The 120,658-nt window shown below is 42.1% G+C and overlaps 2 protein-coding genes, 2 long non-coding RNA genes, 1 other non-coding gene and 1 pseudogene across 7 annotated transcripts; 3 read left to right on the forward strand and 3 right to left on the reverse strand.

The window, feature by feature from the left end:
- Nucleotides 1–3,621: 3,621 nt before the first annotated feature.
- LOC135516991 (ATP-dependent RNA helicase DHX29-like) lies at nucleotides 3,622–7,606 on the reverse strand (annotated as a pseudogene).
- Nucleotides 7,607–12,340: 4,734 nt separating this feature from the next.
- trnai-aau (transfer RNA isoleucine (anticodon AAU)) lies at nucleotides 12,341–12,414 on the forward strand. The gene has a single exon. It is a non-coding gene; the product is annotated as a tRNA-Ile (tRNA).
- A 5,986-nt stretch (nucleotides 12,415–18,400) lies between these two features.
- On the forward strand, nucleotides 18,401–70,897 carry LOC135517642 (exosome RNA helicase MTR4). Its single transcript, XM_064942137.1, has 26 exons — nucleotides 18,401–18,952; nucleotides 19,541–19,684; nucleotides 22,445–22,511; nucleotides 22,654–22,716; nucleotides 22,835–22,947; nucleotides 23,514–23,688; nucleotides 23,864–24,079; nucleotides 24,590–24,688; nucleotides 25,503–25,623; nucleotides 25,777–25,908; nucleotides 31,386–31,465; nucleotides 32,504–32,614; nucleotides 32,851–32,952; nucleotides 40,462–40,587; nucleotides 44,174–44,324; nucleotides 45,358–45,530; nucleotides 45,761–45,829; nucleotides 46,038–46,166; nucleotides 49,861–49,971; nucleotides 50,415–50,603; nucleotides 54,742–54,905; nucleotides 58,536–58,641; nucleotides 67,215–67,271; nucleotides 68,046–68,208; nucleotides 69,361–69,465; nucleotides 69,898–70,897. The coding sequence occupies exons 1-26, from the start codon at nucleotides 18,861–18,863 to the stop codon at nucleotides 69,948–69,950; spliced, it is 3,111 nt and encodes a 1,036-aa protein (XP_064798209.1). The 5' UTR covers nucleotides 18,401–18,860; the 3' UTR covers nucleotides 69,951–70,897.
- On the reverse strand, nucleotides 70,084–106,240 carry LOC135517643 (phospholipid phosphatase 1-like). Of its 3 annotated transcripts, none has more exons than XM_064942138.1 (6): nucleotides 105,771–106,240; nucleotides 88,262–88,416; nucleotides 76,655–76,938; nucleotides 73,089–73,146; nucleotides 70,920–71,096; nucleotides 70,084–70,635 (listed from the first exon to the last, which is right to left on the reverse strand). In XM_064942138.1, the coding sequence occupies exons 1-6, from the start codon at nucleotides 105,826–105,828 to the stop codon at nucleotides 70,513–70,515; spliced, it is 855 nt and encodes a 284-aa protein (XP_064798210.1). In that variant the 5' UTR covers nucleotides 105,829–106,240; the 3' UTR covers nucleotides 70,084–70,512. The 3 variants fall into 3 exon arrangements, with proteins under 3 accessions (XP_064798210.1, XP_064798211.1, XP_064798212.1); XM_064942139.1 differs by lacking the exon at nucleotides 88,262–88,416 and adding an exon at nucleotides 80,147–80,298 and having other exon boundaries at nucleotides 105,771–106,236; XM_064942140.1 differs by lacking the exon at nucleotides 105,771–106,240 and adding an exon at nucleotides 80,147–80,298 and having other exon boundaries at nucleotides 88,262–88,280.
- Nucleotides 106,241–106,255: 15 nt separating this feature from the next.
- LOC135517646 (uncharacterized) lies at nucleotides 106,256–109,739 on the forward strand. The gene is made up of 3 exons (XR_010452055.1): nucleotides 106,256–106,343; nucleotides 107,274–108,729; nucleotides 108,848–109,739. It is a non-coding gene; the product is annotated as an uncharacterized LOC135517646 (long non-coding RNA).
- A 24-nt stretch (nucleotides 109,740–109,763) lies between these two features.
- On the reverse strand, nucleotides 109,764–115,958 carry LOC135517644 (uncharacterized). Its single transcript, XR_010452054.1, has 2 exons — nucleotides 115,906–115,958; nucleotides 109,764–112,958 (listed from the first exon to the last, which is right to left on the reverse strand). It is a non-coding gene; the product is annotated as an uncharacterized LOC135517644 (long non-coding RNA).
- Between the last annotated feature and the right edge of the window lie 4,700 nt (nucleotides 115,959–120,658).

A 120,658-nucleotide genomic window follows, 5' to 3' on the forward strand; every position in this document is an offset into this window, starting at 1 on the left:
TCTTTCTAAAATGATCTGCCGAAATTGTTGCAACCCCTTTTACTAGCCTGTTCAAACTCTCTTTCGTGTCGTCTGAGATTCCCAAAGATTGGAAAGCAGCTGCGGCCATCCCCCTCTTCAAAGGGGGGGGGGGGCACTCTTGGCCCAAACTGCTACAGACCTATATCTATCCTACCCTGCCTTTCTAAGGTCTTCGAAAGCCAAGTCAACAAACAGATTATCGACCATTTCGAATCCCACCATACCTTCTCCGTTATGCAATCTGGTTTCAGAGCTGGTCATGGGTGCACCTCAGCCACGCTCAAGGTCCTAAATGATATCTTAACCGCCATCGAAAAGAAACAATACTGTGCAGCCATATTCATTGGCCTGGCCAAGGCTTTCGACTCTGTCATTCACCACATCCTCATCGGCAGACTCGATAGCCTTGGAATCTCAAATGATTGCCTCACCTGGTTCACCAACTACTGCTCTGATAGAGTGCAGTGTGTCAAATCGGAGGGCCTGTTGTCCGGGCCTCTGGCAGTCTCTATGGGGTTGCCACAGGGTTCAATTCTTGAACCGACTCTCTTCTCTGTATACATCAATGATGTCGCTCTTGCTGCTGGTGAGTCTCTGATCCACCTCTAAACAGATGACACCATTCTGTATACTTCTGGCCCTTCTATGGACACTGTGTTAACAACCCTCCAGATGAGCTTCAATGCCATACAACTCTCCTCCAATTGCTCTTAAATACAAGTACAACTAAATGCATGCTCTTCAACCGATCGCTGCCTACACCTGCCCGCCTGTCCAACATCACTACTCTGGACGGTTCTGACTTAGAATATATGGACAACTACAAATACCTAGGTGTCTGGTTAGACTGTAAACTCTCCTTCCAGACCCACATCAAACATTTCCAATCCAAAGTTAAATCTAGAATTGGCTTCCTATTTCCCAACAAAGCATCCTTCACTCATGCTGCCAAACATACTCTTGTAAAACTGACCATCCTACCGATCCTCGACTTTGGCGATGTCATCTATAAAATTGCCTCCAATACCCTACTCAGTAAATTGGATGCAGTCTATCACAGTTCCATCCGTTTTCTCACCAAAGCCCCATACACTACCAACCACTGCGACCTGTACGCTCTCATTGGCTGGCCCTCGCTTCATACTCGTCGCCAAACCCACTGGCTCCAGGTCATCTACAAGACCCTGCTAGGTAAAGTCCCCCCTTATCTCAGCTCGCTGGTCACCATAGCAGCACCCACCTGTAGCACGCGCTACAGCAGGTATATCTCTCTGGTCACCCCCAAAACCAATTCTTCCTTTGGCCGCCTCTCCTTCCAGTTCTCTGCTACCAATGACTGGAACGAACTACAAAAATCTCTGAAACTGGAAACACTTATCTCCCTCACTAGCTTTAAGCACCAGCTGTCAGATCAGCTCACAGATTACTGCACCTGTACATAGCCCATCTATAATTTAGCCCAAACAACTACCTCTCCCCCTACTGTATTTATTTATTTTGCTCCTTTGCACCCCTTTATTTCTATCTCTACTTTGCACATTCTTCCACTGCAAATCTACCATTCCAGTGTTTTACTTGTTTTACTCCATGTGTAACTCTGTGTTGTTGTATGTGTCGAACTGCTTTGCTTTATCTTGGCCAGGTCGCAATTGTAAATGAGAACTTGGTCTCAACTCGCCCACCTGGTTAAATAAAGGTGAAATAAATAAAAATTCATCAAAACCCAGCCCTTTTGCACCATCGCCAGGTAATGCGCTCATAATTCCGGTTGTGAAAATAGCAAAAATATTTCTGACACACTCCTGAACATGTAACACTACTGCCAGTGCTAAGATTTGACATTGCTTTAGGTTTGTTAAAATAGAGCCCCTAATATGGATGCAAAGTGTTCAGCTGTCTGGTAAACTCTTTGAGATGAGTATTTTGCTGTTTTCAACTGAAGATGTCTTCCTGTTTTCTGCTCAGTGTGGCATGGCATGTAGCTGAGGAGATTCATAGTCTGTCATTCACAAATAACCCATGTGTTTTTTTTTTAAATGCATAGAAAGTGAGACTGATCTCTGACAGATAACATCCAAATCATTCAATTAAATTAGTCCCCTTAAGAGCTAATATTGCAGTAAACCAAGTATACACATCATATCCTTGAAAGACAGTAATGTCCATATTTGGGCCTTTTTATTTTGAGCGAGCCTCAGCCACACAAATACAGAAGTGGGTGAGGCCTGAGAAAACACAGAGATAGATTCAGCAGAAATTGGAAATGACACAAAATAACGTTTCAACACACTACTGTCCAAAACGCCAACTGGTGGTTAAAATGGCAATACAATTGTTTCTTAACTGTGATGTGTGGGAGAGTTTTGTCACACAGGGGAGGAGAAGATTATGACGGAGTCACCTCCATGTTTTTAAAAATGTGTCATTTGTTTAACATGGTGATCTTATTGAGATGAAATATTATTTTCAAGGGAGACCAGTCACTGTGTGAGGTCAGTTGGTGTTCATAAATATTGGTATGTTTTGTCACGCAAGTGGTCATGGAGGGGTCAAGAGGGACTGCACTTTATTAAAGCAGAGGCATCTAACCTGGGTTGTGTTCATTAGCGCACACAAGGGAACATTTTTTCAAAATGTTTGAACTGAGCGTTTTATATTGTAGAAGTCAAGGTAATCCATCCCTGTTTCAGTCCGTTTTCTTCCATTTGGTGCCTAATGAACATGGACCTGGACCTAAAGAGCTTTATTATGTATTCGGGAAATCAAAGTGTAAACGTAACCACACTGCCAGAACTCTCATGTGTACACAGTACACTTAGTACCGTCGAACCAAAAGGGGTTATTCGGCTGTCCCCATAGGAGAACCCTTTTGGGTTCAATGCAGAACCTTTTTCACAGAGGGCTCAGCATGAAACCCAAAAGGGTTATACCTGGAAGCAAAAAAGGGTTATCCTATGGGGAAAGCTGAAGAACACTTTTCAGGAAAATATTTTTTCTGAAGAGTGTACAGAGTAAAATCGAAATAGATTTGTATACCCTCTGTGTGCATGGCCACTTATTTTCTGTGGTTTCTAAATGTCAAGTAAATTACATCATAATACATGAAGCTCGCTCGGGTGGGTAGATCCCTTGATAGTCGTTAAAGCAATGTTATTTGTTTGTGTCACAGACAGAGAATGTCTTGGGTTACAGCACTGGGCACAGCTGTTCTCGTTCGTTATTGTTTGGAGATGTTCTATTCTATTCTTAAAGAAATAATGTTCGGGCAGCACCAGTGGCATAATTGCAGGAATATTTCAAGGATGTTTACTAGAAGCAAACACAAAGCTATTGCACTTCTGTTTCTGTCTTTTGGAAAACAAAAAACATTAAACACTCAACAAAGGATGTCTGTTACATCCCGAGCGAGAGAGCCATGAATAAAGATTTTTTTTCCTAAAACGTATATTCAACATGTACACCAAAGGTAGTTTTATTCGATGTTTGGCAACAGCCATCATTGGATAAGAAATATGCTATTTTGTTTCACGATTTACATTTCGTTATACACTCGCCACCACCCTCTTATCCTTAGGTCATTCATCTGTCCCATCTACCCAGTCACAGGGGTAAGGAGACGTTCAACATCTTGATCAGCTCTTTATTCAACTGGATGGTCTTCTCATCTACAGTTGAGAGACAAAAGAGAGTAAATAATACCATTAGCCACTACACAGTGCTAAACCGTGCTAAACACGGAGGAAGATTTTTAATTTCATGAACACACACACACAAAAAATACAGCATTTGAAATGAGAAAATGAGAAAAGGACACGAGATTATTTTTTTTAAAGGAAGGGGAAAGACAGAGAAAGGGTAGAATATTACTTTCTAGATTCGTCCTTGGGTTCTCCAACATCTTCTCCAGTCGTGAGTCTAAGAGCTTCCTCGGATGTTTAAAGATCACTCCAATCCTCACTGGGGCCTGGGGGAGAGGAGGGGAGGGGGAGGAGCCGAGATCAAACAGAGCCTTGCTTGCTACAGTATATGCTCAACAACGACACGGGTCCGTTTCTTGGACCCAGATTAAGCCTAGTATTGGACACAAGAGCACTTACAATGGTGATTCTCTATTGAACACTCATTTTCAGTTCAGTAGTAGGCTTCATCTGGGTCTGGGAAATTGGCTACAATAGTTTGATTTTCTTTATCTTTGTCTATCCTAATGTCTCTGCTGTATCAGTAACACAGCCCTCTAGTCATGCATGACACATACAGTATAATAATACACATTTCATACAGCTGGCCCAGAAATGAACTCTGACCTGGAAGTGGATCCATTCGACCAGAGATATGAGTCGTTCACAGCGCTGCACGTCGATGTCCCCTCTGAACAGTAGCATGGCGATTGGAGATATCAGGGTTGTGTCCCGTAGGTAGATCAGAGGAAGAGTCCAAATGGCATTAAAACATCAAGTCTTTTACATCCGATTAGGAAACACATTTAGTACTTCAATTTATTGGGGCCTCCCTAGGAGTAGTTAGAGGTTGCCCCTAACCACTGATACAGGGTCAGATTTTTCACTTCCCAAATGATTATGGATAGGATTGAGGGAGTTGGGAAATCTGATCCTAAATCATTAGGGCATCTTCTACCTCAGTGCCTCCCTGAGTAAGATGGAGACAGATACAAAAGGTGCATTAATGGTCTATTAATAGATATACAGACAGATAAGGAAACAGCGAGAGTGAGAGTGATAGTGTTATCTCTATCCAACTGACCTTCTCCTGGAAGAGCAGGCAGCGGTTGAAGGAGGAGGGGTGGACGTGGGCCTTCCCCTGGAAGGTTTCCACAGAACAGGCCACCCGGGTCCAGCATATCCACAGAGGGCGTGTAGAGGATCCGCCCCACACTGTTACACAGCCCTCCCATCACCACCGCATTCAGTACACAGATCTGAGCCTTACCCAAAGGGGTGAGGGGAGCCTGGGGCTCCCGTCGGGTCAGACCGGTCCCGGGAAGCTGGTCCTCGACCGGACTTGGAGGAAGAAGAGAATGCGACCTGGTCCATCATCCTTATCAGCTCCTGTTTGATGTGCTGACGGGGAGCAGATCCAGGTAAATGTCAGAGATCAATGATCAGAGTCAAGACTGGAGCCACCAAGATCCGAACCAAGACTAGACGCCATCTCTGGTAAATGTTCTCACTAGCCACTCTAAAGGTAAGATCACTACTTACACTGTATACCGTATCAGTTACAAAACATGCTCAGTGCTACAAGACACATGATGATGTAAGACACAAGATGAGAAAAACATGCACAAGTTTGTGTGAGAGAGAATAGAGTAGACAAGCTGTTCAACCCCCCTCCCTACCGGCTGCTGCACGGAGAGACACTTTGAATGCCTGCCTATATAAAAGCCAATTGATATTAACTCCTGAGGTGTTGAACTGTCCTCTATAGCCACCACGGCTATTATTTGACCCTGCTGGTAATCTATGAACGTTTTAACGTCTTGAATAATGATCTGTCCTCAAATCTACACCCTGTACAGCCAGAAAAGGACTGGCCACCTTGGTTCCTCTCTAGGTTTCTTCCTAGATTCCTGCCTTTCAGGGAGTTTTTCCTCACCTCTGCTGATGTAAAAAGGGGTTTATTAAATACATTTGATTGATTTGATATATTGATTGAGTCGAGTACCTTTATGGTGATTAAGGGCAGTGCGATTCAGGAAGTGATTCCTGCAGTAGGTTGTCTCGGCTCGATATCTCTCGCTGCGTATGTTCTTACACCTGCGTATGATCTTCCACCTGTTAGCAAGACACGTGTTTGGATAAAAGCGTCTGCTAAATGGCATAAATTATATGTTATAAGGAACCAAGATGTTGGCTGAAAAGTTGGAAGGGCATAGAAACAATACACTCATTCAGTTAGACTATATTACTATATTAGAGAAAACAGGGTCCTGTTCATTAGGCACAAAATGGAAGAAAACCGATTGAAATGTAGAGGTACTGAGTGAACCTGTCGAGTAAGACACGCTAGTTTTCATCCGCCGTTGCAAAATGTTTTGCTACCGTGTGCCCTAATCAACATGTGCCTGCAATAGCTATCTCTGATTTTGGTCGTTCATACTGTTATTAAAAGAGCTACCTCTCCAAGTAAGCATTGTAGATGGCCAGGTGATCAGTTGGTAACAACCAGGGCTGCCTTCGCCAGGTTGGCCTGATCCTTCTGGTTCATTGGTGTGGCAAAGGGAGATTTCTCCGAGATGGCTGCCTCTATAGTCGCCTGGAATATACAATTACATTCAGTATGGAGAATATACTGGAGACTACCCATTCAAAGAGCACCTTTTAAACCCAGAGCTATACAGTCTTTACCGATATGAGTTCCAACACACTATTTCATATTTTTTTAAATAAATATCACACTATTGCAGAGAAAGTAATAACATATAACTGCTCATTTTGCAATTCAGACATAATTTATGCCACCGTTGATGGACATAGCTTACAATTGGTTCCAGACAGCCCAAGATGGTGCCGAAGATAAGAATCTTACCATTTATGGGCAGAGTGGCAACCCAGAGGGCTGAGGGCATGACCCTCCGGTATGCACGCCCCAATCCCCTGGAACAGGCACACAGCGTTACTCACTGTCTGGGGCTGGGGCGCATCCAGGGCTCTGCACAGGAACTCCTATGGGGAGCCGTACTCACATTGCTGTAGAGGAGACAGAATCGGAAACAGAGGTTGTTTGGGGTGAGATCATGTGTTTAAGTGGTAAGACAGTCATTATTCTATACCCATGTGTAAGTAGTTATTTTGGAGTATGGGTCTGTGGTTACTTTGTGTGTTTTTTTTAATTGCTCGACTCTGATTAAAAATAATTGTTTCTGTACCATGATGTGAAGTCACAGATCCTCCAGTGAACCCTCAGTATCTCTGGTATGGAGAAATCCATGAACGCCAGAAACCTGTTATAAGGAACATTCACAATCAGGTTGTTACTTGTGGAGGTGCTGACTTCAATAAGGCTGTAGAGGGTAACTTGTTCTGTGGTTCACAGAGAGAACCTGACCTGGACTTGGGTTAGAGGCGGAAGCAGAACCCGTTCCGTACATGTCCTGCCCTGTCTTGCCTCTGGAGGGCGCTGGCCTTGCTGACAAACGTCTCCACCAGGGAACTCATCTGACTGCTCTCATGGTACTTGTTTTCACACAACATCAGGTATGGTGACTCCAGTTTCCGCTATGTTTGTGGACAGCACAATCTAAAATAGAGACAGGGTAATGTGGGCAATTGTTGTCTCACTTTTTTCATTCATAGCAGTATCTCAGTTCATCACTGCACTAGAGAAATAAACAACAGTACCTTCCAAACTCCAGCAGGGGGCACTGTAAACACAGCTGCCTGGTCCTTGGACGAGTGTCGAGCTACCAGTCTGAACCTGAGTAGGGAGACATAAACCAATCTGAGGTCAACATCAACGTCACTCTGAAAGGAGGGAAGACGATGCAGCACCAGGTGAGATGGGGTACTATGACAGACAGGGATGAGATTTCTGGGTATGAGTGGCCTTGTTATAGTACCTGCCGCATTGGGTCTCAGGGTCAGATAGCCAAGTAACTGATTTGTCTCTGAAAACACTATGGAAATGAGAGGCAGGTAGCCTAGGTGTTAAGAGTGTTGGGCTAGTAACCAAAAGGTTGCTGGTTTGAATTCCTGAGCGAACTAGGAGAAAAATCTGTCAATGTGCCCTTGAGCAAGTTACTTAACCCTAATTGCTTCTGTCATGTTGCTCTGGATAAAGAGCATCTGGTAAATGTAGAAATGCCTTGTTATTTCCTATACTCAGTCATTGTGCTATCCTATTCTACACTGCTGTAAATAATTCAGAACTGATCCATGACCTAGATCAGCAACCAATACGTAACTCATGGTGTTGTGTGTGTTCTTCAGGAGATCATAGTGAAAGTCTCAAGCTCTGGTGGGGCCTGGGTCCTGACCAAGACCACTTTAGCTATTATGGGGGATTTTCTGGTGCATGTGTTGTTTTGTCTCGGAGTGTTGAGTACAATCAATATGGGCTTGGGAGAAGGCCATTGTGTGTGTGTGTGTGTGTGTGTCTGGGCCGTTGTGGGCTTGGGAGGAAGCCATTGTGTGTGTGTGTGTGTGTGTGTCTGGGCCGTTGTGGGCTTGATGGAGGCCGTTGTATAGTCCTGTGGGTATCCTTGGACATGCACCTGCATTATAAATGAATGTCTGTATTATTTTTTTGTATCATTGCTATGGTTACGCCACCAATATAATCTATGCCCTGAAGTATATGCCAAGAAGGGGAGGAGAAACCAAGTAAAGATGGTCATAGACAGACTAGAGGTAAGATTAGGAAACAATAGTGGCAGAATACCAAAAGATGAGAATCATATACATAAAGAGGAGTGACTGTGTATGTTGTGTCAGACTGAAACTGTATATAACGAGATCTCTGAGTCTGGGACCGGCAGTTGCTCCATGGACCAGCTCGGTTTATTACTTTGTAATAAAGTCTATTATTGAACTCACAAGCTCTGGTGTCTAAGAGATATTTTTAAGAAGTATTTCCACTACACTGTCGGACCCACCATGGCAAAAATGTATTGAATCCCTTTTAGAATAAGGCTGTAACGTAACCAAATGTGGAAAAAGGGAAGGGGTCTGAATACTTCCCGAATGCAATGTATTTTGTTGATACAAAGGTTATAGCCTTCATGGAGAGATAGTTCTCTGTAGCTCAGTTGGTATAGCATGGTGTTTGCAATGCCAGGATAGTGGCTTTGATTCCCGGGACCAAAGTAAGACACTTTGGATAAATGCGACTGCTAAATAGCATTAACTCCTCCTCCAGGATCTTCTGGCTGTATTCAGTCCTTCTCCAGCACATAGCCCATCTCTTCTGTCCTCCAGATGGAGGACGGATCAGTTCAGAGCCATAGAAATCAAATCAAATCAAAGTTTATTTGTCACGTGTGCCGAATACAACAGGTGTAGACCTTACAGTGAAATGCTTACTTACAGGCTCTAACAAATAGTGCAAAAAAAGGTATTAGGTGAACAATAGGTAAGTAAAGAAATAAAAAAAACAGTAAAAAGAGTGAAAAACAGTAGCGAGGCTATAAAAGTAGCGAGGCTACATACAGACACCGGTTAGTCAGGCTGATTGAGGTAGTATGTATATGTAGATATGGTTAAAGTGACTATGCATATATGGTGAACAGAGAGTAGCAGTAGCGTAAAAAGAGGGGTTGGCGGGTGGCGGGACACAATGCAGATAATCCGGGTAGCCAATGTACGGGAGCACTGGTTGGTCAGGCCAATTGAGGTAGTATGTACATGAATGTATAGTTAAAGTGACTATGCATATATGATAAACAGAGAGTAGCAGCAGCGTAAAAGAGGGGTTGGGGGGGCACACAATGCCGATAGTCCGAAGCCTTTTTGTCCTAGACTTGGCACTCCGGTACCGCTTGCCATGCGGTCTGTGACTGGGGAGGCTGGGGTCTTTGACAGGGCCTGAAATAGAGTTATACTTCCTGCTTTACTGCTATGGCGACACTCAAAATGGCTGCCAGTCCACAGGTTGTAGAAGTTTTGACCATAAAGGGGACATTTTGGACCTGAAAGGTGGCTGGTGTGTTCTTACCATATAATTAGAATGAATTGTACAATTTGTCAAAAACGGTATACGACTAGTCAAGTCATGTGCTCCGGTTCTTGTATACTCTGTAACAAGTACACTGACGATTTGTAATGTGCTTAAAATTGTCTAAACTACGTTAACATTTCTCAGGCAATGAGCGCAGCCATCTTTACTTTGTTTATTTGCATTTTAAGGTGAATGGCATTCTGGGATAATGGAGTCTGTGTCAAGTCAAACATAAACATGGCTGCCATAATAAAAAATGTAGCTGCTGTTAGATTAGCTGACACGCATTTCTTTCTAAAAAAACATTACATTAGTATATTGTGCTCACCAGAGATGTGGTACATTGTAACTAGTCTAGTATAAATATATTTTTTCATCTTACAAATGAAATCATGAATTCATTCTGAAATCATGAATTCATTCTGAAATCATGAATTCAATTCTGAAATCATGAATTCATTTATGATTTCAGAATAGGGGAGGGTTTTGATAGTGCCGTGAAAGCCCTGATGTGATGTGTTTACAAGTTAGCATTCATCGATCCGAAGTGAATGTGTGCCGTTGCTAGGTTTCATCCTACATTTGTAAGATGAAAAAATATATTTATACAAACTAGCTAACTAACTATATATTTTGAATCAAGCTACCATAAGCTATTCAATTGGATCCTTTTCCTGTTTGCCCAATCAAACAAACAAAAAGTATACCTCAGGCCCTCTCGCACTTCTGATCTGTCAAAAACCCATCATACATGGTCACACTGTAACTACTGCCTACACCTTAGCTAGCTAGCTTAGCTGTCTACTGCATCGCTAGATTCCCAGGAAGATAAATCGCTCAATGTTTTAATAGTAATGTTTTGCTGGCTGTGGGTGCTGGTTCAGACTTGTTGAACCTGAGCCAGAGAGCGTCTCCATCAGCGACTCCACAGACAGCACAGACAGCGACTCAGACGAGCTCACTCTGAAGTCGAGGCTGAGCCCCTGGAGGAGGCAACCGAGTAAGACCACCTGTCAATGGTGGATCTGTCAGTTACGGTGCTTCAGTCGGTCGAGGGGCAATAGGTCAATGATGCCCCCCCCCCATGAGATAGTCAAGAGACATGACCAGATGAATTAACTCACCAATGCGTTACGTGTTTGACATTCAACTATTAGTTAAGTTAAAGATAGCTGTTATGAGTAATGTCTGCGTGTTTCTGTGTCTGTCTATCTGTCTGTGTAGGAGGAGGCGCAAGTAGACTGACTGGCTAGCTAGTGTATTAAAGCCAAGTGTGTGTGTGTGTGAATGTGTGGCATGGGAGAGAAAGCAGAGAGAATTGGGGGATGTGTAGCCCATGCAACCCAGCTAGCTATGTAGCTAGTAACTTATGGGACCTGTGTGTGTGTGTTACATAGAAAGTTTACATAGATGAATGAAATGGCCATCTATAAAGTTATCACATACCATTATACAGTATCAAACATGCCACATTTATAATACTAGTAAAAGTGTGTGTGTGTGTGTGTGTGTGTACTGTTTGACGTGTGTGTGAGTGTATGTGAGTGCATGTGTGTGTGAGATTCATGCATACATTTCAACGAGTGCAGGTTACAGTATGTGTAGTCAGTGTGTGTTACTGAAAATGTGTTGATATTGCTTGTATTGGCTAGAATAGATTATGACGATAACTGAACGGTTCCATGAACCTCTGCAAGGAAACGATCATCTTCAAAAGGAGCAAACAAACAGAAAAGAAACATCAGAGGACTTCATATTTCGTTGATAGCCAACACATCTGTTCCCGAGGTCGTCATTGTAAATAAGAATTTGTTCTTAACTGACTTGCCTTGTTAAAAAAAGGTTAAATTAAAAAAACATTTGGAGTGAAACATTCAAGTTTCTACATGTGTAAGTTTTCTTTAGAGTAATACAGCTTGATGTTTTCTGTTATTATTGTGGCTGCAACAGTGTTAAAAAGTTAATGAGGTATTTAAGAACAAATGAGTAGTAGGTTGTATCATGAATATAAGTAAAATACATTGTGCCTTTCAGCACGTATTAGAGGCATGTTTTAAACTATTTATTTTCTGGTTTCAGAATTTCTACAAAAAGCTGACTGCAGTGATAGTTCTACAATGAACATGGTCTGGCTCCAAGAAAGAAGAGGTGTGGTGGTCGTCTTGCCAGCAAACAGGTGCTGTCCTACGAGGACATTTAGCGAATCGTCCACGATGTCAACAACTTCGCCGATGTCACGGAATGCTCCTCCCAGGAATGATCCCTGGTTTTAAGCGGGTAGACATTCGGGTGCTACTGACATTTGAGACCAAGTACTTACTGTGGAGCAAGTACAACACTGTTACATGACAGTTTCTTGTCATTGTTTACATGACAGTAGGTTGTCGTAAGTCAAGGCTGCATGAAGTGTGAACTGGAGTTTTCTTGGATCCATAAAACAATGTGCTTTTGGAGAATGCGGGCATCGATCCCACAACCTCACGCATGCAAAGCATTTGAGCTAATTCCCCAGCCGTTTGGAATTTCCGAAAGAAACAACCAAAGAGTGTCCAGTCTTGTCAGGCTATGCTCTTGGTTGACTTGTCAGTTTACGCGCCAGCACTTGCAGAGGCTCGGTGCATCTCAACAATTGCGCCCAATAGCTAGTGGCCGGTTAGCTCAGTTGGTTAGAGTGTGGTGCTAATAACACCAAGGTCATGGGTTTGATCCCCGTCCTGGCTAATATGTACATTTTGAGTGTCAAAATTGTGAGTCACATGCATGTGAATTGTCAATGGTGCCACAGAATTAAGTTTAGTGAATTGCCGAAATAGCTCAGTTGGGACAGCGTTAGATTGAAGATCTAAAGGTCCCTGGTTCGTTCACGGGTAACAATGACAAGAAACTCTCATGTAACACTGATGTCACAATGTCAGATGTGTGATCATGGTGAGTGTTTTCCTAAATCTTGATACTTCTATTTGTATCAAACGTTCGTCAGCTCAAGACAGTGGACCAGTAACAAGGACACTAAACTAAGCCCCTACGAATCGGATCAAAAATAAACTGCCTGTCCTTACTCTCTTGTGACGTGAGTTGTGGTCAGATTTGGTTGAATATTTCTCATTTCAGTTGCTGCTTAGAGACCAGACCTTACTCCAACCCCTTTTACCTCTCACCCTCTCCATCCACTTCCTTGTTTAGATCTTTTCAGGTGTCATTTACTCTGTGTGACTGTCATAAAAATTCAGGTCCTGGGTTTGTCGGAGGGTTGCTTGGGCACATCTGCATGTTTTGTGTGCTGTGCCCAGGGATGTGTCAGACGGAAAACATTTCTTTGACTATAGCCTGTACACATTCTCTGTGACATGGATTTATAGAAGGTGTTATTTAACATGGTAATTTATTCATTATTTATCCTTGCAAGCCTATGGGCCACAACCATGATAAACGATGGGCCACAACCATGATATATTCGTGGACATCACATGTAGTCCTCGAACAGATCACGGCGTGAACATGTGCAGTGTGTGAGAGTATTTCGCTGTCGTACATATGTATGTACAGTACCAGCCAAAAGTTTGGACACACCTACTCATTCCAGGGTTTTTCTTTATTTTCACTATTTTCGACATCGTAGAATCACTATGAAATAACAAATATAGAATCATGTAGCAACTGAAAAAGTGTTAAACAAATCAAAATATATTTTATATTTGAAATTCTTAAAAGTAGCCACCTTTTTACCATAATGACAGCTTTGCACAAGCATGTGTGATTTTTTTTTTGAATGTAGCCAATACATTCTGTTGTTTGTATATGTACAAATGTACTGTGTGTGTACAAATGTATGCACATACGGTATATACCTGCACATATACACTACCGGTCAAAAGGTTTAGAACACCAACTCATTCAAGGGTTTTAATTTATTTTTACTATTTTCTATATTGTAGAATAATAGTGAAGACATCAACACTAAGAAATAACACATATGGAATCATGTAATAACCAAAGAAGTGTTGAACAAATCTAAATATATTTTATATTTGATAGTTCTTCAAATAGCCACCCTTTATTGTTCTACAATGTAGAAAATTGTAAAAAAAAATAAAGAACGAAAAACCCTGGAATGAGTAGGTGTTCTAACACTTTTGACTGGCAGCGTACTTGTGCACATATACATATACGTGCACATATACATATACGTGCACGTGTATGTCCAACGACGATGCAGACAGACACTATGTCTGTATAGTTAGAGCAAGATGTGTGTGCGTGCGGGCGTGAGTGTATGCCAAAGAAGAACATAGACACTCATGCCAATGGATTTCATGTATTGTGTTGTATATTAAGTTATTAATTATTTGAATAAATGTCTTAAAAGTACCATTTATTTTTTTCTCAAAAACATGGTTTGGTGACACACCTTGTATGTTGATCTCATTAGAAAGCTAACATCCTCCTCTTTCCAAATGTGTTTTGGGGTCAATGTGACGGATTATGAGAGAGTAAGTCATCTATTGTTCGTCTACCCCTGAGCACAGGTTGGATCTGTGATGTAGAGGGTACAGACAACATCTTGGGAAACAAGATTCTCTGGTCTGATGAAACTAAGATTGAACTCTTTGGCCTAAATGCCAAGCGTCATGTCAGGAGGATACCTGGCACCATCCCTACGGTGAAGCATGGAGGTGGCAGCATCATGCCGTGGGGATGTTTTTCAGCGGCAGGGACAGGGAGACTAGTCAGGATTGAGGGCAAGAGGAATGGAGCAAAGTACAGAGAGATCTTTGATGAAAACCTGCTCCAGAGCGCTCAGGACCTCAGACTGAGGCGAAGGTTCACCTTCCAACAGGACAACGACCCTAAGCACCCTGCCAAGACAACGCAAGAGTGGCCATGGGACAAGTCTTTGAATGTCCTTGAGTGCCCCAGCCAGAACCTGGACGTGAGCCTGATCGAACATCTCTGGAGAGACCTGAAATTAGATGTGCTGCAATGCTCCCCTTCCAACCTGACAGAGCTTGAGAGGATCTGCAGAGAAGAATGAAAGAAACTCCCCACCATATAGGTGTGCCAAGTTTGTAGCATCATACCCAAGAAGACTCAAGTCTGTAAACGCTGCCAAACGTGCTTCAACAAAGTACTGAATAAAGGGTCTGAATACTTCTGTAAATGTGGTTTTTTATTTTTTATTTTTAATACATTTGCAAAAATGTCTAAAAATCTGGTTTTGCTTTGTCATTATGGGGTCTTGTGTGTACAGTCATGGCCAAAAGTTTTGAGAATGACACTAATATTAATTTCCACAAATTTTGCTGCTTCAGTGTCTTTAGATATTTTTGTCAGATGTTACTACGGAATACTGACATATAATTACAAGCATTTCATAAGTGTCAAAGGCTTTTATTGACAATTACATGAAGTTGATGCAAAGAGTCAATATTTGCTGTGTTGACCCTTCTTTTTCAAGACCTCTGCAATCTGCCCTGGCATGCTGTCAATTAACATCTGGGACACATGCTGACTGATGGCAGCCCATTCTTGCATTCTCTTGAGGATTGACCACAAGTTCGCAATGGGATTAAGGTCTGGGGAGTTTCCTGGCCATGGACCCAGAATATCGATGTTTTGTTCCTCGAGCCGCTTAGTTATCACTTTTGCCTTATGGCAAGGTGCTCCATCATGCTGGAAAAGGCATTGTACGTCACCAAACTGTTCCTGGATGGTTGGGAGAAGTTGCTCTCGGAGGATGAGTTGGTAACATTCTTTATTCATGGCTGTGTTGTTAGGCAAATTTGTGAGTGAGCCCACTCCCTTGGCTGAGAAGCAACCCCACACATGAATGGTCTAAGGATGCTTTACTGTTGTCATGACACAGGACTGAAGGAGCGCTAACCTTGTCTTCTCCGGACAAGCTTTTTGCAGGATGCCCCAAACAACCGGAAAGGGGATTCATTGGAGAAAATTACTTTACCCCAGTCCTCAGCAGTGCAACCCCAGTACCTTTAGCAGTATATCAGTCTGTCCCTGATGTTTTTCCTGGAGAGAAGTGGCTTCTTCGCTGCCCTTCTTGACACCAGGCCATCCTCCAAAAGTCTTGTGCTTGCAGATGCACTTACACCTGCCTGCTGCCATTCCTGAGCAAGCTCTGTACTGGTGGTACCCCGATCCCGTAGCTGAATCAACTTAAGGAGACGGTCCTGGCGCTCACTGGACTTTCTTGGGCGCCCTGAAGCCTTCTTCACAACAATTGAACTGCTCTCCTTGAAGTTCTTAATGATCCGATAAATGGTTGATTTAGGTGCTATCTTACTGGCAGCAATATCCTTGGCTGTGAAGCCCTTTTTGTGCAAAGCAATGATGACGGCACGTGTTTTCTTGCAGGTAGCCGTGGTTCACAGAGGAAGAACAATGATTCCAAGCACCACCCTCCTTTTGAAGCTTCCAGTCTGTTATTCCGGTCTGTTATTCAAACTAGTAGTAGCTACTATCTTGTCTCATTGCTACAACTCCTGTACGGGCTCGGGAGAGACGAAGGTTGAAAGTCATGCGTCCTCCAATACACAACCCAACCAAGCCACACTGCTTCTTAACACAGCGCGCATCCAACCTGGAAGCCAGCTATTTGTGTCGGAGGAAACACCGTGCACCTGGCAACCTTGGTTAGTGATCTCCAGCCTTGTCCTCGTCAACACTCACACCTGTGTTAACGAGAGAATCACTGACATGATGTCAGCTGGTCCTTTTGTGGCAGGGCTGAGATGCATAACGTTCTGGAGTATTTGCAAATTGCCATCATACAAACTGAGGTAGCAGACTTTGTGAAAATTAATATTTGTGTCATTCTCAAATCTTCTGGCCATGACTGTAGATTGATGAGGGGGAAAAATTATTTAATCAATTTTAGGACAAGGTAACGTAACAAAGTGTGGGAAAAGTCAAGGGGTGTGAATAATTTCCTAATACACTGTATGCGCTCGGTCTCTGGTTATGAATGCGGTGTTGACAAACAATCGTTGATAGATATTTATAGAGCTCCAGTCAGGATGACAATTGATTACGGGTGTATAGTTTATGGAACAAAAGCTGTACAAAATCCAGTATATAAAAAAAAATTGGTCTAAGGCACTGCATCTCAGTGCTAGAGGCGTCACTACAGACCCTGGTTTGATTCCAGGCTGTATCACAACTGGCTGTGATTGGGAGTCCAATAGGGTGGCACACAATTTGCCCAGATTCGTCCGGGTTAGGGTTTGCCCGGGGTAGGCCGTCATTGTAAATAATAATTTATTCTTAACTAACTTGCCTTGTTAATTAAAGGATAAATAAAAATATAAATAAGGATATGTATTAGTGTATTTAAATCAAAATCTGTATGTGCCTTACTAGTGGAGGCAGGTGAGATGCCTTTGGATATACGGTTTAAAACATTGTCATTAGCTTGTTGGGTTAGATTGAAAAGCTGTGAGGTTGAGCATCCCACTGCTACTGTTCTAGACGACTGTTGGGGATATACTAGTAGACAAGGCAGGGGTTTTGGTTGGACAGTTGCAAAGCTTGCTGATGAGAGTGGTTTGAGGGAGTTAGAGGTTGGCCCTTCTGTGTTGATAGGGGATGTTCCTCCATGGTTGCTCCCAGATCCTGTTGTTTATCTAACCTTGATAGAGAAAAGGAAGTATTGGACAGAAGTCAGTGATATGGGGAAACTGGTTGACAATTACATTGGTAGAAGTTTTTATGCTTTTGTTTTTGCCGCTTTTCACAGATTGATCCAAGGACCCAGATAGTGGGCGCACAGGAGCAGGCATATACATTCTTGAATTTGATGTGCGGATATGTAGAAGACTAACAGATGAACTGTCAGTATACTCAGTTGAACTGTTGGCGATAATAGTTGCCCTCCAATGGGCGAAGGATGTACAACCGGTTAGAATTATAGTATGGTCAGATTCGATGTCTGTATTGAATAGTTTGTCATCTGGTAAATCTAATAGGAATGACCTTCTATTGGAGGTATTAATGTTATTATGGAGAATTGAGAGAATGGGTGTAGCAGTGAGATTCTTCTTCTTCACTTTCAGAGCTTTGGAACGAGATCTGATTGATATTAATGTTCCACTGGGTAGAGGTGAGGCCAAATGTAAGATCAGAGCCATTTTGATAGATGTGCGGCAGAAGAGATGGGACTCCGAGCACAAGGGCCGGCATTCACATGCCCTCCGAAGTAATGTTGGTGGACAAAGATTCAAAGGTCAGATTAGGAAGGAAGAGGTGGTGTTTGCTCAATTGCGCTTAGGATATTGTACATTGAACTCGTCATTACATCTGGTTGGCAAGCATATGAATGGTTTGTGTATGGAGTGAATGGTCGATGAAACGTTGGAGCATATGTTGTTATATTGTTGTAAGTATGCTGAGGAGATGGAACGATTGAAGTGTAGGGTCATTGAGGTTGAATGGGGTGGAAGGGATTTTGGGGATGGGGAAGGGTCTTTTACAAGTTAGTTGGGCTGTTTTTTATTTTCTCAGAAGTACTGAGTTAGGTTGGAGGATTTAGAAATGTTGTAAACAGTGATTGACCACACACTCCAACACAGTAGGTGGCGGCATACACTTTTAACATTGGTTTGCGGACTGCAGTTATATGATAGAAGAAGAAAAAACCCGACGCGCACATTGCGAGACTTTTGGGAAAGCTTGCGAAACAGACAAACAGATCAGACCGGGGTTTGAGAAGTCAATGAGAGAAGCACAAATTGTTCCTGAGTTGTTCATTTTCTCGAAATCTAAAGGTACAACCTAGATATAAGCCAATGTATTAAATAGCTGAACATGTTATTACTCAAGTCTTGCGAGAGTGACAAACTGACACGTTTTCATTATCGTCAAAAACAACATTATATCGAAGGAGTGCTTTTAATTCGACAGTTTGCACATGCGCAGCTCGGCGTGAGACACCCGATGACCGACAAGTGTGAAAGGGGATTTTTGTTGGAGAAGCAGTTTTATCCTATCCTCATACTGTACTGTCTTTGATAATGCTGTGGCTAGTTTTATGAATAGTAAAACGAGTCAAAAATATTTTTCCCGTGTTATGACTTGATCGTTTCCGGATGCTGTACAGGAAGTGATATTGCTGATGCATTTGCATTGTGGGATTTGTGTGCTTTCCTCTTGCAATCATGGCGGATGCCTTTGGTGACGATTTGTTCAGCGTGTTTGATGAAGAACAAACAACTTCAACTAAAAAGAAACTAGCGGTACCTGAAAAGGGGTACGTATGCTATGGGGTTTAACTCAGTTAGGGAGATGTTTCGTTCAAGTAGTGACATAGACAACTATCAAATGAGAACACGCGCAGGGGACATCAGGGCTAACGTTATACCTCAATGTTAATGCTACAGTATCTAGCTAGCTACAGCACATTGCCCACGTTTACACCGGCATTGTGTTTGTTCCATCCCAGACCCTTGGTAGTTAGATTGTTGTGTGTTTACTACCTAGCTAATGAGAATAAGCTCTCTCAACATTTTATTTGTTGAGAATGTGAACTATGTTAGTTATGTAGAATGCAGTCCAGTGTGTCAACTTTTATTTTATCTGGCCCTCCATACTCTCCATAGTCCTATGTTGTGACTAGCTATTTGAATCTTTTTTTAAGTGGTGGTATTGTCCTGGATTTCATATCTGATTATTTAGATTGGCTGGTCTATGTTCCTCAGCTAGATAACATTTAAGTTTACATATTCAAATAGCAGCCAGAAATTGCTGAGGAATAACACCTACCAACATATGAGGCTGCAGAAAGTCTACTTGTTTCTGTCTTAAAGTAACATTGCCGTAAAATATTCCCTTCCATTAGGAAATCGACCAGTAAAAATGGCAAAGGAGGAAAGGCTGAGTTCTATGCGGCCAAGAGTAAGCGGGAAGCAGACAACAACGGGACAGATGAGGTGGTGTTTGGGAAGAGGTCCAAGCTGGAGACAGTTTCTACAGAGGAGATCAAGTAAGATTGACTTCGAATAAGGCTATATTTTTGGGCTAGGGTGGTCTTAGCCCAATATTGGACTAATAGAGCCTAACTTACCTCCTTATTCCAAGGACCTTACGTGTTCTGTTTAAATGGTACGGTTCTTGAAATATAAATACCTTTCATATCACATAAAAAATAATTTCACAAATGCAAAATACACACTTACTGTAACCTGATCAAATAACATTTTATTGATCACATACACATTTCTAGCAGATGTTATTGCGGGTGTAGCGAAATGCTTGTGTTCATCGCTCCAACAGTGGAGTAGTATCTAACAATTCAATGGTTTTAACAGTTGCAACCGACAGTATTTTTTTGGTGACAACACGCTTTGTGGTGTACGTACACATGGTGCACATGGTTAGCACACATGGTCACGTACACATGGTTAGAAGATGTTAATGCGAGTGTAGCAAAATGCTTGTACTTCTAGTTCCGACAGTGCAGTAATATCTAACAAGTAATATAACAAATTCACAATGACTACCTTATACACACATTGTAAGGGGATGGAATAAGAATATGTACATATATGGATGCGCGATGGTCGTACGGCATAGGCAAGATGCAATAGATGGTATAAAATATCCTACATTTCTCATCTCATATGTAATCACTATTAAATTGGCATTATTTAAAGTGACTAGTGATAACTTTATTGAATCCATTTATTAAAGTGGCCAGTGATTTGGGTCTGTATGTTGGCAGCAGCCTTTATGTTAGTGATGACCTAAAGATAGAAGCTGTTTTTCAGTCTCTCGATCCTAGCTTTGATGCACCTGTACTGACCTCGCCTTCTGGATGATAGCGGGGTGAACAGGCAGTGGCTCGGATGGTGGTTGTCCTTGATGATCTTTTTGGCCTTCCTGTGACATCAAGTGCTGTACGTGTCCTGGAGGGCAGGTAGTTTGCCCCCGGTGATGTGTTGCGCAGACCGCACTACCCTTCTGGAGAGCCTTGCGGTTGAAGGCAGTGCCGTTGCCGTACCAGGCCGTGATACACCCCGACAGGATGCTCTCGATTGTGCATCTAAAAGTTTGAGGGTTTTCGGTGACAAGCCAAATTTCTTCAGCCTCCTGAGGTTGAAGAGACACTGTTGCGCCTTATTCACCACACTGTCTGTGTGGGTGGACTATTTCAGTTTGTCTGTGATGTGTACGCTACGGAATTTAACACCCTCTCCACTACTGTCCCGTCGATGTGGATAGGGGGGTGCACCCTCTGCTGTTTCCTGAAGTCCACGATCATCTCTTTTGTTGACATTGAGTGAGAGGTTGTTTTCCTGACACCACACTCCGAGGGCCCTCACCACCTCCCTGTAGGCTGTCTCGACGTTGTTGGTAATCAAGCCTACCACTGTAGTGTTGTCTGCAAACTTGATGATTGAGTTGCAGTCAAAGGTGAACAGGGAGTACAGGAGAGGACTGAGAACGCACCCTTGTGGGGCCCCAGTGTTGAGGATCAGCGGGGTGGAGATGTTGTTTCCTACCTTCACCACCTGGGGGCGGCCCGTCAATGTCCAAGACCCAATTGCAAAGGGCGGGGTTGAGACCCAAGGTCTCAAGCTTAATGATGAGCTTGGAGGGTACTAGGGTGTTGAATGCTGAGCTGTAGTCAATGAACAGAATTCTTGCGTAGGTATTCCTACGTGGAAAGGGCAGTGTGATGGCGATTGTGGTAAGCAAATTGGAGTGGATCTAGGGCATCAGGTAAGGTGGAGGTGATATGATCCTTGGCTAGTCTCTCAAAGCACTTCATGATGACAGAAGTGAGTGCTACGGGGAATTAGTCATTTAGTTAAGTTAGCTTTGCTTTCTTGGGAATAGGAACAATGGTGGCCATCTTGAAGCATTTGGGGACAGCAGACTGGGATAGGGAGAGATTGAATCTGTCCGTAAACACACCGGCCAGCTGGTTTGCGGATGCAAACGGCTAGGCAGCCTAGCAAGGTCGGCAGCCTAGCAAGGGTTAAAACACTTAAATGTCTTACTCACGTCGGCCACGGAGAAGGAGAGCCCACAGTATTTGGTAGCAGGCTGTGTCATTGGCACTGTATTGTCCTCAAAGCGCACAAAGTAATGCGGTCGGCATTTGATTGGTAGGAATTCTAGGTCAAGTGAACAAAAGGACTTGAGTTCCTGTATGCCGTTATGATTTCACCATGAGCCGTTAATCAATTCTGTTTACACAGGTGTTTGGACACATAGAGTAGACTACATTTGCTAATTAGCTATCTTTTGTCTGTTTTCTGTAAAATAGTGCTGTGACATGGGAAACCCCAACCCTACCAATGTGTGTTAATTTAACCTTTTTTTCCTTCTCAATAAGATAAGACCCTTACGCTTCCAAAATCTTATCGCAAGCGATGCGTGTTAAACCCCCCCCCCTTACAGAAGACGCCTTCGTCCGTCCATTGATCTTATGTGTAATGGAACGGAGTCGTGATCAATGGCTACCTCCGGATTAGATATAGCTACCCCTGCAGCACGGGTTCGAATCCAGCCCACTGCTATTTCTGCACACTCGCTATCTTTCATCTCTACCGACTGCCGCACACCTTAGGAAAAAAAGAACAATATGGCGAGGCAAGATTAGTGTTATTGTGTGGTGTTATTGTCTTGTTATAGACACAATTAGCTTCATGACTATATGATCTGCAAAGAAATGTGAATTATTATCATGGTTGGTTAATGGATTGAATACTGATGAATGTGAAACTCGCTTTTTCAGTCTTGCAGACTGCATGCCCAAGGTGAGGGTGGAGCCGGTTGAGACAGTGGAAGGATGCAACCATGAGGTAAGAGCGCTCACAGGACTTTTGAAATACGAATTTAATGACTTCATTTAAAAAAATGTATTTATGCAACCGTGGTAGGCCTATATCTCAATATTACAACTTGGTTCCCTTTACTGAAAATCAGTTTTCTTTACCTTGACAGGTGGCCCTACCAGCCAATGAGGAGTACAAACAGCTTAAGCCTCGTGTGGGGAAAGCAGCCAAGGTACTGTAACGGTACATCAGTCCACTGATTGGATTGGGATACTTGCCATTGCCTTGTCAAATGACTCCAGTCCACCCATCTGTGTTCCTGCTAACATCCAACTGATCTCTTTTTGCAGGAGTACCCCTTCGTTCTGGATCCCTTCCAACGTGAGGCCATTCTGTGTATCGATAACAACCAGTCAGTGCTTGTGTCTGCCCACACCTCTGCAGGAAAGACTGTCTGTGCAGAGTGAGTTTGATATGCTGATACCCTTTCAGGTTTAACACTACTGAGTTTGGCCGAACTAAGCCGAGCTGTAATGTACTGTGCAGCACAGTATGTATTGGGTTAGCAAGATGGTGGGAAAAGAGGACGAGTGTGTTCAGATGTTTTGCGCGTTTGATGAGTGAAATACTGGATTGTTTTTAAGAACATTTTCCCATCCAAAACGGTATTTTCAATATGAACTTAAACAACTAAAACAAGATATTAATTATGAATTTTTGTAAGATCATCTTTGAGAATTGACACTCACTAAATACAATTTTAAAGTCGGGGAGAATCAAAATGATGCATTCAGGAGTATTTTTTTTGTCATGGCCCCGCAATTATTTTGTTCTAATGTTCCGCTTATAATAACATAAGCAATTGCAAAATGTGTAGAATTGCAGGAAATTAGCATTAAAACAGCTAAATTGTCACCGCAGCCAACGGGAGGACCTCTAAAATCTTAGGTCGGTGACTGCGCCTTTGGCTTTGCCCCCACCAGAAAAAGCCTCTTACTCACTTTCCCGCCCTCTCCCTTCCTCATCCAGGTATGCCATAGCTCTAGCTCTGAGGGAGAAGCAGAGGGTCATCTTCACCAGCCCCATCAAAGCCCTGAGTAACCAGAAGTACAGAGAGATGTACGAAGAGTTCCAGGATGTTGGCCTGATGACCGGTGATGTCACCATCAACCCCACCGCCTCCTGCCTCATCATGACTACCGAAGTATGACTTTACAGCTTCCCATTATATATACATTATTCTTGCAAACAATCTCCACTGTGTCTCTAGGCTGAGCTAGGATATGACTAAGCTGTACTTACATTTCTCTAGTGTTACTAGTATGTCTAGTTTGAAAATGATCGATTATGTTGACATTTCATTTGTTTCTGTGTTTCAGATCCTGAGGAGCATGTTGTACCGAGGGTCAGAGGTCATGAGAGAGGTGGCCTGGGTCATCTTTGATGAGATCCATTACATGAGAGATGCCGAGCGTGGCGTGGTGTGGGAGGAGACCATCATCCTGCTTCCTGACAATGTCCACTATGTCTTCCTGTCCGCCACCATTCCAAACGCCAAGCAGTTCGCTGAATGGATCTGCCACCTTCACAAACAGGTAAAGAAATGTTTAAAAAAAACTTTTAGCGGTGTGTGTAGGCTACCACGGAGCGACCTTAACCCAACAACTAGAGACCTCGTCAAGGGGTTTGAATCGCTTGGGCCAAGGTGTCGGGTGACCGTTAAAAGGTCCAAAGTTTCATCAAGACCTGGTTGGGACTACCCTACAATGCATTTCCCTTACCCCTTCCCTGTCTCGTGATCAGCTGCTGTCCCCTTGGCTCTCCAGTCTCCTTCCATTGCCAGATCAACCTCAGTCTGCAGAAAGGCAGGGCCACAACACCGGCCTCTCCATTTCGAAGGCTGAGAAAACACAGCCAAAAATATCCCTTGTCTGCTTACATGTGTATCAAGCATCAGGTGCTCATACAATTGACTTGTTCTTGCGTGTTTGTGTTAACTGTATAGACATGCATCAAGCGTAATTGTTTTAATGAAATGGTTTAAAAGAATTTCAGGGATTGTCGTTAGGTGCTCATGCTGTTGACTTCCACCTGTCCCCATGCAGCCCTGTCACGTGGTGTACACTGACTTCCGGCCCACCCCCCTGCAGCACTACATCTTCCCAGCAGGTGGCGACGGACTTCACCTTGTGGTGGATGAGAACGTAAGGAAACGCACACAGCTCGAGGTTTCCTCGGTCTTGGCTAGGACAATAATACATGACATTCTGCATTTACTACACACACACACACACACACACAGAGATAATGCACAGCCTGTCAGTGGAAATATACTTAATTCGGTTCCTTGTACAATAATTTAATAGATGTAGCCATAAAGATTATCTAGTGCTGTGTTGACCAGGGCTGGGTTTCATAGCACTAAGATAATCTTTAGTCAATCTAGTTTCAGTAGAATTTAAATAATCTTAGTGCTACCATGCTCATTGAAAACCCAGCCCAGAATGCCTTTCTGTGCCGGGAAACAAACAGAACACCCCTCACTTCATTATTTAGGTTTGGTGTACAATGTCGGTCAGTGACTAAACATGCTGTTAGGTATTAGGCTAAACATACAATTAGTAGCTTATGAGTGCGGACCAGTCACACCTCCAGGAATATGTGTTGTTTCCTGAACAATGGGGCCAGGTGCATAATATCCCAAGATTCCCACGCACCATTTGTGATTAGAATGCATCCGGCATCACTGACATATTCCACACTTTCAACAAATAAAATGTGGCGAGAGTTTACTCTCATTAGATACTGAACACACAACAATCTCACTACCAAGGGTACAGGGAATAAAACATGCTGTAAATAATTGTTATCCTTCACCACACAAGACCAACCTGAGTTGTGGTTAGATCTTAGTCAGTTTGTTGCAGAATGTGAAATGGGGCCAGTTTTTCTGCCTGGTATAGTGTCTTGTCGGGTTAAAGTTGGCTGTTGATCCTTTGCTTGACTTGTCTCCTCCAGGGAGAGTTCAGGGAGGACAACTTCAACACGGCCATGCAGGTGCTGAGAGACACTGGTGACTCTGGAGGCAGCAGCGGAGGGGGCAAATGGGACCCCAAGGGGCGCAAAGGAGGGACACGAGGTGTGTGTCTAAGACCGTTTAACCATTATGTTCTTTCAGAATAGCGGAAGTATTTGTGGGAGTAGTTTTGTCAGGGGATTCAGTGTCATCTAAATTAGGGTTTCAAAATGGTTGCTTTTTTTTTGTTCTCAACGTGGTTGTGTTTCTCTTTAGGGCCATCCAACGTGTTTAAGATTGTTAAAATGATCATGGAGCGGAACTTCCAGCCGGTCATCATCTTTAGCTTCAGTAAGAAGGAGTGTGAGGCCTATGCCCTGCAGGTGTCCAAGCTCGACTTCAACACAGGTATGGTTATCCCCATAATGATATACAGTTTAATAGCCTATCGATACTCCCTGCAGGTGTCCAAGCTCGACTTCAATAGCGGTAGCTACTCCTTCAATGAGTGATGTGGGTAACACTGTGCCCCAATGGAAATGGAAATTCATTAGGGCACACCGTAGCAAAGCGCTTTTCAACGGAAAAGGGTGTTCCTTAATTGGAGAAGTTCAGGTAGTGTGTCCCCCCCCCCTTCTGTTTGTTGCCGAATGAAGTCAACCATGTACTCCCTTGAAAGGTGGGGCAGGTATAAGATGAAGTTCAATGTTATGTTTTCTATTAACTGTACACATCTCACTGTTCTCGCTCTCCTTGGGGGGGGGGGTTGGTGTGACTGATGATACTAACTAAATCCGCTGATGTGAACGCACATACCACTCAGAAATGCATGGCATCTGTCAATACAGCACCCTATTCCCTATATAGTGCCATTTGAGTCATCGCCACTGAAAGTAGTGCATTATATAGGGAATAGGGTGCCACTTCAGACGCTGCCATAGATTTGCCCCCCAATACTTGACTACGCGCTCTTTGCCAGTAGGTTATGCAGCCTGTGCTGATTCGTTGCAAGATAACCCTGAGCAGCAGGATGAATCTGAGCTGCAGATCTAATTTGGTTAGGCCTAACTGTGAAGAACGCGCGTGTCAGAGTCCGCCCTGCGTAGCTGGAGAATCGTCATGCTTTTGTGTGCGATTTCGATGAAGTCAGTTATAACATCCAAGAACGCCAAATGCTCTCTTTCCACTGGGCATGATGTGAACGATCTCTCATCGAGTTGATATGAATATGGGTGTTGCACTTTCTCATCTGCCCGGTCAGTCTCTGGAGGGAGGAGAGACGACAGTGTTATTGATAAAGATGGAGCAGATTTCTCTTGGCTGGAGCCAGGCCCTTGGCAACAGAGGTTTCTACCCCCCCCCCATCCTGACCACAGGAGGATTCTGTTTGTAATGGAGTAGACTTTTGAGCATGTGCTCCGGTTCCCGAGCAAATATTTTGACGTTGTGCGTTTCTCGCTCGCTTGGTTTGTTTTTGCTTTGCAACACACTGACACATCTGGTGTAAGATGTTCTACTTACACAAACAATCTGACTATACAAGGTGTGGTTTATACTGAGGATTTTCCGAAGAATTCCTCAAGACCTATCGAGGCGGTGCTAGTGCTCTCGCTTGAGTGACGTGCCTATATGATGGAAAGTCAAATACTTTTGTTTTCCGTCTTGCTCTCTTCGGAACCTAATGCCTGTTTATCACATTACATAATAGAGCGTTTCATTTATTTTTTTAATAAGCTGCAGCACTGTTGTGGGATAAGACGTAGTTTTGTATTAGTAGTCTTTATAGAAACAGAGCTGCTTGCCTGTCTTCAGGTTTAGGCTAGCTATTATGTCTCTGTGGTGTAAGAGGGTGGTAGTAGCATAATTGGAGCCACGTTTCACTCCCCCTTCTGACTCTCTCTCTAAATCTCTCTCGCTTTCTTTTAATTAATGAACTGACTGGGCTTGAATCTTTTATGACATTTGTTTCTAGGCTGTGTTTATGGAACTGTCGGTCATGGCTTACTTACGCGGCTTATGGTGCCTGCATGGCTTACTTTGCATGCAAGGCAGCTGTGTGACACTGGATCGGGCCGCTTGACTAGAACTTTCACGATAAACCCGAAAATTAGCGACGCAGCCTTCCTCTTACCCGTTTAACTTTCTGTGATTTTTGCGACACAATATTCCGGTAGATTGTTCTAAAACCGTTATTTGGTCAATAATGATAGCACGACTCAACATATTGCGTAGGCTATGAAAGTATCTGCCTGTGCTTGTTTCACTCTCTGCTGCAAACTCTCAATCCCTCTCCCGCGCCCGGAGGTGGTAGAGTTGCATTCTGAGACGCACAAGCATATAACTGTTGCTCAAAATGCTATTAGAGGGGAAAAAATGTACATTTTTAAAGGAAATAACATTGTTTTAGTTAGGGGACTTATAGCTTTCTGTGAGTACATTATGTATTTTTTTTACTTTTTAATATTTTTTATATTGACTTCATAGCACCACTTTACAACCGGAGTAGGCTGTAGTCAGACCCGTGCAGGGCGCTCCATTTGCAGTGGATATGCCTGCATCAAGTAGCGCTGTGAAGTTTTAGTAGGACCTTATCCTTATCCATATTATAGTCTTTTGCCCAAAATGCAAGATGTCGTCAAATTCTCTAGCGCGCCAGGTTGCACATCAAAATATCAGTCCTGCATTTCCTGAATATGAAATGGCTTGCTTTTTTAATCATAGGTTACCATCTGTTGTCTTACTTGGCACTGGAGAACACTTTTTCAACATCCCTGCCGCTAATGTAAAGTATGGGCTGGCGTGTTTACACGTGGTCTGTGGTTGTGAGGCCGGTTGGACGTACTGCCAAAGTTCTCTAAAAGGTTGGACGCATCTTATGGTAGAGATATGAACATTCAATTCTCTGGCAACAGCTCTGGTGGACATTCCTGCATTCAGCATGCCAATTGCACACGCCCTCAACTTGACATTTGTGGCATTGTGTTGTGACAATACTGCACATTTTAGTGCTCTTTTACTGTCCCCCAGCACAAGGTGCACCTGTGTAATGGTCATGCCGTTTAATCAGCTTCTTGACATGCCACACCTGTCAGGTGGGTGGATTATCTTGGCAGCAAATTTGTGCACAAAATGTGAGAAGTTTTTTGTGTGTATGGAACTTTTTGGAGGTCATTTATTTCAGCTCATGAAACATGGGACCAACACTTTACATGTTGCGGTTTATATTTTTGGTCTGTATATAATGGATATCTGATGAAGTCACACTGTTATATAAATAGTATATCAGACAGATGGGCTTTATAATTAATTAGAATACTTTTCTGGTGCTGACCTGGTTACTATGGATTGCTGGTGTGGTCATGCTGACACCACTTTACTTTACACACTACTCAGGCACCTCTTGTGCCCGTAGTCGAATGGCAGTTGTGTGTTTAGAGTTTAACGTGTGACTGTTTCTGTTATGAGATCTCTGAGCCAAAACGGTATCTGTGTGTATATTATATTACTCTTGAGATGAGTTTGTCTCCGTGATGGAAACTAGTTTGTGTGTGTGTGGAAATGCATTTGTGTGTGTATGTGTAGGTCTACGTGTGTGTATTTAAAGTGTTTACATTTGGGCCCGGTGCCAGAGAGCTGACGTAAGCCAAGTGGCCTGCCCGTAGGCTGTGGTTTGTTTGCTTGTTCTCTCGTTCTGTCATTCTGTCCATGTGGTTTTACAGCTGCCCTGGGACTGTCCTCACTGCAGTGTAGGCCTTCTCGGGGAGCAGTGGACCGTGGCACAGCCTTACTATGGACACTTAACAGCAATAACTAGAGGTCGACCGATTATGAATTTTCAATGCCAATACTGATTGTTGGAGGACCAAAAAAAGCCAATACCGATTAATCGGACAATTTTTATATATCTTTGTAATAATGACAATTACAACAATACTGAATGAACAATGAACCCTTTCATTTTAACTTAATATAATACATAAAATCTATTTAGTCTCATAAATAATGAAACATGTTCAATTTGGTTCAAATAATGGAAAAACACAGTGTTGGAGAAGAAAATAAAGGTGCAATGTGCCATTTAAAAAAGCTAACGTTTCAGAACATGAGAACATATGAAAGCTGGTGGTTCAATATTCCCAGTTGAGTTGTAGTTATTATAGGAATTATGACTCAACTATTTCTCTCTATACCATTTGTATTTCATGTACATTTGACTATTGGATGTTCTTTTAGGCACTTTAGTATTGCCTGCCTAATCTCGGGAGTTTATATACTTGAAGTCATAAACAGCATTGCTAAGAGCTGCTCGCAAAGTGCTGTTTGAATGAATGTTTACGAGCCTGCTGCTGCCTACCACCGCTCAGCCAGACTGCTCTCAAATATCAAATCATAGACTTAATTATATTAAACACACAAATACTAGCCTTTGGTCATTAATATGGTCAAATACGGAAACTTTCAGTGAAATATGGAACCATTCCTTATTTTGTAAATCGGGTGGCAACCCTAATTCTAAATATTGCTGTTACATTGCACAACCTTCAATGATATGTCATAATAAGGTAAACTTCTGGCAAATTAATTATGGTCTTTGTTAGGAAGAAACACAGTTCGCAATGAGCCAGGCAGCCCAAACTGTTGCATTATACCCTGACTCTGCTTGCACTGAATGCAAGAGAAGAGACACAGTTTCCCTAGTTAATATTGCCTGCTAACATGCATTTATTTTAACTAAATATGCAGGTTTAAAATAATATTCTTCTGTATTGATTTTAAGAAAATGCGAATGCATTTTTTTTGTTAAATCTTCTGTTTGGCGAAGTTGAATTAGGCTGTGATTCGATGATAGATTAACAGGCACCGCATTGATTATATGCAACGCAGGACAAGCTAGTTAACCAAGTAATATCATCAACCATGTGTTAACTAGTGATTGTGAAGATTGATAGTTTTTTATAAGATAAGTTCAATGCTAGCTAGCAACTTACCGTGGCTCATCGCAGCCACACGGTCCTTTTGAAGCTGCATTCGCGTAACAGGTGGTCAGCCTGCAGTTTCCTCATGGGTTGCAATGTAATCGGACATAATTGGTGTCCAAAAAGGCTGATTACCGATGGTTATGGAAACTTGAAATCGGCCATGCCGATTAATCGGTCGTCCTCTAGCAATAACCTGAGGAACCATTTCTCAACTAGAGTCAGCTCTGGTTAGGCCTACATCTGTGACAGGCAGTTGGGTGGAGGGTGAGGAGAGGCACACTCTGATGCACATTGGCTTACACCAAACCCTTTCCATTGAGGACAGAGTGTCTGCTTGTTTATTTCCTGTCCAATTAACACCTAGGCAACCAGGTGAGGGGAGTTCCTACAAATGAGTGTCCTTGGTTGGTCAATTAAGTACAAGGGAGGCGTGAAAGTGCAGACACAGCCCTCCTTGGAATGAGTTTGACACCTGTGACTTAGTCTTTGTGGTTTGGAATATATGGAAATGATAATCAGATCTGCATCAGACCTACAAAGCCTGCATGAATCACACAGAATGGGGCTGAATTCCGCATCTCTTTCTCAATCGATTTATTTTACACCATCAAATTGTGGTTGGATGATGTCTGAGAAGCTAAGACGTACTCTTATCACATCCAAACGACTTTGTCTTCCAATGACGTTGAATCCATATCAAGCATGAGTACTTTTCTGTATTTCTACAAAGTATTAAACATTGGCCTCGGACAGAACAAAACACACTCCCTGCTCTGTCAGATGGATACCGTTTAGCTTTTGAGTGACTCCTCTATCGGTCAGGTGGCAGAATGCACAATACACAAGTCTGATTTGTTAATTAAATGTGTGAATGAATATGTAAATCTGTTCTGTTTGTTTTTCCAGATGAGGAGAAGAAGCTGGTGGAGGAGGTGTTCAACAATGCCATAGACTGTCTGTCAGACGATGACAAGAAGCTGCCCCAGGTGAGTACTTCTCATTGATTGATTTGAAAATATACTGAAAAATATAAACACAACAATTTCAACTATTTTACTGAGTTTTGTTCACACAAGGAATTAAGTCAATTGAAATGAATTCATTAGGCCCTGATCTATGGATTTTACATGACTGGGCAGTGTGCCTCCTTGCATCATGCCTAAGGCACTTTCACGCAGATGAGCAGGGACTCTGAGCATCTTTCTTTTGGTGTTTTTCAGAGTCAGTAGAAAGGCCTCTTTAGTGTCCTAAGTTTTCATAACTGTGACTTTAATTGCCTACTGTCTGTAAGCTGTTAGTGTCTTTAACGACTGATCCACAGGCGCATGTTCATTAATTGTTTACGGTTCATTGAACAAGCATGGGAAACAGTGTTTAAACCCTTTACAATGACGATCTGTGAAGTTATTTGGATTTTTACAAATTATCTTTGAGAGACAAGGTCCTGAAAAGGGGACTTTTCGCTGAGTTTATTTTGGAGGTTCTATATAAGTAGATTTTTAAGAGGGCACTGTAAAAGTTTCCACACTCTCTTTGTGGCTCCTTCTGGTGGCTTTGATTTTACACACACACACACAGTATTTTTGTTCCCTTGATGCTGTAAGTTCAGGCTGTATTGGATTTGTTCTTCTGTGCGGTTGTCTCTCATAGTGCAGTTTCGTTAGACTCAGCGGTGGTCGTTATTTTGTAGAGCAGTACAGATGTCAGGAGAAGGCTGCTATGCTATGAAAGCCGGCTCCACAGGCTTGTTAACGCTCACGACCATGTGGGATCGCGGCTCTGCTAGGGTCAGAGGAGGACAGGCACATTCTTTCTATTGTCCTTAAGATGGATTGCTGCCTCATGCTAGTGTGAGCAGCTTTTGTATACATTTGATCTTACTTGATTGTTGTATGGCTTCACTTCTATTGTAGACTGTGCCAGCTTTGGCTTTGTTCTGCTATCTTTGGCATATCTTTGTGCTACCGTTGACAAGAAATGTGTTGTTAATCAAATGTCTGATTATTCTTGCTGTGTGTTTCCAGGTGGAGCACGTCCTGCCTCTATTGAAGAGAGGTATAGGGATTCATCATGGAGGACTCCTCCCCATCCTAAAGGAAACCATCGAGATCCTGTTCTCTGAGGGGCTTCTCAAGGTAGGCCTGTCTGGAGCTCACCTGGATCTCTCATTGAATTATACCAACCGTTTTCACTCACTATTCTGTGCTGGCTCGGATATTGTTGTTCCAGCAACTATTATGGATGCATAACAAGGCCAGTACAGCACTGCTCATCTCAGCTCTGTAGTGTGAAAAGGCTATAACCCGAAGGCCTTGCTTTGTGTTTCAATAGGAGTAAGTATGCTGAATGTGATATTATCCTCTCTCCACAGGCCTTGTTCGCCACAGAGACCTTTGCCATGGGCATCAACATGCCCGCCCGCACTGTCCTGTTCACCAACGCACGCAAGTTTGATGGCAAAGACTTCCGCTGGGTAATACTCCTTGGTTCGCTAAAATGTTTTGCACATATTACTATACCTTCCGAAAATACCTTCCGTGTGGAATTAAGCATGTAATTGAAATTGTGTTGACACTCATTGATCTACAAATCATTTGCATGCCGGACATCCCCAGGCCTAGTCAAACTGCACGCTGTAAGCAGCTTCTTGCGCTGACCAATGAGGTTGGCCTATTTTGTATCTTGCACTACTTCCGCATACAAATGTTTGTAAAATGAATTGCACAATATTAGGCTTTATTTGTTGAGTGACAACCAATGTATTTTGCTAAGTAATGTTTTGGAATCAAATACGCTGTTGAAAATTGTTTTACCTGAATGAAAGTAACCTTAGCTACCGCCGGGGAGACAACACTCATCTGGCTATAGTTTACATGCTAATTGGGGCAACTCATAATCTCCATCAACAGCAGATTTTTAATGTGGAATGGAAAATGTTAGCGCGTTGAATCATATCGAACCGAATCTCATCAATTCGTTCTTCTAATCAAACCGAATTACACTGGATCGTTTCAAACTAAAACGCAGAGTTCCTGTATCGTATCGGAGCCCGTGTATGTAGATATGTATCAAATGGTTTTGAAAGGGAACGATGCACGTCCCTGTTAATTGTCTTAGTTCATGGAGGAGCATAACCCACTGTACGGTCATAGTATTCCCCTTCCAGTCAATGAAGTGTCCAGTTGATCTCCCAACGTCCTCAGTCCCTCCTGTTTGACTGGCTAAACCCAGGACTGGGATTGTGTCACATTAGTGAAGACCGGGTCATATCATTATGTTAGTGACTGACTGACTCATGGGTGCATTTTATTAATTACACAGTTTCATCTAGGGCTGTTACGGTGACCTTGTGACCGCCGGTGTAGCGGTAACGAGTCATGATGGCAGTCAAATTCCAAGTGACTGTTTCTTCACGGTAATCAGGGGTGGCAGGAAACCTCGTGGTTAGAGCGTTGGGCCAGTAACCGCAAGGTTGCTAGTAGAGGTTGACCGATTATGATTTTTCAACGCCGATACCGATTATTGGAGGACCAAAAAAAGCCAATACCAATTAATCGGCCGATTTAATTAAATAATAATAAAAAATAAATTTGTATTTGTAATAATGACAATTACAGCAATACTGAATGAACACTTATTTTAACTAAAAATTATACATGAATAAAATCAATTTAGCCTCAAATAAATTATTAAACATGTTCAATTTGATTTAAATAATGCGAAAACACAGTGTTTGGAGAAGAAAGTAAAAGTGCAATATGTGCTATGTAAGAAAGCTAACGTTTCAGTTCCTTGCTCAGAACATGAGAACATATGAAAGCTGGTGGTTCCTTTTAACATGAGTCTTCAATATTCCCAGGTAAGAAGTTTTAGGTTGTAGTTATTATAGGAATTATAGGACTATTTCCCTCTATACCATTTGTATTTCATTAACCTTTGACTATTGGATGTTCTTATAGGCACTTTAGTATTGCCAGTGTAACAGTATAGCTTCCGTCCCCCTCCTCGCTCCTCCCTGGGCGCGAACCAGCAACACAACGACAACAGCCACCACATCGAAGCAGCGTTACCCATGCAGAGCAAGGGACACAACCACCCCAAGGCTCAGAGTGAGTGAAGTTTGAAACGCTATTAGTGCGCGCTAACTAGCCAGCCATTTCACTTCGGTCACACCAGCCTCATCTCGGGAGTTGATAGGTTTGAAGTCATGAACAGCGCAATGCTTGACGCACAACGAAGAGCTGCTGGCAAAACACACAAAAGTGCTGTTTGAATGAATGTTTACACGCCTGCTTCTGCCTACCACCGCTCGGTCAGATACTTAGGTACTTGTATGCTCAGTCAGATAATATGCAACACAGGACACGCTAGATAATATCTAGTAATATCATCAAGCATGTGTAAACTAGTGATTATGATTGATTGTTTTTTATAAGATACGTTTAATGCTAGCTAGCAACTTACCTTGGCTTACTGCATTTGCGTAACAGGCAGTCTCCTTGTGGAGTGCAACGAGAGAGGCAGGTCGTTGTTGCGTTGAACTAGTTAACTGTACGGTTGCAAGATTGGATCCTCCGAGCTGACAAGGTGAAAATCTGTCTTTCTGCCCCTGAACGAGGCAGTTAACCCACCGTTCCTAGGCCGTCATTGAAAATAAGAATGTGTAACTGACTTGCCTAGTTAAATAAAGATTAAATAAAGGTGTAAAAAAAACGGCAAATTGGCACCCAAAAATACCGATTTCCGATTGTTATGAAAACTTGAGATTGGCCCAAATTAATCGGCCATTCCGATTAATCGGTCAACCTCTACTTCAGGCCAAAGAGTTCAATCTTGGTTTCATCAAACCAGAGAATCTTGTTTCTCATGGTCAGAGTCTTTAGATGCCTTTTGGCAAACTCCAAACGGGCTGTCATGTACCTTTTACTGAGGAGTGGCTTCTGTCTGGTCACTCTACCATAAATTGATTGGTGCTGCAGAGATGGTTGTCCTTCTGGAAGGTTCTCCTATCTCCACAGAGATTGGTTGTTTGGCCAGCTCTTGGAAGAGTGTTGGTGGTTCCAAACTTCTTCCATCTAAGAATGATGGAGGCCACTGTGTTCTTGGGGACCTTCAATGCTACGGAAATGTTTTGGTACCCTTCCTCAGATCTATGCCTCAACACAATCCTGTCTCGGAGCTGTACAGAATTTTTATTGACCTCATGGCTTGGTTTTTGCTCTGACATGCACTGTCAACTGTGGGACCTTGTATAGACAGGTGTGTGCCTTTCCAAATCATGTCCAATCAATTGACTTCAAGTTGTAAAAACATCTCAAGGATGATCAATGGGAACAACATGCACCGGAGTTCAATTTCAAATCTCATTGCAAAGGGTCCGATTACTTTTGTAAATAAAATATTTCATTTTTAATACATTTGCAAACATTTCTACAAACCTATTTTCGCTTTGTCATTATGGGGTGAATGTGTGCAGATTGCTGACGATTTGAATTAATACATTATAGAATAAGGCTAACGTAACAAAATGTGGTAAAAGTCAAGTGGTCTGAGACACTGTATATTATTTAGTGTATATATAAAGACCAGATTATATCAAGAATAGTCTGATGGGTGACAATATTAGCCTATCACTTGTGAATGATATATTTGCCACCAGGAAATTCAAGTCATTATCAAGTGCTTGTCAAATTGAGAATGCGAGACTGATGAAGTGTGTACAGCCTGCGCAAAAAAACAAAGCAGAGCTCATGCCTTTCATGCAACTTTTTTCATATCGTTAGAGTCACATCTTGTACCCTTTGAATGTATTTGAATCAAGACATATGGCCCAACATTTGTATCACAATTGAAGTGGCCAAATTACTGTAGGACGTATTTTCACCATTAAAAATGCACCTTTTTTATAATAAAAGCATTACATGCATAATCGCATTTGCAGTCACTTTTGAGAAGGGTATTTTCCTGCTAATGGAACACTTTTAATCGAGAGGCGAAAGAAACGCACACTTATTTAGGCGAGGTGCTGACTAGCGGCTCCTTTTATTTTTCAAATTGAACACACGGCCGATTGCCGTGTGCGTGTTACTGCACTTATAATTTGATCAAATAGTCTAATGGTTAATCAACATTTTAAGCTAAATGTTATGATCTGTTTCGTAAGCCTCATTACTAAAAAAAAAAAAGAGAGAAAAAAGAGGGATGCTGGTGTTTGTATTCATTTGGGATCTATCGCATGTGCAAGTTTCAGACTGTTTGGAATTTTTATTTCTCGCACAGGATAGAATACTATGGGGGATCGTAGATTGACCTAGGCTAGTGCTTTTGCTGTTCATTAGGCCAATTCATCTTGTTGGCTGACAAATTAAATGTAGACAGTTCTTCCAATATCTTCAATATGCACCTCGGAATTGGATAAGGACGCCCAGATGTGACGGTCTTCACTTGTAGCCTGTGAGAGAGACTCGATCACATGACTGAGAGCCATGTAAGAGTTGTGCTTTGGTGTTCCCAGCCTGGAGTAACTCCAAATTAAGCCTATAGGAAAACCTGTTTCTTTTATTAATCGCTCAACACAGAATAGCCGCATGTGCGCACTCCCTCAAATATCCTGTTTTTATTCAGCTATATTCAGTTGTATTCTTCATACTATAATATAATGCCACGGAATTCGAAGCACATCTTGTCTGCTAAATTAGTGTAGCCCATAGCCAGATCAGGACCTAACATCAGGACAACGCAGAGTATGCTATTCTGTTCTTCTGAAGTAGACTACATTTTCTTCATATCATGTTTCTTTAGACCTGTCTAAAATAACATAATGGACTTATTGTGATGTATTTAATTTAGACTTTTTAAAATGTCGATGTTTCAAAGGTCTGCATCAGTGGCTTGTAGGCTATACGTGGAAGCCAGGAGATGCTAAATGTGTTTGAGACAGTTATTTGCTTGACAATCACCGGTTGACAAAATGTAATTACCGCCACAGCCCTAGTTTCATCACTCCCTGGAATGATTAATAGCCATCATTAGGTTTGGATAAACACAGTACACGTGTCTCAATCTGGGTAATCCCTGCTATATTGCAACCAGACTGACAGATGAACCCAGGGTTAACTTGATGTAGTGCAGAGCTCTCTCTGTTTGACTTTTCATCTTGAGGCTTCCTCATTTCCGCTGCGTGTTTGTGCGATGCCTTTATAAAGCCATGTTCGGGAGCCAGGGAAGCTCTGACAAAGATAAACAGCCACGTATTGTTTATGTGAGGAGCTGGGGGTCACAGGACCGGTCGTGAATCAAGCTGTTGGGAATAAAATGGCTGGATTATTACCCCTTTGGCTCGGGGATGGAGAGAGAGAGAGAGAAGAGAGAGCGATTGCTCGCTGGATAGAGAGCGGGAGAGAGAAAAAGGAAACGGTTGTCCAAGAGGCTTATGAGGAACATCTGGGGTGAGAGAACTGATGCCAGAACACCACGCATGCAGTCAAGGCCTTCCTTCCTCCTCTCCCTCCATCCCTCCCATCACAAAGCAAAAGGGAGAGATCCAGGGCCCCTTCACGGGGTGACTGCCCCCTCTTAGCTCTCCTCTGGCTCTGTCATGGTGTGTGCGAGTATCTCCGAGATGTAAGGAGAGAGTATAGCCCCGTGCCAGTGTTAAACTCGGGACCAAATGTTGTAGAGCACCAACAATGCCCAAGAGATTAGAATTGAATCTGCTTGACAAAGGCATAAAAGGAACTGTTTCGATTAGCTCGTTCGTGGCAGAGTCAGTAATGTTTATGTCTGAGACCAAATGGAATCTGGTGTTTTAATCAGGGCTATGTGTGGCAGGCAGCTTTAGTAAAGCAGAGGGTTTATAAACCAAGTGGCAAATCAAGCCGTTGCAGCTCTTCTCCATGATAATGTTCTGAATATGTGTTAGTGCACGTTGCAACGAGTGCTGGCACAATTACCGTATAACCTACGGTTATGGATGACGACCGTCGGACTAGTAACCGGAAGGTTGCCCGATCGAATCCCCGAGCAGACGAGGTACAAATCTGCCGTTCTGCCCCTGAAAAAGGCAGTTAACCCACTGTTCCTAGGCCTTCATTGAAAATAAGAATTTATTCTTAACTGACGTGCCAAGTTAAATAAAGGTTAAAATAAAATAACCATAACCGGTAAAACATTTTTTTTACACACACACACACCAATGCATTTGGAAATTATTCAGACCCCTTTACTTTCTCCACATTTTGTTACATTACAGCCTTATTCTAAAATATATAGTTTTTTCCCCTTAATGTACACACAATGCCCTGCAAATTTATATATATATAAAAAAAAAAGATTACATTTGCATAAGCATTCAGACCCTTTACTCAGACCTTTATTCTCTGCAGATCCTCTCAAGCTCTGTCAGGTTGGATGGGGAGCGTTGCTGGCACCTATTTTTCAGTCCCTCCAGATCGGGTTTAAGTCTGGGCTCTGGCTGGGCCACTCAAGGACACCACTCCTGAGTTGTCTTTGCTGTGTGCTGAGGGTTGTTGTCCTGTTGGAAGGTGATTCTTCTTGGTCAAATAGCCCTTATGCAGCCTGGAGGTGTGTTGGGTCATTGTCCTGTTGAAAAACTAATGATAGTCACGCTAAGCGCAAACCAGATTGGATGGCATATTGCTGCAGAGTGCTGTGGTAGCCATGCTGGTTACGTGTGTCTTGAATCACCAGCAAAGCACCATCACACCACCACCTCCATGCTTCACGGTGGTAACCACAGATGTGGATATCATCCCTTCACCTACTCTGCATCCCACAAAGACACGGCGGTTGAAACCAAAAATCTTAAATTTGGACTCATCAGACAAAAGGCCAGTTTTCCACCAGTATAATGTCCATTGTTCATGTTTCATGGCCCAAGCAAGTCTCTTCTTCTTATTGGTGTCCTTTTAGTAGTGGTTTCTTTGCAACAATTCAACCTGAATTCACAGTCTCCTTTGGACAGTTGATTTGTGTTACTTGAACTCTGTGAAGCATTTATTTGGGCTGCAGTTAACTCTAATGAACCTATTCTCTGCAGCAGAGGTAACTACAGGTTCCACAGGTTCCTTTCCTGTGGCAGTTCTCATGAGATCCAGTTTCATCATAGCGCTTGATGGTTTTTGCAACTGCACTTGAAATTTTCCGTATTGACTGACCTTCGTGTCTTAAAGTAATTATGGACTGTTGTTTCTCTTTGCTAATTTGAGCTCTGCTTGCCATAATGCGGGCTTGGTCTTTTACCAAATAGGGCTGTCTTCTGTATACCACCCCGACAACTGATTGGCTCAAACGCATTAAGAAGGAAAGCGATTCCACTAATTCACTTTTAACAAAGCACACCTGTTAATGTAAATGCATTCCAGGTGACTACCTCAGGAAGTTGGTTGAGAGAATGCCAAGCTGTCCAGGCAAAGGGTGGCTACTTTGAAGAATCTCCCATATAACATGTTTTTTGTGTAACACTTTTTTTTGGTTACTACATTATTCTATGTGTTATTTCATAGTTTTGATGTCTTCAGTATTATTATACAACATAGAAAATGGTAAACATTTTGAAAAACCCTTGAATGAGAATGTGAACTTCTGGCAAGTTTTGTACACACACACAACCAAACACCTTCTTAATATTGACTAGCGGATCCTCCACAAACCTCCACTCACTGTTCTGGCTTTGTTTCAGAGGAATTTGACATCTAAAAGAGAATTGGCCTTTATTTGAATAAATTAATCTGATTCCGTACACATTTCTAATGACGATTAGGCCAAAAAGTTTACCTTCTGTCATTGGTACTAGCTCCACATTTCTGAACTACTTCTCCCACGCTAAAGATGTCCATGCATGTGTGAATAATGACGTGGCTGCTATTTGTGTGTCTGTGAGTGAGCAAGCATGTGTGTTTTGACAGCTGTGACTATTATTAGTGACATTATTTATGTGCTGTGCTCTCTGTCTCTGTGTTAGATCACGTCTGGTGAGTACATCCAGATGTCCGGTCGAGCTGGCAGGAGAGGGATGGATGAGAGGGGTATCGTCATCTTCATGGTGGATGAGAAGATGAGCCCTGCAATTGGGAAACAGCTGCTTAAGGTACCGACGAAACACAGACTGCACACTGGGGCTTTGAATAACAGATGTGTGTGTGTGTCATTTTCATACAGCAGGATCATCCTCATAACTTTTCTCCGTGTGTGTGTACAGAATGTCAATACACACACATGAATGATTGGGATGCCTGCACTGTTGGCATTGATCTGATATCTTTTATTTTAGGGGTTGTAGAACACATCTTAGTATGTACACTATATGAGTCCCAGAACACCTCGTAGTCCAGTTGTAAAACACTTTCAGCACCAGATCAGTTACTCTTGAATCTTGCACCGATCCTAACCCCTGCTGCGATGATCTCACAATGGTTCTCGGGCCAAGACATCTCCCCTAGTGTTTTTAAAACGACGCAGTTCTCCCCTCCACACACTGTCCGGGTGACGTACAGGCTCTATGAATGATTGCACAGAGGGGGGGGAAGAGAGGGCAGGGGATTACAAGCACAACCGGAGCCAAGAACCCTAAAATTCTCCTGAGCCGCAGTAATGGAGTGAGTGTCATTTTGGGGTTCTCTACTGGGTCACAGAGCTACTTCCCGACCCTTGGGTCATTTACACGCGCACACACAGAGCAGAGAGAGACAAGGACAGATAGACATGCCTGTGTAGAAAAACACTTACCCTAAACTGTAGCTCATTCCTAACCTTGAGGTCATTTGCAAGTACTCACTCAGCCTCAGCCAAACACTTCTCCTAACCTATAGAGAATCCTTAGTCTTGATATAATCAGGGATCTATCAGCTCTTGGTTTGTTTAACTGACTCTCGTGTTCAAACCTCAAGTCTTTAGGGAGTCTTAATACAATCAGGGACCCTTGGAGCCTTGGTTTGGTTTACTGGCTTGCAAGCCTGAAACCCCAAAGCGCAAACCTTTCTTTCCATTTTGGTGGTCCTGTATTGTAGAGGTTCTCTCTGGGGAACGGTCTGTCCTCCATCTCTTCCTGGTCCCTTGTGTCGTTGGTCCTGGGTTGAAGCGTCTTAAGGCTTGCACAACACCATCTTTCACAGACTACAACGGCAGTTAATCTTGGTCCCTGCTTTCCACTGTCGACTATACACAATAATTTTCATCCGGATACATTTCCCACTTAAATTAACTAGGCTATTTAAAAAAAAATACAATTTGCAAGTCAGAAAATAACTCGGCTGAGCCCCCTCCTGCTTAAATAAGTGATGCGAATTGAAAAGTAGCCTAGTTAATTCATAAGTCAGAAAATAAGTCTGCGATGTGCGATTTATAGATAGGACAGGTGCATGTCAGTCACAAAGTGAGCGATGACAGGGACACACTGCTGGTTTGACAGTCTGCTGTCTGTTCCTCCTGGTACCTGTGTGTGTGTGTGTGTGTGTTGATGCTGTGGTGGTTGAACTCAAATTTCTTTACACGGAGGGGGGGGCATGATGCTCCTTCATCTGTGAGTCGATTTGCACGTCCCATGTAATGTAGGAACGATGAGTCGAAATTCACTTATCCTATTTTCTGGCACTTTCATTTATTTTCTTTTGTGTATTTCATTTGCAGCCACCAAGTGCTGGTGCGTAGTCAATTACTGTACTTGGACGAACAGCAAGCTTGAAAATTGGTAAAAGGTGTCGAACTGACTGAGGTCGATGTCATGTCCTTGTCATTTATAAATCATTCAACCTAGTTTACGTGTCCATGGTATCGCATTGGGACAAGTCAACTAAAGATCTCGTTTTGTATTTTCGATCTGAGGTCCATCAGGACTTGCCAGGCAGTGACGTTAAAGTGAGTGACTTGTCAGTAGCCTACCCAATCGCGTTGGTAAGCGAGCCATTCATTTGGTTCCCTAATTTGCGTACTGGTAAGCTTTTTGTCGATTATCCGCAGATAAATTGTTAGGCTAGTAGAGCAATAGCCTCACTCTGGTCCAAAATATGATAAAAGAAAATCGATTGAATTGTGTTAAACATTTACTTTTATATGGTATTTTCAAAGATATTGATGCATCTAATTCATTTAATCCGTGTCGGAGTAGTCAACTGCTGCTTTCTGTGTAGCGAAGCTCATGATGAACTCCTGCTTCGTTCTTCAAACATACCAGTATTGCAGATAGCTGAGAGAATTCCTCTTGAAAGGAAGCTTGAAGCCTGGGGAAGTCAGCAGACTGTTACAAGATTCTTAAAACATTTTTGTTTTTGAACAACATTTTTCACTGACTTACTGCCATACCCAAAGTTGCACACTATTTGAAATTCTTTCACTAATTTAACTGACTTTGTTCTATCTCTTAACATGTATGGACCCAGAACTTAATTGAACATCTGCTCTGTTTATTTTAGAGACCCATTTTCCCATTAGAGAAAGTGCCCATCGCACAATTGTATTTTTTTTATAAAAAAATTTAAAGTTAGGCAAGGCTTTTCTGTTTTAATAAAATGCATAATTTGAAGAAGAAACATTGTGGCAATTCATACCTTGCAGTAAAATAGTTTAATTTCAAGAGACTAAATGTAAATGTAAAATGTAAAATGTAAAAAAATATATTTTTTTTAAAGTTTCATGTTCTCTTACTTAAAAAATAGTCCTTAACATACAGGCCTAGACAAATCCAAAAACGCTAACAATACAGTGAATTCATACATTTTCACTATTTGAAATTGTAAACAATACCACAAAAAATGTGTCCAGTCTGAGGGCAACTCAAAGTATTCAGTCATTTTGCTGTGTATTCCTAATGGTATCAAGGCATTAGAAGGTACCGGAGCCCACACAAAATATTTTTAGCATACATTTCTTAAACCCGCTGGGGGGGGGGGGGTTTACTGCCCGGGGGGTCCTGGCGAGCTACTTTATCTATTTGGCTAGCTACTTCATGTGTTTGTGGAATACACTGGCTAACACATGACAGATTAATGGCAGGAATGTATTTTAATGAGACATCTGGCTGTTCTGGAGTAGATTTCATTTATCTTCATACTGTACTGTTGTAATCGCTTTCTGGAAACCACAACTGAAGGATCAGTTTTGATTGCGAAAGAAAGATTCTGAGAAACTCCAACTGCCTTTGGCTTCATAGACAAGTGGCCTCAAACATTTCCTTTGAGAATGGATAACTTTTCTGTTGTAATGTGATTTCACAATTTGGTACATTTAGTCACTCACCATCAGCTTGTGTTGATTTTAATGGGGGATCCAAACTCCATGTTTCAGTCCCTAACTAGAGGACTTGTCAGAGTAGGACGTGGTGACAATGTTTGACTGATTCAAGGTCTGTTAAGTTGAAACTGTTCCCTGAGTTGCTTGGCTGTCCTTATGGACAGGGTTATCCAAACACTCCATTTCAATTCCCTCAATTGATGAAGTAATCTGAAATTCCAATGTTCCTCATAGAAAAATATGACTTGGGTCTTTTGTCCCATGTGTTCACTGAGTTACTCGGCTTTCCGTATGACGTGAGTGTGTCTCTTTGAATAATCAGCTGAATGACCATCGTCCTCTCCCCTGCTCCGCCTAAGCTACAACATCGTGCTCACCCTGCTGAATACTTTCAATCTATCTAAACCTTAACTAACCTCTCTCGCGTCTTCTCCTTTCTCCCACCCCAGGGCTCGGCAGACCCTCTGAACAGTGCCTTCCACCTCACCTACAACATGGTTCTCAACTTGCTGCGGGTGGAGGAGATCAACCCGGAGTACATGCTGGAGAAGTCTTTCTACCAGTTTCAGCACTACAGGGCTGTGCCCGGGGTCGTAGAGAGTGAGTACAGAATACAGGCCTACCTATTCCAGTCCTAGATTTGGTTCTCAACCTCTCCTTTGGTTGGGAATTACCCCCTCCCCTCCCTCGCTAGTTGTGCTTTATTCAAGAGAATAGATTGGTTCGGTAGACTGTTCCGCTGATTATGGTTTGGCCAAATATAGTACATGCAAAGCTTTATAAAGACATGTTTTGATGTTGCCTACTTGCTGGTGTATTCTTGATCCTCTTAACTTTAGGAGAGTGTCATGTTGTCTCGAGCCAAATGTGCTTTTTAAAACATTTTTTTGTTACTCTTACCATTTTAAGTCACGTCTCCCGTCTGTCCTTGACTTTTCCTGAACGCGTCTGTTTTAAAACACCGACATTGTTTGAATCTTAATATCACAAAAAGAATGTGTTACAAGCAGTTGAAGAGAACATGTCATTTCTCCCCCTGCCCGTCATTCACAGCGAGTCATTCTCTGGCAGTCAGCTTGAAACTACACCTAAACTATATCCAAACTAATTTCACACACATTTATAACAATAGTCGGCCTAAAAACGAGATTAAATTGACAGTCTGATGGGTGAGAATAGTATCAATTGTCAATTTGTATGTTAAGAATCTGATTTAGCAGTGCACCTTGGAATTGACAAAGGCAGATAAACAGAGTGCCTAAAAGTGACTCCTAGTCACACGCAGGTAAGAAGTTTTGATGTCTGTATAGTATCAAAAATAACAGCTTCTCATTCCAAATCCCCTATCTTTGACAAACAACAAACAAATGACCCCGTGAGCTCTATTTTCAAATAAAACTTAGGGATCTGCGATCCATCGAACTTGCGACACACAGTGATTTTAGCGATAGCATACATTCATTAGAATGTCTGTGTATATCATTCATCGGTTTGAGCTGCAATATTTTAGCTGCTCGTTCCATACCGTGTGACTGGAATTACCAGAACGGGAATCCCCACTCTATTGGTGTGCGTTCCTATTCTAGTAATTCTATTTCTGTGTGTACGACTGCCTTTCCTCTGATGTCCACAGAGATGGCGAAGCTGGAAGAGATGTACAACGCCATAGAGATCCCCAACGAGGAGAGTGTGGTGACCTACTATAAGATCCGCCAACAGCTGGCCAAACTGAGCAAGGAGATAGAGGACTTCATCCACAAACCAAAATACTGTCTTCCCTTCCTCCAGCCTGGCAGACTGGTCAAGGTTAGAGACCCAAATACCACTCATACCACCAACTCAAATACTTACTATGTAGCACAGCCCAAAGACAAAATGTACACCACCGTTCTTTAGTCTTCATGTGCTGTTCAAAAGGGCTTACGCAGATAAAAATTATTATTATTATTTTTTCAATGTAGTTTCTCTAAGATAAGGAACAATATGAGCGTTTGTTGTACATACAGACGTGCCTATAATGTTGAACTATTTTCCAGGTCAAAAACGAAGATGCTGACTTTGGGTGGGGTGTGGTTGTTAATTTCTCAAAGAAGTCAAATGTCAAGGTAATTTTGATATGTTGAATGTTATCAGAAAGAATCTGTGTAAACACAACTTTTTTTTTGGTATTAAAACTAAATACAATGTAGATACACCTTGTGTTATAGCGTGTGTTTTTGGACTTTGTGTTTTTATGCATTTGTTGTCCTTCGGGTTACCCCATAATGCTTAGTGTTGCACCCATGTTGAGGGTATGTGATTGTTTCCCTCCAGGCCATAACGGGTGACGCAGACCCTCTATACGTGGTAGAGGTGCTGGTCCACTGCAGTAAGGAGAGTGTGAAGAACACGGCCACAGAGGCTGCCAAACCCGCTGCCGCTGGGGAGAAGGGTGAAATGCAGGTGGGTACATATGATGGGGGACGACGTGGCTCCGTCAGAAATGGGGGTGGTTCCTTTATTTTTTTTTATTTTTAGGGAACTCAGGCTTTCAACTGACTCTTAAGTTGTGATCGTAGAATGCACAAGGTGCAATTTTGAAATTGGGTATTGTAGACCTTAATTAGGAATTGCAGATCTGTTTATAACTTGTCAAAAATGCCCATGTCAGCTTCAAGTTTTAAGCTAGTTTTTGTTGTTGTTGTTGCACATAGGTATTGTATTGTTTGAGTCACTCCAACAGCACATTAGACATGGTAAAATGTGTAGAATTGCAGGGGGAGAAAGATGTGGGATGTTCCCCAATGATTGAAGGGGAGGAACCAGTGCCCTCATGCACTACTTTTGACCCTATATGGCCTCACACAGAGTCAAAAGACCTGATGGGTTGCTAATTCAGACATAGCCAATGCAATGATACAATAATACCACTGGATACTCTGTACTCCTGGTTTGGTGGTCTGCCACAGGATGGAATCCAACATTGTGAAGTGTTCTTTCTAGAATGTGGACCACACACACAAGTCATTTACGGGAGGGGTTACTACACTGTAACTGTCCTTGAGCCTGAAGGAAATCAAACATGGCCAAGTCGTTAATGGTGAAACTGCTGCTGTGCTGTGACCCAGAGCTTCCCTTTAACTTAAAGCAACAACCACGTAATGGACATGGTACACATATTTTATCTCTGTTTTCAGGAGAAATTGGCTTGTATGCTACAGTGGGGCAAAAAAGTATTTAGTCAGCCACCAATTGTGCAAGTTCTCCCACTTAAAAAGATGAGGCCTGTAATTTTCATCATAGGTACACTTCAACTATAACAGACAAAATGAGGAAAAAGACATTGTAGGATTTTTAATGAATTTATTTGCACATTATGGTGGAAAATAAGTATTTGGTCAATAACAAAAATTTATCTCAATACTTTGTTATATACTCTGTTGGAAATGACAGAGGTCAAATGTTTTCTGTTAGTCTTCACAAGGTTTTCACACACTATTGCTGGTATTGTTGCCCATTCCTCCATGCAGATCTCCTCTAGAGCAATGACGTTTTGGGGCTGTTGCTGGGCAACACAGACTTTCAACTCGCTCCAAAGATTTTCTATGGGGTTGAGATCTGGAGACTGGCTAGGCCACTCCAGGACCTTGAAATGCTTTTTACGAAGCCACACCTTCGTTGCCCGGGCGGTGTGTTTGGGATCATTGTCATGCTGAAAGACCCAGCCACGTTTCGTCTTCAATGCCCTTGCTGATGGAAGGAGGTTTTCACTCAAAATCTCACGACACATGGCCCCATTCATCCTTTCCTTTACACGGATCAGTCGTCCTGGTCCCTTTGCAGAAAACAGCCCCAAAGCATGATATTTCCACCCCTATGCTTTACAGTAGGTATGGTGTTCTTTGGATGCAACTCAGCATTCTTTGTCCTCCAAACACGACGAGTTGAGTTTTTACCAAAAAGTTATATTTTGGTTTCATCTGACCATATGACATTCTCCCAATCTTCTTCTGGATCATCCAAATGGTCTCTAGCAAACTTCAGATGGGCCTGGACATGTACTGGCTTAAGCAGGGGGACACGTCTGGCACTGCAGGATTTGAGTCCCTGGCGGCGTAGTGTGTTACTGATGGTAGGCTTTGTTACTTTGGTCCCAGCTCTCTGCAGGTCATTCACTAGGTCCCCCCGTGTGGTTCTGGGATTTTTGCTCACCGTTCTTGAGATCATTTTGACCCCACGTGGTGAGATCTTGCGTGGGGCCCCAGATCGAGGGAGATTATCAGTGGTCTTGTATGTCTTCCATTTCCTAATAATTGCTCCCACTGTTGATTTCTTCAAACCAAGCTGCTTACCTATTGCAGATTCAGTCTTCCCAGCCTGGTGCAGGTCTACAATTTTGTTACTGGTGTCCTTTGACAGCTCTTTGGTCTTGGCCATAGTGGAGTTTGGAGTGTGACTGTTTGAGGTTATGGACAGGTGTTTTTTATACTAATAACAAGTTCAAACAGGTGCCATTAATACAGGTAACGAGTGGAGGACAGAGGAGTCGCTTAAAGAATAAGTTACAGGTCTGTGATAGCCAGAAATCTTGCTTGTTTGTAGGTGACCAAATACTTATTTTCCACCATAATTTGCAAATAAATTCATTAAAAATCCTACAATGAGATTTCCTAAAATTTCTAATTTTGGTCAGCGCATAGTTGAAGTGTACCTATGATGAAAATTACAGGCCTCATCTTTTTAAGTGGGAGAACTTGCACAATTAGTGGCTGACAAAATACTTTTTTGCCCCACTGTATGTTCATTTGTTTTCTTATACAGTATGTTCATGCTCACATTGATACACCATGAATGGTGTGGTCGGGATCGATGGCCCTCGTGTGAAACATTTATTTATTTTTCTTTGGTTTTGTAACCCTCCATATAATATAAACACCATTTAATCTTTGAGACTTCTCTCAGTTTAGGTTCATATCCAGTCACACACACACACACACACACACACACACACACACACACACACACACACACACACACACACACACACACACACACTCTGTCTTACTTTATGTTCATATGGGCACAGACACAAATCTGATTTCATCCCTCTCTTTCACCCTTTCTCATATATCCCATATCCCCCTGGCTCTCTCTCTCACCTTCTCACTATATCGGCTGTCTTCTACCCAAATACCACCAGACCTGGGTTCAAATACTATTTGAATAATTTCAAATACTGTATCTGTGCATGATTGAGCTTGCCTGTTGCAATGGAACCAATAGAGAACTCTCAACTACAACACTCGCCCACCTGGCACTCCAGGCAGGCTAAATCGAATGCTCAAAGTATTTGAAAGACTTCAAATAGTATTTGAACCCAAGTTTGCCAAGTACCATGCTTTAAAACTGCTGCGTCTTTTGCTGCCTGTGCACGTTTCCACCATTTTGCACTAGTCCTTTTAGAGTCTGTCTTGTTATTTAGTGCAGTCCTCCTGTCCTAAACTCCTCTGTGAGCCCCGTCTAGATCTGGATGACTTTAGCTGCCTGCCTGTCTCTCATCTCGTATTATTCTTCCATATCTCAGAGGAGCCCTTAAACTCTAGCTGAAATGCTGTCTGGCACTGCTTTCTGGGCTCACTCCTGTTAAACGCTTTACGATGAATCCCTCTGTCAAAGCAAAGCCTCTCTTTCTCTCCCCACTCTCTCCCTCATATCTTCCCCTTCACTGTAGTACGGCAAAGTCCCTCTCTCCCCAAGCTCTTCCAGCTCCTCTGTAGCCTGTGCCGTCGATCTGGCAGTGTGTGGACTGGAGGGATCTGCAGACCAATATCCAGTGGCTTTTCTGGCATTAAAAAGTACAGACTAGGGGATCAAATTTGATTTAAATTGAGAGGTTGACTAGTTGAATCAGGTGTTCTGCAGTTTGCGCCAATATACAGATACCGTAGACATAGCAGCAGACAGGATTGCGTCTTAGTTCTTTATATGCATTTAAAACCCCATTAGTTAGTGTTCAGGATCTCCTGCCTCAGTCAATGATGATAGCTATGTTGACAGCTACATTGGATGATGCTAAGTAAATAGATGCATATGTGTTTGTGTAGCAACTGTATGCATCAACTAATATACTTATGATTTTGTTATTGCTTCTGATCAGGTGGTTCCTGTGATGCTCCACCTCCTGACCTCCATCAGTTCAGTTCGTCTCTACAGCCCCAAAGACCTGCGGCCTTATGACAACAGACAGAGCATGCTCAAATCCATACAGGTGAGAACCCTGTGGTATCAAACTACTTCTCGGTATCGTGATACTTGGCCTGGTATCACATCATTAGTAAAATGTTGGTATTGTGACAACCCAACTCTGAAAATAGGCACATTTCCTTGCAGTTTACACCAATAGAAAAAATAAAATAAAAATCTGTGCAAAAGAAATTGTCACTTTTTTTGGGCCCTCGCCAGTTTGCATTCCTGGAGGGGACAACACCATGAGAAACATTTATCATAAACATTTTGGTTACTACATGAGTCCTAATGTTATTTCATAGTTTTGAAGTCTTCACTATTATTCTACAATGTAGAAAATAGTACAAATAAATGGTGTAGGTGTCCAAATTTTTGACTGGTACTGTAGATAGAATAAATGTATTTGTCAACGGTGATCAAAGGCTTTCTCATGGATCATTCTCTGGTCCTGTCTCCACCACACAGGAGGTGCAGAAGAGGTTCCCGGACGGCGTTCCCCTTCTGGACCCCATCGATGACATGGGCATTAAGGACCCGGGCCTGAAGAAGGTCATCCAGAAGGTGGAGGCGTTTGAACACAGGATGTACTCCCACCCCATGCACTCTGACCCTAGCCTGGAGGCCGTCTACTCCCTCTGCGAGAGGAAAGCCCTGGTGAGGATTGGTGGGGTGGTGGTATTTGGGATAGTTGGTTGGTTCATGTCCTGTAGGGCCACACTGCCCATTGTATTGCTGGCACCATATAATGTTCTGTCAGTAAGTAATGATTGATAGTTTGTCAGTGGGGCTATGATGAGTATTATGTTTTGTGGATAGGTTGTGGTTCAAGAAACATTGTCTTTGATGAAAAATATTTGAATGATTTTGAACGTAGTTTTTTTCTGTCAACGTAAATCAAAGGTTCTGTACTAAATCCTCCATGTGCCCACACCCCAAGGTCACTTAAGTAGATCTAGCCTAAATGAGAACAATTGTTTTCGGTCTCTTCCTGTCCGCCTGAGCTGGAAACAGCCATTTACTGACAGAAATAGACATAGGGTGTGGTGAAGTACAATATCTGATGGAAATGAGATCGCTCTTATTCATTCATCTAATTTTGCGAGAACATTCAGCCGCAACCGACTGTCTCTTTTAATTGGCTAGCTCTAAAATGCCAGGAAAGGGAGATATTTATGAAATGAGGAATAAAGTTAATATTTGTGTTGCCAAGTACCTGTGAGAGGATGCGTGTTGAAGAAGCACTATGGAGAAATTGCTCCGCTATTTCTTGTTTGCAAAAATTAAGAATTTTCGTAATTTCAGTTTGTGACAAAACCAAGTAAAGTATATAGAATCATCTAAACCGCTGTGAAATATAATTTTCAGAACCAGAAATATTGTATTTTCACATGTTTGAAGCTGATGTACAAAACCAAAAGTAAAAGACAAAAACAAAACTTAAGAATGGGAATCGTAGAAATGGCACACCATAGAACAGATCTACTGCTTCTTAGACTTGTTTCAATGAGAGTGACAGATTTATAACGCCTTTCTATGCGAATTTGGTTGGGAAGCCCAAAAAGTTACATGTTCCAGCTTTAAAGGAAAAATGTATTCAAAACCACCCATTCCTGTAATTTAAAGTGTTAAATAACATGTGACAGTTTTTGTTGTTGTGAACAAATGTTTCTTTTAGTCATAATGTTGGTAGCAACATGTGGAAATCTGTTGCAGCTCAAGGCGACTACAAAACCCATGTAATGCTGTCTATGGGCTTGCTGGGTAGCTACATACAATAATACAAGTACAGTTCAGCATGTGAAGTAGGTAGTTGGCTGTAAAATTGCCTAAAACTGCACTATCAATTTAGGAGTCTACAATCTCACCATGTTCAATCTGCAGATTGATGTGCCTCGTAGAGTGAAGTCTGATGTTCACAGCGGCAATGCAAAGGCTCCATGCAATGCACCCTGAACCGAAGAGTTAGACAAATAGGAGAAGTGTGTTGGGCTCTCATTCCAAAGACAACCTCCCGCGTTATGACATCCGCCAGTATTGAAATCTGACATGTAATCTGACCGTTTTCACGGTCCAAAAGTCGTACTCCTATAAACTTCCAGTGTTGTGAGAGCAACTTTATCACAGTGCTACGTAATACCAGACGGATTTCTGCCTGCTTGAACGGCAATTACTCAGATACACATGAAATGACCCTGGAATCGATCGAACATCGCCCAGAGATGCACACAAGCAATATAGCATTCAAAATGGGTGAATCTTTCCTTTTAAGTCCCGAGCTGTACTGTGCTGGGTTGGTTATTTATTTTTTCCATTCCCTGCTCCAACAACTGGCCTAGGTCATGACCTCTGTTATCTCTGTGTGTGGGATGTATTACATGTCTGCGCATGGGAAAGGATAAAGCCCTGTAAACCAGATTACACACACAAACACACACACACACCATGTTTGATTAGGCATGACATGAGATTTACACCTGCTCGAAAAAGATCTCCAATCCTCTGCCTGGCCTCTGGGATTGGACCACCGCACGACTGATCGGCCTGCTACAGAAGGAAAGACTCATACAGACGTGCACTTTCACTAGTAACACAAAGCTGGTTCCATTCTGGGTGGTTTTTCTGGGTTGACTTGGACTTAAATAAAATTCATAGGCGTAACCTTACACTAGGGACGTGCATGGTTATTCGAATATCCGAACGGACGATTAGTATTGGAAACTTGTGAGTTCATTTTTACACCCCCCTCCAAAAAAATGAAATGCCTGTTTTAACACAGGCTTTTTCTAAATTTTATAAAAATATCCATTTGACTTTGTTACATACTACAAGGATATACCATGACATTTCAATTGAATTAAACAACATACCTTTCAATGTAGGTTTTATGACGTGTGACCCAGAGAAAGACTAATAGCCGACCGGTGGCCTTCACGTGTGTAGCTTGTTGTTTATGTGTATGGGTCCTGTCTGGCTCGGTTGGTAGAGCATATGGCGCTTGCAACACCATGGCTGTGGGTTCGACTCCCATGGGGGACCAGTATATTGTGGGGGGGATATGAAAATGTATGCATTAACTACTGTAAGACTGTTTTCACACACAGGCCTCTTTATAAGTTCTGATCTCAGTCCTCTTTAAAGTGAACTCTTGAGGTAAAAAAAAAAAATGTTTAAAAAAAGACAAGTTCTCTTTGTAGACACACTGCCCTTGCCTTTGAATGAGGACTCCACTCTTGTCAGTTCACTTCACCTACTTTGTGGTCCGAGTCCTCTTTGCATTCACATTGCTATGTTTAGGAGGAACCAATATATTTTTCCAACATTCACTCAATGCACTCTGCCATTCCATCAGAATGTGTTATTGGACAGCTAGATATGCCCACTTACAGTTGGAAGCTGATAGATTGCATTTAGTTAAAATATTATACATAATTGTCATCAGAAGATAATATTAACATTTAATATTAATGGTAACTGAATAAATAACAGAATAATAACTGCAGATTAATTAATGCTGTACACCCAATGTAAGCTACTGCCCCTAGAATTGATTTTGTACCCTATGTTGTAATTCTCGCCAAATATGTTGTCTTCGCACACTATTCAAACCCCACAATATAATGAACAACTTATGATGCTCTCTTAGCCTATAGATCACATATTGCAAACAAATCATCTGAACCCAAAACTTTCTTTCTGTGCATCCTTGACAATCGCTAATCAATATCCAAAGCTTTTTTTCCCACAAACCTGCTCATCTTCTCATTTATGGCACCAATGGCGTTATGGCAGTGGAAAGTGTTGCAGTAGTCCAGTGTGTGGTGCGGGAATAATGACAAGTGAACCTAGGGAGCGTTGTGTTCACATTGTCCTTAAAAAAGGGAACCGTACCACGGAATTCAAGCAGACCCCTCAAACTGAACTCGGACCACCTCTCGATTGGTCTCAGTTCGCTTCGGGGCACTTTTGAGTGGTCTGAGTTCCTTTTGGAGTGTTCACACTTCACAAACATTGTCTGTAAGGGACGTAGTGTGAACACCCTGAATCTCTTTGAATAAAAGCATCTGCTAAATGACAAATTAAATGTTGGTTAATCAAAGCTGCATTGCTCCGGTTAAAATCGTACATTGAAAAAAAACATGTAGGCCTATTTCGAATATCCAGATTTTTCAAACACCATCCGTACCTTACGCCCACTTTTACTTTACTAAGTGATATCACTCGGCGCCCACATCTCGTAACCTGTATACTCCACAACACATGTAAAAAAAATAATTAAAAACCCCCATCTGTGCCGACTGAGGTTGCCTAATACTGGTGTTGTCTAGTTGCCCCGTGTTGTCAGTCAGACTCTCCCTGCAGCATGATATAATGGTGATGGGTGAGCCTGTAATTGGATAATGGTTTTAAGCAGGGACTGTTGGGCACTGTGTGTGGCGGAGAGGAAAACAGCTGCCTGTAACAGACCGAGACAGTTAACCAACACTAACTCTGCCTCGTCTGTCAGTCTTTGCTATGGCTGAGCTCTGATTGGATTGAATGCCACAGTTTGCAGCTTCAATCATGCACGACAAATCTTCATCTGGACTCTCGAAACATCACAATATGGCCTTATGATATGCATAAAATGGTACATTTTAAATGGATTGTTCAGCCTAATGACAAATGAACATATTTGTTTCCTTGAAAGCGGTCTATGGTCTGGTTGTTAGCACTGAGATCAGTCATATTTTCTGGTTCCTTACTAGGGCGCAATGGGCTTTAAGTGTCATGTTATCCTGTGTCTGTATGTCAGATTGCGGGGGATATCAAAGGGGCCAAGCGGGAGCTGAAGAAGGCTCGAACCGTGCTGCAGATGGACGAGCTCAAGTGCAGGAAGCGCGTCCTGAGGCGTCTCGGGTTTGCCACTTCCTCGGATGTCATCGAAATGAAGGGCCGAGTGGCCTGTGAGATCAGCAGGTAAGGAAAAGGAAAGCCACCGGTAACACTTTACCCAAATAGGGCCGTATAAAATTGGTTTTATTTTTGTTGCCTCTTTCTCCATGTTTTTGCTCTCAATAGTTTTTTTTTATATAGAAAAATTCCACAACAATGCTTAAAACACATCAAGAGACTACTTTTCAGGTCTGGGAAAAATATAAGAATTTTGTGGGTTTGGGTGTAGTTGCACTTTAATTCAAGTGTGCACCAGGTAGGGGCCCATGGTTTGGTTAGCGATGTGATTGCAGAGTTTGCAAAGCAAATGGTCATTTGACTATTGCAAATAATCATATAATTCTGCCAGGTGCATAGGCTACTTTGTAGTTAACATTTAATTGAGGTTGTTTTTGGAAAAGCCTTTCCGTCCACCAGGTGGTTATAGTTAGCATAATTGCTAACAGCTACGCAGTGTAGACATGCGCACCGCACTGCACACACATTGGGGCATTCTTGTCGTGTGTCAATGTTGCAGGAAACTAAATCACTGATGCATTTTAAGTGTCTTATAACATTAATTTGCCCAGTTCAATATATATTTTGAATATTGTTTAATTAAATTATGTCTGGATTCTGTGGTTTAGGAATTACAGCACTTCCTGTACATTTTAGGAGACCAAAAGTATTGGGACACATTCACTTGTGTATTAAAGTAGTCAAAAGTGTAGAATTTGGTCCCATATTCCTAGCACACAATGACTACATCAAGCTTTTGACTCAACACATTTGTTGGATGCGTTTGCTCTTCGTTTTGGTTGTTTCAGATTATTTTGTGCCCAATATAAATAAATGGTAAATAAAGTTTTCATTTTGGAGTCACTTTTATTGTAAATAAGAAAATAATGTTTCTACCCAGTTCAACATTAATGTGGACGCTACCATGATTACGGATAATCCCGAATGAGTCGTGAATAATAATGTGTGAGAAAGTTAGATGCATAAATATCATATTGGGGCTCACTGTATTCTCAAACATTTTCTCTGTTAAACTTTTTGCATTGAACTGACTTGCAGGATTGTTGCTGACACTCCGATGTTCAGATGAAGTGAATTAAATACTCTGTTCTGTGCACCACCTTGGCGTTCAAACGACTATTTTTGCCATGTAATTTTATTTTATTTTTTATTTCACCTTTATTTAACCAGGTAGGCTAGTTGAGAACAAGTTCTCATTTACAACTGCGACCTGGCCAATATAAAGCATAGCAGTGTGAACTGACAACACAGAGTTACACATGGAGTAAACAATAAACAAGTCAATAACACAGTAGAAAAAAAGTCTATATACATTCTGTGCAAAAGGCATGAGGTAGGCAAATAATTACAATTTAGCAGATTAACACTGGAGTGATAAATGATCAGATGGTCATGTGCAGGTAGAGATACTGGTGTGCAAAAGAGCAGAAAAGTAAATAAATATGGGGATGAAGTAGGTAAATTGGGTCTGCTATTTACCGATGGACTATGTACAGCTGCATCGATCGGTTAGCTGCTCAGATAGCAGATGTTTTAAAGTTGGTGGGGGAGATAAGTCTCCGACTTCAGCGATTTTTGCAATTCATTCCAGTCACAGGCAGCAGAGAGCTGGAACAAAAGGCGGCCAAATGAGGTGTTGGCTTTAGGGATGATCAGTGAGATACACCTGCTGGAGCGCGTGCTACGGGTGGGTGTTGCCATCGTGACCAGTGAACTGAGATGAGGTGGAGCTTTACCTAGCATAGACTTGTAGATGACCTGGAGCCAGTGGGTCTGGCGACGAATATGTATCGAGCATCAGCCGACTAGAGTATACAGGTCGCAGTGGTGGGTGGTATAAGGTCCTTTAGTAACAAAGCGGATGGCACTGTGATATCATGCAGTAATGTTATTAAAACAAAAGCAGACAACCTCATAGTAGTGTTACCTAGTCGGCTTGTTGGTGTGTGTTCTATGCAGGTGCTTTCAAATTGCGCGAAGCCATAGAGTGGGAATGTGTTGTGTCAAGCAGTCGATGCACAACAATTGTTAATGCAATTGTGGGACAACGCGTTTGAAAGCAGTTTTGGCCTCGGTTAAAAAGAGGGGATCCCAGTTTTCCCATTGCTTACCATGTCATTTTTTTTTGTCCTTCAATTGCACGAGTGGCATCGTTTTACAACTGCGCATTAGAAACACAGTTTCAAGCATGGTGGAGCAGCTTGTGCAACAGTAGTGACGGGTTGTTCGCAAACCATCAGCCATTTTGTTTTGAACGCCAGCAACCGAATTGCGTATTTTAAAGAGCCGCTGACCTAATCTCAATCTCTAAACTGCTGATCCCCTAATTTCAATACTGTTACTATTGCTTTTTGAATTCGGGACATCGATTATCTGGAGATTAAATTATAAAAACATTATCTGGGGCCTCCTGAGTGACACTGTGTTCTATGGAAGTGCAAGTTGTGCCACTAGATATCCTGGTTAGAGTCCAGGCTCTGTCGCGACCGGGAGACCCATGGGGTGGCACACAATTGACCCAGTGGTTAGGGGATGGTTTATCCTTGTCCCATCACGCTCCAACGGCTCCTGTAGCGGGCCGGGCGTATGCACGCTGACACGGTCTCCAGGTGTACGGTGTTTCCCCGGCTGGCTACTGGGTTAAGTGGGCATTGTGTCAAGAAGCAGTGCGGCTTGGCTGGGTCGTGTTTCTGAGGACGCACGGCTCTCGACCTTGGGCTCTCCCGTGTCTGTACGGGATTTGCAGCGATGGGACAAGACTGTAACTACCAATTGGATACCATAAAATTGGGGGGAATAAAGGGATATAAAAAAAGGCCTAAATAATAGTAAAACGAAAATACATTTAAAAAAAAATATAGAATTGTTTTTATTTGAAGATGGTCATTTTTCCATGCTGGAACGAGAGTGAGGGAGAGACTCGTTCTGGTCCACATTCATTTTGCTGACCATCAAATAATTTGGTCAGGTAAAAATGTATTTCAACTAACATTTCACAATCTGACATAATGGTTAGCAACGTTTTAGGCTTTAAATTAATGCTTTTCGGTCAATTTGTAAGCATTACTGAACGAAGAGCCGTTTGAGAGCCAAATTAATGTCTCCTTTAGGTGAATGAAGCCAAATGATTCGGCTCACAGAAGAGACTCGGAATGCCCATCACTACGCAAGAGCTCCAAGGGAACAGTGGCATCCTAAAAGCGTCTGACTAGTAACCGAAATGTTGCAAGTTTGAATCCCCGAGCTGACATGGTTCGAATGTCGTTCTGCCCCTGAACAAGGCAGTTAACCCACTGTCCCTAGGCCTTCATTAAAAATAAGAATTTGTTCTTAACTGACTTGCCTGACTTGCCTAGTTAAATATATAACATTTTCCTAGGGAGGACTGGACTTGGCAGTTTAATACACATAACAATTAAATGATGGTCATGACTTTCTTACATGAAATTTGACGTTAACTTGGCCCCAGACAATCCATCTGTGATCTGCTTAAGTTTCTCATGGGATTCTTTTTTTGTTGCTTTAACCCCTGGCTGCTGATGACTGAGATGGTGTTCAGCTGTTCTTAGAACAGTTATCTGTATCGACATGCTATTAAAAAAACACTGACTGGTCTGAGACCTGTTTTTGATCCAGTGCTGATGAGCTTCTACTGACTGAGATGGTGTTCAACGGCCTGTTCAACGATCTGTCTGCAGAACAGGTTACCGCTCTACTCAGCGTCTTCATCTTCCAGGAGAACGTAAGTCGCACACACCTTTTCCTGCGCAATCCGTTAAAACATACTTTTGGCCAGATAAGCAGCCATCTTCTTTCCCCACACTCTACAACTTCAAATGCCGTCACGACATTTCTTACACCCTTTCACTAAAAGCAGTTTGACCTATTACTTCAAGTCTGATTGTAGTCTAATGTCCCCCCATATCTTGAATGTTAAGTGTTTAAATTAATCAAGTCCTCAGTACATCCTCTTGATGCTTCCCCTCAAAACAAGGAATTCCTGTGTCAAATGTTTGAAAACTTTGCCTTGGTTTCCTTGATTATTGACCTCCGCAATAACAAAGTCCACTCTTTTTAAACTCCATCGTACAGGCAGGTGGTCACTCTGCTAAACAGTTAGTTCTCTGGCACGTTTCTCCCCTCTGAGTGTTCATTGTTCTCTGTAAGCAGGGCGACACAGAGCCACAGCCTCTTCACTGCTGGTCCCAGTATGGCAGCCCTCAGTAAGGGTGTGTCCCAGCTTAGTGGTGGGGTGTGAAATGTTACTTTTTCTAGCTCTGTGTGTATCATCGTGTAATGACAGTACAGGTGTATTCTTGAGCAAAGGTCTAGTGCCGTGTGCATCATCATCATGTCAGCACTACATTTAAGGGTCTAGCTCTGTGTTTGTGTATTGTCATGTCTACTGGCTTATACTGCAATTTTAGATTTAGGCTTCTATATGTGTCATCCCTACTGCCTGCAAGTCTCGCGCTCTCTTTCACTCTCTCTCGCTCTATTGCGCTCTCTGTTGTCTGTTAGCAGATCAGCTCTGTGACATTCACATGCAGCTGTCGTCCAGTGTCCTGTCGCCCCGTATAAAGGCTTTAGTGTGCTGTATGACGATATTTATGCAGCTGCTCCCTCTTCTCTGTGTGGAGGGAGAGCTTCCACCTGCTGCTGCTGGAGAGGCTGATGAGGGCTGAGGCAGGCTGAGAAGATCTCATGACAGGCTAAAAACATCAGGGGGTTAATGGGGCGTCACCCAGGGCACTGAGCCAGAGCTACAATAGGCTTGGGAGTAGGGCACAAAGAGGGAGCTGGGGGGGGCTGAGGCACTGCCATGGGAGAGTGGGAAATGGGATCAAGATAGTCACACCAATTGTTATTTCCCACGAACAAGTGGGAATCTTTATAAAGACAAAAATGGGGTAACGGTCTTGTATCCCCCCTCATCTGTAGGAGGTAGACTTTCACTTCACCACTGACCTTTAAAGGTCCAATGCAGAATTTTATTAATATCAAATCAATTTTGAGTAATTAATTACCTTACTGAGTTTTCAATAATTTTAATTGAAAACAAAAATAGCTTCTTAGCAAACAGCAATTTCTCAAACAAGAATTTTGCTAAGACTGTGAGTGGTCTGAGTGGGGAGGGGAAAACTGAAAATGATATGTTATTGGCAGAGAGGAATTAAAGGAATTAAAGGAAAATTCCACCCCAAAACGATGTTTTGGTATTTGTTTCATTAGTCCGTTGTTGATGTAGTCCCAAAATGTTTTTAGTCAAGGACCATATCACCTCCACCCTACCTGACACCATAGACCCACTCCAATTTGCTTACCGCCCAAATATGTCCACAGACGATGCAATCTCAACCACACTGCACACTGCCTTAACCCATCTGGACACGAGGAATACCTATGTGAGAATGCTGTTCATCGACTACAGCTCGGCATTTAACACCATAGTACCCTCCAAGCTCGTCATCAAGCTCGAGACCCTGGGTCTCGACCCCGCCCTGTGCAACTGGGTACTGGACTTCCTGACGGGCCGCCCCCAGGTGGTGAGGGTAGGCAACAACATCTCCACCCCGCTGATCCTCAACACTGGGGCCCCACAAGGGTGCGTTCTGAGCCCTCTCCTGTACTCCCTGTTCACCCACGACTGCGTGGCCACGCACGACTCCAACTCAATCATCAAATTTGCGGACGACACAACAGCGGTAGGCTTGATTACCAACAACGACGAGACGGCCTACAGAGAGGAGGTGAGGGCCCTCGGAGTGTGGTGTCAGGAAAATAACCTCACACTCAACGTCAACAAAACTAAGGAGATGATTGTGGACTTCAGGAAACAGCAGAGGGAACACCCCCCTATCCACATCGATGGAACAGTAGTGGAGAGGGTAGTAAGTTTTAAGTTCCTCGGCATACACATCACAGACAAACTGAATTGGTCCACCCACACAGACAGCATTGTGAAGAAGGCGCAGCAGCGCCTCTTCAACCTCAGGAGGCTGAAGAAATTCGGCTTGTCACCGAAAGCACTCACAAACCTCTACAGATGCACAATCGAGAGCATACTGGCGGGCTGTATCATCGCCTGGTACGGCAACTGCTCCGCCCACAACCGTAAGGCTCTCCAGAGGGTAGTGAGGTCTGCGCAACGCATCACCGGGGGCAAACTACCTGCCCTCCAGGACACCTACACCACCCGATGTTACAGGAAGGCCATAAAGATCATCAAGGACAACAACCACCCGAGCCACTGCCTGTTCACCCCGCTACCATCCAGAAGGCGAGGTCAGTACAGGTGCATCAAAGCTGGGACCGAGAGACTGAAAAACAGCTTCTATCTCAAGGCCATCAGACTGTTAAACAGCAACCACTAACATTGAGTGGCTGCTGCCAACACACTGACTCAACTCCAGCCACTTTAATAATGGGAATTGATGGGAAATTATGTAAAATATATCACTAGCCACTTTAAAAAATGCTACCTAATATAATGTTTACATACCCTACATTATTCATCTCATATGTATACGTATATACTGTACTCTATATCATCTACTGCATCTTTATGTAATACATGTATTACTAGCCACTTTAACTATGCCACTTTGTTTATATACTCATCTCATATGTATATACTGTACTCGATACCATCTACTGTATCTTGCCTATGCTGCTCTGTACCATCACTCATTCATATATCTTTATGTACATATTCTTTATCCCCTTACACTGTGTATAAGACAGTAGTTTTGGAATTGTTAGTTAGATTACTTGTTGGTTATTACTGCATTGTCGGAACTAGAAGCACAAGCATTTCGCTACACTCGCATTAACATCTGCTAACCATATGTATGTGACAAATAAGATTTGATTTGATGTCAGAAATCTAGTTTTCAAAAATATACTTTTTGGGTGGAGTTTTCCCTTTTAACTTTCTTATTAGTCTTAACTAATTTACCACAGCCCTTACACTAAAAGGACATGATTATAATTTTCACACTATTATGCCAACCTCTTGGTGTGCATATATACAGTACCAGTCAAAAGTTTGGACGCACCTACGCATTCAAGGGTTTTTCTTAATTTTTCTTATTTTCTACATTGTAGAATAACACATGTAGTCACATCATGTAGTAACCAAAAAAGTGTTAAACAAATCCAAGTATATTTTTATGATGTTCTTCAAAGTCTATTCAAATTTTATTAGTCACATGTGCCGAATACAACGGGTGTAGACCTTACAGTGAAATGCTTACTTACGAGCCTCTAACCAACATTGTAGTTAAAAAAAAATACAGATAAGAATAAGAGATAAAAGTAACAAGTAATTAAAAAGCACCAGTGAGAGAACAATAGCGAGACTATATACAGGGGGGGTACCGATAGAGTCAATGTGTGGGGCCACAGGTTATTTGAGGTGATATGTACATGTAGGTAGAGTTATTAAAGTGACTATGCATAGATGACAACAGAGAGTGGCAGTGGTGTAAGGGAGGAACTGCAAATGGTCTGGTTAGCCATTTGACTAGATGTTCAGGAGTCTTATGGCTTGGAGGTAGAAGCTGTTTCAAAGCCTCTGGGACCTAGACTTGGCGCTCCGTCAGGAAGTCCAGGAACCAGTTGCAGAGGGAGGCGTTTAGTCGCAGGGTCCTTGGCTTATCGATGAGGGTACTAGGGTGTTGACCGCTGAGCTGTAGTGAATGAATATTCTTACATAGGTGTTCCTTTTGTCCAGGTGGGAAAGGGTGGTGTGGAGTGCAATGGAGATTGCATGATCTGTTGGGGCAGTATGCTAATTGGAGTGGGTCTAGGGTTTCTGGTATGATGGTGTTGATGTGAGGCACGACCAGCCTTTCAAAGTGCTTCATGGCTACAGACGTGAGTTCTACGGGTCGGTAGTCGTTTGGGCAGGTTACCTTAGTGTTCTTGGGCACAGGGATTATGGTGGTCTGCTTAAAACATGTTGGTATTACAGACTCGGAGAGGTTGAAAATGTCAGTGAAGACACTTGCCTGTTAGTCAGCGCATGCTCGCAGTACACGTCCTGGTAATCCATCTGGCCCTGCGGTCTTGTGAATGTTGACCTGTTTTAAAGGTATAACTCGCATCGGCTGCGGAGAGCGTGATCACGGTCTTCTGGAACAGCTGGTGCTCTCATGCATGTTTGTGTTACTTGCCTCGACGCGAGCATAGAAGTAGTTTAACTCGTCTGGCAGGCTCGTGTCACTGGGCAGCTCTCGGCTGTGCTTCCCCATGTAGTTTGTAATGGTTTGCAAGCCCTGCCACATCCGACGAGCTTCAGAGCCGGTGTAGTGCGATTCGATCTTAGTCCTGTATTGACACTTTGCCTGTTTGATGGTTCGTCGGGGGGCATGGTGGGATTTCTTATACGCTTCCGGGTTAGAGTCCCACCTCTTGAAAGCGGCAGCTCAAGCCTTCAGCTCAGTGAGGATACTGCCTGTAATCCTTGGCTTGTAGTTGGGGTATGTACGTACGGTCACTGTAGGGACGACGTCATCGACATACTTATTGTTGAAGCCAGTGACTGATGTGGTGTACTCCTCAATGCCATCGGAGGAATCCCGGAACATATTCCAGTCTGTGCTAGCAAAACAGTCCTGTAGCTTAGCATCTGCTTCATCCGACCACTTTATTGATCTAGTCACGGGTGAGTCCTGCTTTAATCTTTGCTTGTCAGCGGGAATCAGGAGGATAGAATTATGGTCAGATTTGCCAAATGGAGGGCGAGGGAGAGCTTTGTATGCATCTGTGTGTGTGGATTATTGATGGTCCAGAGTTCTTTTCCCTCTGGTTGCACATTTAACATGCTGATAGAAATTTGCTAAAACGGATTTAAGTTTCCATGCATTAAAGTTTCCATGCGTCCGGCTACTAGGAGCGCTGCCTCTGGGTGAACGTTTTCTTGTTTGCTTATGGTGTAATACAGCTCATTCAATGCTGTCTTGGTGCCAACCTCTGACTGTGGTGGTATGTCAACAGCTACAAAGAATACAGATAAACTCTCTCGGTAGGTAGTGTTGTCTACAGCTTATCATGAGATACTTTACCTTAGGCGAGCTATAGCTTGAGACTCCCTTAGATATCGTGCACCAGCTGTTGCAAAGAAGCCACCCTTTGCCTCGATGACAGCTTTGCAAACCCTTGGCATTCTCTCAACCAGCTTCATGAGGAATGCTTTTCCAACTCTCTTGAAGGAGTTCCCACATATGCTGAGCACTTGATGTCTGCTTTTCCTTCACCTTGCAGTCCAACAACTTGGGTTGAAGTTGGGTGATTGTGGAGGCCAGGTCATCTGATGCAGCACTCATCACTCGCTTTCTTGGTTAAATAGCCCTTACACAGTCTGGAGGTGTGTTTTGGGTCATTGTCCTGTTGAAAAACAAATGATAGTCCCACTAAGAGCAAACCAGATGGGATGGTGTATCGCTGCAAAATGCTGTTGTAGCCATCCTGGTTAAGTGTGCCTTGAATTCTAAGTCCCACTAAGAGCAAACCAGATGGGATGGTGTATCGCTGCAAAATGCTGTTGTAGCCATCCTGGTTAAGTGTGCCTTGAATTCTAAATAAATCACTGACAAGTGTCACCAGCAAAGCACCATCACACCACCACCTTCATGCTTCACGGTGGGAACCACACATGCGGAGATTATCCGTTCACCTACTCTGTGTCTCACAAAGACATGGCGGTTGGAACCAGAATTCTCACATTTGGACTTCCACTGCTCTAATGGCCCAAGCAAGTCTCTTCTTATTGGTATCCTTTAGTAGTGGTTTCTTTGCTGCAATTTGATCATTAAGGCCTGATTTATTCAGTATCCTCTGAATAGTTAATGTATGTTTACTTGAACTCTGAATTATTTATTTGGGCTGCAATTTCTGGGGTGCAGTTAACTCATACTCTGCAGAAGAGTTAACCCTGTGGCGGTCATCATGAGAACCAGTTTCATAGGGCTGAATGGTTTTTGCGACTGCACTTGAAGGAACTTTCAAAGTTCTTGACATTTTCCAGATTGACTGACCTTCATGTCTTGATGTAATGATGGACTGTCATTTCTCTTTGCTTATTGCCATATGGACTAGGTCTTCTTCAAAATAGGGCTATCTTCTGTATTCCATCCCTACCATGTCACAACACAACTGGTTGGCTAACGCATGAGAATGCCAAGAGTGTGCAAAGCTGGCATTAAGGCAAAAGGTGTCTACTTTGAAAAATGTTGAATATATTTTTTGATTTAACACTTTTTTTTTTTGGTCACAAAATGATTCCATATGAGTTTTTGTAGTTTTGAGGTCTTCAATAAAAACCCTTGCATGAGTAGGTGTCCAAGTATTTGACTGGTATTGTGTTTTTTTGTAAACTCAGCAAAAAAAGAAACGTCCTCTCACTGTCAATTGCGTTTATTTTCAGCAAACTTAACATGTGTAAATATTATGAACATGACAAGATTCAACAACTGTGACATAAAACTGAACAAGTTCCACAAACATGTGACTAATGTGTCCCTGAACAAAGGGGGGGCCAAAATCAAAAGTAACAGTCAGTATCTGGTGTGGCCACCAGCTGCATTAGGTACTGCAGTGCATCTCCTGAGGTGATGTATGTAATCATGGTTGTGACTTCGCCTTGCCTTAAGTCAATTTAACAATATTTGACCTACTATTAGCAAGGATAACAATGGTGGACAGCAATCTGTGACCTTTACCAGTCAGACTTTTAGCCAGCTAGAGTGGTGGTGGCAGGAGAAACGGCTAAGGTAATCAGTGCGGTCATCCGTGACCTTTTGAGAAGAAACATTTACATTGCCTTCAGAAAGTATTCCTACCCCTTGACTTATTCCACATTTTGTTAGTCTAGATTGAAAATGTATTAAATAAAAATATAAATCTTGCCCATTTACACACAATATCCCATAACGACAAAGTGAAAACATGTTTTTAAAAATGTTTACAAATTTATTGAGAATGAAATACAGAAATCTAATTTACATAAGTATTCACACCCCTGGGTCAATACTTTGTAGAATAATTTTTGGCGGTTATTACCGATTTGAGTCGTCTTGGGTGTGTCTGTATCAGCTTTTCTCCCGTTCTTCCTTGCAGATTTTCTCAAGCTCTGTTAATTTAGATGGGGAGCAGCAGTGAACAGCAATCTTCAAGTGTTTCCAGACTTTCAATGTGATTTTTGTGAACTATGGGTGTGCTGTCATGTACCTTTTTTCTCAGGAAGACTTCTGTCTGGCTACTCTCCCATAAAGCGCTGTGGAGACTGTTGTCCTTGTGACAGGTTCTCCCATCTCAGCCAAGGATGTAGTTCTGTCAGAGTGGTCATTGGGTTCTTGTCCACCTCCCTGACCAATGTCCTTCTTGCCCGGTTGATCAGTTTGGTTGGATGGCCAGCTCTAGTCTGGGTAGATCTATATTTTTTCCCCAGTAGTGGCGACCACTGTGCACTTGGAAGCTTTCAACACTCTATAAATTGTTTTAAAACCTTCCTCAGATATGCCTCATCAATTCTATCTCGGAGATCTACGGACAGTTCATTGTACTTCATGGTATAGTTTCTGCTCTGACATGCACTGTCAACTGTGGGACCTTAAAGACAGTTTTATTTTTAAATCATGTCCAATCAATTGAATTGGCCACAGGTGGACTCCAATCAAGTTGTAATGGCATCTCAAAGATGATCAAAGGAAATTGGATGCAGCCGAGCTCAATTTTGAGTGTCAATACAAAGGGGTATGAATACTTATGTACATGAGGATTATTTCATTTACAATAAATGTGTTAATATTTCGGGAAAAAACATGTTTTCACTTTGTTATTATGGGGTACCGTGTGTAGATGGGTGAGTAAAATAAAAATATGTTTTATGCATTGTGAATTCAGGCTGTGACCCAACAAAATGTGGAGTAAGTTGAGAGGTATGGATACATTCTGAAGGCACAGTAGCCTACACAGTAGAAATGATGAGGTAAAGAAACATAAGACCGCTCGCTCCCATTACTGAGCTAGCTCACTGCATGTTTCTCCTTAAATCAATAACCTACTGGCAGCAGTAATGTTTCATTGACACTTTTCTTATTAGGAGTACTAAAGGCAGAGACTGATCAATAATCCTGCTACCGAGTGGCTCTTACCACAGTATCGGCCAACATTTTAAATTTTTCAAAGGATTCATCATGTTGAATTGGCAAAAACACGTTTGCTCCTTGACACCCAGCAGGTGGTCGCGGTGTGTCCAAAGCTTTAGACTGACGTCATTGTGTTGTTTTTTTGTTCTCTTCCTTCCCTCAGGTTAACGACATGCCCAAGCTGACAGAGCAGCTGGCTGGACCTCTGAGACAGATGCAGGTAAACATTATTCACTCCGCAGCAGAATCTGCACTGTCCTGGTGGTTAGCATAGGTTACAAAGCAGGATCAATATGTGTAGCCCAGGTCAAAAGCAGTGCACTGCATACAGTAGGGAATTACGGTGCCATTTGGGATATGGCCAATGAGTTTAGCGGCAGGCTTTTCTAAATATGATTTAAATAACTTAAATATGGAATTGAAATTGGGATGGTAACAAACTCAACGCTTTAATTCTGCTTTGTGATGCACCCCTCAGGCCTGGTTTTCAGATGTGTGGTTTCTATCACTTAGCTCATGCTGTTTGTGAACCAAGGCATACACCGGCATGTTTAACTACACTGCAATGTATGTTTGACTTGGAATCCAGCCAGTCTACCTATTCTATTGACTTACTGCTGTTTCTGTCTGCTGAAACCTGTCAGCCTAGATGTTTGGTGAAAGATTAGATTGGGTCTCCCTGCCTGTCTTCATGTGAGTGGATGTTTGCTGAAGTTGTATAATCAAAGTGCAAGATATGCCACGTACTTTTCATTCGTACTTTTAGTTTGTTTTCCCTTTTTTAATTTATTTTTTAAATGTTAGCCTATACCCTATAGCTATGTATTTTGGGACCTGGACGTGTCCCAAATGTAGTGATCTACTTTTGACCAGTATCCATAGGGCTCTGGTCAACATGAGTGCACTATGAAAGTAATAGGGTGCCATTTTGCACGCAGACTTATGACTGTCATATGGATGTAATAAAACCTGGAATTGAATGTCTGGTTGTCAGGAGTGTGCCAAGCGCGTTGCCAAGGTGTCTGCGGAGGCTAAGTTGGAGGTGGATGAGGACACCTACCTGGACAAGTTCAAGCCTCACCTGATGGACGTGGTTTACACCTGGGCTAACGGCTCCACCTTCGCACAGATCTGCAAGATGACCGACGTCTTTGAAGGTAACTCACCTGGCTAACCTCCCGACGCTCTAATATCTGTCCAGTGCCTATGAAATGGACGGCGCGCTCCAAATGTAGGTTTTCTGTTTCCGTGTGGGGTAGCCCCATATATTTGAGTCATTTAGCAGGTATACTTATCCAGAGCCACTTGCAATCAGTGCAAGGTAACTCACCTAACCCAAGTTCAGAGCCAATCTAATGGACAGCCTTCCAAGTGTTGTTTTTTCTGATGGCCAATGTCTCTATCTAGCAGTTGATAACTTTTTATTTGTTTTGCAAACTGGCCATGATGTAGTACATGGAAGGAGAGCCAGAAGACCGGGTGATGAACTCTCATGTTGAAATATATGGTTTCCTCTGCATTCTGAATTGGCTGTAGGCCTAGTCCTTTGTGGCTGGAAAGGTTTCTGTCTTTCTGAGGTACACTTCAGGGAATAACAGATTTTTACCTTGTATATGAGCTGCAATAGGCAATGCATAGGTTACATTTCCCCTACCCCATCCCCCAGCTGTATACCAAAACAGGTGACAGAGTTGCTGTTTTGCTGAAAAACAAATCCCAGGCTGTAGCTTTTAAGGCACCATGAGTGTAGAGGATTTAAAATGATGAGAAATGGCTGAAACAGATCACCCCCCTAATGCTCTCATTCTCTCTTCAAAGTAACTCTAGAGATAAGACTGGTATTTGGCTCTGTATTTCACCCTGACATGAGTAGGAAAATATGCAACTCCCCTCTTAATTGCGACGCACAAGATCATAGTTCAGTTATCAGATCCTTCTGAGATTTTGGCTCTGGATTCCATGTGAAGCTGTGTAAACTGTGGTTGCATTTTTAGGAGGGTTGGGGTTCTGGTCACATTAATGGTATCATGTTGTCGTGTAGTTCAGATGGAACGGTCTTCGGCCGAATCGCAACTGAAGACTCAAACTTTCAGGCAACATTGACAATCTCCCATGAATTTCCCTAGTTATATACACACACACATCCTCTATTGGAATGACTCCAGGCAAACTGACCCATGTCTCACTGATCTGTGCAGAGTTGAGTTTTCATACGGATCCTGGTCTCTCTGCTCCGGCTGACCTTCTCTCATCTTTGTCCTTAGGGAGTATCTTCTGCTTGCTAACCCTGTGTATGTCTGTCTCTGTAGGGAGTATCATCCGCTGCATGCGTCGCCTGGAGGAGCTGCTCCGTCAGATGTGTCAAGCAGCCAAGGCCATCGGTAACACCGAGCTGGAGAACAAGTTTGCGGAGGGTAAGATCGGCTCGAGTGGTTGCAGCCTTCAGGCTGACAGAATGCTTGTGTGTGGTCTGTAAGTCTATAGTTTAAACCAATAGTAGGAGAACAAGTCTGCAGAGGGTAATCTGATCTCTTCTGCTGACTGCCCCCGATGTTTGCCAGAGTTCAAACGTGGTGTACTACTTCCAGAGCTCAGAGAATCGGTTGTGCCTGGTCCCAAAGCCAAGACATCTCCCCTAGTTAAAATACATTCTGTTACGAAGACACAGCTCACAAAACTGAAGTCTAAACATCCTTAGCAGTCAATGGAGGCAAACAATGTCAGCTTAATACTTACAATCCTAGATTGTAGGACTAAGTTGTAGTTAAGCTTGGAGATACTGTATGGTCTACAGCAGTGTACATTGAACAATTTCACTCATGTATTTCTTTTGTTTTTCATTATAGGTATTACGAAAATCAAGAGGGATATTGTGTTTGCTGCCAGTTTATATCTGTGATTGGATGTATTTTGTGATTGAGTGACACCTTTGCAAGACCTGTGTTTGTTGGTTTGAGTGTCTGACATCCAGACAATGTTTTAATGTGTTAATAAGCATAAAATGGCTTATTTTCCTTCCAAAAAGCGCAACATTTGTACATACTTCAACAATTTTAATAAAAGTCTGTATAGTGATTTCTTCTAACATACAGCTGGATAAAACAAAATGTTTTTTTGTTGCTTCAGGTGAAGATACATTATATTGGTCTGGATAATACACAGGAAGCTGTAATAGTAGCAGTCCAGCCAAGGCAACATGGGTGGGACTCAAGAGTCCAATAGGGAGCTCAGACAGCTTGGCTCCAGGTCATAGGTCAGGAAAGCACAAAGCAGGATTACATTCACATGTCTGGTTCATTCCCAGATGGCACCCTATTCCCTCCATAGTGCACTAGTTTTGACCAGGACCAAATGTAGGGAGTAGGGTACCATTTGAGACGCATAATTTCTTTCCACCCCAGTGGTCCGACCCTTAGTGGGGTATGATGTGCATGCAGTAAACGGTTCCTCTTCTCTATAGCTTAGTTGGGGCTGCTGTCGTAATGGTTTCCGTTAGTGGGTGTCTCTTGCAGGCTGGTGTGGGGAATCTCCACATCCTCCTGGGGCTCCACCCTCTTCTTGAAGAAGTCTGACACTACAAATACCTGCAGGGGAAAGACAAGTGTCAGTGGACAGCTTTGGAGGGAAATGGTTGACCTACCTCAGAGTTAATGATTTTATTCAAGAGAATGTCTATATGGCTACTTAGTAGGAAGTGGGACACATAGGTCAGGAGACACCTTTTGACTACAATCCACTGGGTCTAGATGAAATACCCCTCTAACCTCTGGTCTTGTGCTCTCTGCTACTATTACCCAATTTCTATTGTAACAAATGGACAAATAAAGCTGAATTGCCTTAACCAAATGGAGCAGTGTGATTAACTCACCACCAGTATGGCCACGAGTGCTCCCTGAATAATGCCAGCCAGGACGTCGCTCCAGTGGTGTTTGTAGTCGGACACACGGGACAGGCCAGTGTAAACGGATGCAGCGATCAGGAAGAATTGGAGTGTTGGTCTCAGGAGTCTAGCCCACTCTGCCTGCAGTCTGGCCTGGATGTATAGCTGGGAGACAGGTGGAAATGAGTTAAGCCTTGCCTACTTAAAAAAAAATTAAAAGCCTTGTTTTTTTACTACTAACATGTTTGGTCAGTTAAAATGGATTTAATGCTAACTAATTTGACAAATTGTTTTGCTGTCACAAGGACCGCAATTGTAGGTTGAAACCAGTCGTTGACATGCTTCAATCCTCTTGGTTTTCTACTTGAGATTCGTTAAAGTGCTGGCTACTGTTTAAAGTGGTCTGATCCATCATTGAAGTGCGTGAGCTGGTTTCGCCACTGTTCTGTTTAACAATCATTCTAATGTTGATGCTGGCAGCTGTGAGATCTTGCTCACTCCTGTTTACTCTTAACCGCTCTACATGGCAGCGTCAACTCTTGGATATAAACATACTGCACAGCTGAAACTTCCAAAGTAGTATTTAACCAACCAATCAGCCTTCGTCTGCTTTTACTAGGCCTAAAACTTAGTTTAAATGCCTTAATTTCTATTTCACGCGACTGTATATGGAATTATCAAAACAAGTAATATAACCTAATGTTCGATTTACAGCCATTTCCAAAGGTGACTGCTTGTAATAGTTTCCAAAACAGTGTACATGGTTATGGCCTTTCTGGACCATTTTGTTCAATGGGACAAAAATCAGCAGTTCTGAATGCGTTTGTACAATGGGTGTGTGTGTCTATTTGGGAATGGAAAACCAACTGCGACACTTCTTAAAATAGACTGGACTTGTCTCTCTCTGTTCTTGAACTTTAGAACTGCTGTTTGGTCTTAACTCATTTGCTGCAGCGATTGTCAGGACTTCGGCATACTGTAGAAAGCTATGACACCTTACCAAAAGTTACTGTAGGTAATGAAAGGGTGTATTGTGTTCAGCATGACTAACCCTGAGTCCTGCCTAAGATGAACCAAAGGGACCCTCGTGTTCTGTGAGTCAGAGACCCAGCTCACACAAATAAACTACTTTGTTGACCATCCATAGCAACTGTACACCCAGTGAAGATCAACACGGTGCACTGATGTTTTGCTGCATTGAGTACCAGTATTCGATGTACTCAATGGGCCTTTATATTTATCATCCCATGTCTCTGTCTCTGCACTGTCATGAACTTGAGCTAAATTCAGTTCTCTAAATCTGAACCATGTACTATTAAGTATATTGAACAAAAATATAAATATCCCCAGCAATGTTTCTTACCCATAAATCTTATTTTGTGCATTTGTCCTTTGCCAATATAATTAATCCACCTGACAAGTGTGGCATATCAAGAAGCATGCTCATTACAATGCAATGTCTCAAGTTATGTGGGGGCATGGTGACTGCAGGAATGTCCACCAGAGTTGTTGCCAGATAAATTAACATTACATTCTCTACCACAAGCTGCTTCCAACATTGTTTTAGAGAATTTGGCAGTACGTCCACCTGCGGGGTCGTCTGAGACCAGCCACCTGAGTATTTCTGTATGTGGTAAAACTCATTCTGATTGGGTAGGCTTATGCCCAGTCATGTGAAATCCATAGATTAGGGCCTAATGACTGATTTCCTTATGAACTGGAACTCATAAATGCAACAATTTTAATATCTCTTGTTGGTCTAATGTTAATCTGATTTACTTTCCGACGTATGTATCAAATTCATGGTATTTTTGCATTTCAAGTATTAAATATTCAAATAGAACACGCCCAATGACGTACTGTAAACTATTAAATGAATTGATACATTTGAGCTGGGACGATAATCCAAAAATAAATCGACACCGGACATTTTGCTGACATTCATTACAATAACCTATAGGGTCCTACGAGAGAAATGTCATGTTTGAAAAGTTCTAATATTGGTGACTGTTGATGGCTACATTTAAAGTAGTGGTTAAGGGTAAACAACTGGTACACATTTTTCAATTTATCGTTAAAATTCAGTATATGAATTTGTCCATATCACCCAGCTCTGATACATGAATGCACACAGGAAACCCCATAGAGCATACTTACTGCCAGGAACAGCATGCAGTACATGGAGAAGGAGGAGTGGCCGGAGTAGAAGGACAGCCTGCAACATAACACAATGGCATCATGGGATGCCCACTTCAAATCGGCTCAGTGTTGGTGATAAATCCCTATTCTGTTGAACAACATAAGCACACACTGGCAAAACTGACACACCCTTTTCTGGGTAATAGAGTTGTGCTGGGGAGGGATGTCTGTTATTTGGGTTGAGACAGCATCAGTTGCCCTGGGTGGGCGGTTAGAGGGCCGCTACCCTAGCCCACTTATCCGGCCGCCGTTGTCTTCCTGTTTGCGGAGGCATCTGCCCGCCCAGCAAATGACTGATAAACAGTGGGGATAGCTGTAGGCCCACAGACAACGCCCTGGAGCCTGGTACCAGAGTGGACACTAGTTAGTGTTGGGAGAAAGCATAACAATACTGACCGAAAAAGTCCACAGTACTGTAACATAATCCACCAGCCTAATGTCATAATAGAGAGCTGTATACAGCTTCTCTAGTGGTAAAGTCTGAAAACAGAGGTTAAGACATCACACAGAGAGAGCCAAGAGAGCTCTAACTCAACTCCCTTAATTCAATTATCTTTATTAACCATATGAGGGAAGACTATGTTCAACCCACAAGACCCCCCCCCCCCCCGTAAACCATTATATAGCGGAATAACGTTGATTCACTGAGGGAGGTTTTGACCGACAGTGGGCCTCATTTCCCTGAGAGAAAGGCTCACTTTGCAGAAAGAGGAACTGGGGAGTTGATCTGACCTGCTCTCATCACTCGATCCACCAGGCAGTTATTTGTTCTATTAATGACTACCATCCCAAAGAAAACACCCAGAACCGGGCCCTCGGCCGGGGAAGGGCTGCCATGGGAGACTAGAGCAACACCCAGGTAAATATGACCTGGGACCACACGAGACTGGGAGAGCCCACCCAGGGATCATGGTAGAGATTAGAGTCGTCTCTGTATGGGGTATACTCAGGTTTCTAGGGTAACACAGGAGAGGCTTACCACATGAGGTAATGATACACCACAGCCAAAGTGTATAGTCTGTATAGAGACAGCCAGCGAACTAACTACCCACCACTGCCAATAACACTGGTACGACAAGATGGGACAGACCGGCAGGCACTCGACAACTAGCCCTCCATTTACCTTTGTTGGTCTATAATTGACAAGTCCTAGATGTTGATTTCAAAATCTAAATAAAGACAGACTTCCTCTCCTTTGTACATCTGTCTGTTTTCAAGTAGATGAAAAAGGAGGATGTTCTAATCTTGTCAGATTGAAATTTAGAGTGACTGTTTTACAGAATTTGGTTAGTGCTCGTCTTATCTGATACTGGTAATTATAACCTTGGTCTCCGTGGTGATAACGAGTATTGCTTGGAGACCAGCTTTCAGTGAAAGCTCAGAGAATCAGAATTCGTATGGAACTTCTAAACTCAAGACCCACGTCCGGCTCTGGAGCAGGCTTGCAAAGCTGGGTCTATTGACCTGGAAAGACCCATTTACCCAAAGGCAAAATCATGGTTCCTAGTCCTTTGCAATTAGGGCTTAAAGCAACCCCAGGTGTCCCAGTCCAATGTAGGAGCTAGAGACAGGCAATAGACCAACTTCTGTTTATTCCAGTTAGGCCTTGACTCCCACAGTTATTTGTGGAATTGCAAAACATTGTAAAGGTTAAAGTACAGAGAGAGCTCTAGCTGAAGTCATTTCCCCCTGATAAGCAGCCAGCCTAGTTGTCAGTGTCAGACACATCCCCTCAGTGAGTCTTTATAGACGATTTCCAGCTGAGCAGTTGGAAACAGCCTGAATCCAAAATGGCTACCATTTTCCCTATATAGTGCCCTATTGCTATGAGCTCTGGTCAAACGTAGTGCAGTAAATAGGGAGCCATTTGGGACATACAGGAAACTTCAAAGTGTGGGCTTGCCTTACTCAACAATGATCTAATCATCACTCAGCATATCAGAACAATAGAAATATAATATATTGAATTATATTTCTAGGAACAGAACATAATCAGCAATAAATCATGTCAATGCGGAGCGATACGGAGCCCTCCGCATTGTTACAACATTTGGGAGGCGCACAGCGATGCGGTACAGAGCTCGCGGAGGCTCCGCAATTGCGTCACATCCTCCGTACAGCATTGCTGATCAAGCATAAATTGACGTTCACAGCTCGCAAATATCAAAGGAAGGGTTAAGGAATGATTTGGGACCAGCTGAGATGCCCGTTACAAATCTTCTGACTCAATTATATACTTCCACTGAAATAGAATATCTCCTGCTTTATTGCTGATTATGTTCTGTTCCTAGAAATAGAGTCCAATATATTATATTTCTATGGTTCTGATATGCTGACCATGAGATCATTGTTGAGTAAGCAAGTCCACACTTTGAAGTTTCTCTTGTGTTCCAAATGACTCCCTATTTACTGCACTACTTTTGACCAGAGCCCATAGCAAAAGTACTGGGACACCTGCGGTACATCCTGTATAAACACTAACTTCCTTGACAAAAGGCTATCCAACAAGTTCACAAATAAAACATTTTATGATACCTCGTGTAGGGATTTCAATGACACAAAAATGAGTTTGAACTCCTGGAAAGAGATCGGGGAGGTAGATGCGATAAAGAGGTTAATGTCCGTGGAGGACAGAAGGACCCTGGCGCACTTTCAACAAATCTGATCTAACAAAGTGTTGTTATTTTTGGTAAAATCTGTCATGGTTGATGTATTGTAACAGGCCCACAATGTGGTTACTAAAATTCGATGTGGATATATTTTGCTGCGTAACATTTAGAAGTTGTCCCTTTTCAGGTTTCGAAAAAGTGACTGCTAAATGCTAATTCCCATTCGTACAAGCTGGTAGGATAACTAGCATACAGAAATCGATGGTGGTATTCAAAGTAGTTTTTAACTATAAGGCAGTTGATTGACGATGACATGAACATGTATTGGGGCTGGCATCCATTCAAGTATTATACTCAGAATTTTACCTCAACATAGTGTGTGTAATACACATATAAACAATAGCCTAAATGTAGGCACATTTTGGGATGGAGATGCAGGTGGGAGAACTGCGCAGTCTTTTTACTTCATGCTAATTTGGCTGATCTATGTCAAGCACCGGGAAACATATTCCCAACATCTCAGAAGAGGTAAGGTATTGTCTTTTCCCTTAGCCAGTTGCTTGTAATTAGTTGGATGGCTATAGAGATTAGCCCTGAATCACTACGAGTGGTGCGGCGCAGACCAATTTATTGGATGCCCATGACAGCTACACGAAGCGCAAGAAGTATGGATGCTCCGACTTCTGTGGAGGCTGCATTCACAGTAAATGCTGTACAGCCACTGCATATGTCGGATTGACCATGTCAAGCCTTTTAGGCATAAAAATGGAAGCTCCACCACTTTACTGCCTATACCTTTCCAGACTCAGATATGCCTAATACCCACCCGATCTGTAAACACTGAAGGGCTAGGAGGGCTAAGTGGTAGGGAGAAAAATTCAGCCCAGCTGTCAGTTTCCTCTCAACAACACCCACCTGGCCTCGTTGACCATGTGCGTATCCCCGGTGCAGGTGAAGTCCTCAATGTAGGCGCCTGCCGTGCAGTTGATCAGCTTCCAGTCGGGCTTGCACACGTCCAGGAAGTGAGGTCGCAGCCGACCAATCGAATACTTGGCGATGTCAGTGAGCGATTGGCTCATGGCAGCCCCGAACACGAAGGTGCCGATGGCTTTGTAAACATTGGCCACATACACGTTGCTGAAAGAGGACTTTGATTTGATGCGCTTTAGATAGACTGAAAGGCACTCTCCAAAGACCATCTGTGAGGAAGGGAGGAGAGGAAGTAGAGGTTAGATCACTTACTCATCCCTCACAGCTTAGATTTACAAGTATTTGCACATTAGTATTGTAATTCAAGTCAAGTCACAAAAATTACAGGTATTTTTTTTAGAAGAATGTCCATCTGAGTGAATATATTATAAAGGCCTAACAAGGATGTCCACGGAGAAACATGTCTAAAGTGAAATGAGTAAAGGCCTTTTTAAAAAAGGGGGAAATTATCCCAATGCAGATTGAGACCATTGTTGAGTGCAACAAACGTGTCATTTAAACATTGTGGGCTGTTGGTGAAGTGGGTCTTTTTAAATGTCAAATAAATAGTGTGACAACTTTCTGACTCACACCTCTCTACCACACCGTGTGACAATGGACCTGAAAGCATAAGCAGTTACCTGGGTGCGTATTTGCGTTCCCCTATCCGGAAATAGGCCTACAACATTAACATATGCTTACTAATGTACTCTACTCTCAAGGAGGTGGGCGTTGACCTGATAAGGGTTGACTGTTCCAACCGTTTAAACCTCAAGGGTAATTATCACCATGACACAGATACCATCAAGTCATAACCTGAAAGCCTTTGTGAGTGAAGGAACTGTCTTGAGGTTAGAGGGAGTCACCAACTTTCATTCATGACCTGTAAATGAGTTACAACCTGTGTGAGTGTTTCTACTTGCTGAGTACAATTACACTGGCTGACTGGAAATGTATGCGGACCATGGGATGTGAACCTTTTTGTCTATTCCCGTCAATTATAATGCAGCATGTGTCTGTTGCATGTCAATTTAATGGAACTAAAAAGGCTTTTTGATTTTGAACGCTGCAAAAGAAGGACTTGATAAGTAAGATTTGATAACAGCTACAACAAGGCTCCTAGAGTGCCTCATTTTACAGGTATCTATCTGGCTCATATTCACAAAGTCTCAGAGTTAGGACTGATGATAGGATCAGTTGTCTTTTAGACAGGGGTTCCCAAATCTTTTCACTCGGGGGGGCCTCCCTTCCAGCATTGGCGAACATCCAGCGCATCATGTCTATTTCTACGGGCCCAAATATTGTTCATGACAGAAACTTCACACCCCTCTTGTTAGTGGAGAGAATTTTGCAGGTTTAAAGCTAATTTCCTGCAATTCTACACATTTTGTCATGGAGTGCAAAGAAAATGTTGCAGTTTTAAAGCAAATTTTCTTGCAATTCTATACATTTTGCTATGTCTAATGTTTATTCATGTGACACTTGAGTGACAAAAAAAAATTACAACAATATCTATTGGCTAAACCACCCACAGAAAAAAAAACAGTTGACTCTAAGGTATGCAATGACTAACACTAGCCAATTTCTGAATTGCACAGTGTGCATTTATATGATTCCATAACACATATGTAGTAAGCAAAAAAGTATTAAATCAAAATATATAGATTTTAGATTTTAACACAGCTTTGCACACTCTTGGCATTCTCTCAACCAGCTTCATGAGGAATGCTTTTCCAACAGTCTTGAAGGAGTTCCCACATATGCTGAGCACTTGTTTGCTGACTTTCCTTCACTCTGCGGTCCAACTCATCCCAAACCATCTCAATTGGGTTGAGGTCGGGGGATTGTGAAGGCCAGGTCATCTGATGCAGCCCTCCATCACTCTCCTTCTTGGTCAAATAGCCCTTACACAGCCTGGAGGTGTGTTTTGGGTTATTGTCCCGTTGAAAAACAAATTATTGTCCCACTAAGCACAAACTAGATGGGATGGCGTATCGCTGCAGAACGCTGGTCAAGTGCTCCTTGAATTCGAAATAAATCACTGACAGTGTCACCAGCAAAGCCACAAAAGGGCTTTAATACAGACAGAAATACCCCTCTGCACTCTGTCCCCCCTCTGAAGATCCGCAGGTGAAGAAGCTGGATGTGGAGGTCATCCTTGCCGGATGTGCGCCACCCATGCCGACCATTCGGGCCCTCCCCCCAGTTTGGGAACCACTGTTTTAGACCATGATGACAGGAGGACCTGATCCTAGATCAGCGTTCCTACTCAGATGCTTTGTGAATACGGGCCTTTGTGCTTTGAGTTTAACTATCTAGCAACTCTCCAGGAAACGTACTAACTAGACCAGGGGCGTGAATCCGTATGTACCATCGAGCAATTGTTGATTTTGTACGTTAACACCAAACGCGATCAGGACAAGCAGGTTGAAATATAAAAACAAAAACTCTGAACCAACTAAATTATTTTGGGGACAGGTCGAAACAAACATTCATGGACATTTAGCTAGCTAGTTTGCTGTTGCTACCTAATTTGTCCTGGGATATAAACATTTGGTTGTTATTTTACCTGAAATGCACAAGGTCCTTTTTTCCCTGGATCTTTGTAGAATATTTTTACTCCCAACAATTAATTCACAGATTAACTAGGTTTCCCCTTTTTGTTTCAAATTATTTATCTTCTAGTCTTCTTCTGTGGACTTTATATGGCAGTTGGCAACCAACTTTGACTGGAGTGTGGACCTCAGTTCATCTTTCAATCACCCACGTGGGTATACGCTCCTAAAAACCAATGAGGAGACGGGAGAGGCGGGACTTATAAAACCAAGTTCTTTTTTAGCGCCTGGCTACGCATACGCTCGCGAGCAGTTTTGGATGAAATGATTGAATAACATGTGTAAATGTATTTAGCAAAGCTCGCACGGGCGGTGTGCTCAGCATGTTAGACAGTCAGAATACTGGCCCAGAGTCAAGCGATATCTCGGAAAGGCAGAGGGAGGGACAGTTTGGCCATTCCTATTGTATCGTTCAGATAGAGACCGAGTAGACTTATGGAGAGGTCTTTGCTACTGGGACTTTCACGGTCAACTGCCATGGTCTGATACGTTTGTGATCTAGGAGTACATAGAGAAGCAACTAGCAACAATTGGGGATTTGTTTGATTTTTCAGTTCTCAAGTGATACTTTGAGCATCTCTAAAATATGCAATTCAATTTACAAATCAGATTATTTGTTTGCTTGCTTGCTTTTGCAAGGAGCATGATGCTCCATTTATTTACTTTCACACAGTGTGAGAATGGGATTAATGAAGCCAAGTAGTTAAACTATATACACATACATTGCTATAATGATGTATGTATAGCATAAATTAATGACAAGCGCTAAGACTGGAAAAGGAAGAGAAAGTTATCTAGTGAACATAAAAACAGGTGCACTTACAGTGAGTACTGTGATGGGTATCATAACTCCACCTAACAACTGATAGGATATGGTGTCTTCTTTTAGAGGGTACTTGATTGAATCATCGTTACAGAAAAATCCACGTTTGAAGGGATTGTGTAGCGGTGTGAGTATTGCGAATGGCAGTCCAGCTAGCAAAAGGCAAAGAGAGAGAAAACAGAACAAGAGAAATCGGTTAGGGGAGTAGGCTCTAAACACCCTCCTTAACCCGCACCCATATAAAGACAATGCACACCTGTCTAAAGGCGTCCGCATGCTTCCCAGCCCGAAACAGTTCGGTAGAGTTCGTGCATATAATGGCGACATTTTGGACTTCAGTGAGGTTTTTTTTTCTCGGTTTTTTTGGAGCCAAAGTATACACCCCTTCATCAGTGACTGGTCAACAGTAGGGATTCTTCAAGAAAGTCTGTCATTCAACGAGGCATGACTCGCTTTTATGCACATTCTTTTAAAATGAAGAATACTACACCAAACATCTTGGTTAGATGGGTTCAGTTGGTAGAGCATGGCGGGGAATCAGTATGGGAAAACGTATGCACTCACTACTGTAAGTTGCACTGGATATGATCGTCTCCTTAATTACATAAATATCTAATATCTCTTTGGCATAACTGTCAAGTTAATGACAGATTTCTTGAGTTCGATTAATTCTGAGTATGCGAGCGCACTCGTTCGGTTCGGCTAGGCTCCAGCCAAGCTGAAGCATGCTGACGCCTTAAGACTGACAGGAAGAGAACATTCAGAGAGGAAGGTCAAGACATATCTAAGTAGATATTTAAACATCGCAGGCTGTCAGGAACATAAAGGAATGAAAAGTTTAAAACATTGTGGCGAGAGAGTTGTCATGGCAACAGCCCCTACTCACACCCGTGGTGAAGAGATGGTGTAAATGGAAGAACAAACCATGCCCAAATTATTCCTCTGCACTGATTCACAGCCGTTTCGTGCTTGAGTGCAGTGGACTGGACATGCAATATGACAAGTCGTTGTCCATTCCACAACATCTCGCAATAGTGCTTGTTCTCTCTTCATCTCCCTCTCTGGGTTCATTTAAGGGCACAGCAGGTCATCCTTTTGGAAGTGGGCGATTCCATGCCAACGGGAGCGATTTTTATTTTTTTTTGGGGGGGGGGCATCTCAGATTGTTCTGGCAATTCTCACATGGAAACTTTATTAGGAGGAAGAATGTTTGACCTGCTTTCCTACATTTATCACAAACCAGTTTTTTTGAAAATCACCCGTTTGAGGCCTTTTTAGACCTAAACATGCCTCCTATAAAAATAACTTAGGATCCGTGAATCGTACAAGATGCAGAAAATATTGGTGTCATTATACTCCTTATAGTGTGCCCTATGGAGTATTTCTAGGTTCTGAAATACACACATTTCAACATGAAAAAAATATTCATATGAATATCTCAAAATGACCCTTTTTGGTTTTGTTCAATTAAAGATTTCTTGTTTGGAACAATATACTCTACAAGAACATAACATTTCCAGAGGGGGCTCTCTGCTAATTCTGAAGTTCTGATACATTTTAGGAGCACCACCATCACCATAAATGTTAAATGGATTTAAACGGGATCTGCCTCTGCTTGTGATTTTCTGAATGCGCAATCTTAAAGGAGGGCTGTGATTGGTTAATGATCTATAACTTCAATTTCTATGTATAAAGTGAGTCATATCATTAAAGATACCAGAGAGCCCACTCTGGAAATTTGATGCATTTGAAGAGTATATCGTTTCAAACAATATGTCTAAACATAAGCAAAATCGAAAATAGTATTTTTGAGATATTCATATTATTGTTTTAATGTTGAATAAATGTAATGTTAGAATTAGCATTTCAGAATCAAGACATACTCCATAAGTTGACGCACACGATAAGGTGTATAATGACACCAAGATGTTGTCTGTGTCATGTAGGGTTCACATATCAGTGTCTTACAGGAGGCATGTATAGTTTTTTTTTTAAAGGCCAATTATGGGCCACTTTCATCATGATTTCCCCCCACTTTCATCACGATTTTCTCAAGACATGTGATATAAATGTTTAAAAAGCATGTCAAACATCGTTCCTCCCAATGAAGTTTCTACGTGAGATTTGCGAGAACAATCTGAGATACAGAAATATTTTCTGCTCCACTGGCGATGAATCGCCCAAGAAGATTCACCTGGGTGCAATGTTAGTTACATAAGAAACTTCACAATATAGTTTCACACTACATACAGTCGGGAAACTGTATGAGCTTCAAACGTGCTGTGAAAGAAGATTGTTAAACCTTTATGTATACAGGTAAGTCAATTAAGAAAATGTTGTTTTCGTAGTTAGTAACAAACACAAAACTGTAAAATCCAACACTGCTAGCTCTACAACACACATTGACCCAAAAAAAGGACATGTCGAAAGCCCCCCAAAATAGTTGACGTTAATTCACATTAGTATACAAATACTCTCCACGACTGATCTAAGAGGTTGTATTTCTGGATGTTATCATAGTCCGATCATGCTGCTGTCATCACAAAGGACCCCAGAACAGTCTGGCTGTCAAGGACTGAGAGGAAAAACTGGTCCAACACAGAGTCAAGTGACAGATTCACTCTCGCTTTACAGACCCACTGTTCGTTAGAGCGAAAGCTGCATTGTGAAGCACCACAGTTTGAAAAATGTTCCCACGCAACAGGTTGATGTGTACATATAAATAAATCAGTGTAAACCTTAAATAGTCTTGTCCAGGGGACTGGAGTGGAGATAGTAAACAGAAGCAGTGAGACTTATGTATGGGACTCCAGTAGATTATGACAGATTAAGTATAGGTAATGGCAAAAGAAAAGTCTAGAGTCTGTGTACACGTTTTACTATACCTGTGAGTACCAGTAGTTCTCACACGTATAGAAAACCAACAAAAATTCAGAAGTGAGGGCATTTTGCCGGTCCTCAAATGTAAAAAAAATATTTAAAAAATAAAGCTAAAGCTATTAAATAGCCTTTTAGGAGTTAGGGTAATGGAAAATAGGATTTTGAATGGGAATCAATTGTTGGTCCTCACAAGTATAGTGAGACATAGTTGTGTGTGTGTGTGTATCAACATACTCACCTCAGTGTTCCAGGAAAGTATTCCAGTTATTTTTGGACAGAGAAAGTAGACAGTGTTTGTTCCAAAGCCTATCAACAGGATCCTCAAGTTTTAATAACATCTCTACATCCAAAGCTCAATAACAAACATGTTGAAATTCTTCTAAATCTAATTTCTGTGTTGGCAGATAAACCTTAGGATCAATTATGTTTGCTATTGCCAAAGTTGGAAAAAGTGGTTTAGGGTAATTACACAATAACGTAATTACGCAGAGACTGATTTTTCACTTAAAATGTATGCCAAAAAAAAAAACTGATTTCAAAGTTGAACAAAACCATTAAAAAAAAACTATGCACAAAGACTACTGTTAAGAATTGACACTGAACATTTTACAAAAACACATTTACTGGAAGAACTGTGCAGATGCAAAGTTTTGGAGTAGAATTTAGGTAAAATCTCCCATGTTTCCAAAAATTCTGTGTCTACTCCAAATTAAGATTTAACGATGTCATCAGTGAAAACCTAATCTTTCTGTAGACATGACACATTGACTTTGAAAAAAAATCTCTTTTGGTTATTGAACTACAGTATGTGAACTGGATTTATACCCGATAACAGAATATCATCATGGGTCCCTAATCTGTAGAAATGTATAATTAGGGATATGGTGATGTATTCTAAATAGCTACACAAAAAGGTATAAATATGCAATATCCTCCTTTGCATATTTGGGTATTGTTCTACAGGCTGTGAACAAGCTATTAGATGGAATTCTCCCTTTACTGTGTCGCCACCAAGTTTGTTGCTATGTACAAGGACCGCTACTTCAATGCAGACAAGAAACAGGGTTTACGTGAAATGTTACATACAAAGCTGGACAAGGTGGAAACGGACACAGTGACAGTGCGCACCGAGGAAGAGAGGTCACTGACAGACAGAGCTGAAACTTCACTGCTTGACATGTATGATGAAATCTTGTTTGAGAATGAAACGACTGAACAAACAAAACATAGAAACAGCACAGCAAGTAAGTGAAACAAATATAGGTTTTGATTATGTTTTACTGGTAATGGGGACAAGCGTAAATTGTGCGCCGCCCTATGGGACTCCCAATCATGACCGGATGTGAGGCAGCCTGGATTGGAACCAGGGACTGTAGGGACGCCCTCTTGCACTGAGATGCAGTGCCTTAGACCGCTGCGTCCATGTGTGTTAACTATTTAACTGTATTAGATTGTTTAAAAACGCTGCAAAATATGTGCTTTAGCGGTATCATTTATTTTTTGGTAAGGAAAATATTGGCAAAAAGAATGGTAAAAAAAATGTAATATCGGTGCATCACTAGTTGATAGGTCTACCTTTACTCGCTACTTCTGTGAACTTCCCTCCTAATGAGGGAGAGATATTAGAAAATCTTAAATATGTTGTTTTTTGATAACGGAATTTCAAGGCACATAAGGCAATGTTTCATAAACTCAAAAAAGGCAGAAAAATATGTCCAAAACTAAATATAAGTGTTGATATTAGTTTCAATATTGTGTTTTATATGTTCTCTAAGACCCCTTTTCCATCTGTTTGGCTAGAAATCAAAGCCTTTGCTTATTCCAAATTTGTACAATGGAAAATGGTTGTAAAATGTTCAGTGCCTTCAGAAAGTATTCAGACCCCTTGACTTTTTCCGCATTTTGTTACGTTACAGCCTTATTCAAAAATTAATTAATTAAAACAATTGTCTCAGCAATCTACATATAATACCCTATAATGACAAAGCTAAAACAGGGTTTTAGAAATGTTAGCAAATTTAAAAACAAAAAACAGATACTTTGACATAAGTATTCAGACCCTTTGCTATTGAGCTCAGGTGCATCCTGTTTCCATTGATCATACTTTATATGTTTCTACAACTTGGAGTCCACCTGTGGTCCATTCAATTAAATTGGACATGATTTGGAAAAACACACGTCTCTAAAAGGTCCCACAGTTGACAATGCATGTCAGAGCAAAAAGCCATGAGGTCGAAGGAATTTTCCATAGAGCTCCGAGACAGGATTGTGTTGAGGCACAGATCTGGGGATGGGTACCACATTTTTTTTGCAGCATTGAAGGTCCCCAAGAACAGTGGCCTCCATCATTCTTAAATGGAAGAAGTTTGTAACCACCAATATTCTTCCTGGAGCTGGCCAAACTGAGCAATCGGGAGAGAAGGGCCTCGGTCAGGGAGGTGACCAAAAACCCGATGGTCACTCTGACAGAGCTCCAGAGTTCCTCTGTGGAGATGGTCGTCTTTCTGGAAGGTTCTCCCATCTCTGCTGCACTCCACCAAATAGGCCTTTATGGTAGAGTGGCCAGACAGAAGCCACTACTCAGTAAAAAGGCACATGACAGCCCGCTTGGAGTTTCCCAAAAGGCACCTAAAGACTGTCAGGCCATGAGAAATAAGATTCTCTGGTCTTATGAAACCAAGATTGACTGTTTTGGCCTGAATGCCAAGCGTCATGTCTGGAGGAAACCTGGCACCATCCCGACGGTGAAGCATGGTGGTGGCAGCATCAAGCTGTGGGATGTTTTTCAGTGGCAGGGACAAGAGACGAGTCAGGATCAAGGGAAAGATGAACGGAGCAAAGTATAGAGAGATCCTTGATGAAATCCTGCTCCAGAGTGCTCAGGACCTCAGACTGAGATGAAGGTTCACCTTCCAACAGGACAATGATCCTAAGCACACAGCCAAGACAACGGAGGAGTGGCTTTGGGACAAGTCTCTGAATGCCCTTGAGTGGCCCAGCCAGATCGAACATCTCTGGAGAGACCGGAAAAATAGCTGTGCAGTGACGCTCCCCATCCAACCTGGCAGAGGTTGAGAGGATCCTGCAGCGAAGAATGGGAGAAACTCTCCAAATACAAGTGTGCCACAGCTTGCCCAAGACGACGAGGCTGTAATCGCTGCCAAAGGTGCTTTAACAAAGTACTACGCAAAGGGTCTTAATACATATATATTTTTTGTTATTTTTTATAAATTCGTTTTTGCTTTGTCATTATGAGGTATTGTGTGTAGATTGATGAGGGGGGGGAAACGATTTAATCACGTTTAGAATAAGGCTGTAACGTAACAAAATGTGGAAAAAGTCAAGGGGTCCGAATACTTTCTGAAGGCACAGTATGTTTTAATTTCTTTTAATTTAATATGGACTCTTTGCTTTCATTTGACGTGCTCATGGGTCCTTTTACATGGACATGACCATAAACTAGCAACGGTCATCGAAATTGCCAAAGGTATTCAAAACAATTATAATAAATGCAACAGTTGAACAATGGATGAAGATACTCCAAACTTTTTTTTTTTTTTTTTAATAATCCATCAGAATATTTTACTGCACAGACAAATAATTAATGAAGTTTAAGGGGTTTTGTGGGAATTCTACTATTAAGTTTGTGAAACATACATTTTCTTATTTGACATATTTTGTGTTAAAATGCAATTATGTGCCTCATTTGCATAAAAACACTGGGTGTATATGCATATATTCATGAATTAACATAAGGGGGTTTAACAGGGCTGCAACCTTCCAACCCCACCTGCACTCCCATGCGCAGTCTACACTGCCTCATTTATTACAGTTGTCACGTTCTCTTGCATAATTCAACAAGTGTGTCAATAGCAGGATACTCTCGGATTACTTTTTTTTTTTAATCACACACTTGGTTTTAGATTACACCCATCTAAACTTACTTTACGTTGTTTGTGAGATCAGACATAATATTCACTACAATCTGAGTGTTCATTTTCAGTTTCTTTCATTTCAGCGCAAGTAATTTGTGAACATTTCAACTACTAAATTAGAACTTTTTTCAATTCCACAAAAAAAGAACACCCATTAAAATAAAAAATAAACATTTTCTCTTTCTTGTGATGCAAGTGTCGAGACGCTGCGTTAAATCCCAGACTAAGCTTTAGCGTATTCCATTAAGACCATTTGACAGGTCATTACAAACATTTCCATGGTCGTAACGTAAACGGGAAAAATTGATAGGCACAAGCAAGAGGATGAAAGCGTGTCGCAGGAGTAAAATCAATCCAGCGAGATTGAAGTGACAAGTGGATCTTGCACCCCTCAAAACACAGGAAATAGATGGCTGAAATAGACAGATCCTGAGGTAGGCGAGGGCATGCGCATTCCTAGTTCAACTTTAAATCACGTTTGAATGGCCTAGTTAACAGGGTAACAAAATAAACCGCTTGAACACAGGGGTTTGCTGGTTACTCCCAGGTCCTCTAATCTCTTTTTACATTTCAGTCATTTAGCAGATGCTCTTATCCAGAGTGACTTACAAGGAGTGCATTCATCTTAAGTGCTCTTACATGCTCTTTGATATTCAACCCCAGAACCCCCTTCCTGTGAGTCACCTGCAAACACCAGGACTTCCTCGCTGACCCGTTGGACTTTAAAGGCCTAATGTTGATGAAAACCTCTATGTAGCTCGTGTTGTAAAAGCTTCTCAGGTGACTGAAATGACATGTGGAAATCAGGATATGTGAAATGAAATGAGGACATGGGAATGGGGAACTGTTTGTGGACTGGATGTCCTCTTTTGAGTTAACCCTTACACAGTTGGCAAAGCTGGTTGAAATAACATGATTACAACCAGTTTATAGGGTTGTAATGGCATCAACTAGTTTTGCTTACTGGGTATGACCTTGTTGAACTTAACCCTTCGGTTCGGTCACCTACGCACAGTGGACATCCTCCTTAATGTTGAAGCCTTACTGATACGATACGCATCATGACCAGGGGTGTAACATAAGAACTAAATGGAACATCTTTATGTGATACGTATGTGTATTATATTATATCAATGTGTTTAACTTTTCACTGAGATAGTACTACACAATGACTAACAAACAGGCGGCAGTACGAACAGTAACAGAGGCGCATTGGTAATTATGTACATGGCTGTTCAATGTTTGGTCCGTTAAAATCTAAGAAATATCTTAGTTTGTCAATTCTACTATTGTTACTTACACAGCAAATGGGCAGAGCGAAGCCCGCCGTGTAGAGCACAATGGAGGTGACTGTACTCTGGTGGAAGGGGTAGCTGATGCTGTCATCGTTACAGAAAAAGCCCCTCTGATAGGGCTTGATTTTGCCCAAGTTAAAGGCTGCCAGGGGCAGTCCCCCTGTGGATGGAGAGAGGAGGTAAAAGGGGTCAACTTTGTAATAAAAAAATATTACATTTAAATGTAAATAGTGATGAGGAATAAATACACAGTGAATAACGAATAAAAAAAAAAAGTGGCTATATACAGGGAGCACCAGTACCGAGTCGATGTGCAGAGGTACGAGGTAATAATTGTCACTTTTTAAGGACCCTGTCTTTCAAAGATGATTTGTTAAAATCCAAATAACTTCACAGATCTTCATTGTAAAGGGTTTAAACACCGTTTCCCATGCTTGTCCAATGAACCATAAACAATTAATGATCATGCACCTGTGGAACGGTCATTAAGACACTAACAGCTTACAGACGGTAGGCAATTAAGATCACAATTATGAAAACTTAGGACACTAAAGAGGCCTTTCTACTGACTCTGAAGAACACCAAAAGAAAGATGCTCAGGGTCCCTGCGCATCTGTGTGAACGTGCTTTAGGCATGAGGACTGCAGATGTGGCCAGGGCAATAAATTGTCATGTCCGTACTGTGAGATGCCTAAGACAGGGAGACAGGACAGACCGCTGATCGTTCTCGCAGTGGCAGACCACGTGTAACACCTGCACAGGATTGGTACATCCGAACATCACACCTGCGGAATAGGTACAGGATGGCAACAACAACTGCCCTAGTTACACCAGGAACACACAATCCCTCCATTAGTGCTCAGACTGTCCGCAATAGGCTGAGAGGCTGGACTGAGGGCTTGTAGGCCTGTTGTAAGGCAGGTCCTCACCAGACATCACCGGCAACAATGTCGCCTATGGGCACAAACCCACCGTCGCTGGACCAGACAGGACTGGCAAAAAGTGCTCTTCACTGACGAGTTGCGGTTTTGTCTCACCAGGTGATGGTCAAATTTGCGTTTATCGTTGAAGGAATGAGCGTTACACCGAGGCCTGTAATCTGGAGCGGGATCGATTTGGAGGTGGTGGGTCCGTCATGGTCTGGGGCGGTGTCTCACAGCATCATCGGACTGAGCTGGTTGTCATTGCAGGCAATTGCAACACTGTGCGTTACAGGGAAGACATACTCCTCCCTCATGTGGTACACTTCCTGCAGGCTCATCCTGACATGACCCTCTAGCATGACAATGCCACCAGCCATACCACTCGTTCTGTGTGTGATTTCCTGCAAGACAGGAATGTCAGTGTTCTGCCATGGCCAGCGAAGAGCCCGGATCTCAATCCATTGAGCCCTTCTGTGACCTGCTGGATCGGAGGGTGAGGGCTAGGGCCATTCTCCCCAAAAATGTCCAGGAACTTGCAGATGCCTTGGTGGAAGAGTGGGGTATCTTACAGCAAGAACTGGAAAACCTGGTGTCGTCCTTGAGGAGGAGATTGCAGTGCAGCACTTAATGCAGCTGGTGGCCACACTTTTGACCCCCTCTTTGTTCAGGGACACATTATTCAATTTCTGTTAGTCATATGTCTGTGGAACTTGTTCAGTTTGTCACAGTTGTTAAATCTCATCTTCACACAAATATTTACACATGCTGAGTTTGCCGAAAATAAACGCAGTTGACGTTTCTTTTTTTGCCGAGTTTATAAGTAGGGGTAACAGAATAAATAGACTTAGCAGTATCAGCAGCGTATGTGGAGCAGTAGCAGGAGCGTGTGTGCGCGTATGTTATGAGTGTGTGGGCGTATGTAGCGTGTACAGTTGAAGTCGGAAGTTTACATACACTTTGTGCATGACAAGTAATTGTTCCGGTAATATTTTACAGACAGATTATTTCACTGTATCACAATTCCAGTGGGTCAGAAGTTTACATACACTAAGTTGACTGCCTTTAAACAGCTTGGAAAATTCCAGAAAATAATGCCATGGCGTTAGAAGATTCTGATAGGCTAATTGATGTCATTTGAGTCAATTAGAGGTGTGGATGTATTTCAAGGCCAACCTTCAAACTCAGTGCCTCTTTTTCTTTTGATTTTCCCATGATGTCAAGCCATCAGCCAAGACCTCAGAAAAGGAATTATAGACCTCCACAAGTCTACTTCATCCTTGGGAGCAATTTCCAAATGCCTGAAGGTACCACGTTCATCTGTACAAACAATAGTACGCAAGTAAACACCGTGGGACCATGCAGCCGTCATGCCGTTCAGGAAGGAGACACTAGAGAAGAACATACTTTGGTGTGAAAAGTGCAAATCAATCCCAGAAGAGCAGCAAAGGACCTTGTGAAGATGCTGGAGAGAACTAGAGGTCGACTGATTATGATTTTTCAACGCCGATACCGATTATTGGAGGACCAAAAAAGCCAATGCCGATTAATCGGACGATTTTTCCACATTTATTTGTAATAATGACAATTACAACAATACTGAATGAACACTTATTGATGTATTATATTAAGTTAAAGTAAAATCAATTTAGCCTCAAGTAAATAATGAAACATGTTCAATTTGGTTTAAATAATGCAAAAACACAGTGTTTGGAGAAGAAAGTAAAAGTGCAATATGTGCTATGTAAGAAAGCTAACGTTTCAGTTCCTTGCTCAGAACATGAGAACATATGAAAGCTGGTGGTTCCTTTTAACATGAGTCTTCAATATTCCCAGGTAAGAAGTTTTAGGTTGTAGTTATTATAGGAATTATAGGACTATTTCCCTCTATACCATTTGTATTTCATTAACCATTGGATGTTCTTATAGGCACTTTAGTATTGCCAGTGTAACAGTATAGCTTCCGTCCCCCTCCTCGCTCAGCTCGAACCAGCAACATAATGACAACAGCCACCATCGAAGCAGCATTACCCATGCAGAGCAAGGGGAACAACTACTAGAAGGCTCAGAGCGAGTGACGTTTGAAACGCTATTAGCACGCGCTAACTAGCTAGCCATTTCACTTTGGTTACACCAGCCTTATCTCGGGAGTTGATAAGCTTGAAGTCATAAATAGCGCAATGCTTGACGCACAACGAAGAGCTGCTGGCAAAACGCACGAAAGTGCTGTTTGAATGAATGTTTACGCGCATGCTTCTGCCTACCACCACTCAGTCAGATACTTAGGTACTTGTATGCTCAGTCAGATAATATGCAACACAGGACACGCTAGATAATATCTAGTAATATCATCAACCATGTGTAGTTAACTAGTGATTATGATTGTTTTTTATAAGATACGTTTAATGCTAGCTAGCAACTTACCTTGGCTTACTGCATTTGCGTAACAGGCAGTCTCCTTGTGGAGTGCAACGAGAGAGAGAGGCAGGTCGTTGTTGCGTTGGACTAGTTAACTGTACGGTTGCAAGGTTGGATCCCCGAGCTGACAATGTGAAAATCTGTCTTTCTGCCCCTGAACAAGGCAGTTAACCCACCGTTCCTAGGCCGTTATTGAAAATAATAATGTGTTCTTAACCGACTTGCCTAGTTAAAAAATGTATTATTATTTATTTATTTTTTTAATAAAAAATAAATAAAAAAATCGGCGCCCAAAAATACAGATTTCCGATTGTTATGAAAACTTGAAAATCGGCCCTAATTAAATCGGCCATTCCGATTAAACGGTCGACCTCTAAAGGAAACAGGTACAAAATAATCTATATCCACAGTAAAATAAGTCCTATATTGACATAACCTGCAAGGAAGCCACTGCTCCAAAAACGCCATAAAAAAAGCTAGACTACGGTTTGCAACTGCACATCGGGACAAAGATCGTACAGTTGATAGAAATGCCCTCTGGTTTGATGAAACAAAAACAGAACTGTTTGGCCATAATGAGTATTGTTAAGTTTGGAGGAAAAAGGGAGGATGCTTGCAAGCCGAAGAACGAAGCACGGGGGGGGTGCTTTGCTGCAGGAGGCACTGGTGCACTTCACAAAATAGATGGCATCATGAGCAAGGGATATTATGTGGATATATTGAAGCAACATCTCAAGACATCAGTCAGGAAGTTAAAGCTTGGTCACAAATGGGTCTTCCAAATGGACAATGACCCCAAGCATACTTCCAAGGTTGTGGCAAAATGGCTTAAGGACAACAAAGTCAAGGTATTGGACTGGCCATCAAAGCCCTAACCTCAATCCTATAGAAAATTTGTGGGCAGAACTGAAAAAGCGTGTGCGAGCAAGGAGGCCTACAAACCTGACTAAGTTACACCAGCTCTGTCAGGAGGAATGGGCCAAAATTCACCCAACTTATTGTGGGAAGGTTGTGGAAGGCTACCCAAAATGTTTGACCAACGGTAAACAATTTCAAGGCAATGCTACCAAATAATAATTGAATGTATATAAACTTCTGACCCACTGGAAATGTGATGAAAGAAATAAAAGTGGAAATAAAATCACTCTACTATTATTCTGACATTTCACATTCTTAAAATAAAGTGGTGATCCTAGGAATTTTTACTAGGATTAAATGTCAGGAATTGTGAAAAACGGAGTTTGAATGTATTTGGCAAAGGTGTATGTAAGACTTCAACTGTGTGTGTGTGTGTTGGGATGTCAGTGTAAAGGCCAAACTTGGCTAGCCAAACCAAATGAGTGTGCTCCCATACTCCCTTAAATTACCTTCGCTTGAAAAAAGTAGCAATAGTACTGTTTGTCCATTTTTAAACACAGTAGCCAATATAAAAATAATCCGGATTAATCGAAGATAACTCAAGAAAGCTGTCATTAACGTTTAGCGTTTTTTTGTTGTAGAGATCTTAGTTGCGCAATTTTGCATCTGACTAGGATGTTTGGTGCAGTATTTCTCAAGTGAAAGAATGTGCATGAGAACGAGTCGTCTCTTGTTGAATGACAACAGGCAATTCGTCGAAGAATCTCTACTGTTGACCAATCGCCGAGGAGGGGGCGTAGACTTCGGCTACTGACTTCGGCTTGCCTCTAGAAAACAAATTGTGCCCGAACAGCCGGAAAAAAACAATGCCCCCCCCCCCCAAAAAAACAACATAATAAATATACGCCATTTTCCGAACTGTTTCAGCTGGGAAGCATGCGGACACCTTACGTATGTGTGTGCGTATTGAGTTAGTAAAATAAAGGGTCAATAAAGTAGTCTGAGTAGCCATTTGATTAGCTATTTAGCAGCCTTGTTTAGCAGTCTTATGCCTTGGGGGTAGAAGCTGTTCAGGGTCCTGTTGGTTCCAAACTTGGTGCCCTGGTACCGCTTGCCGTGTGGTAGCAGAGAGAACAGTCTTTGGCTTAGGTGGCTGGAGTCAGTTTTTGGGGGGGCCTTGCTCTAGAAACTGCCTAGTATAGATGGCAGGGAGCCACCCTTCCCTTTCCTGTAGTCCACGATCAGATCTTTTGTCTTGCTGACATTGAGGGAGAGGTTGTTGTTCTGGCACCACACTGCCAGGTCTCTGACCTCCTCCGTATAGGCTTTCTCATCATCGTCGGTGATCAGTCCTTCCACCGTCACGTCGTCAGTAAACCTGATGGTTTTGGATTCGTGGGAGGCCACACAGTCGTGGGTAAACAGACTACAGGAGGGGCCTAAGCAAACACTCCTGTGGGGCCCCCGTGTTGATGGTCAGCATAGCGGATGTGTTGTTGCCTACCCTCACTAGGCGTGGCCTGTCATGAAGTCCATGATCCAGTTGCAGAGGGAGGTGTTCAGTCCCAGGGTCCTGAGCTTGGAGGGCACTATGGTGTTGAACACTGAGCTGTAGTCAATGAACAGCATTCTTACATCGGTATTCCTTTTGTCCACATGAGTGAGGGCAGTGTGGAGTGCAATAGAGATTGTCATCGGTGGATCTGTTGGAGCGGGATTTGAATTACAGTGGGTCCAGGTTGGCTGGGATGATGGTGTTGATGTAAGCCATGACCAACCTTTCAAAGTATTTCATGGCTATATTTGCGAGTGCTACGGGGCAATAGTAATTTCGGCAGGTTACCTTGGCGTTCTTGGGCACTACCTATGGAAGTCTGCTTGAAACAAGTTGGTATTCCAGACCGGGTCAGAGACAGGTTGAAAATGTTAGTGAAAACACTTGCCAGCTGGTCAGTGCATGTTCCGAGAACACGTCCAACAGGGTTGGGATCAATTAAGTTTTCTACTCAGTCAATTAGGAAGTGAATTTACATTGTTTTGAGGAGTTTTTGACTTGAATTGAAAATGGAATTGACCCCAACACTGCTACCTATAGCCTAGTAGCCAGCCACAACCAAACCTTCCAAGCTGCACTCTCTTTCCTGTCTGGTATCTATATCTGGGTTTTTCATTTCTCATTGTCAGCTGTGCCACCCCGTTAAATTGAGTGGCAGTGACAGCTGAGAGCGCCTGTGGGTGTGTAAAACACAGCAGGCCACAACAACATCCCAGGACTCCCTTTCCTCCCTCTCTCTCTCTCTCTCTCTCTCTCTCTCTCTCTCTCTCGCTCTCATAATCTGATCCTGTCTTGGCCTCCTCTCTTCAAAGAGGACAAGGGAGGACACAGGTCATGGTTAAGCTTCAGTGCAGAGATACCCATGCACCAATACACTCCATTAATACTAGGCAAGGAGGCTTCTGGGCCTAGGGAAAGAGTGTAGTTAAAGAGTGTGGTCACATTGAAAAGTCAAGTCACAAACATTCAAATAGGCTGTTACAACACCTTAATATGTTTCGGTTACTTGGTTGTCTGTGAAAGTGCAGAGGTAAAAGCACCACACACATGCTGTCATGATATGTACATTAATTAAGGTTTCTTGCGACCGGCAGAGTAACTTAAAACCAACCATATGGGTTTAGTTACGTGAGCAAGCCTGACAAAACACACACATCCCTATGATTTACCGATAGACCACAATTTCAAGAGACAGCTATGAAGTTATCCGTAGTCACAAATCTATGACATTGGTGATTGAGGGGCCATACTTGTGAATATTAGAAACAGTTTGAATCGTTGAGTCTCTAAATCCTCCTCTACCAAATAAAATCTTGGACATAGTGGCACGCGATGGAACAAGCCTTTTCAACCATCAGATAACCTGACATACTTAGCCCTATGCTATTGCTAACAACACCAGCTGGACGTCCATTTAACAAATTCTATAAATCAGCCATTTGCAAATGCTGACGTAAGTGGACGGGGGTCCTTAACAGAAGTCCTACGGCACCATCTGCTAATCAAAGTGAATAAAAACACTCATTGTAGACACCATTTCACATTGTTTATGTGCACATCGGTTTACGTTTGGCTGGCTCTGAAAAGTCCACCTCTCCTCATTGTGGGATATCGATCAGCGCACAGCCCATGGGTCTCAGCCAATCAGCTGGTGCCTGCTTTGCCCCACACTCTGAACTGACCATGCACCCTCTGATTGGCTAAGGACATCTAGCTGGTCCTGCACTGCATGTTATTACATGTTTGTTTATATTCATACAGTCCTTTGTTCTATTTATCACTATCAATGTTGTGCTATTGCCGTCAATACTGTATTCCATTAATTTGCTCTGTTTACATTCATGTTATTACATGTAGAGTTACTCTGTTGTATTTATTGTGTCCATGTACAGTACCAGTCGAAACGGTTGGACACACCTACTCATTCCAGGGTGTTTCTTTTTACTATATTGTAGAATAATAGTGAAGACATCAAAACTATGAAATAACACATGGAATCATGTAGTAACCACATATGGAATCATTTAGTCCCCTCCTTCACCCAAGACTGCTTGGCCGCGCACGACTCCAACGCCGTCATTAAGTATGCCGGCGACACTATCACCGACGCTGATAAGACAACCTATCGGGAGGTCAGAGACCTGGCAATGGTTTATTTAACAACCTCTCCCTCAACATCAGCAAGACAAAGGAGCCGATCGTGCACTACAGGAAACACAGGGCCGAGCCGCCCCTGTTCACGTCGATAGGGTTGTAGTGGAGCAGGTCGAACGCTTCAAGTTCCTCAGTGTCCACATCAACAACACAGTTGTGAAGAGGGCACGAAAATGCCTCTTCCCCCTCCGGTGCAGTGGTGACCCGTCATTCAGAGCCCCACCTGTTTTGAGCCCCACATTTTTGTAAAATATATATATATTTTTGGGGAGCTTGCCTTTTTTGCATGTTATTTTGGCATTAATACGTGTCACATATCAGTTTGCAAACAAAGTAAAAAATGATAATGATATATATATATATATATATATCATTGAGTTAATAAAGCCACATACTCAACAAAACAAAAAAAAGAGACCATGTTTGTAAGGCAGCTCCAAAATGCTGGTGTTTCAGCCTAGCTCAGTGCTTTCTGTGGTGGTGGGGCAAGGCAGCAGAAAATACAGTTTTGCATCATGATTGGCTCAGTGTTCTGTCACTCGTGGGGACTTTACGTCACTGCCAAGTGTAAGAAGAAACATTGAAAATTCTATCCCTTCGGCTGCTGCCATAGAAGTGCCCATCCAAGAAGGCTCAAGGTCATTGGCCACAGATAAAATTACATCAAATCATGTTTTGTTTAGGAGGAAAAGGGGATACCTAGTCAGTTGTACAACTGAAAAAGTCTTCCACATTTAACCCAATCGACATTCACGTCTTTGGCGCTCGGGGAACAGTGGGTTAACTACCTTGCTTGGGCAGAACAACAGAATTTTACCTTGTCGGCCCGGGGATTCGATCCAGCAACCTCTCGTTTACTGTCCCAACGCTCACGAGGCTACCTGCTGCCCCACAGTAGCTTCGATTGTGAAAGTATTATGTTGACATGATCAGTCCAATCTTAGCTAGCAGTCATCGTCATAAATCAAGTCAACAATCTACTGGCAAATCCTTTTCATATGAAGAGAAATTATAGATAAAAACGCATCGGTGCTCATCGGCCATTGAACAATCCTTACACAACAAGTTGGAAATAGCAAATTCAACAACTGGTTTGGAAGGAATCAGTAACAGTGTCTGTGTGGTCCCAAATCTGGGATTAAGTTTTAAATGATAAACATTTAATATTGGCCATGCTGTCAATGAAGCATGATTTGTGCTACGCTCAAAACAACTTAACTCGGAGGACCGCAGCACCACCACCGAGCACAACAATGTGAGTCGAAAAATGTATTGTATGCTGATTCATAAGCCAGGGAGATAGTATTACTTTATTATCTACAGTATACATAAGTATGTTGTGTAGTAAGATGTTAGTAGCCCATGTGCCTGGTTTATTTACTCCTCTTAATTTCACCTACTGTTCTGCTGTAGCCTATAACCTGTTCGAGAGAAACATAATAATCAAATATTGAAAGAGCTTTCATTGTCTGCTTATATGCCCCCTTTATTTATCCTACACTTCTAACTTGGTGTACAGGGAGAGCACTGTAAGAACGGCCCATGTTCTGAATTCTGTCGCTGTACATTTCAAAAGTGCTGAACAAATAGTTATATTGACTACGTCCGTCCGAGCTCGCTCGTTAATGTCTTCATCAAAATTAGGGATTGCCTCTTATCCGCTTGTCGTCCCCTTATGCCATAGTTTGTACATCTCAATTGTCATTAGAAATGTGTTTAAGCAAGTCAGCTATATAAGCTATGTTTTTCTTAAAGGCAGTAAATGAGGCAGAATTAACTGTAGCGCTGCCAGACAAGGCTCTGCTGAAAGCCAGATGTAGCAGTGGTAAGATGTTGGGACTGCTGTTGGGACAACTTTATGTGGGCACTGTTTGTCACCGTTATAGTGCAATTAATGTATTGTTTAGAGGCTTCCCTGGCATGCATTCCACTTTATTTTTGCCCCACCAAGATTTCCATGCTAAAATCACCACTGCTCAGGATGCTGAAAAGATGTGTCATGGGCTGTAAGATCCTCACTGTTCTACAGCTGCACCATTGAGAGCATCTTGACTGGCTGCATCACCGCTTAGTATGGCAACTGCTTGGCATCTGACCGTAGGCGCTACAGAGGGTAGTGCGTACGGCACAGTACATCACTGTGGCCGAGCTCCCTGCCATCCAGGAACTCTATACCAGGTCCTGGATGGCCAAGACACCAGTCACCTAAGTCCATAGACTGTTCTCTCTGCTACCGCACAGCAAGCGGCAGCAGAGAGCACCAAATCTGGGACCAAAAGGCTCCTGAATAGCTTCTACCCCCAAGCCATAAGACGTCTGAACAGTTAATCAAATGTCTACCCCGACTATTTGCATTGATCCCCTTTTGATTTGCACGGACTCTCTTGCCCCGGTTCTATGCACACTCACTGGCCTCCAACCACACAAATGCATATCGACTCCACACACAATCACACTCTTCACATACGCTGCTACTCTGTATATTTTCTATCCTGATTGCCTAGTTACTTTGACCCCTTATCTACATGTGCATATTACCTCAATTACCTCGTATCCCTGCACATTGACTCGGTACCGGTACTCCTTGTATATTATTTTATTATGTTACTATTTCCTTTGTGTGCTAATTTCTTACTTTTTAACTCTGCATTGTTGGGAAAAGGATTGTAAGTAAGCATTTCACGGTAAAGTCTACACCTGTTGTATTTGGTGCGTGACAAATTAAATTCGATTTGGCTTGTTACAGTAAATGGAAAGTGGGTCAGTGGTGGTGTCATGGTAGCTGTCAGTAAGAGCAAGGAGAGGTGACATTAACTGGAAAGAGAGAGGGAGAGCGAGAGAGGGCGGCAGAGAGGGAGGGAGTAAGAGGGAAGGGTTGTCCAGACTGTCTTGCTTTGACCACCAGACAACAGAAAGAAAACAGCTGAACATAACAGTGTGTCAGTGGAAGGGAGGACAGTAGCAGGTGACCCAACTATGGTGTGACTACTATGAGTTCCCATTGTAGCCAATTCAATTGCAGTAATTTCGTTACAGATCTTTCTGTAATTCTGCTACAGAATTACGAGTTTTAATCACTTATTAATTCATAAACAAATGTGATATCAGTAAAACACCAACTAATTGGTAAGTCTACCTTTACTTACTTCCGTGAACTTTCATCCTCATGAGGGAGAGACATTTTTAAATATCTTTACGATATGTGGGTTTTTGGTAACAGAATTACAAGGCACAAGGCAATGCTTTTTACATTTTACAGAAGGCAAATCATTTTTCTAAAACTAAGGATGGAAAATGGTAAAAACTGTATATGCCTTAATTACCCCCCCCCCTCCTTCACCCCCAATAAAATAGACTCTTAGCTTTAATTTGTCATGGTCCTATTAACTTCACATGTTGAGGTTCATGGGCCTCTTACATAACGTTCAGCACACAGGGAAATTAAATTAGATCACTGCACTTTGGAATACATTATCTATGACTCATCCAGGACTTCCATAATTCAGAATGAGATTAAACCCCTACACAAATCTATTGAGATGAGTCATAATCTGAAAAGGAGATTATCAGAACTTTATATGTTATATTACTTAGGCCTAGTATCTCATAAACCAGGCATTGTTAGAAGTAGCCTAAATTACAAAATGCACGAGTGCAGAATTGACACAAATTGACCAGGTAATGATTTTAGAATTCATAAGTATATGATGAGACAGGTTGGGTTATCCATAAAGCTCTTAAGAGAATCCCTCACATAATGTTTCCAGGCAACAATGGATAAATCATCACAAATAAATGGCAATTCAATATTGCCTGAAATAGAAGACAGCTTTGAATAGATAATGGTGTGGATGCACGATAGAGGTGTTGGCTGGAACTCGATACAATCTAAACAACCGCAATGCTCACGCCATGGTTCTACACATTTTGTCGGGAGTTACATTGCAGCAATCATTCGAGACCGCAACAGTTACATTTGTTACCAATGTCTATTACATTGCAACCGCAACAAACTGATCAACATCAATCAACTACTGTAAACCAGCAGCAGTAAATAAAATACTTGTTCGGCTGTTTACGATTTATAATCAAGTTATTGAAGAAAGATGCACCGCACCCTCGCTTGACCAATAGGCAACACATATAACCACACCCTTGGTCTTCCACCTTGGCTTGAGATTCAATATCGGACAGCAATTCCAACATTCGAACTTCAATAGCTCGCGAAGGATTTGAGCTACCCATCTCAGGTTAGGCTCTGTATTAAGGAAACAAGGTTTACATTGCACAGGTCTTACGTCCCCCAATTTGGACCGGAGATTCATAAATCACACCGCAATGTTTAGAAAGCCTGGCACACCTTCAATGTAACTAGTTAGGGACCGTCAACAAAGTGCATGATCACAATATTTACGTTTCAATAGCTCCTCAACCACGCAGTCTCATTTCAATTGTATATTATTCCTTACATAGAAAGGCATATTGCATAGCCTTTAGTTCTCGCAAAAAGATTCCAACACACACAACCGTTCAAATGTTTGGGGTCACTTAGAAATGTCCATGTTTTTGGTAGAAAAGCACATTTTTTTGTCCATGAAAATAACATAAAATGTATCAGAAATACAGTAGACATTGTTAAGGTTGTGAATGACTATTGTAGCTGGAAACTACAGATTTGAATGGAATAGCTACATAGGCGTACAGAGGCCCATTATCAGCAACAACCCCAAGGCACATTGTGTTAGCTAATCCAAGTTTATCATTTCAAAAGGCCATTTGATCATTAGAAAACACTTTAGCAATTATGTTAGCACAGCTGAAAACTGTTGTTCTGATTAAAGAAGCAATAAAACTGGCCTTTTTTAGACTAGAGAAATCTGTCGTCCTTCCGCATCTGCGGTGGAAAGTGGCCGAGCTACAGCGACGTTTGTCAGACCATGAGACACCCCAAAAATCGGACCGATATGACCCCACTGTAGAAAGGGAGACTCTCACGAACACAATGATGTTCTCGGTTTTGCTCTACGACCCCTACAGGTGTCAAGGGACTAATCTGAAGGTAACCCATATAAATTAATGGAAGTATGGAGGTAGTTTTGTGCCAACAAAAATAAAAAGGTTAAATATGTGTCCAAAAAAACAAATATTTCCTGAGCTTTCTTACACTTCAAAACCTTAAGATATATTTTTTGACTGTCTTTTTCCCCATTTATGAATGTGTTATTCAATAGGCTTGGGAGGTATACTGTATACAGCCAAGAGATGGTTTTTCCAATACCGTCAATATCATTGAAACAAAGTTTATTTTTTATAAATGTGAATATTTGTAGCTACTTAAGTAAATACCTGCATTCAATTTGTGCAATATGTTAGTTCTCCATTTCACCGGTCACAATTGTTCATTATGAAGCTTGCCGGTAGTCCCCAGTCACGTAGTATTTGTTTACAACCACAGAACGATGAGACACCGAAACCTTGTGATTCACTCACTGTTGTGCAGCACACACCAGGTAATCTAGTTACAGTATGGAATTTGCAACTAAATGCTTGCAAGCTACACTGAACAAAAATATAAAACGCTACATGCAACAACTTCAAAGATTATACTGCGTTACAGTTCATATAAGGAAATCAAATCAACTGAAATAATTTCATTAGGCCGTTATCTATGGATTTCACATCACTGGGAATACAGATATACATCTGGTGGTCACAGATACCTTTAAAAAAAAACTTAGGGACATGGATCAGAAAACCAGTCAGTATCTGGTGTAACCACCATTTATTTGCCTATTGCAGCGTGACATATCTCCTTTGCATAGTTGATCAGGTTGTCAATTGTGGCCTGTGGAATGTTGTCACACTCCTCTTCAATGACTGTCAAAGTTGCTGGATATTGGCAGGAACTGGAACACTGTCGATCCAGATCATCCCAAACATGCTCAATGGGTGACATTTCTGATGAATATGCAGGCCATGGAAGAACTGGGTTATTTTCAGCTTCCAGGAATTGCATACAGATCTTTGTGAGAAGTGGCTGTACATTATCATGTTAAAACATGAGGTGATAAATGGCACGACATAGCCATAGATAAAAATGCAATTGTGTTCGTTGTACGTGGCCACACGCCCACGAGGCCATACACACTGTCTGCCATCTGCAGGTACATTTGAAACCGGGATTCATCTGTGAAGAGCACACTTCTCCAGCATGTCAGTCGCCATCGAAGGTGAGCAATTTCCCACTAAATCGGTTACGACGCCAAAATGCAGTCAGGTCAAGACCCTGGTGAGGACGATAAGCAAGCAGATGAGCTTCCCTGAGATGTTATCTGACAGTTTGTTCAGAAATTCTTCAGTTGTGCAAACCCAGTTTTATCAGCTCTCCGGGTGACTGATCTCAGATGATTCCGCAGGTGACGAAGCCAGATGTGGATGTCCTGGACTGGCGTCTTTACACATGGTCTGCGGTTGTGAGGCCGGTTGGACGAACAGCCAAATTCTCTAAAACGATGAAGGCAGCTTATGGCAGAGAAATAAACATTAAATTCTCTGGCAACAGCTCTGATGGCCATTCCTGCAGTCAGCATACCAAATGCACACTCCCTAAAAACTTGAGACATGTGTGGTAGTGCTGTTTGACAAAACTGCACATTTTAGAGTGGCCTTTTATTGTCCCCCAGCACAAGGTGCACCTGTGTACTGATAAAGCTTTTTAATTGGCTTATTGATATTCCACACCTGTCAGGTGGATGGATTATCTTGGCAAATGAGAAATGCTCACTAACAGGGATGTAAACACATTTCTGCACTAAATTTGAGAGATAAAAACATGTGTGCACATTTAACATTTCTGTGATGTTTCATTTCAGCTCAAGAAACATGGGACCAACACTTTACATGTTGTGTTTATATTTTTAGTTCAGTATAGCTATCTTATACTTATTAAGTTAATGGTCTAAACTGTGCTTAATGTTCTGCAGTTGTGCATTGGTTTGCTCATTTAATAGCTAGTTAGCAATCTAGCTAAGTGGTTAGTTACTTCCAAAATCAAGCTTAGCTTGGCAACAGCAAGGCTCTTGACAGACGACACAACAGTGGTAGGCTTGATTACCAACAACGACGAGACGGCCTACAGGGAGGAGGTGAGGGCCCTCGGAGTGTGGTGTCAGGAAAATAACCTCACACTCAACGTCAACAAAACTAAAGGAGATGATTGTGGACTTCAGGAAACAGCAGAGGGAACACCCCCTATCCACATCGATGGAACAGTAGTGGAGAGGGTAGTAAGTTTTAAGTTCCTCGGCATACACATCACAGACAAACTGAATTGGTCCACCCACACAGACAGCATCATGAAGAAGGCGCAGCAGCGCCTCTTCAATCTCAGGAGGCTGAAGAAATGTGGCTTGTCACCAAAAGCACTCACTAACTTCTACAGATGCACAATTGAGAGCATCCTGGTGGGCTGTATCACCGCCTGGTACGGCAACTGCTCCGCCCACAACCGTAAGGCTCTCCAGAGGGTAGTGAGGTCTGCACAACGCATCACCGGGGGCAAACTACCTGCCCTCCAGGACACCTACACCACCCGATGTTACCGGAAGGCCATAAAGATCATCAAGGACAACAACCACCCGAGCCACTGCCTGTTCACCCCGCTATCATCCAGAAGGCGAGGTCAGTACAGGTGCATCAAAGCTGGGACCGAGAGACTGAAAAACAGCTTCTATCTCAAGGCCATCAGACTGTTAAACAGCAACCACTAACATTGAGTGGCTGCTGCCAACACACTGACTCAACTCCAGCCACTTTAATAATGGGAATTGATGGGAAATGTAAAATATATCACGAGCCACTTTAAAAAATGCTACCTAATATAATGTTTACATACCCCACATTATTCATCTCATAGGTATACGTATATACTGTACTCTATATCATCTACTGCATCTTTATGTAATTCATGTATCACTAGCCACTTTAACTATGCCACTTTGTTTACATACTCATCTCATATGTATATACTGTACTCGATACCATCTACTGTATCTTGCCTATGCTGCTCTGTACCATCACTCATTCATATATCTTTATGTACATATTCTTTATCCCCTTACACTTGTGTATAAGACAGTAGTTTTGGAATTGTTAGTTAGATTACTTGTTGGTTATTACTGCATTGTCGGAACTAGAAGCACAAGCATTTCGCTACACTCGCATTAACATCTGCTAACCATGTGTATGTGACAAATAACATTTGATTTGATCAGTATCCCCTAATGGATCAAGAGCCTTGCTGTCTAATATTTGTTTTGTGCATGCATCAAACTATGAGTAGCATTTTTGAGTTACTTGTATAACTATGAACTGGGGAGTCTGTCCTGCAAATACTTTAAGTCAGACTGTATAAAATGCTTGCAATGCGCTCGTTAGGATTTAGTTAGAATTCTCTATGGGATTTTAAAATGTACATGTTAGCAATGCTAACTTTTGGATAACAGAAGATCTGTGGGGTTTGAAAAGTGCCCCTTGTGTTCAGTGCCAGTACTACCAAATATCCTGGTATGGCACAAGGTCGGTATGACAATCTGGATACTGCCCAAGCCCAAACCCAATTCAACGTGTTTCTATGGGTTATAGTAATAAAGGCAATTCTATATTTTATCAAAATATTATTTCATTTTAAAAAAAGTATACTTAAACGGGTCCTAAAATTCTAAATCAGATAGCCTAATGATCCAAGGTATGACTATCTTAAAACAATTCCATATGTTAGCTTAGTAGAACCCCCCTACCCCACGGCTTAGACTGAGGTTAACATCTCTACAGACCTGTGTATGAAACTTCTCTCTGCACTAGCCATGAACATTGTGAAGGCATAAAATGCTACTGAATGTATAGCCAACTACAACAGCGTAATAATTCAATATTGGCATTTACATGTAAAATGACAGTAGAAATGACGTTGCCAAGTCACGTGGGTGAACAGCTATTGAAATTCTAAACTTTCAATATTTATATAAAATCTATGTGCTTTTTTTTTTACCAAAGGGTGTGCAATGTGGCCCCCTCTCCATTGAGCAATACAAAATTGGTTTGAAGTGCCTTGGTCATGTTTTAATTAAATTATATTTTTTTATAGAATAATTTAATGACAAAGCCAACGGATGTGCAACACAGCTCTCTTAGTAAGAAATAATGGACAACTGAAAATATGTTGCTAAGTCACGTGGTTGAAGAGCTATTGACATTTCAATATTGTGATCATGTACTTTGTCGACCGTCCCTAACTGGTTGCATTGACGGTGAGCCACGCTGCCTACACCGTTACCATATGATTATTAAAAAATAAGACCTGTGCAATGTTGTACAACTTTTGCCTTCGTAAACAGCTTAACCTGAGGTATGTACCTCAAGTCGTTAACGAGCTACTGAATTTGAAGATCCGAATGTCTGGCTAATATCGAATCTCAAACCCACGGTCTCCCAACGCCATAGCCTATGCATGCACGTGACAGCGATTGTCAAAAACATCATTACGGAAACAAGGTTAACTCATTACAATGTAACAGCATAATACGCAAATCAAGTCAACCAGATACATACCGATAATTAAACAGGCTATGTCAAGCAGAATAAAAAGAATCCCTCTCGCCTCGAACATGATTGCGGCTTCTTCTCCTCAGCTCGTGGACACAGATGAGAAAACACTCGCACGAGTCAATTGCTCCTCGGACGTGTCGTTGTCGTACCCTTGAAAGCGCAGAAGCCAAGCCTATCAGTAAACCGCAGATCTCATTAGACTAAAACTACACTTCTACCTAAAAATATTATTAAAAACCGTCAATCGAGTAGCCTACCATTGGAAGGCTACCCTAATGGCGACAGATAGTCCAGTCGCCGTAATGTGACACGGAATGCAGAGCCGATCTTCCCCTTGGAATTACCGAATTATAGCGCGCATCGAAATTCTAATCAAAGCTCAATTAGACGGTCTCTGCCGTCTCATTCAAAATCGCTTGGCCGCCGGCGTAAACTATTCGGTGGAGTTCTGTACCGGACTGCACACCAAGCCATGGGCACAGTGGGGTTTCATGATAGCAGCTGACGAGGATCAACAGAAGAGCCTATCGCCTGCTTGCCAGCACAATATGAGAACACCGGTCACGTCCCCTTTCGGTACCTACTCTAATAATCTGTCCCATTGCTGCGTTACTTTTCTCAGTTACTGTAGTAATGTTATTATGGTCCTTTAATAACTAATTGAGGAAAAGGCACACAGATATCTGGAAGAAAATACTACACAGGCTGTTTAATAGAGCCAGCTAACTAAACTTGTAGTACTCATGGCTGAGTATCAACCAGGCACGCAGGGCATGTGCCCAGGGGCCCTGACCTCCAGAGGGCCCCCACTGATTTTGTTAGTAATTCTCACTCGATACCATTATTAGGGTACTAGGGGGTAACTCCCCCCCCCCCCCCCCCCTTGGAGGTATTTCAACAAAACGATTTTGTGGTAAATTGATGTAACTATTGTAAATGTTGAAAAAGTTGTAGGTATATTCCAATGAAGTTATATTTATATATGTATATATTAATATACAAGTAGGAAAGCCTTAAAATAAATAATCCACTTGTTTAGAGAGAAAAATATAGATCATTTTTGAGTAAAGTAACGTTAGTAATATGTTGGATGGGTGTGTTGGGGAAATTCGCCCCCAACACTAGGGGGAATCTGGCCTAGTTACCTCCTTATGGTTATGAATGTTTCTACCTGTCATTTATACATTTAGTTAGTGCTAGTTTATGCTAACCTGCTACCTAAATCTTACCTGATAGCCTTTTAGCTATTTTACACAACATTTTATATCATATAGCTAGATATCTAGCTACGTTTTTAAGAGAGAGCTTTTAAATTGGCACCTCTCCCCCCTATGGGTTAATAATACTTTGAGTCAGGTGGTTTGAAAGAAACTGACTTGTCTTGAGGTACACAGTCCTGTGTGTGGTAGTTAGGGTTAGGGGCCATCTGTTAGATTTGTGGTCAGGGCTTAGGTTAAGGGTCAGTTCCTTACAGTTACTAAAATAATTTCATGTTTTTATTTTCAGAAGAGAACATACAGGAAGAAGACAGACCAATGGAAGCTGTGTCTCGGGGGTGATACAGCATCCCCTGAAGGCAATAGACCTTAAAGGGGCGTGCCAGGGTGTTCAGCATTCCACCAAGAACCCTATGGCACCACAGAGGAAAGGAGATGAAAAACCCAGGCTTCAGCCAAATGGGTGGGGCGTCAGTCTTCTCTTTCGCGTCTGAAAGTGACCTCGTCAATCGCATCATGGGACGTGAGAAGACTCGCCTTTGATCTGACAGAGAGGATGGGAATCAAGCACAGGTTCATCAAAGGAAAGGGGTATGCATGGGTGGATTGGTTCAGTTGCTTAATGAAGCGCAACCCTCAACTGTCAGTTTGAGTATCGCAAGCAACCAGTCTTGCGAGGGCCGTGGGCTTTAATAAGCTTAAGGTTGACCAGTTTTTTTTTTACGGCCTACAAGGACGTTTTAAACAGCATCAGGGACATCGGGAAAACAAAGATTTGGAACATGGACAAAAGTCCAGAAACTGTTGCCTGTGGTGGCCACCAAGGGAATGAAACATGTTGCATGGTTGACCAGCGCAGAGTGGCTTCACAGTCACAGTAATTTGTGCTATCAGTGTAGCGAGGCAGTACGTACTGCCCCTCTTCATCTTCCCTTGGAAGAGGATGAACGAACAGCTGCTGGTTGGAGCACCTGCACGGTCCGTTGGAAGGGTGAGTGACTCAGGCTGAGTCGACAGTACCATCTTTGTCGACTGGCTCCACAACTTCATCCACTGTGTTGGTTGCACTCCTGAGGAACCCCACATCTTCATCCTCGATGGGCACCACTCCCATAAGACCCTGGAGGCTGTTCTGACAGCAAGAGGCCAGGGTCTGATTCTCATCACTCTGCCACCCCACTGCAGCCACAAAATGCAGCCGTTAGACCGTACCGTTTTCAAAGGTCTGATGGCCTTTTACAACAGGGCAGCAGATCAGTGGATGACGATGCGTCCTGGGAAAAGGATATGTATATACCAAATGGCTAGACAAGGTGGCCAGTGTGGAGAGAGGAGTGGAGGGCTTCTGGGCCAGTGGGCTGTGGCCTTTGGAGAAGGACCTCTTCACAGAGGCAGACTTCATGGTCACTGAGGTTATAGAGGAGCCTGAGCCCATTGCCAGTAAGATAAAGTTATCTAAATTAACGAAAAGTAGCAGAAGAAGTATCTACTTGGTAGAAAGTGTTTATTATACTTACACCAATGTATTGTTATGGTCATTTATTTTCAATGCAAAGAATCCATTCAACCACAGTGCTCTACCGCTGCCACCGATGCAGCTACCAGCTCTACCACCGCCACCTCTACCGCCACCATCACTAGCTCTACCTACACCGCCACCAGCTCTAACACCCAAACCTCTACCTCCACCACATATACCTCCGCCACAACCTCCACCGTGCAGCCTACCCTTGCTCCAAATGTTGGTAATATATATTTGTTAGGGAATATATATTTGCATATAGTGATTAGCAGTGTTTTATTGTTTATTTATTGTATTACTCATGTGTTCCTGTTGTTTTTGCTTAAACCAACAACCAACAGCTGCAGCAGTTCTATTGGAGTTGTGGCCGAGGCTCCAGGAGGCGAGGCAGAGGAAGAGGAAGGCAGAGTCTGCAGCTGTACTGACAGCCTCACCTTACAAAAGGTTGCTGGAGGAAAATGCTCGACAGAAACATCAACAAGAAGAAAAGAGAGAGGAGTAAGAAAACAAATCAGGTTCTTCAAAGAAGGTTGGTGCAACACAACAAGCCACATCAGCCACCAAAGAAGGGGGTGCGGAGGGTCTTTTCTGTGAGGTGCTGGTTCAGTGCCAGATGGGGACTGGATTAGGTGTGAGCACTGCAGGAGGTGGGCTCATGGTTTGTGCAATAGCAGAGCAAAAGAGATGCAACATCAATGTTACACTGAATTAGTTAACTTATGATTTATTGTTATTAAATGCTATATTCCAATTTTATTTCATGTTATTAGTTATATTCCATTCCAATATTATATTCCAAGTAATATATTTATTTTTAATGAATTTTAAAAAAGCTATTGAAAACCTTTTGCTCCTGAATGTCAATTTAAAGACTGCAGGGATTTAAAATCTTGCATTATTCCAATACTAGTTTGTGAAATTGTACATAATGGATTGTAAGGAAAAGAAGCAACAATGAAAGAACAAAGAAAATGAATGTGCAGGTGAGTTAAAAAGAGGGACTTTACATCAAATCTCCTCATAGTGCAGATATTAATAGTGACATGTGCAACACAATTCACACCAATATTGTTTTTTAATCATTAAAATAAGACAGCTGGATTTAGCTTTTAAGTATTACTTACTAAATAAACTGATTAAATGGATTTTAACACACTTGTGTGAAACTATGCCATAATCTTACCCCGGTACTTAAAATACACCCCTATCTAAAAACAACATTTCATGAAATAACTAAAAAAGTGTAAACTGTAGCCATTTATTTAACTTTATATTTTATTTGCCTTAGCATGACCTTCATAGGTTAAATGCACATACCAAAAAAATATTTTTTGTGTCAGTAATTCAACATTGTTCTTAGGGGGTGCTAGTTACCCCCTAGTACCTAACATGGCATGGATCATTCCACCAATTCTGGGCCTTTTGAGAAGTATAAATTCGCCTAATTTTAATATTCGGTCATAGAAAGAGCACATGATCAACTTGACTATCATAAGTGCCTATTAAGTACCAAATAAAGTATGAGGGTTGAATGTAACAGGGTTGACAATTTCTTCTTAAATCAACCATACATCTCCTTGTGACAGGGTGAATCGAAGCATGTTGTGTGCTAAAGGGAGTGGCAAGCTTTACCCAAAAAAATGAAATTATTAAAACATTTCTAGTCTGTCTATCTGCATACACGCAGACTCAGCATCATTCAAATAACAGAGTTTGATACACCTGGTATTGGATATGACTGAAAATAAATGTGCTAAATGAGGGACAAATGTAAATTAATCACTAATCATCTCATTAAATACAGTGCATTAGGAAAGTATTCAGACCCCTTCACTTTTTTCTACATTTTGTTACGCTACAGCCTCATTCTAAAATGGATGAAAATATTTTTGCCTCATCAATCTACACACAATACCCCAAAATGACAAAGTGAAAACAGATTTTTTGAATTTTTAAAAAATGTATTAAAAATTGAATATAGAAATACATTATTTACATAAGTATTCAGGCCCTTTGCTATGAGACTTTAAATTGAGCTCAGGTGCATCCTGTTTCCATTGATCATCCTTGAGATGTTTTTACAACTTGATTGGAGTCCACCAGTGGTAAATTCAATTGATTTGGAAAAGGCACATACCTGCCTATTTAAGGTCCCACAGTTAATAATAATAAATATATCCCATTTAGCAGACGCTTTTGTCCAAAGCGACTTACAAGTCGGCCGGGGCCACTACTTTTACATATGGGTGGCCCCAGCGGGAATCGAACCCACGACGCTTGGCGTTGCAAGCGCCATGCTCTACCGACTGCTCTACCGACTGAGCCACACAGGACAGTACATACGGTGGTTCCGCCTTTAAAAGTTGTCATACTGCAGCACACCTTGCGTGCTGCCACAGCATTCTGTGGCACGTCATTTAATTGTCAGACATTTTTTTCTGTTACTTCAAGTTATTGCTAGTTTGACCACCAGAGTGCTTCTTTGAGAAGCATTTGATAGTATTCTGTATTGACATTACCAGAGAATTAAAACCTTTTTTGTAGTAACATAGTATATGGGATTGATTTTAAGAAATTTGGCTTAATTCATTTGATTAATATTATGGTGTTTCTATTCAGAGAAAAACAAAACCCTCAGGGTTTCTGTTAGGATGGTATGGAAAATATGGCACTGTACAACGCGACGGTCGGGGAATAGGCTACAGGATTGGAGGATTCTAAAATGTTTGCCTTCATTAGACAACTTTGTTCCAATATTTCTGTAAATCAGTGATATTTATTCCCATAGTAATTCGTTGTGGATCCATAACTAAATCAACATCTGCATTTTGAAAGAGTATTTGTTCATCATTATTTTATTAATGAAATGTGTATTTGTTTATTAGGCTACTGTGCAGTCTACAATACATACTGTAGTAAACATGGGAAGGTGCCTAATTCCTTACATAAGGGAGAGCAGGCCATGTCTGTACTACAGAATGCAGGGCACGCGGGAGACCGTTGTTATTTCATATTTGTGATGTCTTCACTATTATTCAACAATGTAGTAAATAGTAAAAAAAAAACTGAAATTAGTAGGTGTGTCCAAACCTTTGAATGGTACTTGCTTAATTCATTTGATTCATATTATGTTTTTTCTATTCCAAGAAAAACAAAAAACCCTCTTGGTTTCCCTCAAAATGGAATGGAAAATATGACACTGTACAACGTGACAGTCGGCAGTACATTACTGGGATATATAGCTAAAGACTCCCCGCAGGGCACGAGGAAGGAGTAGGCTGTCCTTGTAAATAAGAATTTGTTCTTAATTGACTTGCCTAGTCAAATAAAGGTTACACTAAGAGCATAACATTTCTGCACCCTAATTTTCTAATTATTGTCTAACCAATACCCAAACAGAGATGAAGTGAAAATAAAAATCTCATTGATTTATCAAGACCAGTCTTGCCTCAGAGCAGCGCGAAACCATGCTAAAATAGTTGTTTTTAAAAAAGTAGGCTTTTCTCTCTAATTACAGTCAGAATAGAGTTGAAGAAACTTGCGTGGACTTATGGAAAGGCTCGGTGAAAAATGTTATATATATTATTTATTTTTTAAATGATCAGAACATTAACCATGTGTGCTCGCTTGTTTTGTACTGTTCTGTAGTATCGACACAAAAAAAATTCTGTGAGAATATCTGAGAATATCTAAGGGGCTTTTATATAATTCTAAATTAATTAATAATAATAATAATCGCTTTGTTTAAAAATTAATTTTATTTTGGAGATTTTGTTTTTTATTTAACCTAGAGTGACCGAGAAAAAGGCAATTCTTGAACATGGGGTGAGGCATTCTCTCTAATTTCTAAATAAAGCCAGTTTGTTATTTTTAATTATTTATTTCCGGAGAAACCTAACTTGATTATTATGCAGACATTCAAGTCAACACATATCTTAAGAATATCATGGAATATTTGAACATTTTTGCTTCTCAATGCTTGTCTCGGAGCAGCGTGAAACGGTGCTGAAATAGACGTCCGCAGTGGGAAGGCTATGTATTCTGTGCCCATTCATGGAATCTCTCTTCAGTTACACATCCTTGGAATAGCAGAACAGCATAACGGTCCGGGCAGCCCTTGCTGTGCCTGGTGAGCAGTTGGTCAATTTGTCAGAAGAGAAATGGAAATGTCAGGGTGAACCGAAGACCTGGCAAACCCACCACGTATGTTGACTCTGCCCGTCGGAGGTGGAATTCCAGAGCTCATAGGTGTGCCTGACATGGATTGTGACTCCATCTCGTTCCTCGCCCTTTTCAACGCGTGAGTGAGTCAATGATTCTAGTGATTCGTCTGACAAACAAAGAACTTTGCGTCCTGCAGGCCCAGGCATGAATCAAAGCTGGCGAGACATTCAATAACGTCATCTTCACAGACAAATCAACCGTGGCCCTTGAGCAATTTGCTCAAAATTGCTACAGAAAAAAAGGAAGAAGATCAAGAAGATTAACAAAAGCATGAAGATGTTGATGAAGAAATGCTGTTTTGAGTTAAAAATGTAACACTTTAAAGTACTTAAGCATCGAATACATTGCAAGTTGAGTGATTTTCACAACAGTAGTCGGGCTATAAAAATCTATTGTCCTGCTAATAGGAAACATTTGCATGATGGGATACATTCTAGACTCCTATAAAGCCCTCTTGTTGTTTGTAAAGTCAAATTAAAATGAAGATTATTGTTGAAATGAATTGCTCGACTGGTGTAGGTTTTTCCATCTGTTGGTATGCAAAACCTGCGTAACAAGTTAGCTATATTTTCAGCACCAGCCACTGTTCACCTCCTATTGATTGCGCTGCGGTTGCTGGCAGTTGTTTTTTAAATTGAAGCTTTATATAACTAGGCAAGTTAGGTAAGAACAAATTCTTACTTACAATGAAGGCCTACCCTGGTCAAACCCGGATGACGTTGGGCCAATTGTGCGCCGCCCTATGGCACTCCTAATCACGGTCGGATGTGATACAGCCTGAATTCGAACCAGGGACTGTAGTAAAGGCCTCTTGCACCGAGATGCAGTGCCTTAGACCGCTGCACCACTCGGGAGCCATGATATATATATATTTTTTCTTCTCCAGAACATTAACCTTGTGTAGGTAGATACGTGTGTAGGTAGATAGATAGATACAAATTATTTGTTGGGGGGGTGGTAAAGGTAGTAAAGGTTGAATAGTCAGCTAATAGCCCATCTTGCTACGCTTGTGGAAAACGAATAATAATACACTGCTCAAAAAATAAAGGGAACACTAAAATAACACATCCTAGGTCTGAATGAATGAAATATTCTTATTAAATACTTTTTTCTTTACATAGTTGAATGTGCTGACAACAAAATCACACAACAATTATCAATGGAAATCAAATTTATCAACCCATGGAGGTCTGGATTTGGAGTCACACTCAAAATTAAAGTGGAAAACCACACTACAGGCTGATCCAACTTTGATGTAATGTCCTTAAAACAAGTCAAAATGAGGCTCTGTAGTGTGTGTGGCCTCCACATGCCTGTATGACCTCCCTACAATGCCTGGGCATGCTCCTGATGAAGTGGCAGAGGGTCTCCTGAGGGATCTCCTCCCAGACCTGGACTAAAGCATCCGCCAACTCCTGGACAGTCTGTGGTGCAACGTGGCGTTGGTGGATGGAGCGAGACATGATGTCCCAGATGTGCTCAATTGGATTCAGGTCTGGGGAACGGGTGGGCCAGTCCATAACATCAATGCCTTCCTCTTGCAGGAACTGCTGACACACTCCAGCCACATGAGGTCTAGCATTGTCTTGCATTAGGAGGAACCCAGGGCCAACCGCACCAGCATATGGTCTCACAAGGGGTCTGAGGATCTCATCTCGGTACCTAATGGCAGTCAGGCTACCTCTGGCGAGCACATGGAGGGCTGTGCGGCCCCCCAAAGAAATGCCACCCCACACCATGACTGACCCACCGCCAAATCGGCAATGGTGAAGGATGTTGCAGGCAGCAGAACGTTCTCCATGGCGTCTCCAGACTCTGTCACATGTGCTCAGTGTGAACCTGCTTTCATCTGTGAAGAGCACAGGGCTCCAGTGGCGAATTTGCCAATCTTGGTGTTCTCTGGCAAATGCCAAACGTCCTACATGGTGTTGGGCTGTAAGCACAACCCCCATCTGTGGACATCGGACTCTCATACCACCCTCATGGAGTCTGTTTCTGACCGTTTGAGCAGACACATGCACATTTGTGGCCTGCTGGAGGTCATTTTGCAGGGCTCTGGCAGTGCTCCTCATGCTCCTCCTTGCACAAAGGTGGAGGTAGCGGTCCTGCTTCTGGGTTGTTACCCTCCTACGGCCTCCTCCACGTCTCCTGATGTACTGGCCTGTCTCCTGGTAGTGCCTCCATGCTCTGGACACTCGCATTGATGTGCCATCCTGGATGAGCTGCACTACCTGAGCCACTTGTGTGGTTTTTAGACTCCGTCTCATGCTACCACTAGAGTGAAAGCACTGCCAGCATTCAAAAGTGACCAAAACATCAGCCAGGAAGCATAGGAATTGAGATGTGGTCTGTGGTCACCACCTGCAGAACCACTCCTTTATTTGGGGTGTCTTGCTAATTGCCTATAATTTCCACCTGTTGTCTGTTCCATTTGCACAACAGCATGTGCAATTTATTGTCAATCAGTGTGGCTTCCTAAGTGGACAATTTGATTTTACAGAAGTGTGATTGACTTGGAGTTACATTGTGTTGTTTAAGTGTTCCCTTTATTTTTTGGAGAGCAGTGTACTTTTTCCCCTTTCCACTTGTTAAAGATTCCAATTAATAAAGCGTTTTAGCCATAATCGGCCCCAACCCTAACCTAGAACATTTGGGCACAGTCGATAGCGTGCTAGACTTCGGGCTAGAATGTTGAGGGTTCGAAACCTGCTTCCTTCTTTTTTCATTACATTATTATGCCGGTCTCAGAGCAAATAGCCTGGATTATTACTCCCATCTCGTTCCTCGCTCTTTTCCACGCATCGTTCTGCACGCTTGTGGGCGTGCTGGCAGGATGTACTGTTTTTTATTCTGTATATATGAATTACAAATCAATCATGTTTCTAGTCTTTTGCATAGTTACAATGTGTAATCATTGACGTCCCAGGAGCAGGAGTGGTAAACACTGTTGAAGTGTATAATTGTAATACATACATGCAGACACAGCATCATTCAAATAATGCAGTTTGATACACTTGGTATTGGATATGAATGAAAAAAACTTGCTAAATAGTGATTTTTGTAAATGAACTTTATGACAAAAAATATGCATAATCGTTAGTTAATGTAGAGACAAACATATACTTCTCAATTGTAATTTTTTTGCTTGACTCGCTATGACGTTATAAATACTTACATTTGCTTCCCTGTAATGTTTTGTCAGCCATCTTGGCTGAAGAAAGTCACCAGGGACGGGTGGTTAGCGTCAAATTCGTCATTGGAACCACTCGATATGATTGGTCATATAAAAACCTTGGGACCCAAATGCATAATGAGTGCTCTATCTCCCCCTTGTGGTGGTCTGGAGCAATGAAGCCATGACACTGGGTACCTCTAAGTCCTGCGGTGTAAACTTTTAAAAGAGGAATCTCTGTTTCAGAGCAAAAAGCTATGAGGTCGAAGGAATTGTTTGTAAGGCTCCAAGACAGGATTGTGTCCAGGCACAGATCTGGGGAAGAGTACCAAAACATTTCTACAGCATTGAAGATCCCCAAGAACACAGTGGAACCAGATGGTCACTCTGACAGAACTGCAGAGTTCCTCTGTGGAGAAGGGAGAACCTTCCAGAAGGACAACCATCTCTGCAACACTCCACCAATCAGGCCTTTATGGTAGAGTGGCCAGACGGAAGCCACTCCTCAGTAAAAAAGCACTTGACAGTCCGCTTGGAATTTGCCAAAAGGCACCTAAAGGACTCTCAGACCATGAGAAACGCAATTATCTGGTCTGATGAAACCAAGATTGAAATATTTGGCCTGAATGCCAAGCCTAACGTCTGGAGGAAACCTGGCACCATCCCTACAGTGCATCAGGTGAAGTTTTGGAACTGGCGTGAGCCAACACATGGAGTAATGAGTAGGATTAGCTGGGAAGATCTCAATTGCATATCCCTCACGTCCTCTCCTCGTCTCCTTCTCAAAATACATTGGATGAGAAATCCAGAGCTCCTCTGGCTTTCTCATCCAATGTGTTTTGAGAAGGATAGAGTATGCAAGTGGGATTTTCCCTGTGTTTTATAAAACCCAACAGTTCTCAAACATTGTACCTAGAGAGCTACCGTCCTATAGGATTTCAATCCAACCCAACCCCTAATCAAGCTCACTTGTTGGAGTGAAAACCTACTAGACGGTTGTTCTTCAGGAACATGTTTGTAACTAATGCTGAGTGGCGTGTGAATGGCATTGTAACTGTGTAATTGTTGTTTAAAATAACAAATTATTTATATATATATATAAAAAAATTGAAATCCAATGTTGTTTCTTGAAAATATTATTTGTATAAGACGCTATGAGCCTCCTCAACTTCCTGGAATCCAATGTAGCTGCTGTTGGGGTCAGGGTAGTTAGATGTAATTGTTGCCACCACATTGGCTGGGAGTAGCCGTCGTTGGCCTCAACCTAGATGTTCTCCACTCCAGCGTCCACTCCAGAGTGATCCGATAAGAGACCAGTCTGTATTGCCTAGATAGACAGAAAATAAATGCATGATGATTTTATATACAACAATCAAGAAAATAAATAGGCTTAGGCCTATACAACATGAAATATAACAGGCTCAGGGATCATTAAGCATATTCATTGATAAGCTGTATTGATGATGGCTCAATACATTTACATTTCGGTAATTGAGCAGACGCTTTTATCCAGAGTGACGAACAGGAGCAGTTAGGATTAAGGGCCTTGCTCATGGGCACATAAACAGACTTGGCACCACACACCCTCGCCACTGATTAGCAGGCAAGTGATTGCTTTGCAATGCTTGCATTTAGCCACGGATTCCTTCCATATCACTCATTCCAACTTGTGTAATGTTTAGGTCCAATGGCCGATGATCACCGATACGTTTTATCTATAATTTATTTTCATTATTTCTCTTCATATGACAAGGATTTGCCAGTAGATTGTCGACTTGATCCATGATGTTGACTGCTAGCTTGCTAGCTAAGATTTTGAAAGTATGATGTTGACATGATCAGTCCAATCAAAGCTACTGTAGATACAGTGGGGCAGAAAAAGTATTTAGTCAGCCACCAATTGTGCAAGTTCTCCCACTTAAAAATATGAGAGAGGCCTGTAATGTTCATCATAGGTACACTTCAACTATGACAGACAAAATGAGGGAAAGAAATCCAGAAAATCACATTGTAGGATTTGTAATGAATTTATTTGCAAATTATACCTTCAAAATGAACGTCAGTCAATACAGAAAATTACAGGAACCTTGAAAGTTTCTTCAAGTGCAGTCGTAAAAACCAGGCGCAGAGTAGGTGAACGGGTGATCTCTGCATGTGTAGTTCCCACCGTGAAGCATGGAGGAGGAGGTGTGGGGGTGCTTTGCTGGTGACGCTTTCAGTGATTTATTTAGAATTCAAGGCACACTTAACCAGCATGGCTACTACAGCATTCTGCAGCAATACGCCACCCCATCTGGTTTGCGCTTAGTGGCAATATCATTCGTTGTTCAGCAGGAATGAACCAAAACACACCTCCAGGATGTGTAAGGGCTGTTTGACAAAGTTGAGTGATAGAGTGCTGCATCAGATGACCTGGCCTCCACAATCACCCGACCTCAACCCAAATGAGATGGTTTTGGATGAGTTGGACTGCAGAGTGAAGTTAAAACAGCCAAGAAGTGTTCAGCATATGTGGAAACGCCTTCAAGACCGTTGGAAAAGCTTTCCTCATGAAGCTAGTTGAGAGAATGCCAAGAGTGGGCAAAGCTGTCAAGGCAAAGGGTGGCTACTTTGAAGAATATAAAATATATTTTGATTTGTTTAATACTTTTATGGTTACTACTTCATATGTGCTATTTCATAGTTTTGATGTCTTCACTATTATTCTACAATGTAGAAAATAGTAAAAAAAATAAAGATGAACCCGTGAATGAGTAGGTGTGTCCAAACTTTTGACTGGTACTTTATGTTTTGCATTGTTTTGAAAGAATAAAACACAGGGAGGTTTATTAATAAAACACTGTTTAATACACAGAGAGGTGACTAAGAAGACTGTTTAATACAATGTTTGGACACTCCAGTCTCTCATGCTTCATCCCAAATGGCACCCTATTCCATTCCTTATATAGTACACCACTTTTGACCAGAGACCTTGGGGTGATGTTGTGGATGTTTGTATGTTGTTGTTTGTATGTGTATGTTTTGTATTGTAAAAACAAATATTAAAATAAATGTTTTATATCATCACTTTTAGTTACAGGATTAATCTGATTTTTGTATTATGTTACTTAGGTGTGTCAATAGACTCCTAATAACTTACACAACTAACTTCATTTGTTTTGATCACTTTACTCATTTTGGGGGGGGATCCACCCCTGTAAATGTAATTTGCCTAATGACGCACGAGTGGAGAAGGACCGTCTCATGTCAAAGCAAGTGCATTTCCACGCAAGTTCACTCTCCTCGCCGACTTTCCTCGATTACCTTTGACCTTGTTCAAAAGGACGGTGGAGAGAGGATGCAGGAGGCGAGGAAATCGAATTGATAAAAGAACATTATATGTTGCAATCGGATGTTACAGGATGCACTGAAGGTCAGTTTCAGGTTGCAAATGTCCTATAGTGTCTGAAATCATAGCCTTTCCAACAGAGTACAAATTACACTGTGACATTAGGGGGAGCCTCTATTGGGTATACAGTGCTGTGTAAACGTATTTGCCCCCTTTCAAATGTTCTCTACTTTTACATATTTTTTTTATACTGAATTATCAGGTCTTCAAACGAAACCTAATATTAGATAAAGGGAACAAATGAAAAAATAATACAACAATTACATAATCATTTCATTTATTTCACAAACAAAAGTCCCCGTGTAGAAAAAGTAATCGCCCCCTTAAACTCAAGAACTGGTTGTGCCGTAGTTGTTGATCAGTCTCCCACGTCATTGTAGAGGAATTTTGGCCCACTCTTCCAGGCAGAACTGCTTTAACTCAGCAACGTTTGTGGGTTTTCGAGCACGAACTGCTCGTTTCAAGTCGTGCCACAACAAGTCAATTGGGATTAGGTCTGGACTTTGACTAGGCCATTCCAAAACTTCAAATGAACACATTTTTTGTTGTTGTTGAATCCATTTTCATGTAGGCTTGATTGTGTGTTTTGGATCATTGTCTTGCTGCATGACCCAGCTGCGATTCAGCTTCAGCTCACAGACGGATGGCCTGACATTCTCCTGCAGAATTCTCTGATACAGAGCGGAATTCATGGTTCCTTCTATTAAGGCAAGTCATCCAGGTCTTGAGACAGCAAAGCATCCCCAAAACCATCACACTACCACCACCACGCTTGACCATTGGTATGAAGTTCTTACCGTGGATGCAGTGTTTGATTTCTGCCAGGCATAATGGGACCCATGTCGTCCAAAAAGTTATACTTTAGACTCATCTGTCCATAGAACATTCTTTCAAGAGTCTTGATGATAATCCAGGTGCTTCCAGGTCCTTTTTGGGAAACGTGAGTCAACTTTTTGGACGAGATGGGTCCCACTATGTCTGGTGAAAACCAAACTCTGCATTCCACAGTAAGAACCTTAAACCAACGGTCAAGCATGGTGGTGGTAGTGTTAAGGCGGGAAATTACTTTTTCACAAAGGGGAATTGTGTGTTGCATATCTTTGTTAATTAAATAAACAAAATAAGTATATATATTTTTTTGTTTATTTGTAAACTCAGGTTACTTTTTATCTAATATTAGGTTTTGGTTGAAGATATCAAAAATTCAGTATCAAAAATATGCAAAAATAGAGTCATCAGAACGGGGGCTAATCATTTTTCACGACACTGTAAATTCTTTATGGGCCTAATAGGAAAGAAGTCATTTAATGGTAAAAAAATGTATTAGGCTGATTGTCAAACAAATCACTTCAAAAAGTAGGCTACTCC

Source organism: Oncorhynchus masou, chromosome 28, assembly GCF_036934945.1.
Source record: "Oncorhynchus masou masou isolate Uvic2021 chromosome 28, UVic_Omas_1.1, whole genome shotgun sequence".
Taxonomy (NCBI): Eukaryota; Metazoa; Chordata; class Actinopteri; order Salmoniformes; family Salmonidae; genus Oncorhynchus; species Oncorhynchus masou.

Bases quoted from the DNA above. Each gene is read 5' to 3' on its own strand.
- LOC135517642 (XM_064942137.1), top strand. From the start codon at position 18,861: ATGGCGGATGCCTTTGGTGACGATTTGTTCAGCGTGTTTGATGAAGAA. The intron at 18,953-19,540 runs GTACGTATGCTA...CCCTTCCATTAG, and splicing joins CTAGCGGTACCTGAAAAGGG to GAAATCGACCAGTAAAAATG. The intron at 50,604-54,741 runs GTGAGGATTGGT...TCTGTATGTCAG, and splicing joins TCTGCGAGAGGAAAGCCCTG to ATTGCGGGGGATATCAAAGG.
- LOC135517643 (XM_064942138.1), bottom strand. From the start codon at position 105,828: ATGTTCGAGGCGAGAGGGATTCTTTTTATTCTGCTTGACATAGCCTGT. The intron at 88,417-105,770 runs GTATGTATCTGG...CTCCATCCACAG, and splicing joins CATAGCCTGTTTAATTATCG to GGGGACTGCCCCTGGCAGCC. The intron at 71,097-73,088 runs GTAAGTATGCTC...CCTGTCTCCCAG, and splicing joins ACTGCATGCTGTTCCTGGCA to CTATACATCCAGGCCAGACT.